Source organism: Anomaloglossus baeobatrachus, chromosome 6 (genome assembly GCF_048569485.1).
Source record: "Anomaloglossus baeobatrachus isolate aAnoBae1 chromosome 6, aAnoBae1.hap1, whole genome shotgun sequence".
Classification (NCBI taxonomy): Eukaryota; Metazoa; Chordata; class Amphibia; order Anura; family Aromobatidae; genus Anomaloglossus; species Anomaloglossus baeobatrachus.
The window spans coordinates 71,500,569-71,644,747 of record NC_134358.1 but is presented as its reverse complement, the minus strand read 5'-3'; the positions used below and the strand labels follow the sequence as shown (position 1 = coordinate 71,644,747).

Here is a 144,179-nt window from a genome sequence, read left to right as displayed (position 1 = left end):
AATCTTTGATAAAGCGACGGTAATATCCGGCTAGCCCCAGGAAAGCTCGAACCTCCTGCACTGTGCTGGGTGTGGGCCATTGTAGCACTGCTCTCACTTTCCCATCGGAGGGCTGTACGCCGGCTTCCGACACCTTGTGTCCGAGATATTCAATCTCTTCCTGAAAGATCCGGCATTTTTTTGGTTTTAGTTTAAGCCCATGGGCCCGTAACCGCTGAAACACTTGGCCCAGGTTTTCTAGATGTTTCTCAAAGGTTGCAGAATACACTACTATGTCGTCCAGGTAAATCAATGTGGCCTCGAAGTTCATGTCTCCAAGGCAACTTTCCATGAGGCGCTGAAAAGTTCCTGGGGCATTATTTAGTCCAAACGGCATGCGATTGAACTTGAAGAGTCCCATGGGTACAATAAATGCGGTCTTGGCCTTGTCTTTCTCTGGCACAGGGACCTGCCAATATCCGCTGGCCAGATCGAGGGAGGAGAAGTAACGTGCCTTTCCCAACGCCGACAGGGACTCCTCTATCCGGGGCAGAGGGTAGGAATCACGAACCGTGCATCCATTAAGCTTGCGGTAGTCAACACAGAAGCGGGTAGACCCATCCTTTTTCTTGACCAGCACGATTGGGGCAGCCCATGGACTCTGACTTTCTCTTACCACCCCGCTCTTCAGCATCTGCGCCAAAAGCTCTTTTACCTCTTGGTAGTACTTTGGGGGTATTTGCCTGTACCTTTCCCTGATCGGTGGGGCATCTCCCGTGGGTATTTCGTGCTGAATCTTGTCAGTACAGCCGAAATCTTCTGCGTGACGGGAGAACGTGGCTTGATTCTCCCAAATAAAGTCCTCTATGGCTTGGGCTTGCTCCGAAGCGAAGGGGCTCAGGTCCACTCCCATCTGCCCTAAGATGACGCGACTGTTCCATTGATCAGTGGGTTTCTCTTTTCTTTCCATAGAAAGAGCCCAAGTCCAGGCTTCCCTTGCCATGGGCTGCAATTCAATCGATTCTGCGGCCGCCACCTCTTCAGGCGCCAGGTAGACATGGGCCAGAACAACTCCCGAGGTCAAGGTGTAGGCCTGTTCACCAGTGTTCACGCAACGGAAAGGGACCCTTCCATTTCTTACTGTTGCTAAAGTGCGAGCCACCAACGGTTCGTCTCCGTTCTCTTCACCACGATAAGGCTCCACCAACACCTCCATCCCCTCGAGTGTATGGTGGGCCCCGACTGGCAAGGTGAGGACTGTCTCACGATTTGGAGGTAGAGTAATTGTTGTCTGTCTTGGGACTCGAACCCTCCCCACCGGGTAGCGGCTCCCACCATTCTTCCACAGTCCTCGGGCACGGATAAGGTGTTGGAAGACCTTTTGGGCAGGCCGGTTAGCAACTGTCGTCTTCCAGTAATCACAGCCCCCCGTGTCGAAGAGCAACTGGTCTAATTCTTTCAAGATGTTCATGCCCACGATAGCTGGCACCTCTCTGTCGTACCGGCCCTCCGTTAACACAATCCCTTTTTTGCCTAAGTTCTGGCCACAGGCACGTATGTTCATCCACACGACCCCTACAACCGGAATGGGAAGATTGTTTGCAGCCCTCAGTTTGATATGTGCCCCTCTGTCAATGGATACAGTTTGTCCAAAATGTTGGTAGAAGAACTGTTCTGGCATGGTGGTCACTTGGGACCCAGTATCCATCAGGCATCTTACTTCTTTCCCTTCAAATTCGGCCATGATCGTCGGCGTGCTGGCTGCTATATCTTCAGGGCGTCGGTTTTCTCTAAGCTCAGTTGGTCTCCCCGCCATGTGCCCATCCATGGAGGGAGGCACTAGTTTAACGGCGGTCTTTCTTGAGACGTCTTCCTCTCCGGACAGTGTCGGAATAAATGGTTCCGATTTCCACAGTTCCAACACTGGTAGTCTCCAGCGGGTCTCGGTCGTCTCTGCTCGATCTGTCCCCTCTCTTCTTGATAGGTATGCGTGCGGGTATTTGGCCGCGGTGCTGTAGTTCCTACTTCTGACGCCGGGGCTTGCATATTCTTCAGCAACTCTTGTAGAGCAGTAACAGTCTCTTGTAACTGATCCACTTTAGCCTCAAGCTGGCTCGGTTCTCGGTTTTTCTCACCCGGGACTACCTTATGCATACAAACTTCACCCCAGGCGTTCTGCGGGTCGCAATTTTCAGTTTGTGTGCGGGAGACTGCTTCTTCCAATATCTCCTGGAAAGTTAGTTTTTTTTCTACCCTGAGCCGTTCACGGAGGGCACCTTTGATCTTGGGGTTATGTAACCCACGGAGGAATTGATCTCGTAGGGTACGGTCAGCATAACCGGGGGTTTGTGCTAGCTCTGGCTCTGCTGTAAGCATTTGTCTCATTATTCTCTGGAGTGCATTTGCATACTGTGGCAGACCTTCTTCTTCACCCTGCAGCCTGTAGAACAGTTGCGCCTGTAAATCTCCTGCTTCTGGTTTCCCGCCATACACTCTCTCAAGAATCTTCACCACCTGCTCTAACGTCTTTCGTTCACTCTCAGGGCGCAATAAAATGGTCTCTTGAGCATGGCCTTCAAGGGCAATCAACAATATCTCCCCTTGATTTTCTGCAGTCACTCCTGCTACTCTCAACATGCCCCTTACTCTCTGCGCCCAGTCATGGAGAGGTACATTGCTGCCAGTAAATTTTGGTATATGGGTCAGCATAGCCCCCAGGGACAGTTGCCTTGCTGGTATTCCCCCATCAGGTTGTATTAGAACACCTACATCAGCGACACCCCCCTGTCCGTCCATGGTTCCGTACCAGCCTGCGTATCCTGCCGACTACGCCAAATGTAATAACCTGCAGGTAACAGGATACGCAAGGACTGCACGGAACCACGGGGGTTAATCAATGCAAATTTAATAATGTATTGCACAACACAGGTGGAGGAAAAGTGAGGGAAGGGAGCACAGTAGTAGAGATAATGCAATATACATACAACTACTTTGAATAAATTGTCAAAGATAGGAAGCCTCAGATTGTACTCCCAAAAGCAAAACACAGAAATCCTTATTAAACAAAAAAACGCAGAGTCCTTGTTATCTTACTTGTATAACACAGTGCAGAGTCTTTTCCTATCTGTCCCTAACTAAAAGTAGTGTGCACACTTAACTGCAGGTTTCAGCGTGGGGTACCTCGTCACCGTTGGGGCCCGTATTCCGCCGGCAGACACCTCTAAAGTTCAGTCTTTGTCCCGGATCTGTAACTCGCACGTGCTGCCTGGCTCCTCGCTCTCCACATCCAGCCTCTTTGGATCGGTAATTTGCACGTGCTGTCTGGCCCCTCGCTCCACATCCAGCCTCTTTGGATCTGTGTCTTGGGGGGGACACCACGCAACACTCTAAGGTACTTGGACCTCGGAAAACAGGGCAGACTGAGGCCTTCTATCTTACAGCCCACTCGAGCACACTCCACTCTGCAAAAACACAGCCACAAGTAGACTCCTCCTCCTCCTGTTCCAGACTGAACCAGTCGCTCGAGCACTAGGACTTTTTGCCCGCTGTTCTCTGTTTTGACAGCAGGTGGCAGCATAACACAAGGAAGTCCACCAAACAGTCTTTTAACCTATATATATATATAAATGTTAACAGGTCTTACACAAAAACGTGCAAAATCGCTAATCGGCGACATGGGGGTCCATTCTTAAAAATCGTTACTGCAGCAGTAACGAAGTTGTTCCTCGTTCCTGCGGCAGCACACATCGCTGCGTGTGACGCCGCAGGAACGAGGAAGCTCCCATTACCTGCCTCCCGGCCGCTATGAGGAAGGAAGGAGGTGGGCGGGATGTTACATCCCGCTCATCTCCGCCCCTCCGCTGCTATTGGGCGGTGGTTCAGTGACGCTTCAGTGACGTCGCTGTGACGCCGCACGGACCGCCCCCTTAGAAAGGAGGCGGTTCGCCCGTCACAGCGACGTCGCCGGACAGGTAAGTATGTGTGACGGCTGTTGTGCGGCACGGGAAGCGATTTGCCCGTGTCGCGCAACAGATGGGGGCGGGTACCCACACTAGCGATATCGGGACCGATATCGCAGTGTGTAAAGTAGCCTTTACTCCAAAAATAAGCCCTAGTTGCAGTTCCATACGGAAATATCTAAACATCTAAAAAAAAGTTAAAGAATACAGCAGGACTCCATCAAAGAAAGCAGAAACTCAAAAAAGAAAGCAGACTCCCCGAAAAAAAAACCAGACAGTCCCTGCCCATCACCCTCCCCCCTAAACAATAAAACTTGCACTCACAAATCACTAAATTGTTACAGTTAGCAAGTGCTGATGATTGATGGGCTCTCACACAGAGATCTGCTTCGCTATTAGGTCCCTCGCAGGTCTAGCTGCATTGCACTGCAGCTGTCACAAACAGATCGGGTACCAGTATCACTCCGCCTCAGGGATACTGTTTTCTTTCACCAGGGGGAGCCAACCGCTGTAGAACGCAGGGGGACCTGACAGCGATGCAGATCTGTATGTGAGAGCCCATTCACTTGCTAACTCTAATTGTTTGGGGTCTAGCAAGTGTGATTCTTTTAGGGGGTGTCTGCTTTCTTTTGGGGGTAAACTTAGCAGTACATAGAGAATAATACATGTAAGCAGGTAATGTAAACCTTTATAAATATGTTATGTACCCTCCACTATAGGACTGGTTTTGCACCTTGAGAATAGCAGATCAGATAATAAAATGTACATCTGACCCAGTAATAGGAGTAAAGGCCCCGTCACACGCAACTATTACAGCAGCAGCCATAAGGCCCCGTTACACGCAGCAACGATATATCGCCGGGGTCACGGATTCCGTGACACACATCCGGCATCGTTAGCGACATCCTTGCGTGTGACACCAACGAGCGACCGTTAACGATGGAAAATACTCACCAAATCGTCCATCGTTGGCACGTCGTTCATTTTCAAAAAATCATTGATTGTTGAGGACGCAGGTTGTTCGTCGTTCCCGAGGCAGCACACATCGCTACATGTGACACCTCGGGAACGACGAACTACAGCTTACCTGCGGCCGCCGGCAATGAGGAAGGAAGGAGGTGGGCGGGATGTTACTGCCACTCATCTCCGCCCCTCTGCTTCTATTGGGCGGCCGCTAAGTGACGCTGCTGTGACGCCCCCTTAGAAAGGAGGCAGTTCGCCGGCCACAGCGACGTCGCTAGGCAGGTAAGTCCGTGTGATGGCTCCGAACGATATTGTGCGCCACGGGCAGCAATTTGCCCGTGACGCACAAACGACGGGGGCGGGTACGCTCTCTAGCGATATCGCTGCGTGTGACGGGGCCTTAACACATAATGTTGATGTTCCAGAATGTGATGACTGATTATATTTGAATAAATGTAAATTTTTTGATCAAGAATAAATATAGATTACTATTCATGGAAAATATAAGACATCCCATAAAAATAAGCTCTAGCTCATTTTTCAGAACCAAAAATAATATAAGACCCTGGGGAAACAGAGTATTAAGAATTTTCTATTGTAAAACTTTTTTTTTTTTTCATCAAAATGTTACAGTAAATCAGGTCATTTTTCAGGGTTCACTTTGCAATGGTTCTGTTAGCAGTTTTTTTAGTCTGATTTTCCTTTTTTTTCTGTGTGACCCATGATGCTTCATGTTGTCGTTCCAGCTAGACAGAGATACATTTACCTTGACAATAATAGATACAATTATTTTACTTATTCCCCCCATTTCACAAAGCAAAACGTAAATGAATCATTATTTTATTTTAATGTCAGTTTATGTTGCTTAGAAACCTGTAAATAAATAAAGACTGAACAATTACAGGATTAGCTTAAAGGGCTTTCCTGACGACAGACTTTTCTCACACGACAATCAGGCGTTCTGCAAAATTTGTGGTTTCTCATAGGGGTGACCTCTGCCATGTCTGAGAACAAGGTGAACGAGCCCCATCCAATGTGTCCAGGCAAGAAGTAGTCATTTGGCACTGGAAGTTTCTTGATGAATCAGACCTTGTTATTTTAAGTCCACATTGATCTAATATTTTAGGTGCATTCTTGGATAAAAATGACCTGAAACCGGTTTACACATATTTCAATAGTATGAGCAAAAAGGAAGAAAAAATATTGACAGCAAAAGGTCAGAATCCTTTTAGTTTTCATATTTTAATTATACTCTACAGGAGAGAGAGGACCCTGCTGACCATAAAAGCTTACACTCTACAGGAGAGAGAGAGAGGGAGGACCCAACTGACCATAAGAGCTTACACTCTACAGGAGAGAGAGAGAGAGAGAGAGAGAGAGAGAGGACCCAACTGACTATAAGAGCTTACACTCTACAGGAGAGAGATATTTACCCAGTGACCATAAGAGCTTATACTCTACAGAAGAGAGAGGACCCTGCTGACCATAAAAGCTTACACTCTACAGGAGAGAGAGAGAGAGAGAGAGGGAGGACCCCACTGACCATAAGAGCTTACACTCTACAGGAGAGAGAGAGAGAGAGAGAGAGAGGGAGGACCCAACTGACTATAAGAGCTTACACTCTACAGGAGAGAGATATTTACCCAGTGACCATAAGAGCTTACACTCTACAGGAGAGAGAGAGAGAGAGGGAGGACCCCACTGACCATAAGAGCTTACACACTACAGGAGAGAGATATTTACCCAGTGACCATAAGAGGTTTTATTCTACAGGAGAGAGAGAGAGGACCCCATTCACCATAAGAGCTTACACTCTGCAGGAGAGAGATAGAGAGGATCCCAATGACCATAAGATCTTACAATCTACAGGAGAGAGAGAGGATACCACTGACCATAAGGGCTTACACTCTACAGGAGACACAGAGAGAGAGAGAGGACCCCACTGACCATAAAGCTGGGGTCACACTAAACGACAGCGACAACGACGTCGCTGTTACGTCACCATTTTCTGTGACTTAGCAGCGACCTTGTAAGTCGCTGTTATGATCGCTGCTTAGCTGTCAAACACAGCAGCCGAAGCAGCGATCATAACGACACGCGTCGCTGTGCTGCAACATGTGCAGAGAGCAGGGAGCCGCGCACACTGAGCGCTGGCTCCCTGCTCTCCTAGCTACAGTACACATCGGGTTAATTACACGATGTGTACTGCAGCTACATGTGGAGAGAGCAGGGAGCCGCGCACACTGGCTCCCTGCTCTCCTAGCTACAGTACACATTGGGTTAATTACACGATGTGTACTGCAGCTACATGTGCAGAGAGCAGGAGCCGGCGCTGGCAGCGTGAGAGCGGCGGAGGCTGGTAACGAAGGTAAATATCGGGTAACCACCTTGGTTACCCGATGTTTACCTTGGTTACAGCTTACCACAGCTGCCAGATGCTGGCTCCTGCTCCCTGCTCGCTTCATTTCGTCGCTCTCTCGCTGTCACACACAGCGATCTGTGCGTCACAGCGGGAGAGCGACGACCAAAAAATGAAGCTGGACATTCAGCAATGAGCGGCGACCTCACAGCAGGGGCCAGCTCGTTGCTGGATGTCACACACAGCGACAGTGATGGGACGTCGCTGCAACGTCACAGAAAATGGTGACGTAGCAGTGACGTCGTTGTCGCTGTGTGTGACACCACCTTAAGAGCTTACACTCTACAGGAGAGAGAAGACCCTGCTGACCATCAGAGCTTACACTCTACAGGAGAGAAAAAGGATCCCACTGACCATAAGAGCTTACAGTCTACAGGAGAAAGAGAGAGGACGCCACTGCACATGAGAGCTTACACTTTACAGGAGAGACAGGACATTGCTGACTACAAGAGCTTATAATCTACAGGAGAGAGAGAGGACACCACTGAACATGAGAGCTTACACTCTACAGGAGAGAGAGAGAGAGAGAGAGAGAGGACCCCGCTGACCATAAGAGCTTACACTCTACAGGAGAGAGAGGACCCCACTGAACATAAGAGCTTACACTCTACAGGAGAGAGAGACAGGATCCCACTGACCATAAGAGCTTACACTCTACAGGAGATCAAGGACCTCGCTGACCATAAGAGTTTACACTCTACAAAAGAGAGAGAGGACTCCACTGACCATAAGAGATTACATTCTACAGGAGAGAGAAGACCTTGCTGACCATAGGAGGTTACACTCTACAGGAGAGAGAGGACCCTGCTGACCCTAAGGGCTTGAGAGAGGACTCCGCTGACCATAAGAGCTTGTACTCTACAGGAGAAAGAGAGCAAGGACCACACTAACCATAAAAGCTTACAATCCACAGAAAAGAGAGGACTCCACTGAGCATAAGAGCTTACACTCCACAGAAGAGAGAGAGGACCCGTCTGACCATAAGAGATTACACTCTACAGGAGTGACTTACCTAGTGACTCTAGAAAAAGGCGGGTTGGGTTGGACACAGCACCAGCAAATGGTAAAAATCAAATTTTTAATTAAACTACATTAAAAAATATTAAAAAAGCAACAAAAAAGAGGTACAAATATCATTACTTACAGCAAAGATGGGGCTGCAGTTGTACAATGCCCAGGCCAAATACTACTACTCTATCAGGATACAGCTAAGCTGTAAGCTAATGGTGGGAGCTGTATCCTGCTAGAGTAGTAGATTTTGGCCTGGGCATTGTACATTAAAAAAATACAAAAAACTAAATTGTGTGCATTGAGGCACCTAACGTGTTTCGGACCACAAATCAAATATTAAAAACAGTCCTTAGTCATAGGTAAGTATTCCCAGCATATGGCTAAGAATATACATTTATATTCTTAGCCATATGCTGAGCATACTTACCTATGACTAAGGACTATTTTTAATATTTGGTTTGTGGTCTGAAACGCGTTAGTTGCCCCAATGCACACGATTTAGTTTTTTTGTATTTTTTAATATAGTTTAATTAAAAATTTGACTTTTATCATTTGCTGGTGCTGTGTCCAACCCAACCCACCTTTTTCTTAGGGTGGGGGGTGCAGCACTTACTGGTTTCTTAAGGCTGGTATCCATCAACCTGCTGCTGGTACCTGTCATAAACTAAGTGGTAAAACATGCGACACCAGAGTTCTCTTGGCAACCAAACTCGTACAGTTTATTCTTCACATCACTATGACAGACATGGCCTCACTGCTCACGGTTCTACTGTTTCTGTTATTGTGGGGAACTCTCTCTTGACCTATGCCCGCTCAAGCTGCTGGGCCTGTGTTTACGTTCCCCCTCTTCCTTACACCGTCGTCCACTTCTAAGCCCCAATGGCTGTCTAGTCATATGACTTCCCTGAGCCCGCTAGGGTAAGCCGTAGGCTCCGGACCTCAGGAGGTTACCTCAGGTTTCCCTGACTGGCCCTGACAACATAGCCATGTCTTCTCTTACTCAAATGCTATCCAGAACTGGCACCCCAAGAGGGCCACACCACTAGCCAACTGTTACTCTTCCTCCACTTGGCTCAACCCTATCTTATCTAACCTACTGCTGCTCCTGCCAGATCGCTAGATGGTGCCAGCCGCTACATGGTCCTGACTCTTCTACATTGGGGCTATAGTTTGCTAGTAGCAGTACATATTATCATATACATTTTAATACGCAACAACACCTACAATATGCTTAGTATAAAACACATATTTTACTATGAGGAATATATCATAAACAGAATGGGGACTCAACCACCTTCTACAGAAGTCCAAGCTGTATTACTGAGGTAGGCTAGCAACCTCCTTTGACATCATCACCAAAGCCCTTTTAAGTAGAGATCAGCGAACCGGTCGCGGTTTGGTTTGTCGAACGGAGGTCTAGTTCGAGTTCGGTTCGGCGAACCGGTTCGGCGAACCGCTCGAACCCATAGGAAACAATGGGAGGCAATCACAAACACATAAAAACACCTAGAAAACACCCTCAAAGGTGTCCAAAAGGGGACAAACAACTCACAACACAAACACATGGGAAAGTGACAAGAACATATACTCATGCGAAAACAAAAGATCTGGACAAGGAAAAAGAGGAAGAGACACAGATATAGGCATGGCATGCCCTTTTAAAATGATGTAAAACACCGCAAGGTGACTCAAAGCGGAGTCTCCCTCTTTTCCAAAAATTGGGCCACACAGACACCCCTTCAGTGGCAGCACTTGTGCCCCAGTTGTACACTTCACAGGTAGAGTTGCATCAAGCACTTTCAAAATCCACAAGCATTTACTCTCCCCAGGATGACACCGGGGTAGTAAATTCCTTCTGGATCCATGACTTATTCATTTTGATGAACGTTAGTCTGTCCACATTGTCACTGGACAGACGCGTGCGCTTATCTGTCAGCACACACCCAGCAGCACTGAAGACACGTTCAGAGACAACGCTGGCAGCTGGACACGACAAGATCTCCAAGGCATAAGTGGAAAGCTCTGGCAATTTTTCAAGATTTGAAGCCCAAAATGAGCAAGGCTCCATTTGCAAAGTCATGGCATCGATGTTCATTTGGAGATAATCCTGTATCATCCTCTCCAGCCGTTGACTATGTGTCAGACTTGTTGTTTCTGGTGGCCTTGCAAAGGATGGTCTAAAAAAATTATGAAAAGATTCAATAAAATTGCTGTTACCAGCACCAGATACGGTGCTGCTGGTACGGGTAGACTGTTGAAGATGACGAGACCGTCCCATGTTTGTGAAGTTACTGGGAGATTCACTCCGTGCACCACGGTTGTTTGGTGGAAAAGCCAAGCTAAGATCGAGTAACAGCTTTTGCTGATACTCCTGCATACGTGCGTCCCTTTCTATGGCTGGAATTATGTCACAAAATTTGGACTTGTACCGGGGATCTAATAGTGTGCCAAGCCAGTACTCATCATCACTTCTAATTTTGACAATACGAGGGTCATGTTGGAGGTAGTGCAGCAAGAAGGCGCTCATGTGTCTTGCGCAGCCATGTGGACCAAGTCCACGCTGTGTTTGTGGCATAGAGGTGCTAACCGTTCTTTCTTCCTCTGACATCTCCCCCCAACCTCTTTCAACTGAAATTTGACCAAGGTCTCCCTCATCCACTGAGTCTTCCATGTCCATGGACAGTTCTTCCTCCATTTCTTCATGTTCTCCTGCACCTTCCTCAACATTTTGCCTGCTACCATGCACCCTTGTTGATCCCTGTCCCCCATGGTCCCATGCCTGCCGCCTTGGTGATGATGAATGTCTGGACCTTGGTGATGTTGTTGTCCCTTGCGCATATGAATCCTCCTGTAGTTCCTCCCCTCCTGTTGTCCCACCCCCTGACTCCGAATAGTGTTTAGCGTGTGCTCCAGCATGTAAATGACTGGAATTGTCATGCTGATAATGGCATTGTCAGCGCTAAACATATTCGTCGCCATGTCGAAACAGTGCAGAAGGGTGCATAGCTCCTTGATCTGAGACCACTCCATCAGGGTGATCTGCCCCACCTCTGCATCTCGTTGGCCCAGGCTATACGTCATGACGTATTGCACCAGGGCTCGGCGGTGCTGCCACAGTCGCTTTAACATGTGGAGAGTTGAATTCCAGCGTGTCGGCACATCGCATTTCAGGCGATCAACCGGCAGGCCGAAAGACTTCTGGAGTGATGCAAGTCTTTCAGCTGCGGTAGTTGAACGGCGGAAGTGAGCAGACAGTTTTCGTGCGCTGTTCAGAAGGCCATCTAGGCCGGGATAGTGTGTTAAAAATTGCTGGACAACAAGGTTCAACACGTGAGCCATACAAGGCACGTGTGTCACCTTGCCCAGGCGAAGGGCCGCACCCAGGTTTGCAGTTTGCAGCATTGTCGCACACGGCCTTATCAGGCTGCAGGTTGAGTGGAGAGAACCATTTACCAAACTCAGTCTCCAGAGCTGCCCACAACTCAGCCGCTGTGTGACTCTTATTTCCAAGATATTTCAAGATAAAGACCGCCTGATGCCGTTGCCCTCTGCTGCCAGCATAGTAATGAGGGGTGCGTGATTCCTTCTGCGCAGTTACAACGCTGGTGGCTTGACCAGGCAGGCTTGGGGCGGAGGTGGAGGACCCAGATGAGGTTGAGGAGGCAGAAGCTGTGGAGGAACTTGGACAGACAGAGGATTGACACACAAGTCATGGGGACGGCAAGACTTGTGCAGCAGACCCTTCACCATCTATCTCCATAGTTACCCAGTGCCCAGTCAGCGACATGTAACATCCCTGTCCATGCTTACTGGTCCAAGTATTGGTGGGGAAATGCACTCGTTCACACACAGAGTTTCTCAAGGAAGCGGTGATGTTGTGTACGACATGCTGGTGTAGCGAAGGCACACCTTTCTTAGAGAAGTAGTGGTGACTGGGCATCTGGTACTGGGGCACAGCGATAGACATAAGGTCTCTAAAATCCTGTGTGTCCACCAGGCGGAAAGGAAGCATTTTGGTAGCCAAGAGCTTACAGAGGGATAAAGTCAACCTCTTAGCTTTGTCATGGGTCGCAGGAAATGGCCTTTTATTTGTCCACATCTGAGGGACAGAGATCTGGCTGCTGTGTGTAGACGGTGGGGAGTAGTGTGTCCCTGGAAAAATGCAGGTTTGTGAGGAAAGTGCAGGCGTAGACATGATGTTGCCTTCATCCAACATTGGTGCTATCAATGTCAGAGAGCTGTACACACGCACTTGTTTCCCCTTCCAAACCAACTGATGACCTACCAAACAAACTGCCTGTTTCGGTTACAGTGGTGGAAGTTGTGCGTGGAAAACCAGGGGTGACAGCTGTCCCCACAGTCCTAGAAGATGAAGAGCGCGTGGATACACTGGAAGGGGCAGGCGGTGGATGGTCCGCTCTGCTAGGCCGCATTGCAGCACGGTGAGCTTCCCACTGGGACATATGATATTTATTCATGTGACGATTCATGGAAGAAGTTGTCAAACTGCTGAGGTTTTTTCCTCTACTAACAGATTCCCGACAAATTTTACAGATCACATGATTTGGGCGATCCTTTGCAAGGTCAAAAAAGGACCAGGCTAGGCAAGGCTTAGAGGCCATGCGAGCTGCAGAGCCACCCCAACTTGTGCTCAGAGGCAGAGTGGTGGCTGAGGATGCAGTTGTAGACGTGCTACCAGTACTCCTCCTCTGTCCAGGAAGGCGCAAGGTAACTTCGTCGTCAGTTGCATCCTCCTCCACCGCCTCTGTTGACCTCCTCGAGTGCCTGACTGTGGGTTGACAGTAGGTGGGATCTAGAACTTCCTCATCAAGCGTTGTGTCTGCACTCCCCTCACCCTCAGACCGAGCCTCTTCCTGCCCTGATCGAATATTTAAGTTGTCATCCCAATCTGGTATCTGCGTCTCATCGTCATCTGTATGTTCCTCATTGTCTCTACCAACAGGTGTTACAGTTTGTGAATAAGGGTCAACATTATGCTCAGAAACTTGGCCATCACGGCCAGAATCTGAGTCAAAAAGGTTCTGGGCATCACTGCAGACCATTTCCTGGTCTGTACTCACTGTAGTTTGGGAGCAGTCCGCTAATTCCCAGGCTATAGTGTGACTGAACAGCTCTGCAGACTCAGCCATCTCTGTTCCACCATACTGTACAGGGTGGATGGAGACTTGAGAGCTGGGAGAAAGCAAGTGTGACTGGGATGACAACTCAGAGGACTGTTTTTTTTTGGATGCGGTAGTTGAGGTGGAGGAGAGGGCACTTGTTGGACCACTTGAGATCCATTCAAGCATGTTCTTTTTTTGGGTACCTTTGTTCCGGTTGTTCGTGTCCGTAAAAAAGGGAGCACATCTGATTGTCCATGGAAAGTAGTAGACATCTTACTTTTGCTGGAAGATGGCCTATCTTCAGCAGATGTTAATGGAGCTTTGCCACCTTCCCCACGGACACAAACTTTTTTTCCTTTTCCAACACGCCTGTTCCCCTTCCCACCAGCATCTGTCATTTTGCCACTCATTTTGATTGCGACAAGATTGTCCACTTAAAATGTGGTAGTAAAAATTGAGAGGTGGTGTAGATTGCAGAGGTGGTCTAGCTTTATTGGCATCAGAAGAAACAACACAGACTATCCCTGACAATGCAACTATGGCCCTTAAACTGGCAGCACAGTTTGCAATTATAATGGCTTAGTAAAAATGAGCTTGATGGTGCAATGCAGAGGTGCTGGAAATAGCTTGGCACCAGTGGGACACTAATGATGTCTAACAGCCACTTTTAGGATGCCACTACGTTTTCTCAGTGTTTGCTATTATAATGGCTTAGTAAAAATGAGCTTGAGGGTGCAATGCAGAGTTGCTGGAAGTAGCTTGGCACCAGTGGGACACTAATGATGTCCAACAGCCACTTTTAGGATGCCACTAAGTTTGCTCAGTGTTTGCTATTATAATGGCTTAGTAAAAATGAGCTTGAGTGTGCAATGCAGAGGTGCTGGAAATAGCTTGGCACCAGTGGGACACTAATGAAGTCCAACAGCCACTTTTAGGATGCCACTAAGTTTGCTCAGTGTTTGCTATTATAATGGCTTAGTAAAAATGAGCTTGAGTGTGCAATGCAGAGGTGCTGGAAATAGCTTGGCACCAGTGGGACACTAATGAAGTCCAACAGCCACTTTTAGGATGCCACTAACTGGCAGCACTTAAAATGGCTTTGCTACAAAGGGCAGGAGGGTACAGTGGCCGGGTTGTGGGTCAGTGTAGAGGAAAGGAAGCCTCACTTTCTATCCCTCCTACTGGTGAAATGCAGCAAGGAAGTCCCTGAGCTTAGCTACACAGACTCTGTTATCTGTAGCTGTTAAAAACTGTTTCCACGGACCTGACTGTCACCTATGGCTCTGAGCCTGCTGTAATTAGCCCTTAAAAGGGCTGAAAGAAACTTCTATCCCTATTCTGTATATCGCTGTGTGTATAGCGTACACAGCAGGATCGGCAGCAGAAGCTGCGTCAGCGGTGACTGACACCCAGACGCAGAAGGCAGATAATGCCGTGCTGGAACAAAATGTCTGTTTTTATAATGCAAGGGCATGTGACATGGACAGCCTATGACACAAGCCCTTGCTTCTCTGGCAAAAAGTCCACTTAGCTGTGTGTGTGCCTGGGATTGGCTGACATGCTGGCCCGCCCCACTACACGCGCGCTTAGGGAAGGAAGAAAAGAAAAATAACAAAAAATGGCGATCGCCATTATCCCAGCAGCAGTGATCTGAACGCGCAGTCCCCGCACACTATACGCTGAAATTTCATAATAGTGTGAGTCACAGAGTGACTTACACTATTACAGCGAAAAGCCAGCTAGTAATTAGCTTGGCTTTTTGCTGATAGAACCGTTCTCAAACGTAACTCGAGCTAACGAACTTTTAGCAAAAAGCTCGAGTTCTAGTTTGATCTAGAACACCCCCCAAAATCACTCGAACTGCGAACTGGAGAACCACGAACCGCGCTCAACTCTACTTTTAAGGCAGAATTAAACAGAAATGTGCATATAATGCACTCTATTCTGCTAAACTGATACTGCTCACACTACAACATTGCTGAAACAGTGTGTAATTGTCTCTACAAGCAATTATTCAGTTGCATCTTCATCATTTCTGCCTCCTATTAAACATTTGTTTTCTGATGGCCTATAGGCCCCGTTACACGCAACAACATCGCTAACGAGATGTCGTTGGGGTCACGGAATTCGTGACACACATCCGGAACCGTTAGCGACGTCGTTGCATGTGACACGTACGAGCGACCGCTAACGATGCAAAATACTTACCAAATCGTTGATTGTTGACACGTCGTCCATTTCCCAAATATCGTTGCTGCTTTTGGACGCAGGTTGTTCGTCGTTCCTGAGGCAGCACACATCGCTACGTGTGACACCCCAGGAACGACGAACAACACCGTACCTGCGTCCTCCAACAATGAGGTGGGCGTGACTTTCATGCGGCTGCTCTCCGCCCCTCCGCTTCTATTGGACGCCTGCCATGTGACGTCACATGAACCGCCCCCTTAGAAAAGAGGCTGTTTGCCGCCCACAGCGACGTCGTTAGGAAGGTAAGTATGTGTGACAGGTATTAGCGATATTGTGTGCCACGGGCAACAATTTGTCCGTGATGCACAAAGGACGGGGGAGGGTGCTTTCACGAGTGGCATCGCTAGTGATATCGCTGCGTGTAAAGCGCCCTTTAGTCTGCCATTGACGATTTGTCTTCTGATAGTATGCAACTCTGCCAATAACAATTTAGTTGATGCAAATCTTGGACTGATTATACATGTAGAGTTTGAGTATATCCACACTCCTGGCTCTGTGTCTTCTGGTGTTTCCTGCTTTGCTTGTCTGCCTGCCGTCCTGCATACCCTGCTGTCCTGGTTCTCAGGGATCCATGTGCTGTCCAGCAAGTTCTGTCTGCTGTAACATCACCTTTGGTCCTTATTATTTACCTTTACCCAGAGCTTAGAAAATCCACCTCACCAGGTGAACCCATAGCATATACACATGGCAATGTTATAGATACTTCCTGCCAGGACTGGAATTAGCAGTATGGCATTTGCACCCATAGACAGGAACGTAACGACCGCGGTCGCAGAGGTCGCCACTGTGACCGGGCCTGGGGATGGTGCAGGGGGCCCACCGGCCCTGGCCCCTGATTCAGATAGATGTGTGTCGGAGCCTAGACCATATGTGGTACCCAAACCTTATCAAAACAACACGATAAATTGCTAAAGTTATTTTAATAGTTTATTTATTATTGTTTACTGAGAAACATTGTTATTACCAATTTTCTGTTCTTCAGTTGTCATTAACTCTGTAACTAGCATCACAACATATTTGGGCTCAGAATGTGAGTCACTGGTAATTTTAAAAATTAACTTTTAATAAATAGTATTAAAATATTAGAAAAATCCGGACAGACAAACACAAGGTAATTAACACAACGTACAATTGGATGAGTATAAGAAATGGACTCACAGGATTTACCAATTTTTACATTCCCTATGGTCCAATCGTGATCATCCAAATAAATAAAGTGACATTGTGCAGAGACCGTTAACCTCCCAAAAATTGCACTTTCGCCCTATGAGTATTACTCTTTATACAAAGTGGCTAAGTACAAATTGATAAATAACCACAAGTCTTAAAGACATTAATTGCAGTCAGGGGGGGAAAGGTACAGTTTTAGCGACAATAGTGCTCAAAAGATTAGTTATTGCATTCAATGATGGCAGTGGGATATATGCTCACCGTCCACCCCACTGCTTCACCAATGATACAGGTGTTACCTTACAAGATTCGGGAGGGGGGGGGGTGACTCACAAAACACCACACATTTCCCCTAGGGACCCTAAATAGGGAATGGATGGGATCAGCTCTTTGTCATGCCCGCTAAACGCTAAAGGAAGATGCAAGAGGGACACATGGGGGAGGATGCATGAACTACTTATCCACAGATAACTCAGGCAGACGTTCAGCAAAGCTTCAGTAACAATACTACAGAGGAGAGCAAGCCACCTGCTTGCAACCACAGATAGAGTGAACTGAATAATATAACACATTTGTTTTCTTTGCCTTTTCAAGCTTCCATTACCTTCATACATTATAAACTTGTAGAAATGAAAACAATGCCTTATAATGGGTGCAGGAAGCAATTTGGAACTTGACTAGTTTACACAGATTAACACCTTTTTCTTGTGCTGCACTTTTACTAAAAAGTGTGGGCAGTACAAAGAATTACGGGCGAAGTCACATACTTGTACTCTGCACAGAGAAAACAACTGCATGTGTTTGTATTTTTTTTTTATTCCCATAGGCTCTGTAGACAATACTGACATTTATATTCTAGATTATTATTTCCCTACCACGCAGATTTGAGCACCTTCCCAATTCACACCCAGCAAGAACAAATATGTTTCTGTATAAGGATATTTACAGGGTATATATATAAACCGCCCTGCGCTCGGGCTCGTTTGGTGGGTGGCTCGAGCGCATCCGGACCCGGGGGTCACGTCGCTCCGCAAGGGGATGCTGGCGATCTCGATGGGGTGGTTAGGTAGGTGTACGGCCGGAGCCATGTTTGAGTTCGTGACGCCACCCACGGGACATGGTGAAGGTGTAGACACCACCGTTGCAGTTACGGGGCACCCGGGGGAGATGGTAGTGCAGCAAGATGTTAACCCCTCCGTGGGCAGGGATGGTGGCCCCGGGACCCGCTTGCGGAGAGTGACAATTAGGCGGTGCAGGGCGGTACGCGGCCGGATGGCACTGTTGTACTCACGATTATTGACACACACAAGTCTCTAATGAACAAAGTTGATGGTGGTCGGTGCTCGCAGCCGGCTGCGTCTTGTCCCCCACCCGGGTTGGTGGTCCTTGCCTTCTTCCTGCACCTTGTTATGTTTGTGTAGACTGCCTGTGCCTTAGCAGCGGGAGTCCGCTCCCCGGCTGTGTATGTACCGGTGGAGTCCGTTTGCCCGCAGGCGCTGGCCCGTGGGATCTCTCTGCCTGTGCGGTGGCTTTCTATCCCCCTCAGTGGGCTGTTGCCTTCTTTCGGGTCTTGGGATGGGAAAGGACCTAAGGGTCAGACCTCAATCAGTGAATTCGACGTGGTCCAGTGGCTTCTGGGCCTCGTTCTGGGTCTGAGTACCCCCCTTGTGCTCCGGTTTCCAGTCGGTTACCTGGTTCGGTACCGGCGGGCCACTACCCTGTCCCGGTCCCTTACGGTTCCACCTGGCCGTCTTCCCGGCTCCTGCAGGCCAGGCCACCGCCTGCCTCCTAGCCAAGGTACCAGGGCTACGACCCTGGCACCTGTCTGTTTCCGCTGCAGTCCTGTCACCACAGGCCTGCCGCACACTCCTCCTCTCAACTCCACTACTCAACTGACTACTCCCTCGACTGACTAGTCAACTTGAACTTGCTGAACTCACTGACTAAAGTTTCCTGCCTCAGGCCCTCTGGACTCCTCGGTGGGCGTGGCCAACTGCCTGGCTCCGCCCCCTGGTGTGACCATTAAGCTCTGAGGGAGGTGACTAGGTTTTAATCTGGTTGACTGCTGTTACCTTTTTAGGGGGACGGGTGTTATGCAAGGGCCTACCTGTGACTACCTGGCTAGTCCAGGGCGTCACATATACGCCTGTGTTTCTTCTGTTCTCTTCTGTAACCCACAGGAATCAATTGTAATCCTCTACAGCACCCCCACAGGTGGAATAAGGTATTACATAGTGACCACTGAAATAAATAGGTTGTAATTATAACTGAAGTGCCGGCGTCCATGCAGGGATGGTGACTTACTCACCGCCCCGGCTGGGTCCCGTTCTCCCCTGCTGCTGCGCTGCTAACCACATGGTCTCCTGTTTCCTTCCCTTCTCGGGCCCTGTAAATGCTGCAAAGGGTTCCAGGAAGTGCACCTAAGACACACGCCCGCACACCGGCCTATGACTGAGAGGCACTGGGTATTTAAGGCATACTCCCATTAGGGAAGGTGCCTCCGCAACGTTCCCAGTTAGTAAGTGTCCTGTTTATCTAGTTAGTTGTCAGGTGCCGTAATTCCTGTGTCAGTCACCTGTACCTGAGTCTGCCTTCCCATACCTATCACTGGAAGAGTTTTTTTATTTACATTTCTCTCTTGGAAGCCGGGACATGAGCGTCTTTCTTCCATTTAGTGCAGGCTTCATGGATTTGTGAGCTGACTCCCGTTTCCCTGTCCTTGATTTGTTCATCAAGACTGGCTTACAAGTCTTGATAAATCGCAGCCCAAATTTTTGCTTCCTTCTCTGGTTATTTATCGAATGTTATCAATCATGTATAATATTGTGGGCTGGTTGACTGGACTGAACTAAAAAGCACAATAAAAAGTAATCAAACAATTAAAAAAGTCATCCCCACTCACATAAAGGTCACAAAGACCAAATAAATGACATGATTCAGAGAGTAAAAATTCTTCACAAATCTTCGGCTTCATGAACCATTGTATCCCATTGCATTCTTCTCGAGTTTCGGATGATAAGCGTGTCAAGCATTCTACTAGTTTTATTATTTTACTCCGGGTACTTCCTCAGCTAGGTGAAGTGTGACTGTTTGGTTTGGGTGTGGAAACAAGGAAGTTTATAATTACCAGTTCTTAGATTATATATTCTCTAGTTGATGTACAGTTTTCTCATACATTTTTTCCCATAATGAGTTAAAATGTAAAATATGATTTGAATTACAGAATATCTGTATAAAGGTTTTGTCGATCACTGTCGATATCCTATCTGATCGCATTGTTTAATCAACAATCAGAAAAGTAGGCATGTAAAGGCCGCTTTACACGCTGCGATATCGTTACCGATATCGCTAGCGTGCGTACCCACCCCCATCGGTTGTGCGACACGGGCAAATCGTTGCCCATGGCGCACAACATTGCTCAGACCCGTCACACGCACTTACCTGCCTAGCGACGTTGCTGTGACCGGTGAACCACCTCCTTTCTAAGGTGGCGATTCGTTCGGCGTCACAGCGACGTCACTAAGCAGGCGCCCAATAGAAGTGGAGGGGCGAAGATGAGCGGGACGTAACATCCCGCCCACCTCCTTCCTTCCGCATTGCCGGCAGCCGCAGGTAAGGTGAGGTTCCTCGTTCCTGTGTGTGTCACACATAGCGATGTGTGCTGCCGCAGGAACGATGGACTACATCGTACACGCAGCAGCAATGATAATTGGGAATAGGGGGGCATGTCACCGATTAGCGATTTTGCACGTTTTTGCAACGATGCAAAATCGCTCATAGGTGTCACACGCAACGACATCGCTAAAGTGGCCGGATGTGCATCACAAATTCCGTGACCCCAACGAGATCGCTTGAGCGATGTCGTAGCGTGTAAAGCGGCCTTAAGTGGACATCAAAGGGGTTGTCCAGGCTAAACAAGTTATAACCTATCCACAAGATAGGTGTCCGACTGATGGGCCTTTCACTGATTGGCAGAATGGGAATTTTATTTTTACTCCTCCAAGAGGACAATTTTATTCCCATTAAAAAATGGATCCGCAAGTCATAAGCAAAACTGCTCCGCCATTCATTCTTTATTAGGCTGCCAGAAAAAGGAATGAATGTAACGATAGTTGAGCATATGCACAGCGGCTCCTTCCTAACGTGGATAAAGGTGTCACCTTCTGCCCTTCCTTCCTAACAGGTACGAGGGGCTGCTGATAAGTCTTTTGCTTTGTGATTTTTTTTTGTTTCTATGGTAACGAATGTTACATCACATGAAAACCTTATGTGTCTAATATATGTTTTCAAAATTTTGTGTTTGTTGCTTATGGTAACAGTGTTCTACGCATGCAGGAAAACAAAATAGAGGAGTCTAATGCGATATACACAGCAACTTAGAGCAGAGGAGTGATAAAATTCTTGTTTCTACAGGGAAAGTCCGCGAAGGATATTCATGGTGATATGTCGCAGACATTTGGGGATCAATGCCCCTCATATTCCACAACTGGGTTGCCAAATTTAAAACAGGCCACTTCAGCACCAATCATGAGGAACGTCCTGGACGACCGAGAGTGGTTGTTGTTCCGGAGATCGTTGATGCTGTGCACAACCTCATACTGGAAAATCGACGAATTTCAGCTAAAGCAATAGCAGACATCATGGGGATTTCCCGTGAACGTGTTTGTGTCATTATCCATGAACATTTGGACATGAGGAAGTGATCTGCAAAGTGGGTCCCCAAATGTTTGACAACGGATTAAAGAAGCAGCGAGTGACAACTTCCTGGTCCATTTATCAGCATTTCTGGACTGATAAGAATTTCCTGGAGTGACTGGTCACTATGGATGAGACTTGAATTTATTTGTATGACCCTGTAAACTAGGAGCAGCCAAAAGAGTGCAGGCACAGTGATTCTCCACGTCCAAAGAAGTTCAGGGTGCAAAAATCAGCCACTAAAGTGATGGCGCCTGTGTTCTGGGATAAGGAGGGCGTGCTGCTAGTGGACTACCTGCAAAAGGGTTCCATCATCAATGCAAGGTATTACATTGAACTTTTGGACCAATTGAAAGCAGCTCTGAGGGGCAAAAGGCGCGGCAAGCTGTCCAAAGGAATCTTGTTCCTTCAAGACAATGCTTCCGCTCACACGGCACAAGCGACCACGGCAAAACTGGCAGAGCTGGGCTTCCAGCTGGTTGACCACCCACCTTATTTACCAGATCTAGCTCCCTCCGACTATCATCTGTTTCCAAAACTAAAGAAACACCTCAAGGGTACCAAATTTCACACCATTTCTGATGTCATAGCTGCTACAGATGCCTGGTTTGAGGCACAACCGAAATCCTTCTTTTTGCTAGGCTTACAGAACTTGGAATACCGATGTAAGAAGTGTGTTGACATCAGTGGAGAGAGGTCCTAGCTGAGTGTTTCAGCAGCACCTGCTTTGTAACCAAGCCCCTTCAGGTTTAAGTAGCGGTGTTTCCTAGCAATTCTTGCTGAAGCTACAAATCCATTGTTCTCTGACTGCCTTGGTGGAAGGTCCTGCTGAGGAGTTGTACTTGGGCTTTACCCTTTTTTCATTGCTGTTTCCCAGGTTTGTCTTTCCTTCCCTTGTGTTTTATTAGTGCAGCAATGGGTCTAGTGAACCTCACCTGCCTCTCACTAGCCAGGTCATATCCAGGGCTTTTCAGGGTCTCAGGTTCCTGCTCGGCAACAGTTGCGGAGACTGTGTAGGGACTGGTGAGGAGAGTAGGAACACTAAAAATGGCAACGTTTTTATTAAAATGTGATAAATAATGTGACATAAATTTCTTGCTTGACATAAAATGATGTATCACTAATGGTTTATGTACATTTTCCGGTTTGGGCACATTTTTTTGCAATAATCTTCTGAAAATAGCAGAAAAAAAAAACACCACAAAACTACATACCAAATAAAATGGTAGAGATGTGTGTATTATACAAAGTATTAGGTCCTACCTCTCCAAATAATTGAATTGAGGTTTTCTAAATTAGTCCCATTGCCCCCTGTTGTATAACTCCGGCCCCTCGCTGTGCCGTCTGCCTTTACTAACATGTGACAGACGGCTGGTGGTGCAGAGCTCACTGATACCAGCGCAGTCCTGTAATAGGAGCCATCGGGGTAACAAATCCATTCACAACATTTCATTCTTACTAAATATTCCTCCTCTTGACAGTCCCCTTCGGTTATTTCCCAGCACTCTGGCGGGGACTGGGGAACACTGGGAGCTTCCGGTTCCGGTTACTGCCGACTTCCGCCCACGCTCTCAGGGTTCGTGGGTGGGGCTTCTTGTTTACATATTTTTTATTTTAAAATTTGGTTCAAACAAAACAAATTGTTCACACAGTGAAATTTAAATTGTGGGTGGGGCTTCTATTCGCACGCTTTTGCAGTTCCGCGCTCTTTCCAGGCACAGTGATGGTGCAGCAGCTTTTTCAGCATTCAAGATGGCGACAGTCTTTACACAAACAGTCCATATAATACAGTTCCTAAGGCACACGTCACCCGTGTTAACGGGCCTTGTCCGAATCTTGTTCGTGACGCCAATTTTAAGCTGTGTCGCCCAGGGAAGGGGATACTTGGTCCCGGGCAGTTGCATATGGAAATGTCACTTCAGGTGGCTGTTGCCTGGTCCCGTGCCCTGGGGACGCATAATAAAAGGGGGTATTTACAGGGGATAAGAGAGTTAATGTTCGTGACGCCACCTCCGAGTTGCGGTTAAGAATGGAGAACCACCGCTGCTCAACGTGGATACTCCCAGGGATGGTGATAGTGGCAGCTATGGTGGTAGGTCCTCCGCAGGTAGGTCTGTGCCTGGGAGATGTATGATGTAGAATGATGGAGACCTCACCAGGTTAACTTTAACAGTCTCTACTCACATGGTCCCTGTATTGCCAGTGCCAGATAGTGACTCAGGTTGCTCTTTCCCTGACACTCTCAGTGTAGTTGAGACCCTGAAGCTTGGAACTTTGGGGGTCCCCCGGCTGTGATACAGCGGTCTATCCATTAGGTTGGCAGTGTGGGCCCTGCAGGGAGGTAAGTGTCCGAACCCCGATCCTAGTTTACTGATGATGCCCCCGGATCTGAAAAGTCAGTGAGGCTGCTGGAGAGCCCTCACCGTGCAGGTATTTGCCAAACAGTCTAAAACTTGCGCTTGACCTAGGGCCCTGTGACCCGTACGTGCCCAGATTCCAGTGGGGCTCCCTCGTACCGTCCCTAGGGTCTTGACTCCTGCCCAGAGGTACTCGCTTGCCCTGGCTGGCAATCTGACTCCCATGCCCCTGAGTCACCATTACACAGACCCAGCTAGAGGCACGTCTGCTCTCCTCACTACATTCTGACAGACTACTTCCTGTTCTCTCACAGACTGGCCTGCCCGCTCCCACCAGGTGGTCTAGTCCCTGGTGTGAGTGGCAACTGGGATTTTTAGGTGTGTGTTGCTGTTGCTGGCACTGGTGTTACAGATCTCAGGGGCTAGGTCCTGCATCCCCAAGAGGATGCAGTTCCCTGTAGTGCAGAGGGTCTCAGGGACACTACAGAAGGAACGGCAGCAACTCAGCCATGAAGTGGAGACCACGTAAAGTTGCAGAGCGGGCCGAGTGCAGAGGAGTAGAAGGTGGAAAAGTCACCAACACTCTTCTGACTCCTTAGCTGCAGAGGCCAAACTCTTTCTATCATTAATGTCAGCACAGAATCTGCGCACCAGAAACATCATAATATGGGTTTCCATGGCTGAGCAGCTACATTCAGCCTTACATCACCAACCACAATGCCAAGGGTTGGATGCAGTACTGTACAACTGCCACCACTGGAACACGGGGGGTCCCCGGTTTGTGGTTTGTCCACCTCTGTCCGCCTGACGTTAGCGTGAACCCTGTGAGGTTGGAGTCTCTGGTCCTGTCCCCGGCTCTCTCTTTGCTACTTAGTCTTCGGATTCTTTAGGGTCAGTAAGGTCCTTGATGGTCCCCTTTGCTGTGCAGGTGTTAACAGGTCGGCTTGAAGCTCTTTCCTGTCCTAGGGTCCTGTACCCCGTAGTTCCGGGAGTACTCCACCGTACTCCACTGGCAACCACCTCTCCTGGGTACCAGGTCATCATTAACCCAAGTCAGGGAGTCACTTCACTTCCCTCTTCACACCTCTGCTGTCAACTCTAGACTCTCTACTCTCCACAGTCTGCTCCTCCCACCTGGTCAACTAGTGGACTGGAGTGGCTCCACCTCCAGGTGGCCATCCATGGTCCCACCCTAGCTAGGTACCATTGCATGGGGATTGTTTGGGAAAACTGGGATTACCTGGGTTTTTTGTGGTACCGGCACTGGGGTTCTGGGTACCTAAGGGGGTAGGCCCTGCATCCTGGTGGGGATGCAGAACCTTGTAGCACCTTGATGGTCTCAGGGGCACTACATATACATCAGATAATAGCCATAATACTTCACGAACATCTCACGTTGCATCAAGCAGGCATGGTCACTTTTCAGTTATATACAATAGCACTTAATTTCCTTGACACTTCGTACTCTTGTGTCTCATAATGGTCCAGTCAGCAACTCTCGGAAGCCTAGTCTTCCCTTGTGAGGGCCAGATGGGTCAAGGTGTAACCCTAAAGCCACTCACAGCTAGTCTCAGTTCCTAATTGACTTGTTAGGCCTAACCTAGAGAGGGCATGTCGGTACAACTCCTCACTGCTACTGATAAAGTCCATTGTTGGTGGGTCCCAGACTCCTGGCTGTAGTGCACCCTCAGCTCCCTATAGGAGAACTTATGTGTTATGTCCCAATATGGCATAACTTCCTTCTTATTTACACAATCGGGGTACTCTACCAGAGTCAACTGTTTACTAGCCTCCATTTGATACAAGTCCTATTCTTTCAGTCCCCCTTTACATGAACCTTCTAGATCCCCTGGGTTTCTTTTCTGGGTAATGAGCTATCAAATATTTCAGTCTATGAAATATTGCGGTCTATCACATATCTTGTCACTTTCCTTGCTCCTTTGAATGTATTATCTGCTATATGGCTCTCCCTCTTCTCTGCACATAATCTGTAACATAGCAGTCTGCTAAATGTAAGTCCTTAGGTCACACACCACTGCTAAATGTCAATCCTTAGGTCATGCACCACTGCTAAGTGTCAGTCATTAGGTCTTGCGCCACTGAATTCTTGGTTCTGTAAACTCCCAGGAAACAACTCCCTTGTCTGTCCATCCCACTCTGAGTCAGGTCCAACCATTACCCTACCGTGTTTTCCCGAAAATAAGACCTCCCCCGAAAATAAGACCTCCCAGGAGTTTTCAGGGAAGCCTTAATATAAGACATCACCTGAAAATAAGACCTAGCCACGGTCAATAATGAAGTGTCATGCAGCGGTGAAAAAGTTAAAGACACTGCAGGACACTTCATTATAGGCAGCGGGCACCCCCAGAAGAGAGAAGACAGAAGAAAGAAGACCCCCAATCATACTTACCAGACGCCGACCGGGAGCAGGTGAGCGCATCAAGGTCCTGCAGCGGAATACACACGCACACACACATCAGATCACACTCACACACACACACAAACACTACAGATCGCATCCACACACTCACCACATCCAGCAATATCGCTTGCTTCTCGGCGGCGATACTGTGCACTGTGCGTGCAGTGATCTTCCTGGACCTGCCAAGGATCACATGGCCGGAAGCATGTGGTATCTCCGGATTTTGTGAGTGTGTGCACGCGTATGTGCGATATTGTGAGTGTGTGTGTGTGTCTGTGTGTGTGTGAGTGTATGCGATCAGATGTGTGTGTATGCTGTCTGATGTGTGAGTGTGTGTGAATGTATGCGATCGGATCTGTGAGTGTCGGCAGGAGGCAGAGGGGGACGGCGTGCAGCACAGCTGCTGGGACCGCCCACTGGAGAGCACAGGGAGAAGTGATGTGTGTGTGTGTGTGTGTGTGTACGCTGTCTGATGTGTGACTGTGTTCTGATGTGTGAATGTCGGCCAGATGCAGGGGTGCACAGCTGCAGGGAGATCACAGGGAGAATTGATGTGGTGTGTGTTTGTGTGTGTGTGTGTGTGAGATCTGATGTCAGCCAGACGCAGGGGAGCAAAGCTGCAAGGAGATCATAGGGAGAACTGGTGTGTGTGTGTGTGTGTGTGAGATCTGATATCAGCCAGACGCAGGGGAGCACAGCTGCAGGGAGATCATGGGGAGAACTGATGTGGTGTGTGTGTGTGTGTGTGATCTGATGTCAGCCAGACGCAGGGTAGCAAAGCTGCAGGGTGATCATAGGGAGAACTGGTGTGTGTGTGTGTGTGGGTGTGTGTGTGAGATCTGATATCAGCCAGACGCAGGGGAGCACAGCTGCAGGGAGATCATGGGGAGAACTGATGTGGTGTGTGTGTGTGTGTGTGTGTGTGTGTGATCTGATGTCAGCCAGACGCAGGGGAGCACAGCTGCAGGGAGATCATAGGGAGAACTGATGTGGTGTGTGTGTGTGATCTGATGTCAGCCAGACGCAGGGGAGGCATGCAGCGTACCTGCTGGGAGATCACAGGAGGATCTGGGAGACATACAGACGCCCGGGGCTGGTAAGTATGATGATCCTGGGAGGGGGGGGGACCTGCTTTTTGTGGGGGGTAAACTTACCCCCAACCATGTCTCTTCGAGAATAAGACACCTCCCGAAAATAAGACCTAGCGCTTTTTTCAGGGCAAAAAAAAAATATAAAAGTGTCTTATTTTCGGGCAAACAGGGTAATATGTGTCAGACCAAATAGATGTAATTTACAAAAAAGAACACATTTAAAAACAGTGCATTGTATTGTGGAACATCACATTTTCTTCGAGGGGGTGTGGGCGGCACTTCCACTTCCTTACAAATCAATGGGTACATTTCCCACAGACACCTCCAAAATCTTGTATAAGTTCTTCCCAGAAGAGTGGAAGCTGTTATAGCTGCAAAGGACCATCTAGAAAGGGAGGTCATCAATCCTAGTGTAGGTGTAACGTGAAGGGGGCACAATGCTATTTAACATATATTGTACATTCACCAACGCTAATAGAGGAAGTGCACAGCACTTGGCAGCTGTGATATTGCAGGCAGTGCACTTACTGTATACTGCAGATATTCCCGTAGACAGCTGCATTACAGGCTGGGAAAAGAGATGTAGATTCTTCTCATTACCCTGTAATTAAAACCTCAGGAAGCGACTCATTTTAGCAGTGTCATCCTTCTCTCCTTGGCATAAATCTGTATCCCTGCTTCAGTGTACTTCTGCTTTCATATTGAACAATTCTTTGAGGGAACCTCCAGTTGATTATTGCTGCCCGAACCACCCTCGGCATGATCTGATCAGAGATCAACTCTGTTATATGTATATGTCACATACTTTACAATGCAACTAGAATGACTAGTCCAGTAGGCAGGCCACCAGTGGCTGCACCCCACCCGCTCCCCTTGACTGGCAAGTCTCTCCTTGTGCATACACAACTGACTCTTCCCGTCAACATACAGTACAACATAGTTTTACAACATTTAAAAAAAAAAAAAATCAACACACATTTTCATTCTTCTTGAAATAACATCACAAATGTTCATGGGTTGTATCTAGTGATGGGCGAATACTAAAATATTTGGGTTCCGGATATTTGTACCGAATACTTTTCCAGTATTTGTCACGAGTAACATCTAATGCAAGTCAAACCCGAGCATTTTGCTAGGAAATCTTCAAGAAAAATGCTTGGGTTCCCCCATTGAACCCCATCCCCACAGTATTATGCTGTCACCACCATGTTTCACTGTGGGTATGGTGTTATTGGGGTGATGAGCTATATTGGTTTAGGGCCAGACATAGCGTTTACTTTGGTGGACAAAAAAATTCAATTTTGCGCTCATATGACCACAGCACCTTTCTCCATACATTTGGAGAGTCTTCCACGTGTCTTTTGGGAAAATAAAAACAAGCCTTCCAGTTTTTGGCTTTAAGTAAAATCTTTTTTCCCGGCCACTCTTCCATAAAGGCCAGCTCTATGGAGAGTACAACTTATTGTGGTCGCATGGACAGATACTCCATTCTCTGCTTGAGAAATCTGCAGCTTCTTCAGGGTTACCTTTGGTCTCTGTCCTGCCTCTCTGATTAATGCCCTCCTTGCTCGGGCTGACAGTTTTGATGGATGGCCTTCTCTTGGCAGGTTTGAAGTGGTACCATGTTGTTTCCATTTGATGATAATGGATTTGATGGTGCTCCAGGGGATCATCAGAGATTGGAATATTATTTTAGAACCCAACCCTGACTTTTACCTCTCAACAACTTTGTCTCTGACTTGTTTGGAGATCTCCTTGGTCTTGATGGTGTTGTTTCGAGATCTCCTTAGTCTTCATGGTGTTGTTTCAAGAGCTCCTTGGTCTTCATGGTGTTTGGTTAGTGGTGCCTCTTGCTTAATGGTGTTGCAGCCTCTGTGGCCTTTGAGAAAAGATTTGCATATACTGACAGAGCATGGTATACTTAAATTGTACACAGGTCGACTTAGGCGGGCTATACACGTTGCGACATCGCTACCGATATATCGTCGGGGTCACGTCGTTAGTGACGCACATCCGTCGCCGGTAGCGACATTGCAATGTGTAAATCCTAGGTGCGACGATGAATGAGCGCAAAAGCGTAAAAAAATCGCTGATCTGTGTCACATCGTTAATTTCCATAATGTCCTTACTGCTGCAGATACGATGTTGTTCGTCGTTCCTGCAGCAGCACATATCGCTCTGTGTGAAACCGCAAGAACGACAAACATCTACTTACCTGCGTCCATCGACACTGCGGAAGGAAGCAGGTGGGCGGGATGTTATGTCCCACTCATCTCCGCCCCTTCGCTTCTATTGGCCGGCCGCTTAGTGATGTCGCGGTGACGTCGCTGTGACGCCGAACGCACCTCCCCCTTGAGGGAGGGATTGTTCGGCGGTCACAGCGATGTCACCAACCAGGTATGTGCGTGTGAAGCTGCCGTAGCGATAATGTTCGCTACGGCTGCAAGCACCAGATATCGCATGTACAACGGGGGCGGGTGCTATCGTGCTTGACATCGCTAGCAATTGCTAGTGATGTTGCAACGTGCAAAGCCTGCCTTACTGACACTAGCATGGGACTTATGAAGGTAATTACTTGCACCATTACTTTTTGCGGGATTCATAGCAAAAAGGGTGAATACATATGCACATAGCAATTTTTATTGATTTTATCCCACAAATTTAATTTTTGCCTATATATTCCTCACTTCACTTCCCCAACTTAGACTATTTAGTGCTGATGCATCACACAAATCGGATTAGAAAAATATTTAAACACAGGTTGCAATGTAACAAAATAGGTAAAAAGCCAAGAATGGTGAATACTTTTGTGCTGCCCCTGCAGCGGTTGAACCGCTCGAACCCGGGGATGATTACTCGTGGCTCGAGGGTCTCCGGACCAGGGGCCACATTCAAATGAAGAAGGGGGTATTTACAGGGGAGATATAGTTTGTGAAGCTACCCGTGGTGTGCGGTAATAGGGAGTACCGCCGCTGCCGTTGGGAGTACCGGGGTTGATGGAATGGAGGCAGCTAGATGACGTTTTCCCTCCACGGGTAAGGAAGGCCACAGGACTCTGGATGGTGAGCGACAGTGCAGGGGGAGCGCAGGGCTGGTTGGGAGCAGGGGTTAATCAGGTACTCACTCGGCAAGAAAGTAGACGCTGACAATGTTGTAAACCAAGTCTCTGGGTGCCGCTGCCCTCTTGGGGAGCTTGTCCGGGTCCCGTCCCCTGCAGCACTGCCTGGTGGTCCGTGGCCTGCCTCCTGACACTGTCTTTTAGAGTGTGCAGTTGGCCCGTCAGCTTGGAGTTTCTGGGCCCCGCTCCCTGCTAAGAGTAGCAGAGGGGCTTGCTCTCAGGAGCTCACGCTTGGAATTTCAGTGGGCTGATTTGCTTGGAAAGCCCTATCCTCCTCGTTGCGCTAGTGCCCCCTGATCTCTGAGCATCGTGGCAACAGTCCATATAGGCCCTGTCCTCCGCAGGTTAATTGCCGGGTTGCTTGAAGCTTCTCCCTGACCCAGGGTCCATGTACCCCGACGTGCCTTCGGTCCCAGCCTGGCTATTGAACTGTGGCTGCTGGCTATCCTCCAAGACTAGCCAAACACCCAGTCCCAATCTCCCACGACTGAGTCTCTGACTCCTCCTGGTCCAGACCACCGTCTGCAACCTAATCTCCTTTCCCCTGGGAGCTCCAACTCCCAGCTTCCTCGAGCTCCTCACTGCTCGAGGGCTACCAAAGACTTACTTGTCACCTCCCACCTCCCTGCCTGACCCCTAGGTGGGCGACCCTATTCCAGCTTAAGCAGCCCACTGGTGTGCCTGACAGGTGTGGTGCGAGGTGTAACTAATATTTGTGGATGCTGGTGGAGGCAGTACCGCAAGATGGGGACCCAGAACCAATGGGGGTTGAGCCCTGCACGGGGAAAGAAAGATTGTGCAGAACCCTGTGACGACCTGACTAGTCCAGGGCGTCACACTTTCACCTGACACTGTATATGCTCTCCACCCTATATTAAAAATAGCAATTTAAATGTTAGGATTGCACAGCCATTCTGTCAGGAATTTTCAAAGTATGTATACCAGCCTCATCAGGTCTAACAAATCTATTTAAAAATATATACAACTTATCTTGTGAATCCTGGTGACAGATGCATATTGAAAAAGTAATATTGCAACTGCAGAGACATTAACGTGGCACTTATTTGTCTTTGGGATCCACTGCCTCTAATTAAATAGGCAAATAAATGAATGCGTCACTTGGGACTTCTTGACCTGCGTCACGCCTCAGATGAAAGGTAGAAAGTACAATGCTCGTCTTCTCACTGGAAACATGAAAATGTCACCAGCTCAGAATCGCTGACTCATTTAAACAGTTAAAGTGTAAGTCTCATACACATCAAGGCAGAACCGTGTTTACATAGTATCACGGCATACAGAGTTCCTATAGGTCGGTAATATGGGTAATATGAAACTCTAAAGGGGGCTTTACACGCAGCGATATCGTTAGCGATATCGCTGGTGAAAGCACCTGCCCCCGTCGTTTGTGTGTCACGGGCAAATCGCTGCCCGTGGCGCACAATATCGTTAGGACCCGTCACATGCACTTACCTGCCTAGTGTTGCCGGCGAACCGCCTCCTTTCTAAGTGGGCGGTTCAGGCGGCGTCACAGCGGCGTCACTAAGCGGCCGCCCAATAGAAGCGGAGGGGCGGAGATGAGCTGCCTTAACATCCCGCCCACCTCCTTCCTTCCTCATTGCCGGCGGCCGCAGGTAAGGTGATGTTCCTCGCTCTTACGGTGTCACACGTAGCGATGTGTGCTGCCTCGGGAACGACGAATGACCTGCGTCCTCAACATTCAACGATTTTATGAAAATGAATGACGTGTCAACGATCAACAATTTGGTGAGTATTTTTGATCGTTAACGGCCGTTGGTGTCACATGCAACGACGTCACTAACGATGCCGGATGTGCGTCACGGAATCCGGGGCCCCAGCGATATATCCTTAATACGTCGTTGCGTGTAACGGGGCCTTTAGTCTCTATCTGTGGGGCCAATTCATCAACTCTTTTTGTGTGTTTGACTCACAGAGGATTGCTAAGACTGGATATGATTGTAGCAAACTTTTTTTCTACAGTTTTCACCATCTGGTTGTAAAAATAATGTTTCCATTTACTGAATGAAAAGAATTGTCAGAGAGCAAGATTTGATTCATGGGCATATCTAGAAAGTGCTGGGTCCAATACCAAACTTGCTATAGATACCAGTCTTTGCCATGATTTCCCTTGGGTGGGGGTTCAATTCTCCTGGACTGATATGCAGACTGCAGAACTACTGTGATGGGTACAGAAATGTGTCCATAATGTCACATTTAAGTTGAATTTACACCACCTCCTTCTGCCATGTTCCTGTCACACGCCTCCTTCCTGCTCTTGCTTTTCTCCTGAGTCTCTCACTGTCTATTCTTGTGTATATGTAGTGTGTCCGAGTTTTGGTTTTCCCTTGTCTGTCTTTATCTGTTTTCCATCACACTCCTGTCCTGTCCTTCCCTGGTGGTGGGGGTGGTGGGGTATCAGAGTAGTATTGGTCAGGAGCATACCAAGAATGGGACACAGGCATTGCCACCATCATGTGGGGTAATGCGGTATACAAATTACTGTGGGATGCTGGGGGCCTGTGGGATATACACATTACTGGGGGATACTGGGGGCCATACACATTACTGGTACTGGGGGACACTGGGTGCCTAGGGGCATACACTTTGCGCAGGGACGCTGGGGGCCTGTGGGATATGCACATTACTAGGGAACACTGGGGACCTGGGGGGCATACAGATTACTAGGGGACACTGGGGACCTGTGTGATATACACATCCGCTGGGGGCCTTCATCAGGACAATCAAATACCTGATGAAGAAGTCTTGATGACTTTGAAATGCATTGACCAATAAATCATATTCTACCTTATACCGTTTGGACCTCGTGGCGACACAGGAGATTAACCCTTTCCTCCTTTCCATTGTTTCATCTCCACGTGCGTGTCTGCAGAGGCCTACAGGCGTTTATGGTGGCTGTGACCTACACAACCACAAGAGGTGAACCCCTCTAAGTTATTCCTCATAATTTACATTGGATAAGACATTATTTGCGCAATTATTTTTACAGCTTCACTTTGATTGTTCATATTAAGAAAGAAGACAATTCCATAGGTGTATAACTGATCGGTCAAATTATTTTTTGTTTTTTTCTGGGAATATGGCTGTGCCGAACCTGTCTTATCTGCACTTGCACATTTGTTGCTCCATTCAAATTCCTGTAATTTGTGATTTGTGGAGGTCCCGAGCAACCCGACACTTACCAACAATCTTGTGGATAGGTGAAAACTTTTGTTTTGGGGGAAACGCCTGTTACATTTCATAGGGTTGTGAGACTGCACCTTATCCGCTCCCTCAGCCGGTCACGTCAAACACCAATTTGTTGTCCCACCCAAAAGATTGTATGCAACAGTCAATCGCGTATCTACCGCTATACAAAGGAAGGCAAGAACCTACAAATGACTCAGTGTTCCAGTATTGTAAAGAGCAAATACCGTCGTCCTGCACCTGAAGAAAGTCACTTTCTAGTTTCAGGACAACTTCTAAATTCCAATGTGTTATGTGTAAATTTACTGTAAAACTGAATGTAAATAGCATGAGATATCTTTACTATGTCAAATAATTCTTTGCCAAATGCGATGGACTAGCAACTTTCAAAGTTTTTTTCAAGATCGCCTCCTTCACTCTTATGCCGGCGTCACACGGTACGATATATTGGGTGATATGTCGTTGGGGTCACGGATACCGTGACGCACATCTGGCATTGTTACAGATATCGTACCGTGTGACACCACCGAACGACTGTGAATGAGCAAAAATACTCACCTTATCGTTGCTCATTGACACATCGTTCATTTTCAAAATTTCGGTCCTCCATCTGTGCGCCGAGGCAGCACACATCGCTACTTGTGACACCCCGGGAACGACGAACACAGCTTACCTGCGTCCCACCGGCAATGCGGAAGGAAGGAGGTGGGCGGGATGTTACATCCCGCTCATCTCCGCCCCTCCGCTTCTATTGGCCAGCCGCTGTGTGACGTCTCTGTGACACAGAACATCCCACCCCTTTCAGGAAGAGGATGTTCGCCGCCCACAGCGACGTCGCTCAGCAGGTAAGTACATGTGACGGGGGTTCACGACTTTGTGCGCCACGGGCAACTAATTGCCCGAGATGCACAAACGACGGGGGTGGGTACGATCGCTCGTGCGATCGCACGATACATCGTACCATGTGACGCCAGCCTGTATAAATACTTATGTTGGACAAGGTCATTCATTAGGTCCAGGCTGTCACACAAAACCCTGGTCAAGTGATTTCCACCCCTGAGTATCCCCAACTGGAACTGACAGTTGCCGACTCCGGTTAATTGTCTTTTGACAATTATGTTAAATGGATATTTCCAAACCTCCAAAATAAAAATCTATACATGGATAAAGGAAAACTTTTTGGGGGGTGGAAGAGGGGGGAGGGGATTGTATTAACTCTTCAAATTGTTTATAAGCTTTATCTATTTTTTCTAATTACATTTTTAAATTTTTTTGACTATTAAAGGGAATATGTCACCAGGTTTTTACCACCTAATCTGAGAGCAGCATAATGTAGGGGCAGAGACCCTGATTCCAGCAATGTGTGACTTACTGGGCTGCTTAGTGTAGTTTTTATAAAATCACTGTTTAATCAGCAGTAGATTATCATTACAGGACTACTTGGTGTGCTTCTAGGTAGTCCAGCATATTCATGAGCTCTGTATAACTGCTAGATCTGCAGCAGAGGAAACATTGATTCTATCAAAATGACAGCAAACAACCCAGTAAGTGACACATCAGTGGAATCAGGGTCTCTGTCTCTACATTATGCTACTCTCAGGTGAGGTAGCAAAAAATTGGTGCAAGATTCCCTTTAACTCCAAAATCCTCATTCTTTTCGGGATGTTGAAAAGCAGAAATTCTGTCACTGTTTTTTTTAGTTTAATTACATGGGATAAATAGCAAAACACTTTTCGATGTTGTTAAAGGGAATCTGTCACCAGATTTTGCTAAGTCTTCTGAGAGCAGCATGAAGTAGGAAAATAGACCCTGATTCCAGCAATCCATCACCTTATTTACTGAGTACAGAAGTTGTGACAGAATCAGGTCTTAGATATACAGTCATATGAAAAAGTTTGGGCACCCCTATTAATGTTAACCTTTTTTCTTTATAACAATTTGGGTTTTTGCAACAGCTATTTCAGTTTCATATATCTAATAACTGATGGACTCAGTAATATTTCTGGATTGAAATGAGGTTTATTGTACTAACAGAAAATGTGAAATCCGCATTTAAACAAAATTGGACCGGTGCAAAAGTATGGGCACCCTTATCAATTTCTTGATTTGAACACTCCTAACTACTTTTTACTGACTTACTAAAGCACTAAATTGGTTTTGTAACCTCATTGAGCTTTGAACTTCATAGGCAGGTGTATCCAATCATAAGAAAAGGTATTTAACCCCTTCACGACCGGCCGATTTTTCGCTTTTCGTTTTTTTTTCCGCCATTCTTTTTCTGAGAGACGTAACTTTTTTATTTTTCAGTCAATATGGTCATGTGAGGGCTCATTTTTTGCGGAACGAGCTGTACTTTTAAATGAAACTATCAGTTTTACCATATAGTGTACTAGAAAACGGCAAAAAAAATTCCAAATGCAGAATAATTGCAAAAAAAGTGCGATGGCACTATGGTTTTTGAGATATTTTATTCACTGTGTTCACTATATGGTAAAACCGATGTGTGGGTGTGATGCCTCAGGTCAGTGCGAGTTCGTAGACACCAAACATGTATAGGTTTACTTTTATATAAGGGGTTAAAAAAAATCGGAAGTTTGTCCGAAAAAAGTGGCGCACGTTTTACGCCATATTCCGTGATCCGTAGCGTTCTCATTTTTCGGGATCTATGGCTCAATGACGGCTTATTTTTTGCGTCACGAGCTGACGTTTTTAACGGTACCATTTTTGCGCAGATGCTACGTTTTGATCGCCTCTTATTGCATTTTACGCAAGAGTTGTGGCGACAAAAAACATCGTTTTGGCGTTTGGAATTTTTTTGCCGCTACGCCGTATACTGATCAGATTAATTGATTTTATATTTTGATAGATCGGGCGGGCGTTTCTGAACGCGGCGATACCAAATGTGTGTATATTTTTTTAACCCTTTAATTTTCAATGGGGCGAATGGGGGGTGATTTGAACTTTTAGGTTTTTTTGTTTTTTTTTTTAATTTTTTAAAACTTTTTTTTAACTTTTTTTTTATTTTACTAGTCCCCCTAGGGGGCTATTGCGATCAGCATTACGATCGCTCTGCAGTATCTGCTAATCACAGCTATAAGGCTGTAAACAGCAGATATGCTCTCTTTCTCTTTTGCTGTGCCGCTGGCACAGCAAAAGTGGAAGCAAGTCAGGTGTAGTACAGGAGTCATCACATGACCCTGTGCTACCATGACAACTATCGGAAGTCACGTGATCGCATCACGTGACTTCCGGTATCGGGCGGTAAGTAAATGTTTACGGCACGAGCAGATAACGATTCTGCTCGTGCCTAGCAGGCACACATCTCAGCTGTGAAAATCAGCTGAGATGTGTGCCGATCGCAGCATGATGCTGCCGGCAGACCGCGGGCAGTAACATTATGACCGCAAGGACGTAATTTTACGGCCCGCGGACGTTAAGGGGTTAAGGTGGCCACTTGCAAGTTGTTCTCCTATTTGAATCTCCTATGAAGAGTGGCATCATGGGCTCCTCAAAACAACTCTCAAATGATCTGAAAACAAAGATTATTCAACATAGTTGTTCAGGGGAAGGATACAAAAAGTTAAACTGTCAGTTTCCACTGTGAGGAACATAGTAAGGAAATGGAAGACCACAGGTACAGTTCTTGTTAAGCCCAGAAGTGGCAGGCCAAGAAAAATATCAGAAAGGCAGAGAAAAAGAATGGTGAGAACAGTCAAGGACAATCCACAGATCACCTCCAAAGACCTGCAGCATCATCTTGCTGCAGATGGTGTCAATGTGCATCGGTCAACAATACAGCGCACGTTGCACAAGGAGAAGCTGTATGGGAGAGTGATGCGAAATAAGCCGTTTCTGCAAGCACGCCACAAACAGAGTCGCCTGAGGTATGCAAAAGCACATTTGGACAAGCCAGTTACATTAAGGAAAAAGGTACTGTGGACTGATGAAACAAAGATTGAGTTGTTTGGTCATACAAAAAGGCGTTATGCATGGAGGCAAAAAAACACGGCATTCCAAGAAAAGCACTTGCTACCCACAGTAAAATTTGGTGGAGATTCGATCATGCTTTGGGGCTGTGTGGCCAATGCCGGCACCGGGAATCTTGTTAAAATTGAGGGTCGCATGGATTCAACTCAGTATCAGCAGGTTCTTGACAATAATGTGCAAGAATCAGTGACGAAGTTGAAGTTACGCAGGGGATGGATATTTCAGCAAGACAATGATCCAAAACACCGCTCCAAATCTACTCAGGCATTCATGCAGAGGAACAATTACAATGTTCTAGAATGGCCATCCCAGTCCCCAGACCTGAATATCATTGAACATCTATGGGATGATTTGAAGCGTGCTGTCCATGCTCGGCAACCATCAAACTTAACTGAACTGGAATTGTTTTGTAAACAGGAATGGCCAAATATACCTTCATCCAGGATCCAGGAACTCATTAAAAGCTACAGGAAGCGACTTGAGGCTGTGATTTTTGCAAAAGGAGGATCTACAAAATATTAATGTCACTTTTATGTTGAGGTGCCCATACTTTTGCACCGGTCAAATTTTGTTTCAATGCGGATTGCACATTTTCTGTTAGGACAATAAACCTCATTTCAATCCAGAAATATTACTCAGTCCATCAGTTATTAGATATATGAAACTGAAATAGCTGTTGCAAAAACCCAAATTGTTATAAAGAAAAAAGGTTAACATTAATAGGGGTGCCCAAACTTTTTTATATGACTGTAGCATGTAGCAGAGCTCAGATAGTTAACCCTGCCCACACCAGGCTGTGTGTTAATTGTATATTGACAGTAAGCTGTTTATCAAAGGAGGGAGTGTAGTCGGACACAGGTTCATTTGACAGCTATTTATAACAGTGATAATGAAGTAGTGATAAAACTTTCACTGTAAGTAAAAAACAGCACCTATTTTAATAAATTACACATCCCTGAAATCTGTATTAACCTCTGTCTCCTGCTGTCTTCAGATTACATAGCAAAAACCTGCTGACAGATTCTGTTTAAAAATGTTATATAGATATATTATTATTATTTATTATTATAGCGCCAATTATTTCATGGCACTTTACATGTGAAAGGGGTATATGTAGCGCCCCTGACACCATCAGGCTTCTACAAGGTTCTGCATCCCCACAAGGATGCAGGGCCTACCCCCTTTGGGACCCAGAACCCCAGTGCCGGTACCACCAAAAACCCAGGTAATCCCAGTTTTCCACAACAACCCCCCATACAATGGTACCTAGCTAGGGTGGGACCATGGATTGCCGCCTAGAGGTGGAGCCACTCCAGTCCACTAGTTAACAGGTGGGAGGGGCAGACTGTAGAGAGTAGTTGGGAACACAGGAAGTCAGAAGCAGAACAGTAGTGACTGTGAGGAGTCTAGATTTGACAGCAGAGGTGTAAAGAGGGAAGTGAAGTGACTTCTTGACTCAGGTTAACGGTGACCTGGTACCCAAGAGAAGTGGTTGCCGGTAGAGTATGGTGGAGTACTCCCGGAACTAAGCACCGACAGGGTACAGGACCCTAGGACAGGAAAGAGGTTCAAGCCGACCTGTTAACCCCTGCATAGCAAAGGGGACCATCAAGGACCTTGCTGACCCTAAAGAATCTGAAGACTCAGCAGCAAAGGGAGAACCGGGGACAGGACTAGAGACTCCAACCCCACAGGGTTCACGCAACCATCAGGCGGACAGAAGTGGACAAAGCATAGAACGGAGACCCCCAGTTGTTCCATACCATGGGGACCCACTTACCAGAGACAAGTATAGAGGAAGAAGGTACCAGAGAACCAGACTGGCACTGGGACCATGGGGACCTGGAGGCGAAACCAGCCGGCCTCGGGCAACCAGTTATCATGTTCTGCAGTGAGTAAACCAGTTGCACTGAACATCTGTGTGAACTACCTCCTTCCAACGCCCACTGCACTATACACCCGCTGGGGCAAAACTCTACTAGCGGAGGGACTACCACACTAGCTGCCAGTACCATCAGCCCCAGTAGAGACATTCTGCAGCAACACGGCAAGTGGCATCACAAGTGAACATTATGCTAATCTCCCCTGTAAATATCCCCATTCCAAAAAGGGCCCATGGCACGGAACCGGGTAACGGCCACAACCGTGACATTCCCAGTAGAGACTCTGCCCGGAACCGAGTAACCCATATCCCTGGGTGCTACATATACATAGAACAATAATCATAAACAAAACAAGGCACAGACTGGTACAGGAGGAGAGAGGACTCTGCCCACGAGGGCTCACAGTCTACAGGGGATGGGTGAGGATATAGTAGGTGAGGGTAGAGATGGTCATGCAGTGCTATTGCTGACTGAGGGTTACGGCAGATTGTAGGCTTGTCGGAAGAGGTGGGTCTTCAGGTTCCTTTTGAAGCTTGTCAAGTTAGGCGAGAGTCTGATATGTTGTGGCAGAGCGTTCCAGAATATGGGGGAGGAACGGGAGAAATCTTGGATGCGGTGGTGGGAACAGGAGATGAGAGGAGAGTAGAGAAGGAGATCTTGTGAGGATCGAAAGTTACATGTGGATAAGTACCAGGAGACTAGGTCACAGATGTAGGGAGGAGACAGGTTGTGGATGGCTTTGTAGGTCATGGTTAGGGTATTGAACTGGAGTCATTGGGCAATGGGAAGCCAGTAAAGAGATTGGCAGAGAGAAGAGGTCGGGGAGTAGCGGGGCAACAGGTGGACTAGTCGGGCAGCATTGTGTAGAATAAATTGTAGGGGTGCAAGACTGTTAGAAAGGAGACAACACAGCAGAAGGTTGCAATAGTCCAGGTGGGAGATAATAAGGGCATGCACTAGGGGTTTTGCAGCTTCTTGTGTGTGTGTATATATATATATATATATATATATATATATACATATATACACATACATATTTATATTATATATATATATATATATATATATATATATATATATATATATATATATATATATATATGTATATATACAGTGTATATGCTACTCTTCCTATTTATATTCTATGATGGGTTTATGATAGTGCACTAGGATGGCAGCCAGTCTCGTTCACAACAGTAATTATTAGCACTCCTCAATAAATTGATGTTTTGGCATTTTGGTGCTTAAGAATTTATTATTAGGAATTTTTTTTATACATTTTTTTCTATTCATGGAGAACCCCTTTAAATCAGTATCATTTGAAGGGGGCAGTTGGACCTCCTGATGCTGGAGTTTGGGAGTGTATTGGGCACAAGCTGTACTTTGTAGGGGACAAATTTTTATTTTTGCTCATCGTCTGTTTACACCACTAATTAGGAGGAAATGCACCGTATTTAAGTTTAACTCACCACCTTTGCTTATTGATCTGAAGCTTATGAATTATCCATTAAATTAGAAATAGTCCAGAATCTAATATCAATGTTTCCATGACGCATCAAAAACAGTGAAAGATTAGGCCCTTTTCAAGGTCAATAACAAGTCAGCATTGTACATTCTCCGTTTGCTCCTATACAACCTCTACCTTCCTGGAAAAATAAAGTTTGACTCTGGGCTGTAAGTGAAATCTAAAGGAGTAATGTATAGTGTATATATATATCTGGGGCTAAAGATAATTTTTGCATTTGGTTTTTGTTGATATTATATTATCACCACATAGTGTCTGGGTATATATACCATCCTATTACTTATCAAAAATCAACTATACCAGACAGTGTCACACGATGACTACTGGGATCCTGGCAGATATAAGTGCACTGCCACCAAGAGCCACAACACATGGGGTACATCGGGAGAGCGATACAATGGATGGCCCTGGCGCTGGGGAAAAAAAAAGCGGGGATTCCTCCTACAACTTCCCTGAGGCTTATCTCTTTACTCCCTAATGTCCCTAGATGTGTCTTTCCCCCTGTGCTCCGATCACATGCCTAGGCCCTTGTTGGCCCTGAATTCACCCTTACTGGTGAAGGCCAGCTAGACACTAGTCTTCTGTAGCGCCCCTGAGCTCATCAGGATGCTACCAGGATGCAGGGCCTACCCCCTTAGGTACCCAAAACCCCAATGGCGGTACCACCAAAAACCCAGGTAGTCCCAGTTTTCCCCAAAAATTCCCCATACAATGGTACCTAGCTAGGGTGGGACCACGGATGGCCGCCTAGAGGTGGAGCCACTCCAGTCCACTAGTTGACCAGGTAGGAGGGGCAGACTGTGGAGAGTAGTTGGGAACACAGGAAGTCAGAAACAGAACAGTAGTGACTGTGAGGAGTCTAGATTTGACAGCAGAGGTGTGAAGAGGGAAGTGAAGTGACTCCCTGACTCGGGTTAACGGTGACCTGGTACCCAAGAGAAATGGTTGCCGGTGGAGTATGGTGGAGTACTTCCGGAACTACGCACCGACGGGATACAGGACCCCAGGACAGGAAAGAGCTTCAAGCCGACCTGTTAACCCCTGCATAGCAAAAGGGACCATCAAGGACCTTGCTGACCCTAAAGAATCCGAAGACTCAGTAGCAAAGAGAGAGCCGGGGACAGGATCAGAGACTCCAACCACACAGGGTTCATGCGACCGTCAGGCGGACAAAAGTGGACAAACCATAAACCGGGGACCCATTTACCAGAGACAGGTGCAGGGGAAGAAGGTACCAGAGAACCAGACTGGCACTGGGATGAAGGGGACCTGGCTGCGAAACCAGCCAGCCTCGGGCAACCAGTTAACACCTGAAAAGTGACTAAACCAGTTGCGCTGAATACCTGTCTGGACTCCTTCTTCCGTCGTCCACCGCACCATACACCCGCTGGGGCAATACCCTACTTGCGGAGGGACTACCACACTAGCTGCCACACCATCAGCCCCAGTAGAGACACTGCAGCGGCGGCTCTTTATACTTAGCCACAACAACGCAAGTGGCGTCATGAATAACTTATTCACAAATCCCCTGTAAATATCCCCATTACAGAAAGGGCCCAGGGCACGGAACCGGGTAACGGCCTCCATCGTGACATTCCCAAGAGAGACATTGCCCGAGATCGAGTACCCCATATTCCTGGGTGCTACATCCCCCACTACAAATAAGACAACATGAGGTTGGTAAGACAAACAGGTGGGGAAAGACACAACAAAGAGCACTCCAAGGTTTCTTCTATAGGAACTTTGCAGCTACAACAGTAACAACATCACAGCTCTGCAGAGATAAGCTCCTTCGACATTGACAGCTAAGGAATGAGCTATAACCGCCATAGGGAGGAGTGAAGAGTGGACATTAATTACAGAAGGTAGTGGCTGCAACTGAGATGACAACTACTTGTTAGATCACTGCCGGATAAAAATTAATCTTAACCCCTTCAGTGCCAGATGGAATGAAATATGCTCCAACTCAGGGTAACTGGTGAGTGGGCACTTCAACCAGTGGGGAGGGTACTGATAGTACAAATCAAGATAGGGTAAGCCTGCAATGATAGACAAGGACCCAGGATGTGGAAACATAAAACAAGTGCACAAGTGAACAAAGGAGAAATAATAAATGCAAGCAAGGATAAACTCCTAACAACCTAACAGAAAACAAAAGATTAGTGTAGGAACGGCAAATGAGAAAACACAGAGTAAACAACACTGGTATCTGATTATACTCCTTAGCTGCAGAGTTGGAACTCCTTAACAGTAATCCACATAAAAATATAGCCAGTAGAGAAGGCTAGTATCAGGAGAGTATCAATTGCCCCACCCGGGATGTGATAGGACAGATAAATCAAGTAAGTAAGAACATGTGATAACTGCAAATGAAAAGCAAAGAAGCAAAGGTAAAAGACCATCAGCATAAGGACAGAGATTGAACTGGCTGTGGCTCAGCAGGGAAGGAAGCTAACAACACAGCACAAGGTCACCGAATCAAGTCCTCAACACAAGGCAGGACATGCGATTTGTGTCTTCATGGGTAGCAACACAACAACCCATCCCTGTTGTGAATGTTAATTATGTTTTGGCTGCTGGGAGGCTCCCTCTGGTGGCCAGGAATGGTTTTGACTTGGACCAGGTGTGTTCTGCAATGGGTGTTTCCTTTGCTAACTCTCTGCTTATTTAAATCCTGGTCTGATAGCAGGCTACGCTGGATGTCAGTTGTTCTTTGTATTACCAGCCTGCTTCATTCTGCTCCACACCACATCTACCCCAGATAAGTGCTTGCTCTTTATTTATTGTTTGGTTCTTTTGCTCTTGTCTGGGTTTGCCATTTGCTGTGGTTGTTTTCAGTTTATTTGCATGCAGGGATTTTCCCCCTCAGTTGCTTGGCTGGGGAACTCCGTGCAGTTCTGTTTGGAGTATAGCTCCTTTGGGTCCATGTGTTTGTGGCTTGTTGAATTTGTTATGATACTTGTTTTCTGTTCATTGGTATGACAAGAGCACCTGGTATAGGACGGAGTTCAGATCGTGCGATCTGAGGGCCTTTTTGTACTATCAGGAATTTGGGATTTTGCAGGGTTGTTCTCTGGCCACCATCAGCCCCTCCTGTCCTTTCCTATTTTGGTCAGTGGGGGCCTCACCTTTTGCTAATCCTGTCATCTATTTGTGTATTGTGTTGTTCTTATATCACCGCAGTCTTTGAATGTGGGGGGCTTGCTATTCTTGTCTATTTTCTGAGGCAGAGAGTTATTCATCTTTCCTTCCTTTAGGATAGTTTGTTCTAGGTCCAAGCCCTGTTGTTCACGTTCTAGTGGGCTATTATTGCCTTTGCCAGTACCTAAGAAACCTTGGACGCACATCTCTATGGATTTTATTTCAGAGCTTCCCGTCTCTCAGAAAATGACTTTGATTTGGGTGATCTGTGACAGATTCTCTAAGATGATCCACTTGGTTCCTCTATCTAAGTTGCCGTCTTCATCAGAGTTGGTGCCTTTGTTTTTCCAACATGTTGTTCGTTTGCATGGTATTCCTGAAAACATTGTTTCTGACAGAGGGGTGCAGTTTGTATCCAGGTTTTGGAGGATTTTTTGCTCCAAATTGGATGTTCAGCTGTCTTTCTCCTCGGCGTTTCATCCTCAGACCAACGGTCAGACTGAAAGGGCTAACCAGACCCTGGAGACCTATTTACGGTGTTTTGTTTCTGCGGATCAGGATGACTGGGTCTCGTTTTTGCCTTTGGCTGAATTTGCCATTAACAATAGAGCTAGCTCTACCACATTGGTGTCCCCCTTTTCTGCAATTTTGGGTATCACCCTAGGTTCCCCTCAGGGCAGCTTGAGTCGTCTGACTGTCCAGGGGTGGATTTGGTGGTCAACAGAATGCAGCAGATTTGGGGGCAGGTAGTGGATAAATTGTTTCAGTCCCAAGAAACTGCCCAAAAGTTTGCCAACCGGCGTCGGACTGTTGGTCCCCGGTTTAAAGTAGGGGACATGGTGTGGTTGTCCTCTAAAAGTATTCCTATGAGAGTTCCATCTCCTAAATTTAAGCCCAGATTTATTGGACCTTATAAGATTTCGGAGATCATCAACCCTGTATCTTTCCGTTTGACTCTTCCTGGGTCATTGAAGATTCACAATGTCTTCCATAAGTCCTTGTTGAAGAAACATGTGGAGCCAACAGTTCCTGCAGCAGCGCCTCCTGACCCTGTTTTGGTACAAGGGGATCTGGAGTATGAGGTTGAAAAACTTCTGGATTCCTGTCGCAGTAGGCGTCAGCTTCAGTACCTTGTGAAATGGAAGGGTTATGGGCAGGAGGATAACTCTTGGGTTGTGGCTTCTGACATTCATGCGGACAGGTTGATTCGCGCCTTCCATCATGCTCATCCTGAGCAACCCGGTGGCGTTGGTGAGGGTTTGGTGACCCCTCCTCAAGGGGGGGGGGTACTGTTGTGAATGTTAGCTATGTTTTGGCTGCTGGGAGGCTCCCTCTGGTGGCCAGGAATGGTTTGGACTTGGACCAGGTGTGTTGTGCAATGGGTTTCCTTTGCTAACTCTCTGCTTATTTAAATCCTGGTCTGATAGCAGGCTATGCCGGATGTCAGTTGTTCTTTGTATTACCAGCCTGCTTCATTGTGCTGCACACCACATCTACCCCAGATAAGTGCTTGCTCTTTATTTATTGTTTGGTTCTTTTGCTCTTGTCTGGGTTTGTCATTTGCTGTGGTTGTTTTCAGTTTATTTGCATGCAGGGATTTTCCCCCTCAATTGCTTGGCTGGGGAACTCCCTGCAGTTCTGTTTGGAGTATAGCTCCTTTGGGTCCATGTATCTGTGGCTTGTTGAATTTGTTATGATTCTTGTTTTCTGTTCATTGGTATGACAAGAGCACCTGGTATAGGACGGAGTTCAGATCGTGCGATCTGAGGGCCTTTTTGTACTATCAGGAATTTGGGATTTTGCAAGGTTTTTCTCTGGCCACCATCAGCCCCTCCTGTCCTTTCCTATTTTAGTCAGTGGGGGCCTCACCTTTTGCTAATCCTGTCATCTATCTGTGTATTGTGTTGTTCCTATATCACCGCAGTCTTTGAATGTGGGGGGCTTGCTATTCTTGTCTATTTTATGAGGCAGAGAGTTATTCATCTTTTCTTCCTTTAGGATAGTTAGTTCTCCGGCTGGGTTCGCGGTGCACAGGATGTTAGTTCACCCCTCGGCTACTTCTAGTGTTGATGGTTAGTGAGGGGATGGCGGCCAGATTAGTTGCCAATGCTCTTGTCACCTTTTACCAATGATTTGTGGTGGTCTTCCATGGTTCCGGATCATATCACATCCCTCTTACAGCAGCACTCTGCAGCCACCTTCCTCACCTCCATACAACATCATTATTTCACTAGCAACTGCATCCTTGGGACACAGATACTGGTAAATATCATAGTGGACGAGGGAATCATCAGCTCCATTTACCACCATTCAGCTTGTGTGACTGTCTCAGCACAGCGGGCGCGATGACATCAATAGATCGCACCTGCTGTAGAGCTTCAGTGTGCAGAGGAAAGACCAGAGTAATGCACTGGTGGTGAAGTGAGTAGTGTTTGTTTTTTTGTCATTCATTTGTAGGGAAATATTCGGGTCCATCATTATGTGCTATGGGGACTGTGGAGAATCATATTTTGTGGAGAACATCATAATGCGTTGGGGGGCTGTGAAGGATCATACCGTGAGTTCAAGTATTGTTCAGCACTGTTAAGAAATGTACATATGTCACATCAGTCCTGGTCCCTTATGGAACTTGTAGTCTAATTTCCATTTCTCTCACACAAACTAGAACCAATAGCCGAGAAAGTCAAGTAATGTGTCATGCAGTGTGGCACAGATCTCATATAATAAGGCTTCACATGTCTACATTTAAAGACCTACCATGGCTCTCCTGATCTAAACTCAACAGTTTCATAGGAACATGTGAGTCTTTTGAGTTCAGTCAGGAGACCAACAGCGGGTCCGGACATTGCGGTCTGTACTCCGACCAAGAACGTCCAACAGGTCTAAATGGTAGGAACATATTAACTTCATGTAGATTCTACCCTTAATTAAAGGAGTTATCCACTACTAGAACAATCAATTCTTATTCCACATGAACCTAAGATTTTTTATTTTAATAAAATTCAAATAAAAATGCAATATATATTTAAAAAGTCATGTGGAAAAATATACAAAAGCCACACCATATATTAAGAACCCTTTCAACTGGAGTACATCACCGAAAGTAAGTAAATGAAGATGCAGGGTCCCGCCTCATCTGACGCGCGTTTCGCTCCAAAATGCTTTGTCTTAAAGATACACAGAAATCTGTCGAAGACCAAAGCAGAGTACTAACATCGGAATAGGATGCGGAGATCTAGGTTTTGAAAGGAGAAAACTATTTCAGCATTCCAGAATTAAACTATAATATAGAAAATTAATTATTCAAACAATTGTAAAAACTTGGAGAATTGTCAGAGAAGTCTACGGAAGATAATGGAGAAGAATATTGTGACTGGGAATAATCAATTCAAGCAGGGGAACAGCTGTACCCATGGGTTATTGTTTTCAAAAGTGAAGCAAAAAATACCTGGACAGGCAGAAGTGAATTCCAGCGGAGAAAAATTAGAAAGAGGCGAGAAAGATAAACACATTGGGACATTGCACATTGCACTAATCCCTTGCAATATTTAGACAATGCAAATACTAGACAGTCTGAAAATGAGAGAAATTTATCACAGTTGGTCAAGCGGGATGAGAAATGTTGTACAAACTATGAATTTTGAAACAGATATCAAAGAACAGATGTACTTGCTTAACAAAACATTTTAGGATGGCTGTATAATTCTTTTTTGTAAAGTTTTCCAGTCTATGAGTCTAACTTCATCGGACAGGAAAACTTTCAAAAAGTATTAGAGTCAATAGATTTGCAGGACCCTGGTTCACAGCCAGGTCAGTATTATGTGGCTGCTGGATAAGAGGCCTAAGAACCACCTCCTACCTGCCGGCATCCCCAGCTCATTGTCACATGGAGTTTTGCATAGACTTCGCCGACTGTCATGGCAGCACTGGACTCTGTTCATATTGCAGATTCTGACACTCCGCCTGATGGTTTCTCTGGTGTCTGGGATCAACATAGGCAGACTCGGGCATCAATTTGCTGTGTGCTGTATGCTGATTCACTGGCAGGCTAGCAAGAGTTAATCTCTGCTGGTCTGCTTGCTTCTTTAATCACATGTTGTGGGGAGGCCTATCACATCTGCTCCTCTCCTATTTATTCTGGTGGAATCCTTCTACCCAGGCCAGCTATAGTTTATTGTGTTTGTCTGTGAGGTGGGCTATCCCAGACTCTCTCTGGTGAAAGTTGTTCTTAGTCGTGCTTCTTGCTTGGTGCGGTTGAGGAGTGTACCCATGTTGTTTTGTACTTCCTTCCTGCTCTTGTTTTTCTCCGTATTCTTTTATTGTCTTATCCTGTGTGTGTGCCTTCTGTGTGACAGTTTTGTTTTTTCCCTTGTCTTTTTCTGTAGTTCAACACACTCCTGTCCCGTCCCTCCCTAGGGTAGGCAGAGGGGGAGGGGGGAATTAGAGCAGGACTGGTCAGGAGCAGGGCCAGGAAGGACTCTCAGGCCTCTCCACCATTAGGAGTATCCCTGAGATTAGGTATAGCATAGGGACCCCTAGCTTGTGGGACAGCTTAGGAGCCCTGGTTTCCCGCTATTCCAAAGTCATCATGACACTCATCTTTTGATTAGCTGACCTGGCATAACATCATCATTGTGGCGTCACGCGTGCATGACGTCTAGTCAAAAGAGAAGCCCTGGATGCCAACAGGTAGGAGGTAATTCACAGAGCGCTGTCCAGCAGCCACATAATATTAATGTGGCCACTGAACCTGATTATTATGACCAGTGTCACTTTATAAAGTAATAACTCTGGAAGACTTTAACAAATCCCAGTGATTGTTTTTTTTCGTGACACTGTACTTCATGGTAGTGGTAAATTTTTCGTCAAGTCAATATGATTAGCAGTTGTTTATGAGAATATTGAAAATTTGATGAAAAAATATGAAAATTTTGCAATTTTTGAACTTTTAATTTTTATGCCCTTAAACCAGATAGTTATATCACACAAAATTGTTAATAAATAACATTCCCCACATGTCTAATTTACAGTAGCACCAATTTTGAAACATATTTTTTTTTTAATATGGAAGTTAGAAACATTTATCAGCAACTTCTTATTTTCCCAAGAAAAGCTACAAAAACATTTTTTTTAGGGACCACATCACTATTGAAGTGACTTTGAGGGGCCTATGTGACAGAAAATACCTAACAGTGACACCATACTAGAAACTAAAGGGTACTTTACACGCTGCGATATCGGTACCGATATCGCTAGCGAACGTACCCGCCCCCGTCGGTTGTGCAACACGGGCAAATCGCTACCCGTGGCGCACAAAATCACTAACACCCGTCCCTGCGACATCGGTCTGGCCGGCGATCCGCCTCCTTTCTAAGGGGGCGGTTGGTGCAGTGTCACAGCGATGTCACACGGCAGCTGTCCAATAGCAGAGGAGGGGCAGAGATGAGCGGCCGGAACATGCCACCCACCTCCTTCCTTCCTCATTGTCGGTGGACGCAGGTAAGGAGATGTTCGTCGTTCCTGCGGTGCCACACATAGCGATGTGTGCTGCTGCAGGAACGACGAACAACATCGTACCTGCAGCAGCAACGATATTAAGGAAATGAACGACGTGTCAACGAGCAACGATTTTACACGTTTTTGTGATCGTTAATCGTCGCTCATTGGTGTCACACGCTGCGATGTCACTAACAGCGCCGAATGTGCGTCACTAACGACGTAACCTCGACAATATATTGTTAGCGATGTCGCAGCGTGTAAAGCACCCTTAAATCTCTCAAAGTGCTGAAAACCACATTGAAAAAGTTAATTAAATGATGTCTTCATTGAGCTAAGACACTTCCAGTGGCATTTTATTGAAAACTAGCCATGAAATCAAACTGCGCTCACGTTGCCCACACCAGTGGAAAGTTCAAACAGGAGGCAGGTTACTAAAAAATCAGTGATTTGTCATTGAAACACCGGGAGCAAGAGGAGGGGTTGGAGCAGGAAGGGAAAACCACACCCACAGTCCAACCACGTGTACGGAAATCTCATTGGAAGAAGCTTTCAAATGCCCATAAAACAAGAACCACAAAGGAATCCATTTAATCAGTTTATTTAATTTAATCAATTTAATTTAATCAATTTAATCAGTATAACAGCACCATGTCATGTCTTTACTTTACATTGCTAAAATGTGCTGACAAATCCTTTAAAGCGCACCACCCACCAGGATTTTCCTATATAACCTAAAGCCGGTGCTATACTGGCACTATCCTGCTGATTTTATATATACCTTTAGTTGTCAGCTAGGATGTCTAGGTTTTGTTTGTTTGTTTTTTTTGTGTGCATATTTTTATTAACATGTTACAAATTTTAATCCAAGAAATACAAGGAATTAGAAGGGAGGAATTAGGGAAAAGGAAAACAGGAATAGACATAAAGGAAAAAAGGAAAAACCAACAGTTAAGTGTCGCCTTTATGGCCAATCCTTCAAAAGTATTAACATCAAACGTTTTGTCACCAACGTACTTGGAACAACAAAAACAATAATATACCTGAGAAATAATAATCATTACATGTCAGGATGTTTAGGCTTTGAAACACAAGCAAGTAAAGTTTGTAAAACGAGTAGCTTTTTGAATGACAGCAGCTGCCGATCAGCTGATAGCTGGGGTGTGTATTCATAGTGATTCCCGGCCCCCTGCCTGTTGCTCCTGCCCTGTTATTTATGCAAATTATATTATAGAATCATTTTACTAAGAAGGGGCGAGGTCTCAACAAACATAGCTGTTACCAGAAAGCAACATTATTTTTCTGTTGGCTGAGGCCCCGCCCCTTCTGGTCACATGGGTATGACATCAGCACAGGTCCTTCTAGTCAGTTGGTAAAATGATTCTATAATATAATTTGCATAAATAACAGGGAGAAGACAGACAGGCACGGGGCGGGAAGCACTATGAATACCCACCCCAGTTATCAGCTGATCGGCAGCTCCTGTCATTCAAGAGGCTGCTCATTTCACAAACTTTACTTGCTTGTGATTCAAAACCTAGATGTGTCGCCCTGGGCAAGCCAGGGGACACAGGTCACACACCACCACACCCTACATCCCAGGTAGGCACATCTAAGCTAACCAAAAATCCTTGTTGCCTTCCTCCAGAGGCTGATGATTCACACCAGGGGGTGGGCCAGGCGGTTGGCTCCACCCACCGAGGAGATCACAGCTCTGGAGGCGGGGAGAAACCAGGCAGATGAAGAGAGATAGAGTTTGGAGGAGGAAGTGGAAGGAGTGGAGGAGTAGCCCAGGCAGGGCTTGAGCAAACAACTAAGTGAAAGTGAAGGAAAGAAAAGTAGTAACGGAGGAAAGCAAGAGTGGTGACAGAACAGAAAGAGTGTGCAAAGCCTGAAGAGTCCAGCTGAGTGCAGGGCAGGTCAGCAAGGTCAGCAACGGCGGTGACTGTCTGGAGGGGGACCGTTTGGAAGTTCCTGGAAGGACCCCTTAGGCTGTGTGCCCGGCGGTCTGGAGCAGTGTTCCGAAGGACAGTCAGCACCAGGGCAGGGGCCTCTCGGACCCCGGCAAGGCTTGGAGTCGCCATAATTTGCCGAATCCGTCAGTGAAGGGGACGTAGATCCCCCAACAACCAAGTCCTGATTGAAGGCAACAGCCCAGCCAGTGTAAGAGAGACACCGCCACCGCCAAGGCACCAGTTTCTTAGGGCCAGCGCCTGCGGGCAAAGAGTAGAGCTCCTCCGGTCCAGCTTGAAGCCGGGGAGCGGGTTACCGGTGGGGACCCATCGCAACCAACAAGTACACCAAGGTGCTAGGAAAAGGGACATCACCGTCACCTACCGGGAGAGCAAGTGCAGCCGTCCGTGGGACCGTCTTACCAGCCGTTTGGTTTACCGTAAAAACTGTGTCAACGTCTCAGGCTGAGTGAGTACCACAGTGCCGCAAGGCACAGCGCTGCCCCCGAGTCCCTGCGCCCACCAGGCCCAGCACCTCCCAAGCCATCACCGGGCCCCGGGATCACCAACCCCTACCCACGGAGGGGCAACACAACACCTGGCTGCTCCGCATCACCATCCCCAGGATCCCCATCCAGAGCAGCGGTGGTGCAATCACCACAACCGTGGGTGGCGTCACGGACAATAACCAATCCCCACACCCAACAACCCCCTTTCACTCACGGGCGAGGAGTGCCGCTCGAGAAACCCCCGGGATCCGGCCCACAGCTCGAGCCACCACTGAGCAGCAACCGCCGGACCCGAGCAGAAGGGGTGAGCGTAGTGTGCTGACACCCTCCTCCCCGCCCGCGACAACTTGGCGTCACGAACAGGATCTTACCGCTCTGCCGTTTGGTAGAGGTGCGCCTTGTTACCGCCGGAGGTATCCGGCAGAAAAATTTCAGAAGCCGCCATCTTTGGCGCGGAAAGTTCCCGCTCGAGCGTCTTCTCGAGCAGTAGAGGCGCGAAGGCCAAAACCCCGCCCCGAGAGAGGAGGGGCCGGAAAGAGCTAAGGGGGACGGAAACAAGATGTCTGCGCCCGACGGAGCCGCTGGAGGAGCGGTGGTCGCAGCCGCAGCGGCACCCGCGGATGGGAATGGACCTGCCCAGGTCCCGGCCGTACCGGCGGGAGTTGCCGCGGCCCCCACGCTCGCTCAGGTCATGCCGTTCTCCTTGCCCTATGCGCCCGGAGCTGCCTGGCTACCGCAGTATGACGGGAAACCGGATGCCCTACAGGCCTTCCGGAAAAAGCTTAACCCGTTGCTAGAGCTGTACCCCCTGACTGATAAGCAACGTGCAGCGATAGTGCTAGGCCAGTTAACCGGTGCGGCGGAGCAGGAAGCGGAGACCTGGGCCGAGGGGGACCGGCTCTCTGTAGCCACCATCTTTGAGAAGCTACAGACTGCCTTCGAGACCCGGACTGAAGCTGAGCTGAGGATGCAGTTTTACCAGTGCCGGCAACGAGCTGGGGATAGCATTCGGGACTATGCTCTACGTCTGCAGACCGCCCTCCGCACGCTGAAGCGGGCGAACCCTATTAATGAGGCGGATAGCAACAAGATGTTAGTGGAGCAATTTGCGCAGGGGATGAGGTCCCCTGAGGATCGTAAACAACTCCGGCTGTGGGCCCTGGAACACCCTGATGTGGACTTTGCTGTGTTAAAGGAGCGGGCCATTAAAGCACTACAGCCCCCAGCAACCGAAGTACTGGAACCCGCCCCGTGGCCCGTCGAGACGGCTCCCGTTGTGGCGGCCTCAGCCAAATCAACCTCTCCAACACCTGCAGCCCCGAGCAGCACAGTGGAAGAACTGGCAGCCCAGGTCCGTCGCATGGACGGAGACCTTGCCAAAATCCTGGCTGCACTACAACCTCTGACCAGACCTCAGCCTCCGGCGCAGATACAGCTTGCTGACAGTCCCGAGGATGTTCCCTGGATGCAGCGGAAAAGTGCTAACAACCCGCGGAGCAGACCCCCAATCTGCTACAAGTGCCGTAAGCCGGGTCATTACTACCGACAGTGCCCGTTAAACGAGCAACCCCTGGGGCCCCGGGCCAATCCTCAGGAGTAGAACATCGTGGCCCCCCGGACTGGCGGGACCGATATATCGGGGCCCGCCCTATCATCCCCGTGGCTGTGGACGGCATACCAGTGATGGCTCTCTTGGACACTGGATCACAGGTAACTACCATACCGTACACGTTGTACCAGCGGTATTGGGCCGTAGACGAACTGGCGCCCCCAGACAATAGTATAACATTGATTGCCGCTAATGGACTCCCATTGACCCAGGTGGGGTATAAACAAGTGGCTATGACAGTGGGGCAAGCCGAACTGCAACACCAGGGTATGATTGTGATCATGAATGAGCCCAGTGATCATAACCCGAAAATAGTGCTGGGAACCAATGTGATGGAGCACTGTATGGCTGATGTGTTAACCCTATTACAACAGCTAGCCGCCACAGCGGCAGGGAGCCGGCAGAGGGCTGTGCAGCGTGAGATCCGAACCCTGATGTACCGCCAGCATGTAAGCTCAACAGGAGGGGAGATTGGTGGAGTGAGAGTGATGGATGTTGCTCCATTGACTGTGCCCCCTAGGAGTGAGATGATGATCTGGTGTAGGGCAGCAGTAGGGCCTCAGGGGCGTGACTACCCCGCGATGATGGAGCCCATGCCTTCCGAGCACTGGCCCACTGTAATGGCCGCCCGAGGGGTGGTGGATGTGAAGAAAGGGAGAGTGCCTCTGAGAGTGCTGAACTGTGGAGAGGAAGAAGTCAGGCTTCCCCGGTATGCCACCATTGCCAAGCTGCTCACCCTGGACCCTCACACTATCCATGAAGCCAGTCCATCCACACTCCCACCTACCACCGGCACCTCCCTACCCCAGGGGGAGACTAAGGAGTGGCATCAACAGCTACATGTAGGCACTGATGATACCCCTACACATCACAGGGCAGGGGTATACAGGGTGGTGCAGGAGTACGAACAGGTTTTTAGTAAGCACCCCCTAGACTTTGGGCAGATCAAAGGGGTCCAACACCACATCCCCACCGGTGAACATCCCCCTATCAAAGAGAGGTATAGACCTATTCCCCCTGCACATTACCAGTGTGCCAAGGATATGTTGAGGAATATGAAGGAGGCAGGGGTTATTCGGGACAGCTGTAGTCCCTGGGCCGCTCCGTTGGTACTGGTCAAGAAGAAGGATGGTACCATGCGGATGTGTGTGGACTACCGGAAGATCAACCAGATAACCCATAAAGACGCCTATCCATTACCTCGTATTGAAGAGTCTTTGGCTGCACTGAGAACTGCAAACTACTTCTCGACCCTTGACCTCACCAGCGGATACTGGCAAGTGGCCGTGGCCCCAGAGGACCGGGAGAAGACCGCCTTCACCACCCCGATGGGGCTTTGCGAATTCAATAGCATGCCGTTTGGGCTGTGCAATGCCCCCGGAACCTTCCAACGGCTGATGGAGTGCTGTCTGGGACATTTAAACTTCGAGACCGTCCTGCTGTACTTGGATGATGTGATTGTTTATTCCCAGACGTATGAGGCCCATCTGGAGCACCTGGCCGAGGTGTTCGCGTCCCTTGCCAAGTACGGGATGAAATTGAAGCCCTCTAAATGCCACCTGCTGAAACCCAGGGTGCAGTATCTAGGGCATGTGGTGAGTGCGGATGGTGTCGCCCCCGACCCTGAGAAGATTACTGCCATCCAGAGCTGGCCGAGACCAACTACAGTAAGGGAAGTAAGGCAGTTTCTGGGTCTGGTGGGGTACTATCGGCGCTTCATAAAGGGGTATACGAAGATGGCTGCCCCCATGCAAGACCTCCTCGTGGGACAGACCAAAGGTGGTAGACCCATTGGAGCCCCACTGTCATGGGAGGACAAGCATGAAGAGTCCTTTTGTCAGTTGAAGGCGGCCTTGACCGGAGAAGAGGTCCTGGCGTACCCTGATTATGGGCGCCCGTTCATCCTCCACATGGACGCTAGTAACGTGGGGCTAGGAGCGGTCCTATCCCAGGTCCAGGATGGAAGGGAGAAGGTGATTGCCTATGCTAGCCGAAAACTCTGGCCGACTGAAAGGAACCCTGAGAACTATAGCTCCTTCAAGCTCGAGCTATTGGCGTTGGTGTGGGCTATCACGGAGCGGTTCCGCCACTACTTGGCGGCAGCAACATTCACCGCGTTTACGGACAACAATCCGCTGACTCACCTGAACACGGCCAAGTTGGGCGCGTTGGAGCAGCGGTGGGTAGCCCGGCTAGCCAACTATGATTTCACCATAAAGTACCGAGCCGGTCGCGTCAACATAAATGCAGATGCACTCTCCCGAATGCCCCATTTGTCAGAAGAAGGGTGCGAGGACGACGACCTCGAGGAGATTGAGTTGCCTGCGTTTCACCAGCCGCCTACTGAGAGGGTACAAGTACATCAGCAACGAGTGGATCTGGACCCACGGCCCAGTCAAGAGTGGCAGGAAGCTCAGGACCAAGCGCCGGCTGTTCGCCTTGTCAAGACTCTGGTGGAACAAGGTGCTACGGGAATAGACCCTGCCGCCCCAGCCGAAGCCCAACGCTTGTGGAAGGAACGGAAACGGCTTTACCTACACCAAGGGAGGCTGTACCGTGAGCTGATCAACCCGAAGACCCATGAGAAAATATGCCAGTTGGTCATTCCTCAAGCTGACGTCGCTACTGTCCTGCGGGCATACCATGATGGTGCTGGCCACTTCGGGTGGAAGAAGCTGGAGATGCTGTTGAGGGAGCGGTTCTATTGGAGTGGGATGCGTGAATCAGTGGAGGCCTGGTGCCGAGAGTGCGGTCCTTGTACGCTGAGGAGAAAGGACGAGACTAGCCAGAGGGCACCCTTACATCCAATAGTCACCCATCAGCCGCTGGAGTTGGTCGCCCTAGACCATGTCAAGCTCACCCCTAGCCGAAGTGGGTACACCTACGCATTGACCATTGTAGACCACTACTCAAGATTTATGGTGGTAGTCCCCGTTAAGGACCTGACTGGTCGAACTGCTGCTCGAGCGTTCCAGGCTTATTTTTGCCGACCTCATGGGTACCCCGAAAAGGTGCTGACTGACCAAGGCCCGGCCTTTGAAGCAGAGGTGTTCCACGAATTCTGCCAGTTGTACGGCTGCAAGAAAATCCGGACCACTCCGTACCACGCCCAAACCAACGGCATGTGCGAGAAGATGAACCACTTGGTCCTGGGGCTTCTCAAGACGCTACCGCTGGAAGAACGGAACCTGTGGCCGGAAAAGTTACCCGACTTGGTCGACATGTACAATAATATCCCCTCTAGCTCGACGAAGTGCACCCCAGCGTATCTGATGAGGGCTCGGCCTGGCCGCCTGCCGGTGGACCTGGAGATGGGGTTGGAGGCCCCAGAAGCACTCCCTTCGACGGCGGAGTGGGAAAGTCGGAGGAGAGCACAATACCGGCAAATCCAGGAGTATGTGGAGAAAAACCTCAGTCGAAGTCGAGAACAGCAGGAGCACCGGTTCAATCAGAAGGCGTCCGCGGGTCCTTTCCAGCCAGGAGATGTAGTGTTGAAACGGAAGAGGAAGGCCCACAAGCTGGATGATCAGTGGGAGCAAGTCCCTTACGTCATACAACCCACAGAATGGGAAGATGGGAAGGCCTACCAGATCAGTCGTGACCAAGGGGGCACCCTGGCCACAGTTTCCCGGGACCATCTAAAAAGGTGCCCCCCAGCGTTGAAGGCAGAGGCTGAAGTACCGGTTCCTCCACCAGCGGAGAAGGCAGCAGAGGTAATCCACACGGTAATGGGTGACTTCCCAGCAAACTGGCCTACACAGAACGGCGCGGTGATTCTTCCAGTGATACTGTTCCCACAACCCGTGGATGAAGAAGTAGTGGAAGCGGTTAACCGTGAGCCAGAACCAGTGCCAGTGCCCAGGGATGAACCTGTACCCAGCTCCCCTACACCTCCGCCTGCCCCACACTATAGCCGGGAGGAGGAGCCGATTGTTCCCTCTACCCCACTGTCTAGCACCGCTGACACCGGTCCCCGAAGGTCCACCCGTTCCAACCTAGGTAGACCTCCACTTAGGTACAGGGAGACCGTTCTGTGAGTACAAGGGGTCAGGGAATGTAAAGAGTGTTTGTTTGTTGAAAGTTTGAAAGTTCTGCCAATGATGAAAATGATTACCGAAGCTTCACCTGATTTAGTGTGATTTGCAACCGGCAGGAGCCGGCACCGTTGTCCCCGTGGGGACCGTTTAAAAAGTTTTTGCATGGGAACTATCCATGGACAAGCCCGTGAACTTGCAGGGCACCCACAAACGTTAAGTGGCTTGTAAATATGTTGTTTGCAGTTACCGTTTTCCGCAATGCCGCCTCCGGAGAGGCAGGTTGGAGGGAGGGCCCTCAGCAGAGCAGGCTGGGGCCCAGCCACCAAAGGAACCGGTGGCTACCCTCTGGAGGGAAGGACAGATCCCGCTCGGGTACCGTGTGCTGGACTGTGGGTCAAGGGGTGCTGCCTGGGTTTTAGGGGCAGCATCAGGGCCAGGTTGCTTGGGTGGGAGAGAGCGGAAACCGTAACCGTAAACCGTTATGCAACGTTAAAGAAATGTGCCTCCCGTTTTGGGAAGAGTTATTAAAAATGTACATATGTTATTTTACCATGTTATCTTTTACAGAAAAATAAAACCGGTGTTGGACGGCAGCCCGCGGACGGTCTGCATTTTGCTAAGGGGGAATGTGTCACCCTGGGCAAGCCAGGGGACACAGGTCACACACCACCACACCCTACATCCCAGGTAGGCACATCTAAGCTAACCAAAAATCCTTGTTGCCTTCCTCCAGAGGCTGATGATTCACACCAGGGGGTGGGCCAGGCGGTTGGCTCCGCCCACCGAGGAGATCACAGCTCTGGAGGCGGGGAGAAACCAGGCAGATGAAGAGAGATAGAGTTTGGAGGAGGAAGTGGAAGGAGTGGAGGAGTAGCCCAGGCAGGGCTTGAGCAAACAACTAAGTGAAAGTGAAGGAAAGAAAAGTAGTAACGGAGGAAAGGAAGAGTGGTGACAGAACAGAAAGAGTGTGCAAAGCCTGAAGAGTCCAGCTGAGTGCAGGGCAGGTCAGCAAGGTCAGCAACGGCGGTGACTGTCTGGAGGGGGACCGTTTGGAAGTTCCTGGAAGGACCCCGTAGGCTGTGTGCCCGGCGGTCTGGAGCAGTGTTCCGAAGGACAGTCAGCACCAGGGCAGGGGCCTCTCGGACCCCGGCAAGGCTTGGAGTCGCCATAATTTGCCGAATCCGTCAGTGAAGGGGACGTAGATCCCCCAACAACGAAGTCCCGATTGAAGGCAACAGCCCAGCCAGTGTAAGAGAGACACCGCCACCGCCAAGGCACCAGTTTCTTAGGGCCAGCGCCTGCGGGCAAAGAGTAGAGCTCCTCCGGTCCAGCTTGAAGCCGGGGAGCGGGTTACCGGTGGGGACCCATCGCAACCAACAAGTACACCAAGGTGCTAGGAAAAGGGACATCACCGTCACCTACCGGGAGAGCAAGTGCAGCCGTCCGTGGGACCGTCTTACCAGCCGTTTGGTTTACCGTAAAAACTATGTCAACGTCTCAGGCTGAGTGAGTACCACAGTGCCGCAAGGCACAGCGCTGCCCCCGCGTCCCTGCGCCCACCAGGCCCTGCACCTCCCAAGCCATCACCGGGCCCCGGGATCACCAACCCCTACCCACGGAGGGGCAACACAACACCTGGCTGCTCCGCATCACCATCCCCGGGATCCCCATCCAGAGCAGCGGTGGTGCAATCACCACAACCGTGGGTGGCGTCACGGACAATAACCAATCCCCACACCCAACAACCCCCTTTCACTCACGGGCGAGGAGTGCCGCTCAAGAAACCCCCGGGATCCGGCCCACAGCTCGAGCCACCACTGAGCAGCAACCGCCGGACCCGAGCAGAAGGGGTGAGCGTAGTGTGCTGACACCCTCCTCCCCGCCCGCGACATATACATCCTAGCTGACAACTAAAGGTATGTATAGAATCAGCCTGATAGTGCAGGTATAGCACTGGCTTTAGCTTATATAGGAAAATCATCTTAAAGCCGAAAAATGATTATCAATTTCACTTCTATAGTCAGCTTTCCCAGTGCTGTTGCAGCTTCCTTTGCTGAATTGTGGCTGCTTCCAAGATTGCCTACTTAGAAGCATGGGAAGCACAGTATGAAGTTTTAACCCCACCTTCCTTACATTTCCTGTGCTGTGGAGTCGTGGCTAAGGTTCCTTTCACACATCCGTTTTTTGCCATCAGTTACAATCCATCAAATTTTGAAAAAAACGGATCCAGCGCTGGATCCGTTTTTTTCTGATTGACTTGTATTAGGAACGGATTGCGACGATTGGCCTTATGTTTCATCCATCGAAAAATGTTTGTCAGTCGGACGACGATCCACAGTAACGTTCTCTTTCTCTCTATCTTGTCAAAGATTGGGTGATATAGGTTTTCAACAGCAAATAACCTTTGGCCTGAAAAACCATGTACGACAGATCCGTTTTTTTACAGGGATCCGTCTCATCAGTTTTTCCACAATCTGCAACAGATCCATCGATCCGTCAAAAAAACGAATTGTGACTGATGGCAAAAAACTGATGGGCCTTAGCGTTACCACTACACTCCCTATGCCACTGTGCCCACCATCATTGGAGCAAGAGGAAAGGTGCGTTAATCTGAGCTCAGTAGGCAGCGGGAAGCAGATGGAAGCCATCAGATAGAATAACTATCCATGAGGAGTATATAGTGACTTTTCTGTACCGGGGTGCAGTATCCCTTTAAGTTGATGCAATAGGTGCATTACAGTTTCAATATGGTAGTGCAGGTCATTTAGAGCTGAGTTTGGTAGATAATGTGACATTTTGTCCTCTATCTATTCGTACACACCGGTAGGATCAGCTCAGGCATTGGCTGTGGACCATCAGCTTACATTCAGCAGCTATGAGCACTACAGATAAATATTTGTCCTCCAGGTACTGAACGTTTTACCCTGTGACATCTCCAAACAATCTTTTGTACTCCTTGTACCAGCACTCGTGGAGTACACTAGTGATTCAGAAACATATCAATACTGGAGGAAAAATAATCACATAGCTCAGTATGCAAATTGCCTCTTCTTAGAGGACGAGAACCTGAACTCTAGAGCCACCTGTGATCTACTGTGTGATTCCTATCACAATGCAGCAGTAACAGACTTAATTTTATATATATACAGTGCCTACAAGTAGTATTCAACCCCCTGCAGATTTAGCAGGTTTACACATTGGGAATTAACTTGGCATTGTGACATTTGGACTGTAGATCAGCCTGGAAGTGTGAAATGCACTGCAGCAAAAAAGAATGTTATTTCTTTTTTTATTTTTTTTTTAAATTGTGAAAAGTTTATTCAGAGGGCCATTTATTATTCAACCCCTCAAACCACAAGAATTCTGTTTGGTTCCCCTAAAGCAGGGGTGGGGAACCTTTTTTCAGCCGGGGGCCATTTGGAAATTTCTACCAACCTTCGGGGGCCGCACAAAATTATCATTGTGAAAATTACCCGGCTATATTTGGTCAAACAATTAACTCACCCCTACTGTGGCGGCCGGAGCGGCTTCTCTTTGGTGCGGCTGTGATGTTGGATGATACTAACCATGTTTCTTCTCACAACTGCTTTTCTGTCTTGGTCTGAAGCGCAGTCAACTCTTTGTGATAATAATATTTGCTAAATCATATACATCACATAGGAGACGCTGGAGGCACACACAACACATAGGAGACGCTGGAGGCACACACAACACATAGGAGACGCTGGAGGCACACACAACACATAGGAGACACTGGAGGCACGCACAACACATAGGAGACACTGGAGGCACGCACAACACATAGGAGACACTGGAGGCACGCACAACACATAGGAGACGCTGGAGGCACACACAACACATAGGAGACACTGGAGGCACGCACAACACATAGGAGGCACTGGAGGCACGCACAACACATAGGAGACACTAGAGGCACGCACAACACATAGGAGACACTGGAGGCACACACAACACATAGGAGACGCTGGAGGCACCCACAACACATAGGAGACACTGGAGGCACACACAACACATAGGAGACACTGGAGGCACACACAGCACATAGGAGACACTGGGACTGCTCTATATACATTACAGGAGTCACTGAAGGCACATACATTACTGGAGGGGCTGGGGGCATATACATCACATTGAAAACGCTGGGACTGACGTATACACAACAGAAAGGAAACGCTGGGACTGACGTATAGACCACAGAAAGGAAACACTGGGACTGCTGTATATACACAACACAGGAGACACTGGAGGCACATACATCACATGAGGAGCTATACATGCTCCCAGCCCCTCCTGTGATGTAAATGCCCACAGTCCCTCCTGTGTTGTGTATGTCCCCAGTGTCTCCTGTGATGTATATGCCCCCAGCATCTCCAATGTGATGTATAAGTCACAGGAGACGCTGAAGGCAAACAACGCAAGAGGGGCTGGGGGGCATACACAACGCAAGAGGGGCTGGGGGGCATACACAACGCAAGAGGGGCTGGGGGGCATACACAACACAAGAGGGGCTGGGGGGCATACACAATGCAAGAGGTGCTGGGGGGCATACAGAACGCAAGAGGGGCTGGGGGACATACACATCACAAGAGGAACTGGGGGCAAAGCCATCACTGAGGGGGGCACAGACATCACTGGGGGAACACAACACTGGGGGTGATGCACAGCATTGGGAGGGCACACAGCACTGCCCCCCAGTAATGTCAAGGCTCTGCACACAGCACCTGCAGAGCCCTGACATTACCGGGGAGCCACAAATCTGAGGTGATAGACAGCATGGGGTGAGGGACACAGCACTGATCGTTGCACACAACTCTGGAGGGAGGGTATCAAAGTACTGGACGGGGAGCAGAGTGCAGGTGCGCACACACAGCGCCGGAGACAGTGCAGGCCGGAGGGCAGAGGGGCGGGCAGATCGCTCTGGAGTTGAAAGGTGCGGTCACACCACACGACAGGACATAGGGGCGGGCACATCGCGCCGAGGGCAGAGGGGGCAGATCGCTCCGGAGGGCAGAGGGGCGGGCACACCACACGAGGGGAAAGAGGGGCGGGCAGATCACTCCGGAGGGCAGAGGGGCGGGCACACCGCACGAGGGGAAAGAGGGGCGGGCAGATCGCTCCGGAGGGCAGAGGGGCGGGCACACACAGCACGAGGGGAAAGAGGGGCGGGCACATCGCTCCGGAGGGCAGAGGGGCGGGCACACACAGCACGAGGGGAAAGAGGGGCGGGCACATCGCTCCGGAGGGCAGAGGGGTGGGCACACACAGCACGAAGGGAAAGAGGGGCAGGCACATCGCTCCGGAGGGCAGAGGGGCGGGCACACACAGCACGAGGGGAAAGAGGGGCAGGCACATCGCTCCGGAGGGCAGAGGGGCGGGCACACACAGCACGAGGGGAAAGAGGGGCGGGCACATCGCTCCGGAGGGCAGAGGGGCGGGCACACACACAGCACGAGGGGACAGAGGGGCGGGCACGCACCGCTGATTACGCTACTGGACAGCGGGAGAGCCCATTGGTTCTCCCAAACAGTGCATGTGGTCATTTAAAGGGCTGGCGGCCCCAGCACTACAGCCCCTGGGAATGTGCCCGGGGGCCGCATAAAAGGTCATGGCGGGCCGCATGCGGCCCGCGGGCCGGAGGTTCCCCACCCCTGCCCTAAAGTATTAAGAAGTATTTCAGGCACAAAGAACAACAAAGAACAATGAGCTTCACATGTTTGGATTAATTATCTCTTTTTCCAGCCTTTTCTGACTAATTAAGACCCTCCCCAAACTTGTGAACAGCACTCATACTTGGTCAACATGGGAAAGACAAAGGAGCATTCCAAGGCCATCAGAGACAAGATCGTGGAGGGTCACAAGGCTGGCAAGGGGTACAAAACCCTTTCCAAGGAGTTGGGCCTACCTGTCTCCACTGTTGGGAGCATCATCCGGAAGTGGAAGGCTTATGGAACTACTGTTAGCCTTCCACGGCCTGGACAGCCTTTGAAAGTTTCCACCCGTGCCGAGGCCAGGCTTGTCCGAAGAGTCAAGGCTAACCCAAGGACAACAAGGAAGGAGCTCCGGGAAGATCTCATGGCAGTGGGGACATTGGTTTCAGTCAATACCATAAGTAACGTACTCCACCGCAATGGTCTCTGTTCCAGACGAGCCCATAAGGTACCTTTACTTTCAAAGCGTCATGTCAAGGCTCGTCTACAGTTTGCTCATGATCACTTGGAGGACTCTGAGACAGACTGGTTCAAGGTTCTCTGGTCTGATGAGACCAAGATCGAGATCTTTGGTGCCAACCACACACGTGACGTTTGGAGACTGGATGGCACTGCATACGACCCCAAGAATACCATCCCTACAGTCAAGCATGGTGGTGGCAGCATCATGCTGTGGGGATGTTTCTCAGCCAAGGGGCCTGGCCATCTGGTCCGCATCCATGGGAAGATGGATAGCACGGCCTACCTGGAGATTTTGGCCAAGAATCTCCGCTCCTCCATCAAGGATCTTAAGATGGGTCGTCATTTCATCTTCCAACAAGACAATGACCCAAAGCACACAGCCAAGAAAACCAAGGCCTGGTTCAAGAGGGAAAAAATCAAGGTGTTGCAGTGGCCTAGTCAGTCTCCTGACCTTAACCCAATTGAAAACTTGTGGAAGGAGCTCAAGATTAAAGTCCACATGAGACACCCAAAGAACCTAGATAACTTGGAGAAGATCTGCATGGAGGAGTGAGCCAAGATAACTCCAGAGACCTGTGCCGGCCTGATCAGGTCTTATAAAAGACGATTATTAGCTGTAATTGCAAACAAGGGTTATTCCACAAAATATTAAACCTAGGGGTTGAATAATAATTGACCCACACTTTTATGTTGAAAATGTATTAAAATTTAACTGAGCAACATAACTTGTTGGTTTGTAAGATTTATGCATCTGTTAATAAATCCTGCTCTTGTTTGAAGTTTGCAGGCTCTAACTTATTTGCATCTTATCAAACCTGCTAAATCTGCAGGGGGTTGAATACTACTTGTAGGCACTGTATGTATATATATATATATATATATATAGATATAGATATATATAGATATATATATTTATATATGTGGTGCCCCTGAGGCTTCCGTCGCCACAGAGACATTGCACCCCAGCCAAAGGTGTGATGTCCCATCCTGGGTAAGGAAAGGAGTGAACGCCTGTCCACAGGCAAATTCACACTACACCCATTGTTAGGTACACACAGGGACCAGGGACAGTGGCAGCAACCCTCCCATGCTGCATGCTGGGAGGGGCCGTAAGACCCATCCCTGCTCCCATAGGGTGGTAGCTTAGCAACTGGGTGGGTGGGAGGAGCCAGCCGAGTGTAGAGTAGACAAGGAAGGTCAAGTTTATTGAGTTGAAGTTAGAGAGAGAGAGACGAAGTGGAAGTGGAAGGAGAAGGAAGGAGTTCTGCGGGAGGCAGAAGAGTGAGAAGAGTAGTTCTCTAGTGAGTCAGGAGCAAGAGAAGAAAGTGACGCTTCCTGGTGAAGACCCTGGGACCCAGAAGGTCCAGGTGACACCAAGTAGAGAAAAGAAGGGATTCCAGGGCCACAGATAGCTTTCAGGCTCGTGGCCTGTTCCACAGGAACATCGGTGGAGGGATCAAGCTGCACACAGGGGACGGTCCCTAGAAACTGGAGGAGGAAAAGTCATCTCCAAAAGTAAAAACCGAGGCCCAGGGAAAGCTGCAAGCTCCCCGGGCCACAGCCCACAGCAGAACCTCTAGAAAGGGGGTAAATTACCGACAGGCAATCCCCTGGCCCGGAGGCTGTAGTGGAGGCCGAGCCAGGTTCAGCCAACAAGGGCAAGGCTTAAGGAGTCAGCTGAAGAAAGGAACACATAGAGGGGTGCACCGGCTTTCATTCCAGGATCTACTCAGGATCGGCGGAGGTCCCTGACAGCGGGTTCCAGCAGTCCAAAGGCACCAGTGTGCTGCAGCCCAGGAACTGTGAGCAAACATCTTGAAATTGCACCCCCTGGTGTTGTCTCCGTTATTCCGCCTGCACTATTCCATCACTGCATAGACACTTACAAGCACCAACAGTGTCCCCGGGGCACCGCTCCACCTGTGGGGAGCAGGACCATCCAAGTTGCCATTCCAGCAGCCCCGGAGGCCCCATACAGCAGCGGCGGCTTAATAGCCGCAAACCACAGGTGGCGTCACGAATACAAACTTTAATCACCCCCGAGTCACCAGCCATATTAATTGACCCCACCAGGGTACGGAGCCAGGCCCAGCCACCACTGACGATCCCCGGACTAGTCCGGCCCGGCACCGGGTGTCCCATAACCCTGGGGTGGGCGAGTCATATATATATATATATATATATATATATATATTCACTCATATAGCGCTATTGATTCCACAGTGCTCTACATACATTGGCAAGATTTATAACTTTATTGTGACAGCTAACAAGTCGGGGCCATATGGAGCATTGAAGTTGACTATGGTGATAAGGATTGGATGGGGTCATTATTTCTATAAGGCTGGACACACACGAGCGTATGGCATGTGATGGGAGAGCATGGGATGCGATATGGTAATGACCCTTGGCCCAGGCTCTGCTGCGAGTGTGAACCGAGTGTGAACTGAGTGTCAAGCGACTGTAGTCCGATCTTGCAATCCTGTGACAGCTGTGAAGCTGAGGGCGGGTGCTACGGAGGAGAGTGAGGGGTTAATCCCCCCATCTCCTTCATTGTCAGCCTGTGCGTGTATCGCACTGCACTGGGATAACATCCGAGTGCAGTCCGATGTTTCTTTCGCACCCATTCACTTGAATGGGTGCGAGCGATACGGCTCTCGCAGAAAAACACACCATGCTGCAACTTTTCTCGCATCCAGAATCTGGATGCGAGAAAACCTGACTGACTACTCTCCCTCATTTACTAACATTGGTCAGAGTGCAATGTGAGTTTTTCACGCTCGTGTGAGCGTGCCCTAAGTACAATATTCTATTGGTTTGAATATTCTGTATCTGATTTTCTTGAATAGAAATGAACTTAACCCCTTCACCCCCTGGCAGTTTTCCATTTTTCATTTTCATTTTTTCCTCCCCTTCATCCAAGAGCCCTAACTTTTTTATTTTGCCATCAATTTTGCCTTATAAGGGCTTATTTTTTTGCGGGACGAGTTGTACTTTTGAATTAAAGCATTAGTTTTACCTACATATGGTGTACTGGAAAATGGAAAAAAAAAATGTAAGCGTGGTGAAATTGCAAAAAAAGGGCAATTGCACAAAAGGTTTTGGGATATTTTATTTGCCGTGTTCAATATATGGTAAAACTGATGTGTCGGTGTGATTCCTCAGGTCGGTATAAGTTTGTAGATACCAAACATGTATACTTTGACTTTTATCTAAGGGGTTAAAAAAATTCAGACGTTTGTTCAAAAAAAGAATGGCACTTTTTTGCACCATTTTCTGAGAACTGTAGTGCTCTTATTTTTCGGGATTTGGGGCTCAGTGATGGATTATTTTTTGTGTCTTGAGCTGACATTTTTAATTATACCAGTTTTGTGCAGATGCTACGTTTTAATCGCCTGTTATTGTATTTTAAATTTCTGATCAAATTAATTGTTTTTGTATTTTGATAGATCGGGCATTTGTGAACGCGGCAATATCAAATGTGTGTATATTTTTAGATTTGTAACTGTTTTATTTTCAATGGGGCAAATGGAGGGTGATTTGAACTTTGTTTTTATTATTTTTTTCATATTTTTAAAAACTTTTCTTTTTAGATTTTTTATTTTCCTAATCCCCTTGCTAGCCCCATTAACCTGCGCAGAACCTCAATGCTGGCTAGTGTGGATGATGTAGGACGCTACATGCACCCAGGCTTCAGAAGAAGGAGGACAAAGATGGCCAAAAGAGGAGGCGCATGTATCGGAGAACGGAGACACCCATCCAACCAGTCTGCACCGCACCGCCCTTTAGGTGAGTATTATAAAGTGTTTTTTATGTTCTATACAGCGGCCTGGGCTCTTATATACAGCATGTTGTCACGCTCCCCGCGTCCCAGCGCCGCCTGTCACTCACCGCTCTGGTCCCCGGTCCTCCTGCCCCGGCTTTCCTGCTCACTCCCCCTCCTGTGCGTCCTCCGTGCCTCCCGTCCGCCGCTCCCGCCGTCCTGATGCGTCCCGGAACTCTCTGCCTGGCTCCCCTGCATCTCCTTCACCTTCCCCTCTGCTTCCTGCTCTGGTCTCCGGCACTCGGGCCTCGCGCATGCGCATTAGGGTGCACGCGCTCACTCACCTCTTCTTAAAGGGCCAGCGTCCCGGGAACAGGATATGGCTAATTACAGGTACAGGGTATATAAGACTTCCTTTTCCATGTGGGCGGTGCCTGTTCAACGTGTTCCTGTAGCTAGGTGTTCAGGTCCCTCTGTCTTGTGTACCCAGATTAACCCTGTCTCCTCTGCAGTGCCCGTCTGCAGTCCCGACTGTGTCCAGCGTGCTGGTTTCCCAGGAGGTGTCCCGGTGACTGTCTGCTGTGGATCCCACCATCATCCGTCAGCCTGATCCCGTCACCGGTCCCCAATTCCACCTGGTAACTTCAGCCTGCACATCCCGCTGGATCCGGATCTCGTCTGCTGTTCCTACTCAGCACCTGAACCCGGTTCCAGACTTCCGTCCTGCCTACGGTTCCTTTTGGACTAATGGTCACCTCCCAAACAGACTTCCGTACGACCCGTTATCCGTGTCCCAAGTGTTCTGGCCACCGTGCATCTAGGCCCTCTGGAAGGGTGATTAGACAGTCCCTGTATAGGGGTTCGCTCTTGGTTGCCTCTCTGGGGAAGTCCGGTGTACGGTCCTATGGATCCACCTCCAGGACGTTACAGTTTGAACAGGCCATGGATTCCACCGGAGCACAAGCGTCCCAGCTGGCCAGATTACAACAAGAACTGGTACCACAACACGAGACTCAATCTCGCATGCTGGCCTTTATGTCTTCAGTGGACACCCGTCTGAATAATCTCCAAGCAACAGCCACATTCCTGTCAGATCAGAACATGGCAGCGGCTTCCGTAGTGGCTTCCTCTTCAACCTCGAGACTCCGCCTAGCTTCTCCGTCCCGGTACGCCGGGGACCCCAAGACCTGTAGAGGTTTTCTAAATCAATGCTCACTGCATTTTTCAAGTTGCTTCCACACCTCTTTGCCTCTGATCAAGCAAAGGTAGCCTTTCTGATGTCCCATCTGGAGGGTGAAGCATTGGCCTGGATAAATCCCTTGTGGAGAAGGAAGATCCGGTGACTACTGACATCCGGGGAGTCCTTGAGGCCTTCCGTAACACCTTTGATGAACCAGAACGCACCTCCACGGCCGCCTCTTCGCTCCTTCGGCTACGCCAAGGAACCCTAACGGTTGGCCAGTACGTCATCCGGTTCCGCACGCTTGCCTCTGAGTTAGGATGGAACAGCGAGGCATTGACAGCAGCTATCTGGGAGGGCCTCTCCGGCTGCATCAAGGATGAATTGGCTAGTCGTGATGCTCCTCCTACCTTGGATGGTCTGGTCTCTCTAGCAACCTGGATTGATCTCCGTTTCCAGGAATGGTCCAAGGAAGTATCCCGGGAGAGTCGACCGACACGTCACACCTCCACTCCGCAGAGGTCCACCGTCTCTCAGTCAGTGCCATCTGGCAACTCTACTCCCGAACCTATGCAAATAGATCGACTGGGACAAGCCGAGCAACGCAAAGCAGAGCGACTCGCCAAGGGTCTGTGTTTCTACTGTGGAAGTGGTACACACCTGCTTCGTTTCTGTCCCGAGAAGTCGGGAAACTCCAAAGCCTAGGGTTGGTAGGAGAGGCCACCCTAGGTACCGGAACCCTCTTAGACCCGGTTACGCTGACCGTCCAAGTGACGACGGAGGAGACCCGGTTCATGGCAGAAGCGTACCTTGATTCAGGGGCAGCGGGCAATTTCATCCAACAGGCTACGGTGGACAAATACCGGGTACCTGTCATCCCGCTTTCAAAACCCCTTGTGATCGCTTCCGTGGATGGGAAATCCCTATCTGAACCCGTGTTGTTTATTATCAAACCCGTGGAACTCCGTATTGGCACTCTGCATACCGAAAAGATTGCTCTATATGTCCTCCCGAAACTGGCTCACTCCCTCCTGCTGGGCCTACCCTGGTTACGAGTACATGAACCTGTTGTCAGTTGGCGCTCTGGAGAAATTACCCGTTGGGGCCCGTCTTGTCACGAGAACTGTCTGCAGTCTGTACGGCCCGTCCATTAGTCTCCGGCACCGGAGTCCCTACCGGGACTGCCTTCCGCATATTGGTCTTTTGTGGACGTGTTCGACAAGAAGGAGGCAGAGGTATTACCGCCACATCGACCCTACGACTGTGCCATTGACCTGCTGCCAGGCACTACTCCTCCCCGTGGACGGATCTAACCCTTGTCCCCTGCCGAGACTCAGGCCATGTCGGACTACATTGCAGACAGCCTGGCAAGGGGGTTCATCAGGAGATCCTCGTCTCCTGCAGGAGCGGGGTTTTTCTTCGTCAAGAAGAAAGAAGGTGACCTACGCCCCTGCATCGACTACCGGGGCCTGAACCAGATCACAGTGAAAAATAAATATCCTCTACCTCTGATCCCTGAGCTATTCGATCGGCTCAGGGGGCCCATATCTTTACCAAGCTAGACCTTCGTGGAGCTTACAAATTGGTCCGTATTCGCCCGGGAGACGAATGGAAGACGACATTCAACACCCGTGACGGGCACTAGGAATACTGTGTGATGCCCTTCGGTCTCTGTAACGCCCCGGCTGTCTTCCAGGAACTGGTGAATGATGTCTTCAGGGATCTTCTCTATGTCTGTGTGGTCGTATATCTGGACGATATCCTGGTCTATTCCCCGGACTTTCCGACCCACAGAAAAAATGTACAATTCATTCTGCGAAGGCTTAGGGAGAACCGTCTGTACGCCAAGTACGAAAAATGTGTGTTTGAACGGACGTCCCTTCCCTTTCTGGGCTACGTGATTTCTGACACAGGACTGCAGATGGATCCCGAGAAGGTGTCTTCTATCCTCAAGTGGCCTCCTCCCTCTGGACTGAAAGCCATCCAATGCTTCCTAGGCTTCGCCAACTATTATCGCCAGTTTATCCCCTACTTCTCTGCTCTGACGGCACCTCTCTCCGCCTTGACCAAGAAGGGGGCCAACCCGAAAGACTGGTCACCTGAGGCTGACGCCGCCTTCTGTTCCCTGAAACGGGCGTTTGCCTCCTCTCCTGTTCTCCACAGACTGGAGTTGAACCGTCAATTCACCTTGGAGGTGGATGCCTCCTCCTCAGGAGCCGGGGCCGTGCTCATGCAGAAGTCGTTCACCGGGAAGTTGGTCACCTGCGACTTCTTCTCCAAAATCTTCTCGGCACCCGAACGCAACTATACCAATGGCGATCGAGAGCTCCTGGCTGTCAAGCTGGCTTTGGAGGAATGGCGTTATCTGTTGGAGGGTGCGGTATAACCGGTTATTATTTACACCAACCATAAAAACCTGGAGTATCTGCGATCTGCTCAGAGACTGAACCTGCGACAAGCCCGTTGGTCCCTGTTCTTTGCCCGGTTTGATTTCCAACTACATTTCCGGCCCGCGGACAAGAACGTGTGGGCTGATGCTTTTCCCGGTTCTTCGTTCCGGTGAAGCAAGAGGAAGAGGTGAACCAGTCCATCATCTGTCCTACTAAGGTCATCCCGGTGGCTCCAGTCACCCTGGCACAGATACCTCCTGGGAAGACCTACGTTATGGAGACCGACAGACTCAAGGTCCTTCAATGGGGGCATTCTTCGAAAATGGCAGGACACGCCGGTCAGAAGAAAATGTGGAGTGCTATCCTCCGTCACTATTGGTGGCCGTCTCTCCGTAAGGATGTCGTCTCCTTTGTCTCCGCTTGTCCATCCTGTGCGCGGAACAAGACGCCAAACACCTGCCCTATGGCCATCTCCTGCCTCTGCTGATTCCCTCCATTCCATGGCAACACATTGCCATGGATTTGATCCCGAACTCCTTCCACATGTCCTTGCTGAAACCAGTCATCCTTGGCCTCTTCTTCACCTCTGATACCGGTACTCCTCTTCCTCCTATTGCTGACAACGATGTGTATGAGGTAAGAGACATAGTGGCCATGGAGAAAGTGCGGGCTAAGCAGTTCGTTCTTGTTGATTGGGAGGGCTACGGTCCCGAAGACTGGTCCTGGGAACCCCGGGAGAACATTGCTGCTCCTCTACTACGCGACTTCTTGTCCCGGTTGCTGGGAGGGGGCCTGAGGGAGGGGGTACTGTCACGCTCCCCGGGTCCCGCTGCCACCTGTCACTCACCGCTCGGTCCCCGGTCCTCCTGCCCGTGGCTATCCTGCTCACTCCCCCTCCTGTGCGTTCTCCGTGCCTCCCGTCCGCCGCTCCCGGCGTCCTGCTGCGTCCCGGAACTATGCCTGGCTCCCCTGCATCTCCTTCACCTTCCCCTCTGCTTTCTGCTCTGGTCTCCGGCACTCGGGCCTTGCGCATGCGCATTAAGCGCACGCTCACTCACCTCTTCTTAAAGGGCCAGCGTCCCGGGAACAGGATATGACTGATTACAGGTACAGGGTATATAAGACTTCCTTTTCCATGTGGGCGGTGCCTGTTCAACGTGTTCCTGTAGCTAGGTGTTCAGATCCCTCTGTCTTGTGTACCCAGATTAACCCTGTCTCCTCCGCAGTGCCCGTCTGCAGTCCCGACTGTGTCCAGCGTGCCAGTTTCCCAGGAGGTGTCCCGGTGACTGTCTGTTGTGGATCCCACTATCATCCGTCAGCCTGATCCTGTCATCGGTCCCTGATTCCACCTGGTAACTTCAGCCTGCACATCCCGCTGGATCCGGATCTCATCTGCTGTTCCTACTCGATATCTGAATCCGGTTCCAGACTTCCGTCCTGCCTACGGTTCCTTTTGGACTAATGGTCACCTCCCGAACAGACTTCCGTAGGACCCGTTATCCGTGTCCGAAGTGTTCCGACCGTCGTGCATCTAGGCCCTCTGGTGGGGTGATCAAACAGTCCCTGTATAGGGGTTCACTCTTGGTTGCCTCTCTGGGGGAGTCCGGTGCACGGTCCCGTGGATCCACCTCCAGGACGTTACACATGTTAGATTGCTGTATATAAGAGCCCACTGATGGTGGCTGCAGGTTATAGGCCTAAAATCTGGTGACAGGTTCCCTTTAACATTATCTGTAAAAAGGCTGAAGCTTCTACAAATGGCTAATGATTCTAAATACATGTCAAATCCACAACAGACTAACTCAAAAGGCATAATCTGAAGGTTTTACAATGGCCCTCACAGTCTCCTGATCTGTATATCATTGAAATTCTGTGGCTAGATCTCAAAAGAGCAGTGCATGCAAGACGAGCCAGGAATCTCACAGAACTGGAAGATGAGTCAGAAATCTCACAGAACTGGAAGATGAGTCAGGAATCTCACAGAACTGGTGATTTTTCTAAAGAAGAATGGATGAAAATCCCTCAAACAAGAACTGAAAGACTCTTAAGTGGCAAACTTTTGCATCAGCCCATTTTCCTTTTTTGTTAATGTTAAAAGTTGAAACTAGTTGAAAATATAGCTATTTTTTTATCTAAAATACAAAGGAAATTTGTTATCTTCAGCTTTTTGCCTTTTACAGATCATTTCATCAGATCATTTGATTTTCATCTTGCTTAATTATTCACAATAACAGTAATTTTGAACAGGGACCGTTATGGCATGAGAAATCAATCACAAATGGACAATGCCCCATAGCTTTCTACTGGTACGAGTGTAATCCAATTTTTTATCGGATTGCACTCGTCTGTGCAAAACGCAAGTGGAACCGAGGCCTAATAGTGACCTCCATCTGGGGAAGGCCGGCATGGACCTGTGTGCTTTTGTAGCGCCCCTGAACCCATTAGGGCACTACAAGGTACTGCATCCTGTCAAAGATGCAGGGCCTACCCTCAGGGATCTGGAAGACCAGTGCCGGTAACAGCAAAACACAATATAATTCCAGTTTTCCCCCATCCCCACAGACTAGTGACAAACTAGAATTGGACCCAATGGATGGCCACCCAGGAGTGGAGCCAATCCAATCCACTAGATAACGAGCAGGTGGGAGGGGACAGACAGTTAGACAGTTAGTAAATGGAAGTAAGGGGAGACGGACGTAACTGAACTGACACGGTAGTGTGACGGTGACCTGAGGGCCCATGTATATGGTTGCTGGTGGAGTACAGCGAAGTACTCCCGGATCCATAACACCGACGGGGCACAGAGCGCTAGGTCAGGCAAACGCTCCAGGCAGACCTGATAAAATCTGCACAGTGAGGGGACCATCCAGGACCTCACTGACCTTAGAAGTCTGGGGGCACCAGCAGTAATGGGAGAACCAGGGACTGGAACGGAACACCGACCCTACATGGTTCACACTGCCCGCCGTACGGAGTAGAGTCTGAGAGACAAACAGGAGGGGACCTCAAGATGCTCAAAGCCACGGGAACCCACCAACTTGAGAAAGGTGCAGGGGAAAGAAGCCACCAGTTCATCAACCGGCACTGGGACTAAGGCAGTGATGGCAAACCTATGGCACACGTGCCACCAGGAGCACGCAGAGCCCATTCTGCTGGCACACGCGCTGTGTCCTCATCCTGCCGCTTTGATCTGCTGGTGCGGTGGCGCCGGCAGTTCAAAGCTGTGTTGGAGCGGAGGAGACATTTCTCCTTGCTCTGACACTCCTCCTCTCCCAGGCCGCAGGTGTGTTGCCTAGGAGACGGAGGAGCGTCAGTAAGCGGCGCCGGCGTAATGACGTCTTCTGGCCGCGTGGGAACTGAGGACCCAGCGGCGCGCAACAGTGGAGCAGGTGCTGGAAAGTGAGTTGTGTGTTGTTTTTTTTTTTTTTCTTTTTATAACTTGTGTGCGGCTGTGCCAAGGTGGGGATGAGGGGGCCAATGCCAGCGCGGGGGGGGAGAACATACATGCCAGCATGGGGGGAAACATACATGCCAGCATGGGGGGGGGGACATACATGCCAGCATGGGGGGAGAACATACATGCCAGCATTGGGGGGAACATACATGCCAGCATGGAGGGGAGAACATACATGCCAACATGGGAGGAGAACATACATGCCAGCATGGGGGGGAAAGATACATGTCAGCATGGGTTGGAGAACATACATGCCAGCATGGGGGGAGAACATACATGCCAGCATGGGGGGGAGAACATACATGCCAGCATGGGGGGGAGAACATACATGCCAGCATGGGGGGGAGAACACACATGCCAGCATGGGGGGAGAACATACATGCCAGCATGGGGGGGGGGAGAACACACATGCTAGCATGGGTTGGGAGAACACACATGCCAGCATGGGTTGGGAGAACACACATGCCAGCATGGGTTGGGAGAACACACATGCCAGCATGGGGGTGAGAACACATGCCAGCATGGGGGGAGAACATACATGCCAGCATGGGGGGGGGGACACACATGCCAGCATTGGGGGGGGACATACATGCCAGCATGGGGGGGAACATACATGTAAGCATGGGGGGGAAACATGCATGCCAGCAAGGGGGGGGGGGACATACATGCCAGCATGGGGGGGACATACATGCCAGCATGGGGGGGACATACATGCCAGCATGGGGGGGAAACATGCATGCCAGCATGGGGAAAACATGCATGCCAGGATGGAGAAAACATGCATACCAGGATGGAGGAAACATACATGCCAGGATGGAGGAAACATACATGCCAGGATGAGGAAAACATGCATGCCAGGATGGGAAAAACATGCATGCCCGGATGGGGAAAACATGCATGCCCAGATGGGGAAAAATGCATGCCAGGACGGAGGAAACATGCATGAGAGGGTGGGGAAAACATACATACCAGGATGGGGGGAAACATGCATGCCAGGAAGGGGGAAACCATGCATGCCAGGATGGGGGAAACATGCATGCCAGGATGGGGGAAATATGCATGCCAGGATGGGGGAAACATACATGCCAGGATGAAGGAAGCATACACGCCAGCATGGGTAAAAAAACATGCCAGGATGGGGAACAATGCATGCCAGGATGGGGAAACATGCATGGCAGGATGGGGAAAACATACATGCCAGGATGGAGGAAACATGCATGCCAGGAAGGGGGAAACCATGCATGCCAGGATGGGGGAAATATGCATGCCAGGATGGGGGAAACATACATGCCAGGATGGAGTAAGCATACATGCCAACATGGGTAAACAAATATGCCAGGATGGGGAATAATGCATGCTAGGATGGGGAAACATGCATGGCAGGATGGGGAAACATTCATGGCAGAATGGGGAAAACATACATGCCAAGATGAAGGAAACATGCATGCCAGGATGGGGAAAACATACATGCCAAGATGGAGGAAACATGCATGCCAGAATGGGGAAAACATACATACCAGGATGGAGGAAACATACATGGCAGGATGGGGAAAACATGCATGCCAGGATGGGGAAAACATACATGCCAGGATGGAGGAAACATGCATGCCAGGATGGAGGAAACATGCATGCCAGGATGGAGGAAACATGCCACGATAGGGTACATTTACCAGGAAGTGGAACATTTACCAGGATGGGGAACATGTTAAGATGGGGAATATTTACCAGGATGGGGAACATGCCAGGAAGGTGGACATTTACCAGGATGGGGGTACATGCTAGGAAGGGGGACATTTACCTGGATGGGGGTACATTTACCTGGATTGGGAACATTTTACCAGGATGGAGGACATTTACCAGGAATGGGGTACATGCCGGGATGGGGGAACATTTACAAGGATGGGCAATATGTCAGGATGGGGTACATTTACCAGCATGGGGGAACATGCCAGAATGGGGTACATTTACCAGGATGGGGCCATGATGGGGACAAATATACCAGAATGTAGGAAATATATATCAAGATGGGGGACATGTTTACCAAGAAGTGGCCCAGGAAGGGGGACATAACTACACAATGAAAGGGGAGGGGAGCAACTCGCACGTCTTTATGGGATTTCAGGATGTTCAGACTTTGAAATGTAGATGTGGATTATAGGGTGAAATCTGATTGCATTCCATGCTAAAATCTCTGTCTAATATGCTGCAATTTTTTCCAGAAAGATCAATCCAACTGCTGTGTCTGGAAAGGGCTGGAAAGGGCTCAGCTTCAATGTGTGGTAAGCATGCATGAGCGTGATGCCCCCTGCTGAAGAGAAGAGAAGACTGCAAAGGTAAGATTAAAATCAATTATTTACATAATAGGATTGGTTGGCAATTCGGAAAAAAAATTGGGTTTACAGTTTGGGCACTCGGCCTGTAAAAGGTTCGCCATGACTGGACTAAGTCAACCAGAGGTGAATACCAGCCTTCCTCCGGGTACCTGTTAGGGCCAGGTGGAAGGGCAGACCCAGGAGGTGGATCCACTGGGCCGAACTCCTAGATGATGGTAAGGGGTCCGGTAGCTGGAGCACTACAGGTAGCAGGGCAGTCCGTGCACAAGAGTATAATAGAGAAGTCCCTGGGACCACGGAGTCACTGATGGTAGTCCGGGTGACGGAGCTCAGGTTCGGAAGCCGAGATGATGTCAGGCGGAGTCCGGAACCGTTGGAGCGAGATGACGGGTCACCACAGGGGTCAGAGATGGTACGGACTGTCAGGATGGCAGATAGGCAGCGTTCGGAGTGCGGGATGCGGCAGGACCGGATGGCGAGGCAGGATCGGCTCTAGAAGAGAGATACGTGAGTATGGCACAGAGACACAAGGAGACCTGACTCCTAGCTTGGGAAACACAAAGATCAGGCCCCGCCCCCTTGGACATTGCACCCCTTTATACCCCGTACCTGTGTGCTTCATTTCCTGTCAGTGGACACTGGCCCTTTAAGAAAGGGTCAGTGACCGCGCGCGCGCCCTAATGCGCATGCGCGCGGCCCGGGTGCCAGAAGCCAGGGCAGGAAGCTGAGAGGAGGACGCAGCAGAGCCGGGCTGGGGCTGGGAAGCCGACGGGCGCCGGGAGCGGGGACCAGGAGGCCTGGGAAGCGCGGGCGATGGAGGCTGGAGAGCGGGGAGCGTGGCAGGTGAGCCGGGAAGCGGAGCAGAGGACCCGGGGAGCGTGACAGTACCCCCCCCCCCCACGCCCCCCCCCCCCGGGACAGGAAGGCACGGATCAAAGGAGTACCCACATTCTCCCGGGGTTCCCAGGACCTATCCTCAGGACCATAGCCAGCCCAGTCCACCAGGAAGAACTGTCGGCCCCGTACAGTTTTCATGGCCACGATATCCCTTACCGCATAGATGTCGTCATCGGCAATAGGAGGAGGAGCCGAACTGGCAGCAGCGGAGAAGGGACCAAGGACAACCGGCTTGAGCAGGGAGACGTGGAAGGAGTTGGGTATCCTCATCGTGGCCGGGAGCTGTAGCTTGTAGGAGACCTCATTGATCTTGCGGAGGACTTTAAACGGCCCGATGTAGCGAGGACCCAGCTTGTAGGATGGTATCTTCAATCGGACGTACTTGGAAGCAAGCCAGACTAGATCTCCAGGAGAGAAACACGGAGGATCCAGACGTCTCTTGTCTGCATGTCTCTTCATCCGCAGGGAAGCACGCCCAAGGGACGCCTTGACAGAGTCCCAAATGGTTGCAAAGTCACGGGCTACAGCATCAGCAGCAGGGACATCCGAAGAAGGAGATACAGGCAATGGGACGGAGGGCTGAAGTCCGTAAACGACATGAAAGGGAGAGCTGGAGGAGGACTCACTGACGTGGTGGTTATGGGAGAATTCAGCCCAAGGAAGAAGCGTGGACCAGTCGTCGTGATGGGCGTTGACGTAGTGTCGTAAGAAGGAGGTCAAGATTTGGTTGACCCTTTCCACTTGGCCATTAGACTGAGGATGGTAGGCAGAAGAAAAGTCCAGAGTCACTCCCAGATGTTTGCAGAGAGCCCTCCAGAAGCGGGAGGTGAACTGAGTTCCTCTGTCGGACACGATGTGTGATGGAAAGCCATGCAAGCGGAAGATGTGATGTATATAGGCGTCCGCGAGTTCCTGAGCAGAGGGCAGTCCAGCCATAGGGACGAAATGAGCCATTTTAGAGAACCGGTCCACCACGACCCATATGACTGTGTGTCCGGAGGACAATGGCAAGTCCGTAATAAAGTCCATTGCAATGTGTTGCCAGGGAACTGAGGGTATAGGCAGAGGCAGAAGACGGCCATATGGCAGGTGTTTGGGCGTCTTGTTCCTGGCACAAGAGGAGCAGGCAGAGACAAAAGCAGCGACGTCCGTGCGAAGGGATGGCCACCAGTAATGACGTACAATCGCACTCCATGTTTTCTTTTGACCAGCATGACCGGCTGTTTTCAAGGCATGGCCCCAGTGTAACACTTTTTGCCTGTCAGTCTCAGAGACATAGGTTTTCCCGGGCGGTATCTGGGCCAGGGTGACAGGAGCCAAAGGAATGATTTTACTAGGACAGATGATGGGCTGTGATGTCTCCTCCTCCTGCTCCATGGGCATGAAAGACCTGGACAAGGCATCAGCGCATACATTCTTGTCCGCGGGTCGGAAATGGAGCTGGAAATCGAACCTGGCAAAGAACAAGGACCACCTGGCTTGCCGTGGGTTCAGTCGCTGAGCGGACCGCAGGTATTCCAGGTTCTTGTGGTCCGTGTAAATGATTACGGGGTGCACTGCTCCTTCCAGAAGGTAGCGCCATTCCTCCAGAGCCAGTTTTACTGCCAATAGCTCTCGGTCACCGATGGTGTAGTTGCGTTCAGGCGCTGAGAAGCTCTTGGAGAAGAAACCGCAAGTCACCATCTTCCCGGAGGAGGACTTCTGCATGAGCACTGCTCCGGCTCCCGAGGAGGAGGCATCCACCTCCAAGGTGAACTGGCGGTTTAACTCCGGACGGTGGAGCACAGGAGAGGAGGCAAATGCCCGCTTCAGGGAGCCAAACGCGGCGTCGGCCGCAGGTGACCAGTCCTTTGGATTAGCCTCCTTCTTGGTCAAGGCGGAGAGAGGAGCGGTCAGAGCAGAGAAGTGAGGGATGAACTGGCGGTAGTAGTTGGCGAATCCCAGAAAGCGTTGGATTGCCTTCAGTCCAGAAGGAGGAGGCCAGTTGAGAATGGAGGAGACCTTCTTTGGATCCATCTGCAGTCCGGTATCGGAGATGATGTAACCCAGGAAGGGGAGAGAAGACTGCTCAAAGACACACTTCTCATACTTAGCGTACAGACGATTCTCTCTCAGTCTTTGTAGAACTAGCTGCACGTTCTCTCTGTGGGTCTGGAGATCCGGAGAGAAGACAAGGATATCATCCAGATACACCACCACACAGACGTAGAGAAGGTCCCGGAAAACGTCGTTCACCAATTCCTGAAAGACTGCTGGTGCGTTACACAGGCCGAAGGGCATCACGCAGTATTCATAGTGCCCATCGCGAGTATTGAACGCGGTCTTCCATTCGTCCCCAGAGCGGATGCGGACCAGGTTGTAGGCACCTCGAAGGTCCAATTTGGTGAACACACGAGCTCCTCTAAGCCGGTCAAACAATTCGGGGATGAGCGGCAGAGGGTACTTGTTTTTTACGGTGATTTGGTTCAATCCCCGGTAGTCTATACATGGGCGTAGGTCGCCCTCTTTCTTCTTAATGAAGAAGAAGCCTGCTCCAGCAGGAGAGGAGGATCTCCGAATGAATCCCCTTGCCAGGCTCTCTGTGATGTAAGTAGACATGGCCCTTGTTTCGGCTGGAGATAATGGATATATCCGTCCTCGAGGTGGTGTTGTTCCCGGGAGCAAGTCGATGGCACAATCGTACGGACGATGTGGCGGAAGTACCTCAGATTCCTTTTTATCAAAGACGTCCGCGAAGGACCAATAGGCCGAGGGCAGTCCCGGTAGGTTCTCTGGAACCGGAGGTCGTCGGATGGGTTGTATGGTCTTCAGACACTTCTCCTGGCACGAAGAGCCCCATCGGGTGATTTCACCAGTGCCCCAGGTGACTGATGGCTCGTGTGTCCGTAACCAGGGAAGTCCCAGCAGGATTTGATGGGACATGTGTGGGAGGACGTAGAGAGCGATGTTCTCGGTGTGCAGGGCACCGATACGTAGTTCCACCGGCTTGGTGATCCAGGAGATGGTGTCAGAGAGGGGTCTCCCATCCACAGAGGCAATCACGAGGGGTTTGTCGAGTGGAGTGACAGGCACCTGGTACTTGTCCACCGTGGCTTGCTGGATGAAATTGCCTGCTGCCCCAGAATCGAGGTACGCCTCGGCCGTGAACCGCGTCTCTCCCGTTGACACTTGTACAGTCCACATAACCGGGTCTGAGAGAGTCCCAGCACCTAGGGTGGCCTCTCCTACCAACCCTAGGCTTTGGAGTTTCCCGGCCTCTCTGGGCAGGAGCGTAGCAGGTGTGTGCCCTCTCCGCAGTAGAAGCAGAGGCCCTTGGCGAGCCGCTCTGCTCGACGTTGTTCAGACTGCCGCACACGGTCGATCTGCATGGGCTCGTGGACGGAGACACCAGATGCCGTTGACTGTAGTACGGCGGACTTCTGCGGAGGAGAGGAATGCCGTACCGGACGTCTCTCACGGGACACCTCTTTAGATCGCTCCTGAAAGCGGATGTCCACTCGAGTCGCTAGGGTAATCAGGGCATCCAGGGTGGATGGTACGTCACGACCAGCCAGCTCATCTTTAATTTGACCCGAGAGTCCTTCCCAGAAGGCGGCAGTTAGGGCCTCGTTGTTCCAGCCAAGTTCCGAAGCCAAGGTGCGAAAACGGATTGCGTATTGACCCACCGTCAGAGTCCCCTGACTAACCGGAGAAGAGATGAGGCAGACGCGGAGGCGCGTCCGGGCTCGTCAAAGGTGCCACGGAATGCCTGCAGAAACTCCTGGATGTTCGTGGTCACAGGATCCTCCTTCTCCCACAAGGGGTTCATCCACGCCAGTGCCTCACCCTCTAGATGGGACATGATGAAGGCGACCTTGGCTTGGTCGGAGGCAAACAAATGCGGCAGCTGCGTGAAATGGAGGGAGCATTGGTTTATGAAACCTCTGCAGGTCTTGGGATCTCCGGCGTACCGGGGTGGTGAAGCCAAACGAAGTCTGGAAGCATCCGAAGAGGCTGCCACGGGGGCTGGAGCCGTGGATTGGCTAGTGGAAGCCCGAGATGCTGAAGATGTAATTGACGCTTGTAGCGTGTTCAGGCGGGCGTCCACCGAAGTCATGAAGTTCAGCATGCGGGTCTGGGTCTCACGCTGGCGTTGGAGTTCCTCCTGCAAGGCCGCTAGTGCTTCAGCGGGATCCATGGCCTGATCTTACTGTTAGGGCCAGGTGGAAGGGCAGACCCAGGAGGTGGATCCACTGGGCCGAACTCCTAGATGATGGTAAGGGGTCCGGTAGCTGGAGCACTACAGGTAGCAGGGCAGTCTGTGCACAAGAGTATAATAGAGAAGTCCCTGGGACCACGGAGTCACTGATGGTAGTCCGGGTGACGGAGCTCAGGTTCGGAAGCCGAGATGATGTCAGGCGGAGTCCGGAACCGTTGGAGCGAGATGACGGGTCACCACAGGGGTGAGAGATGGTACGGACTGTCAGGATGGCAGATAGGCAGCGTTCGGAGTGCGGGATGCGGCAGGACCGGATGGCGAGGCAGGATCGGCTCTAGAAGAGAGATACGTGAGTATGGCACAGAGACACAAGGAGACCTGACTCCTAGCTTGGGAAACACGAAGATCAGGCCCCGCCCCCTTGGACATTGCACCCCTTTATACCCCGTACCTGTGTGCTTCATTTCCTGTCAGTGGACACTGGCCCTTTAAGAAAGGGTCAGTGACCGCGCGCGCGCCCTAATGCGCATGCGCGCGGCCCGGGTGCCAGAAGCCAGGGCAGGAAGCTGAGAGGAGGACGCAGCAGAGCCGGGCTGGGGCTGGGAAGCCGACGGGCGCCGGGAGCGGGGACCAGGAGGCCTGGGAAGCGCGGGCGATGGAGGCTGGAGAGCGGGGAGCGTGGCAGGTGAGCCGGGAAGCGGAGCAGAGGACCCGGGGAGCGTGACAGTACCAGTTACTGTGTCGCCCGGGGACCAGGGGGTACTCAGATCCGGGCCACGAGGTCACTTCTGTGGGTATCACGGTGGCGTGACCCGGTCTGTGATCCCAGGCTCCACAGTAAAAGGGGATTTGGTAAGGGAGATTGTCCGTGACGCCACCCACGGTTGTGGTGATTGTGTGGACACCACCGCTGCTCTTTATGGGGATCCCGGGAGCGGTGACAGGGAGCAGCTTGGTTGTTATTTCTCCCCTCCGTGGGTAGGGGGTTGGTTGTCCCGGGGCCCGGTGATGGGGTAAGCAGGGAGCAGGGCGCAGTGCTGCGGTGCGGTGCCTGAAGGCACGGGCGTACTCACAAGTAGTTCACACAGAGTCACTGGTAACTAGGAATTGCCGGTGTCCGCAGCCTTCGGTACGGGGTGTTAGTGTCCCACATACGGTGCAGCAGCTCCTGTTGTTCTTTCCCTGCAGCCAGGTGCCTCTCTCTCCACTCTCTTCCTCTTTCTCCTCAGCCGGGAAAGGGGAATCCACTCCCCTGCAGTGATCCGGGTTACCCTAGGTACCGGTGGGCCACCACCCTGCCCCGGCTACCTCTGGCCCCTTCCTCACTCACAGCCTGTCCCGGCCCTTTCAGAGCATGCTTCACTATCAGCCTGGGAGCTACAACTCCAGACTCCTCTTCTGTCTGTCTCTCCACACACTCTGCCCCAGCCCCTCCCCTCTGCTCTGTTTTTCTCTTACACTGGGGGAAGTGGTTTGTCCTGCTGCATCGGTGTGGGATCAGGTTACCAAGGAGGATTAACTCTTTCTGTGACAACCTGGCTTTGCCAGGGCGTCACACACCCCCTTGGTAAAACACGGCCCGTCCTCGGGCCGTCTGGCCACCAACATTTATTAAAACTGGAAAAATCAACACATTACAATCATACATCTTCCCACATCGGGAGGTACATTTTCTAAAACTTTAAACCGTTCTGCCACCCCACACCTGCGGAGCAGATGGCCTCCTCCTGAACTTGAGGGCGTTCAACAGGGGTGACAGTCCATAAAACAGTAAACTTTTTAACTTGTGGGTAGCCGTCTATGCTCCACTACCGCTGCCGCCACTCCCAGTACGGGGCACGGGTTCCGTGCTCTGCCTCCTGCTCAGAAGCCAGGCCCACTTGGATGCCCTCGGCGCCGGCTACAACCGGCCTCGCTAACTGCCGAGGGCCCCATCTCTCACGGGCCTGCTCCTCCTCTCTGCAGGTGCACTCCGGCTGCTCCACAGCCGTGACGGGGTACCTGGGAGCGGCTGGCGCCACATCTGGGGCAGACTTCCAATCGAGTGCCACCTCCGTTGCGGCCGGGCGGACTGCCGGAGCCGACGTCATCACCGTGGCAGCTGGGCGGACTGCCAGAGCCGGGTAAGATGTCATCGGGGTTGCGGCTACTGCTTGTCCAGGAACGGAATTAGGCAAAGTCCTGGCGTCCCTGCCTTTACAGTCCTGGTCACATGAACTGCGGTTCCTTCCTCCTGGTCCCCCTTGGTACTCGGGAGCAGTCCTTCCAGCAACTTTTAAAGTTTTCCTTTCGCTTCCGGTCCTCCGGAGCTTCACTTCCACCCGCGTTCTCAGGGGGCGGAGCCTCTTTTTCGCGCCCACCGCTTGGGGAAGAAGGCGCTGGGCGGGAGATTTTCGCACCCAAAATGGCGGCAAAGATGGCGACTTTCAAAATTTTTGCAGCGGATCACCGCTGACAGTCCAGAATAAGGCGCACTTCCTCCAGGTAACTGGATGGGTTCGATCCTGTTTGTGACGCCAAATGTGTCGCCCGGGGACCAGGGGGTACTCAGATCCGGGCCACGAGGTCACTTCTGTGGGTATCACGGTGGCGTGACTCGGTCTGTGATCCCAGGCTCCACAGTAAAAGGGGATTTGGTAAGGGAGATTGTCCGTGACGCCACCCACGGTTGTGGTGATTGTGTGGACACCACCGCTGCTCTTTATGGGGATCCCGGGAGCGGTGACAGGGAGCAGCTTGGTTGTTATTTCTCCCCTCTGTGGGTAGGGGGTTGGTTGTCCCGGGGCCCGGTGATCTGGTAAGCAGGGAGCAGGGCGCAGTGCTGCGGTGCGGTGCCTGAAGGCACTGGCGTACTCACAAGTAGTTCACACAGAGTCACTGGTAACTAGGAATTGCCGGTGTCCGCAGCCTTCGGTACGGGGTGTTAGTGTTCCACACACGGTGCAGCAGCTCCTGTTGTTCTTTCCCTGCAGCCAGGTGCCTCTCTCTCCACTCTCTTCCTCTTTCTCCTCAGCCGGGAACGGGGAATCCACTCCCCTGCAGTGATCCGGGTCACCCTAGGTATCGGTGGGCCACTACCCTGCCCCGGCTACCTCTGGCCCCTTCCTCACTCACAGCCTGTCCCGGCCCTTTCGGAGCACGCTTCACTATCAGCCTGGGAGCTACAACTCCAGACTTCTCTTCTGTCTGTCTCTCCACACACTCTGCCCCAGCCCCTCCCCTCTGCTCTGTTTTTCTCTTACACTGGGGGAAGTGGTTTGTCCTGCTGCATCGGTGTGGGATCAGGTTACCAAGGAGGATTAACTCTTTCTGTGACAACCTGGCTTTGCCAGGGCGTCACATTACCATCCACTGTGAGTAAAGAAAACCAGTTACACAGCAAACCCTCATGTGGCCTACTATTCTTTCCGCGCCTAACTTCATCACCTAACCCCCTTGGGCCCCGGCCCTACTTGCGCAGGGCCCAACATCCAAGCTGCCCTCACATCAGCCGCAGTGGGAAGACTGTGCAGCGGCGGTTCTATCACCATAACCGCAACCCACAAGTGGCGTCACGACATAAACGTTATTAACTATCCCTCTGTAAATAAACCCCTTTTTAAAGCGATCCCCAGGGTCACAGAACCGGGCAACGGCCACCCAGTGACACATCCCAGTAGTACACCTCCCGGGACCGAGTACCCCATAGCCCTGGTCGGCACACTTTCAAAATGCCAGGCCTGAATTTCATCCCCAGTCCGTCCCTGGATCCAACCCTGGCTTTGGTTAAAAAAAACTGCTGCAAAAACTTAAAAAAAAGTCATATATGAATCAGATATAAAGTTAATAGAATCACCCAAGGGAAATGCTTACAGTGTGATTTTCTGATGAATTGTCTTGAAACCAGAGATAACAGATTACTAACTGAGCTTTCAGCATCAAATTTCTTTCCATGTACAAAGTTAAATGATAACCGTAGCGCAGGTTTTATTACCACTGAAAACTTTGTACTACAGTTTATTTCTGGTGTGTGAACTTCACATCCAGGTAAGAATCAAGGTGCAGAATAACAGATCTGTCAACAGCAACTTGCTTCTATATTCTAGGTAGCAACAAAAGGTTTTTTTTCCGTGGACTTATCAAATATTGAAAAATAGAAATAGCAAAAAAATAAAATAAAAAGGGTTATCAATTATCATTAAAAACCTTCTGTTGAACTAAGTAGGCTGAGCTGCAGTATCAGACACAAAAAGTACAATTAGGCTGTGTGCACATGTTGCGTTTTGGATGCATTTTTTTGACAAACGCAGTGTTTACAGTTGTTCAGTCTGCCAGAGGGTGCGGGTTTTTTTCGGCACATGAGAGAACACAGCGTGCACACACTCCCTTAAAGGGGTTATGCGGCTACTTTGACTTTTTTTTTATTATTATCCTATTGGGCTACATTGGGGCAGGTAAGTAGATAGAGACCACTTACCTGCCCTGCTGTCAGCCCCTCTCCCCCGGCTCAGAGTGGTCATGTGACCGCTCCTGCCGCGATTTTGCTGCTTCCGGTCATTTCATGTCAACATGGGCAGGACCATGTTGACATGCAAATGTGGAAACAGCATGTCGCCTCCCTGCTGGGTGTCTACAGTGTGATGAGCCCCGCCCCCTTCCCTGCACCCTCCCACACATTCCCCCGCACCTCTTACTCTCCCCGCAACCTCCCCCTGCACTGCTGTGGGGTCCGTGACCTGGGGGAGGGGTCTGGCGGCGGCTGCTGTGGTGTCAGCTCCAGCACCGGGCCCCTGCTCAGGATCACACATTCAAATGTACCGGCATCACAGATCACAGATGCCGGTACATTTGAAAGTGCTGATGAGAAGCAGCGCAGCGCTGCTTCTCATCACTGTTCCTCCGGCTGTCTGTGCTCTCTTCAGCACAGCGGTGACGTCACTACTGTGCTGATATGTCCAGAGCACAGACAGCGCGCGAACGTGCAGGAGCGACGGGGACCGAGGAAGGGTGAGTATGTATTCCACATGTGTTCCCGATGGGGATGGGGATGGGGGGGTTGCAGAGCCATATGTGTGCGTCTGCAGAGTCATATGTGTGCGTGTGCGGTGCAGAGCCATATGTGTGCGTGTGCAGAGCCATGTGTGTGCGTGTGCGGTGCAGAGCCATATGTGTGAGTGTGCAGAGCCATATGTGTCCGTGTGTGGTGCAGAGCCATATGTGTGCGTGTGCGGTACAGAGCCATATGTGTGCGTGTGCGGTGCAGAGCCATATGTGTGCGGTGCAGAGCCATATGTGTGCATGTGCGGTACAGAGCCATATGTGTGCGTGTGTGGTACAGAGCCATATGTGTGCGTGTGCAGAGCCATATGTGTGCGTGTGCGGTGCAGAGCCATATGTGTGCGGTGCAGAGCCATATGTGTGCATGTGCGGTACAGAGCCATATGTGTGCGTGTGCGGTACAGAGCCATATGTGTGCGTGTGCGGTACAGAGCCATATGTGTGCATGTGCAGATCTATATGTGTGCGTGTGCGGTGCAGAGCCATATGTGTGCGGTACAGAGCCATATGTGTGCGTGTGCGGTGCATCGCCATATGTGTGTGTGTGCGGTGCAGAGCCATATGTGTGCGGTACAGAGCCATATGTGTGCGTGTGCGGTGCAGAGCCATATGTGTGCGGTGCAGAGCCATATGTGTGCGGTACAGAGCCATATGTGTGCGTGTGCGGTGCAGAGCCATATGTGTGCGCGTGCAGTGCAAAGCCATATGTGTGCGGTGCAGAGCCATATGTGTGCGTGTGCGGTGCAGAGCCATATGTGTGCGGTACAGAGCCATATGTGTGCGTGTGCGGTGCAGAGCCATATGTGTGCGTGTGCAGAGCCATATGTGTGCGTGTGCGGTGCAGAGCCATATGTGTGTGTGTGCAGAGCCATGTGTGTGCGTGTGCGGTGCAGAGCCATATGTGTGCGTGTGCGGTACAGAGCCATATGTGTGCGTGTGCGGTGCAGAGCCATATGTGTGCGTGTGCGATGCAGAGCCATATGTGTGCAGGTGCGGTGCAGAGCCATATGTGTGCAGTGCAGAGCCATATGTGTGCGGTACAGAGCCATATGTGTGTGTGTGCGGTGCAGAGCCATATGTGTGCGGTGCAGAGCCATATGTGTGCGGTACAGAGCCATATGTGTGCGTGTGCGGTGCACAGCCATATGTGTGCGCATGCGGTGCAGAGCCATATGTGTGCGGTGCAGAGCCATATGTGTGCGTGTGCGGTGCAGAGCCATATGTGTGCGGTACAGAGCCATATGTGTGCGTGTGCAGAGCCATATGTGTGCGTGTGCGGTGCAGAGCCATATGTGTGCGTGTGCAGAACCATGTGTGTGCGTGTGCGGTGCAGAGCCATATGTGTGCGTGTGCGGTACAGAGCCATATGTGTGCGTGTGCGGTGCAGAGCCATATGTGTGCGTGTGCGGTGCAGAGCCATATGTGTGCGGTACAGAGCCATATGTGTGCGTGTGCGGTGCAGAGCCATATGTGTGCGTGTGCAGAACCATATGTGTGCGTGTGCGGTGCAGAGCCATATGTGTGCGTGTGCAGAGCCATGTGTGTGCGGTGCAGAGCCATATGTGTGCGTGTGCGGTACAGAGCCATATGTGTGCGTGTGCGGTGCAGAGCCATATGTGTGCATGTGCAGAGCCATATGTGTGCGTGTGCGGTGCAGAGCCATATGTGCGTGTACAGAGCCATTTGTGTGCGTGTGCGGTGCAGAGCCATATGTGTGCGTGTGTGGTGCAGAGCCATATGTGTGCGTGTGCAGAGCCATATGTGTGCGTGTGCGGTGCAGAGCCATATGTGTGCGCCTGCGGTGCAGAGCCATATGTGTGCGGTGCAGAGCCATATGTGTGCGTGTGCGGTGCAGAGCCATATGTGTGCGGTACAGAGCCATATGTGTGCGTGTGCGGTGCAGAGCCATATGTGTGCGTGTGCAGAGCCATATGTGTGCGTGTGCGGTGCAGAGCCATATGTGTGCGTGTGCAGAGCCATATGTGTGCGTGTGCGGTGCAGAGCCATATGTGTGCGTGTGCAGAGCCATGTGTGTGCGTGTGCGGTGCAGAGCCATATGTGTGCGTGTGCGGTACAGAGCCATATGTGTGCGTGTGCGGTGCAGAGCCATATGTGTGCATGTGCAGAGCCATATGTGTGCGTGTGCGGTGCAGAGCCATATGTGTGCGTGTGCAGAGCCATATGTGTGCGTGTGCGGTGCAGAGCCATATGTGTGCGTGTGCAGAGCCATGTGTGTGCGTGTGCGGTGCAGAGCCATATGTGTGCGTGTGCGGTACAGAGCCATATGTGTGCGTGTGCGGTGCAGAGCCATATGTGTGCATGTGCAGAGCCATATGTGTGCGTGTGCGGTGCAGAGCCATGTGTGCGTGTGCGGTGCAGAGCCATATGTGTGCGTGTGCAGAGCCATATGTGTGCGTGTGCGGTGCAGAGCCATATGTGTGCGCGTGCAGTGCAGAGCCATATGTGTGCGGTGCAGAGCCATATGTGTGCGTGTGCGGTGCAGAGCCATATGTGTGCGGTACAGAGCCATATGTGTGCGTGTGCGGTGCAGAGCCATATGTGTGCGTGTGCAGAGCCATATGTGTGCGTGTGCGGTGCAGAGCCATATGTGTGTGTGTGCAGAGCTATGTGTGTGCGTGTGCGGTGCAGAGCCATATGTGTGTGTGTGCGGTACAGAGCCATATGTGTGCGTGTGCGGTGCAGAGCCATATGTGTGCGTGTGCGGTGCAGAGCCATATGTGTGCGGTACAGAGCCATATGTGTGCGTGTGCGGTGCAGAGCCATATGTGTGCGTGTGCAGAGCCATGTGTGTGCGTGTGCGGTGCAGAGCCATATGTGTGCATGTGCGGTACAGAGCCATATGGGTGCGTGTGCGGTGCAGAGTCATATGTGTGCGTGTGCGTGTGCAGAGCCATATGTGTGCGTGTGCGTGTGCAGAGCCATATGTGTGCGTGTGCGGTGCAGAGCCATATGTGTGCGTGTGCAGAGCCATATGTGTGCGTGTGCGGTGCAGAGCCATATGTGTGCGTGTGCAGAGCCATATGTGTGCGTGTGCAGAGCCATATGTGTGCGTGTGCGGTGCAGAGCCCGATGTGGGGCTGTTATTTGCAATGCTGTAGTGATACCAGGTCAGGTGCTGGGGAAGAATACTGACAGGGAATGTGTGTGCAGGGGGCGGGCAGAGGGTGGGGCTGGACACTGGGGTGGGGCTGGACACTGGGGTGGGGATGGACACTGGGGTGGGGCTGGACACTGAGGCCGGGCGGTGACAGCTCTGACTGAGGTTTTGCACAGGAAGTGGTCATGTTTGCTGGATCTGAATGTAAACAAGAGCTGCAGAGAATAAAGGGATAATTCAAGAGGAACAAAAGTTAGAAAACAAAAAATAACAATGTAGGTGTGATTTATATGACAATACAGCACAGATAAACTAAAAATTTTTGTTAAGCTAATGTCGGACAACTCCTTTAAGGCAAATTGGCACTTTGGAGTATCCTGAAATCCACTGCTGGTGGGACCATATAGAGGTAAATCTATGAAGGTACAGTGTTTGGCACCAAATGTGGTGTGTTTGATAACACCACATTCAGTAAAGTACTTGGAGCAACTGTTATTGGCCTGTGAGATTACGTGAGCCTGAGCTTATTCTCCGCAGACCATGTTCGTGGGTTGAAAGTTTAGAGCTAAAGGCAGTATGTATGGAGATGCTGCGTGATGCTGTGACGCCCCTGGACTATTCAGGTCGTCACAGGGTACTGCACAAACTGCCCTCCCCGTGCAGTATTCAACCACCCTGGTTCTGGGTCTCTATTCTGCAGTGTTGCCTCCATCAGCATTCACAAATCCTAGATACACTTTGCACCACACCTGTCAGGCATGACAACACAAGGCCTACCCATTAAATTAAAGACACCACACTTGAATAAAGTAAATGGCATTAAATGGCCGTGACATTTATTAAGGGTTACATAATAAATAAATTAATTAATCAATAAATAAAAACCAATATTTTATTAAAATTCTTCCATAACCATATTCCATAAACAACCAGTCCGCCAGTAAAAACTGGCGACTTTACCCACACGCCAAGGACTAACAGGCCTTGGCCCACCCCCACTAACAAATATCACAGCCATTTCTCGACACAATTTTGGAGCCCCAAATTGAATATACTTTTCAAATATCATAACAAAAAAAAAAAAACGTCTGAAAATATCAATCCTGACAACCGACTCCTACTAACAGAAACTAACTCACTAATCCTAAAAAGCTCCAAAATATGCTAAAACGAATGCCACCCTAAACACCATTGACTCAAAGTCATTAACGCAAATATATCCATAGCTAAATTCTCTCTCATCAGAAATCCAGAAATTCAAGTGCTAAACCCCATTACTCTGAAAAACAATCCACTTTATGAAAAAAACACAAAAATTCTGCCATTCTAACCATGCGGCCGGATACCTGGCCCATGTTGAATCAGCAATAGACCTCTTAATAGCCGAAACAACTAATCCATCACTACATTCCATAAAGCTTCTGGACACGGGCTCCCGAGAGAAATTGCCATCGGTTCCATACGAAACAGTTCTTCCCGATCCTGTCGAGACAGCGCATTGTCCAACTTATTAACCCTGTCTGACTCAAGCCGCGCTTTTATCCAAATATTGTACCTAAGACACGTTAAAACCAACTGTCTCAGAATTCTGACTCCCCAACTATTCCGAGAAGACATTGTGTTAATAGCAAATACCAGATTCCTGCTATCTGATACCAACAAAATCCTTTGATTTGACAACTTCGTACCCCAGACCTCAACTAACACCAAAACTGGAAAAAGGGACATTACCGTACTATTGCCCGTCACACCACTAACCTTCCAAGAATTGTGCCAAAATTCAAATAAGAATTCTCCTTGACAAAAAACACCAAAACCGTACTCACCATGACCAAAAAACAACTGTAAAACATCGGAAGTTCTAAACTCCTGCTGCCAGACTGCCCTACCATTATAATTCCTACAAAAGTACCGCCACATAAACAAATCCTCCTTAAGCTGTTGTGTCAAACGAATATGAGAACCCGAAGATGATAATCCCTTAGTGGCCTCATACAACCTTCTGGAAAAGATCCTACCCATCGGAAAAATCCGTAAACTAAAATTCAAAAGCCCCAATAATGACTGCAGTTTCCTCAAAGTTGTCTTTCTCCTGCCAATCATACCAGAAAGCTCTGCCTCCAACCTAGCAACTTTTTCTTGGGGCAACCTACACTCCATCCTAACAGAGTCAATAGTAATACCCAAAAATTCTAAGCACTGACAGGGCAAAGTTGTCTTCTCCTCTGCTATAGGGATACCAAACAACTCCATTAACTCTCGAAATTTAACTAAAAGACTAAAACAATCCCCAGATTTAGCCCTGCCAACAAACAAAAAATCATCTAAGTAATGTAACACCTTCCCTTCATTACACTCCTCCTCCACTACCCAATGTAAAAACGATGAAAATGATTCAAAATAAAAACAGGATAGAGAAAACCCCATCGGGAGGCATCTATCAAAAAAAATAATGCCCTCCAAACTGAAAACCTAAGGAATTAAAACCGCCAGGACTGACTGGCAGTAACCTGAATGCTGACTGTATGTCAGACTTTGCCATTAAAGCACCCCTACCTGCCTCCCTTACCAACTCCACAGCCTGGTCAAATGATGAATACTTGACGGAAACTATGTTAGGGTCAATCTCATCATTCAAAGAACCCCGCCTTGGAAAAGATAAGTGGTGGATTAAACGAAAACTGCCTTGTTCTTTTTTAGGAACTAAGCCAAGTGGGGAAAGCCTAAAATTAGTAAACGGAGGTTTAGTAAAAGGGCCAGCTACCCTACCTAACTGAATCTCCTTCATTACTTTGGAAGCTACTACCGAATCAAATTCCCTCACTGACGGAAGGTTCTCCACCCAAACGCACCCTGAACCTTTAAACTCTGGAACAAAAAATCCCTTAGAAAACCCCTCTATAATTAAATCAGCCTTCTGTCTGTCTGGGTAGCGACCTAACCATCCCAGCATGTTTTGTAACCTCACTGGAGTCGCCGCCTTTAAAAATGGACTCTTTACTCAAAGCATTTGATGACGGCATGATTGCCCCTGCAAAAGGAGCACTCATGCCGAAATCTGCCGATAGATGCAAACTTACAATTTGACTCATTGTAAGCGAAACAAAATCCTTAACAGTAGAATTATTGGTACTCTGTCTACTAAACTGGCTTCTCTGAGGAAGCATCAGATTCAGCCAAAGACCGATGTCTTTTTGACCCCACAGCACACTGCGATGGATGGCTAACTTCTGACGAAAACTCTCATCATAAGTCAGCCATGCCTGACCGCCGAAGCTGCGATAAGCTTCCAGTATGCTGTCAAGGTGCTGAAATAAACCCGAACAGACAGAAGGGTTCCTTTCCCCTAATACAGAGGAAAAGATGCAAAATGCCTGCAGCCAGGTAAGAAAAGACCTAGGGGGACCTTTCTTCCTATCATCCAAGGGAAAATAAATCAATGAATTCCCCCCTATAAATCTTCTCTTTAACTGGCTGCGGCAGATGAAAACCCAGGGGAGACAAGTCACATGTCACTGCCTCCTTAAATAAATAACCAGGCAATGACATGGACTCCTGACTACCAATAGGGGCTGCACTACCCCCCCTAGGCGTCCCTCCCCCTGCTAACAATTCTCCTAACACCTTCCTAACTACAGACTCCATACTAACAGACAGAGGGTCGACACACGAGACAGACAGGGGAACATTGAACATCTCACCCCTCCTTCTGCTCTGCGATCCTCGGCCCTCCTCTGGAATTCCAGCTTCTGCAGCTGAGCCACGCTGACGATCCTGTTCTCTGGCTCCAGCTGGCAGATCATCTTCTTCAGACGGGGAGTCAGACCAGGGGGCCCCCGTCGCTCTTCCGGCCTCCGGCACGCTCACACTTGCTGGTGCAGCCCTGCTCCTGCTAGGATTTTCAAATCCCTGGGTCAGCGCCGCGCTTTTACGACGGCGCTGACTAGATGATCCACTCTTCCTCTTCCTGGACACATGACCGGGTGCAGGAGGATGACGTGCTGAAGTCCCGGCAGACAAGATGGGCGGTGATAACTCCGCTCCGGCATTCCCCTCTTCTCTGGACGATGACGTCGGAGGGAGGAAGCTGCTGCGTCTCCGGGACCTCCTCCTTGCTGGGATTTCCTCAGTCAGCGCTGCCATCTCCTCAGGAGCGGTGAGTTGAATCACCGCAGCGTCGCAGTCCATCTCTTCCTCAGCTTCTGCTGGCCGCCTAGGCACCGCCAGGCACTGTGTAAGCCAGGCTTCTCCGCCGTCCTCGCTCGCCCTCTTCATGAACTCCTGTAGCAGGCTCTCCATCAGCTGTTCTTCTTGATCTTCAAATCTTCTGACAGCCAGCTGATGGAAAGCTGCTATTTTATACCTAAAACTTCCCGCACTTTCTGCCAGCTGATCCAATCAGCTGGCAGAAAAACGGGCGCGCAGAAACCAGACTAAACCAGTCAGAGCCAGAACACCTCAGAGCCACTGACTGGAAATTTGTTAACCCTTTCCACACCTGAATAAAATGGAAACCAAATTCACAACCAAATAGTGAGGCCTGTGTTATCATGCGGTCGCTACGGCATACAAGATACCGTGCTCTGAACACACCAGTGGGCTGCTTAAGCAGGAATAGGGCCACCCACCTAGGGGTCAGGCAGGGAGGTGGGAGGTGTCAAGTCAGTCGAATAGTGACCCTTGAGCTGTGAGGAGCTCTGAGGAAGCTGGGAGTTGGAGCTCCCAGCAGAGAAGTAAACTAGGTTACAGATGGTGGTCTGGACCTAGAGGAGTCGGACCCCCGGTCGCAGGGGATTGAGGCTAGGTCCCTGGAACCCGTCGAGGAGGACAGCCAGCAGCCTGGTCCTATCACCGTTCCGGGACCGAAGGCACGACGGGGTACACGGACCCTAGGTTGGGGAGAAGCTGCAGGCAACCCGGCAATTAACCTGAGGATAACGGGGCCGTTATGGACTGTTCCCACCAGCTCTGAGATCAGGGGGCACTAGCGCAACGAGGGGGATAGGGCTTTCCTAGTAAGCAGCCCACTGAAATCCCAAGTGTTTGCCCCTGAGAGCAGGCTCCTTCACTTAGCCACAGTGGGGAGCGGAGCCCGGATAGCTCCAAGCTACCGAGCCACAACGGACGTGCTAGGAGGCAGGTTACGGACCACCGGCAATACTGCAGGGGATGGGACCCGGACGAGCTCCCCTCGAGAGGCAACAGCGTTCAGAGACTTGGTTTACCCTGTTGTCAGCATCTGCTTCATTGCTTGAGTGAGTACCCGACTGACCCCTGCACTGTGTCCCAGCATCTACAAACAGAGTCCTGGGTCCTGTCCCTACCCGTGGAGGGCAAAGTCACCTAGCTGCCCCACTCCATCACCCCTGGTACTCCCAACAGCACAGTGGCGGTACTCCCAATTACCGTACACCATGGGTGGCGTCACGAACTATACCAAATCCCCTGTAAATTTTCTCAGTGTAAATGTTCCCCCTTTTACTTTAGAGTGTGGCCCCTAAGCCCCCGGGTCCAGAGACCCTCAAGCCATGAACGAACACCACCCCTGGATCTGAGCGGTTCAATCCGCTGCTGGGGCGGCACAATGGGTATTATGAAGTTGGTACAGACACCCATTAGTCTAGAAATGCTGTCATGAAAGAAAAGTCAATGAATGGCTGAGGAAAATGTTTGCCAAGAATGTGTTGGACTTCAGCCCTGGGGTCTGTTTGAGACTTTAGTCCAGTGGGTAACCGTAGTTGGGTTGTTTGTGTGCCTCAGGTCTTAGGAATCAAGGAACGGGGTTGGATTTGTCTCTTGAAAGATAAGACAAATGGCAAAAGGTATCCCTCCTGTATGAAGTAGAAAAAAAAAGTTTTGCAGTCAACAGTGACGTGTGTGAAATATGATCAATATGAAGTATTGTTTTAAATGTACTCTGGTAGTGTTGTAAATGAACTCAGCTACTGCTGTCATTTCAGGACAGAACTGAGTGGTCGTTGATGAGTTGATACCTTTGTACTAACGATCACTTGTACTGAGCCTGTGTAGTCTGAGACTAATATGATCTACGTAAAGTACTTTTGTAAATGTACTCTGGTAGTGTTCTAAATGATCTCAGCCCTTGTACTAACGATCACTTGTACTGAGGCTGTGTGGTCTGAGACTAATATGATCTATGTAAAGTGCTAATGTAAATTTACTCTGATAATATTCTAAATGATCTCAGTCCTTGTAATAATGATCCCTTGCACTGAGCCTGTGTACTCTGAGGCTAATATGATCTATGTAAAGTACTTTTGTAAATGTACACTGGTAGTGTTGTAAATTATCTCAGCCCTTGTACTAACAATCACTTGTACTGAGGCTATGTAGTCTGAGACTAATATGATATATGTAAAGTACTTTTGTAAATGTACAGCTATTGCTGTTATTACAAGCCAGAAGTGAACATTCATTGATGAGGTGGTACCCTTGTACTAACCAGTACTTGTACTGAGGCTGTGTGGTTTGAGACTACACAATCACTGTGCAGAGAATTGGGTGGAATTCATGTTGGCACAATCACCACTATGGATGAATGGGAGCAGATTACGTGAAAGCTAGTGACTTAGTTGCTAAGAAGACCCACAGAGGCACTGGAAAAATAAAATAAAGTGATTGGTATGGCCCTGCTTGAAGGGACTAGGTAGGGAAAGATGTGTGATGGGGTAACCACCTAGCGCCACAAAACAGCACTTTTGCACAGGCAAAATTCCTAAACCACTTTGGGCACACTTTGACTTGTGGAGTATCTTAATGTTTCTTGGCCATTGTAGGGAACCACTAAAAGATAAAGTTTTGCAATGCTCAAGTGTGTAGTATCACCAAATGTAACCAGCAACCACCAAGCGGATGCTCCTCTATGTGTAGCGTTCCACGGGGCCTCAGGGGTTACTCGTCACCGGGCCAGTGGTTTTGTAGGGTTGCTGTGACTGGCCTGACCCGGCTCCGTGGCCCCGTCGGCTACATGTAAAAGACAAACAAGCGGGTGCAAGGTGTAAAGGGGGATGGAAGGAGGGTGAAGGGTCCCTGGGAAGCATGTCACCTGTTGCAGCGGTGACTGGAGTCTCGGCCTTCTGCGCCGCAGACCCTTCCTGCGACCTTTCCTCTTCCAGGAGCGGTGTTGGATGGGAATGGACGATGCTTTGCAGCGCCACCAGTAGTGTGCAGCCAGGGATTAGCCGCCGCTGCGAGATGTTGCTCTCCTCCAGGGCTGATGTTAACGGAGCCCAGATAGTCCAGCTCCCCACAGGTGGAGCAAGCCCCAGGAAGGATGAGGGCGATGGGGATGGCTGATGGTGCCGAAGCGCGGGGCGGCAGCGCCGGCAATAACAAAAACAACACCGGGGCGACGGTTCAAAGTTCCTTATACTCACAGTTCTTAAAGCTCCCCGGAGGTGCCGCTTTCCGCCGCCATGGATGACTCCAGCCGGTTCCAGGTGAATTGTATGCAATCACCAGTGTCTGTTGAAATGTGTGAGACCTTCCTCCTTGCGCTTGGTTGTGGATCCCCGTGGCTTGAAGCAACTTGGGGACCTCGCTGTCTGTGTTGTGTCCCGCAGGTGACGTGGGTCCTCGCTGTGGGGCCTGGCTGTAAACCCGACCCCGGATCCTATATGTCACTGTGCTCCTGGAAAGTAGATGGTGGGCGATGGGACATGAAATCCCCAACCCCTGCAGATTTATTAGAGTCCATGAAGGTTTCCCCAACTGAGGGCTCTGAACCCAGACTGCGCTGGCACTGTAGGAACGGTTAGGCTCAACCTCAGCTACCATGTCTCCTCTGTCTAACCATCTCCACTGGTCGCCTCTCGCCCTATTCCACTCTCATTCCTGCAGACTCAGTGCGGTGTTGTGGCCCCTAGTCCTGGGACAACGTCCAACAGTCTCCCGTCCCCAGGACAAGCCTTGCTTTCCTTCCTCTCTTAAGGCTGTCTGCTCTCTCATGCTCCCAGACTGAACTGAACTCAAAAAGGTTGATGTTTCTCTTACTCACTCTGTGCCCCAACCCTTGGGATGACTCTTAGTGGCTGTTGCCCTGGTAACCTGGATTTCCCCAGATTACCTGGCTTCCTGTGTAAGTGGTCACTCATAGCTAGATGTTTTGTAAGTGAGAAAACAACACCAGTGATTAACTCCTTCATCACCTGAGTCCAAGCATTGCACCGCAAATGAAATGCAATGCCCTGTGGCAACTGAAGCCTCAGGGGCACCACATATGCGTTTGTACCATCAAGCTGAAGTGATTATGTTGCAAAGGAACTAACATTATACATTCTGTTATTCTTACAGGGGGAATATAGTATTAGACATGTACTATCATGTACCCACAGGTCCCCAGACAACAATAATATGCAAAAATAGTTTATTTTTTAGGGTACGTGTCCACGATCAGGGTTCACATTGTTTTGAATGCAGCATGTTTCAGCTGCGTCCAAAATACTGTGTTGTACAGTACAAGCATAGTGAATGGGATTTATAGAAATCCCATGCCCACTGTGCGTGTATGGCCAGCAGCGTAAACTGACCTGCGGTGTGGCTCTCTGAGCTGCAAGCATGTCAATTCTTTGTTGCGGATTCGCAAGCGTTCTCCACAGGGAGAACACAAGCAAGAGACTGGAGCGCCCCGAACCCTGATCGTAGGCACAAGCAACTGTGGTCTCCTGCAGTCTCCTGCAGAGGAGATTCGCAGCCCCACAGGTCAGGACGCACCATGTCCAGGATGCAGCAGGTCCTGATTGAGGGCACATACCCTTACAGTTTTCAACAATGTTGCTTGTGATATTGTGAGTAGCCTGCATGGTCTAAATGTGCTACCTTGGCTTCCAGCGTCTATGGACTTGTCTGCCATCTGGGATGTCATTTTTCTGCAATTGCAAACTCTGCTGCCAGCAGCAGATCTTGATGATTTCTCTAAGTGCATTCAGTGTGGAACATCATTTCTTAGACAACCATTTACAGTCCCTGACACAAGTTCTGTCGCTTATCCATGTTATATAAATAAAAGTTTATAACCTAACTTTAAATTCATCCATTGGTTTCATAAATTACTATTTTGAAAGCTGAAACCCTCCCAAATTTGGTTTAGGTTAAGAAAATAAAGTTGCTGCAAAGCTGAAATATTGATCATTTAATGAACACAGAAAGGTCAGAATTTGGCAAGACAAAAGTTTTGTCGCCCACAGAAAGTAATGTGAAATTCAAACAAATAACTTCTAATACAAAGATATGCAGCATAACATTGGTGAATGAAGTTGTGGTGATATTAGAGAGATATTTAGTATTTTATGTGACTTCTATGAGCTTGAAGGACTGCATCCATGCGGTTCAACAATGATTCATACAATTTATTGATGAAGTCATAAGGAATAGCAAAGAATGTAGTCTTACATGCCTCCCAGAGTTCATCTAGATTCTTTGGTTTTGTCTTCCAAGCTTCCTCTTTCATCCTACCCCAAACATGCTCAATGATGTTCATGACTGGTGACTGGGCTGGCCAGTCCTTGAGCATCTGGATCTTCTTTGCCAGGAGGAACTTTATTGTTGAGATGGATGTATGAGATGGAGCACCATCCTGCTGCAGAATTTTACCCCTTTTATGATTGGGAATGTAAGAGGTAGCTAATGCTTCTTGATATTTTAGGATATTGATATTGTAGATTGTAAGCTCTCACGAGCAGGGTTGTTTTTCTTTTTTTCCCTCTAAATATTGTATTTTCTATAGCTGTTACTTGTTTGTATATTATCCTCCTGAATTGTAAAGCGCTGCGGAATATGTTGGCGCTATAGAAAGATTATTATTATTATTTTTGCCTTCCCCCTTGCAAATGTTTGGCATACCCCCATACTGAATGTAACCCCAGACCATGATCTTTCCACCACCAAATTTAACTGTTTTCTGGATCCATACGGGCTCCAGTAGGTCTCCTGCAGTATTTGCGGCGGCTGTGGTTTAATTCAACTGAAGATTCATCAGAGAAATCCACCTTCTGCCACTTTTCCAGCGTACATCTGTTTAGCAGGCTGTGGGACTTGGCAAATGCCACACGGTTTTTTAATTGGCTTTTGTTTAGTGCTGGCTTCTGGGCACTGATTCGACCATGGAGGCCATTTTGAGACAGAATCCTACAAACTGTTGTAGTTGACACAGGAACTTGAGGTGACCAGGCCTGTTGGAGCTCTGCTGCAGTGGAAAAGAGGCTGTCTTTGGATTTTCTAACCAACAAACGTTTTTCCTGAGCAGTTGTCTTGCAGGGTCTGCTGGACTTGGGCTTGCCAAAAACATCTCCAGTCTCTTCACATCTTTTTTTAATTCTTTATACTTGACGCTGAGACACATTAAAGGTGCCAGCCACCTCTGCAGTGGATCTGGTCTTCAGCCTCTTGATAATCAAGGCTTTGGTCGCAGGGTGGATTTTTGGCATGTTGTCAGAGGTCAAGTTGCAGTTCAACTGAAGGTCTGGGGTGCTGGGATTCTTTGTATACACACCCACTAATTAACCAATCATTTAGTGAGCACAGGTGAGGATGTAAACTAGGATTCGGTGTATTATATGATAAGGCAACAAAACTTCTGTCTTGCCAAAATCTGACCTTTCTGTGTTCGTTAAGTGATCAATATTTCAGCTTTACGGCAACTTTATTTTCATAACCTAAAGCAAATTTGGGAGGGTTTCAGCTTTCAAAAGAGTAATTTATGAAACCAATGGATGAATTTAAAGTCAGGTTATAGGCTTTTATTTACATAAAATGGATAAGCGACAGAACTTCTGCCAGGGACTGTATAACCTCAGTGATAGCAGCCAAGACATGTCAGTGGGGGTATTTCTTAATTCGTAACTAAATAAATCAAGATGTTTTGAAAAAAATGTTTGTTTTTCATTTACATATTATTACTGTGTTTATCATTCCTGTGATTTCCATAATTTCATGACATTTCCTTCTTGGTGTTGTAATATAAATGTTGTGGAGTGTATAATTGCCACAATATAGAAATCATAGAATAAATACAAAAATACAGATTCGTCTTTCATTTCACACTTTTTCCATAATCCTCATAAAGCTATTTCATTGCAGCATATAGTAATAAAACACATAACAAACAGCACCGTCTCTCCCTGTCCCTATCAGTCTCCATTGCTGCCAGCTGCCTCGCTGTGTGTCCTTATCTAACCCTTGTCACTGATCCCTCTCTTCACCCAGCACAGACTTATTACACCAGCAGATCTCCACATTAATAACACTACCTCACTTTTTCAATTGCAAATGAAAAAAATCTTTATTTATTCAATGTTCTCTGACAAAAGCCTCATAATTAAAATCAGATTACAGCAGTATAGCAGATACAAAAGTAATATCACCCCAACTTGGAAGATGATTTTTATTTTCATGCATATCTTTTTTTTAATATTTCATTTATCACATTGGACTTCGAGAGTCAGATTACCCAGTGTACCGGGGTATGCTTTAGTGAGTAATATTAGCAAAGACCTCCAATTAGAAATGTAGTATAGTTCTCCTGATATAGCCATGTCTCATACTTCATGTGCAGGGCATTGCAGCTTAGGTATCCATGGTTACTACCACAAGCAAGTAACTGTCACTATATGATGGACATAACCATGGGAGCATGTGAAACATCACACTGCCCTCGCATGTTATGCGACCTCAGTGCGGTGCACGCAGAGACAGACAGCGGAGGAAATGGGAGAAAGTGTTTCCTCCATCTTCTCCGCTCCTGTGATGCAATCACAAGATTGCATCACAGTCGTATGACCCTCGACTGACACCCGCAGCAGAGGGTCATTAGCATATCGCTTCTGATGCCCTCGCATCGGAAGTGGTTTGCAAGTGGACATGAGCCCTTATGGTTATTCTGGTGTTTCTGAGTTACACAGTCAGGCTTGGGTGTCAACCAGCTGTGTGCTCATTCATGGTCACGCTAGCAAGAGTCAACTTCTGCTAGCCTGCTGGTTACCTCTGGGATCACATGTTGTTGGAAACCCATCACATTTACTCTCCGCCTTTTTAAGATGGTGGAATCTGTCTTCCCACACCGACTATACTTTATTGCTGTTTTGGTCTGTGTGCTGTTGTGTTCCAGTCCTGCTGGTGATTATATTGCGTGGTGCTTGGAGTTATTGTGGAGTTCTCCCGTTGTTTCCTCCCTGCTATTTTTTTCCTCTGTACCTCTTATTGTCTTATACCATTGTGTCAGCATGCTGTGATGTAGAGTTTTGGTTTTCCCTGTTTGTCTCTCACTGTTGGTTTTATCACACTCCTGTCCCGGCCCACCCCTGGGGTAGAGGGGGAGGAGGTATAAGATCAAGGTTGGTCTGGACCAGGATCAGGAAGGTGGCTCAGACATCCTCACCTTCAGAGGTAACTCTGACATAAGGGATTGCTAGAGTTCCCCTAGTCTGAGGGCCAGTCTAGAACCTCCGGTCCCCTGCTCTCCCCAATCATTGTGGCATGCGACTCAAAAATCTCTTACTTAGTATGAGTACCTCCTTATCCCCAGTCTTTAGCCTTTATGGAGCCACTAAACAACAAAATAAAAAAAACAGGATTGAGGTGAGAGAGAAAGGCGGAAAAAAGAAGGGAAGACTTGTTAGCAAAAAGGAAAATTCAGAGACAGCATACCTCTGGATCCTAGTCTACAGGGGAAAACACCTGTTTAGTCTAGGAATTAACTGTGGAGAGCAATCTCATATCCTCCGAATATTTGATCCATGGTAGCCAGGTTTTCTCAAAAATGGTAAACTTATCTAGAAAAGTGTTAGAGAGCTGTTCGCTAACCGTGATCCATGAATTTCAATTTTGCTCAATCAATAGTGTCTTCTAAGATCCTGCAAAAGTCAAGGCCGCTTTACACACAACAACATCGCTAACGAGATGTCGTTGGGGTCACGGAATTCGTGACGCACATCCGGCCTCGTTAGCGACGTTGTTGCGTGTGAAACTTACGAACGACCGCTAACGATCAAAAATACTCACCTCATCGTTGATCGTTGACACGTTGTTCTAATCCCAAATATCATTGCTGGTGCTGGATGCAGGTTGTTCGTCATTCCTGAGGCAGCACACATCGCTACGTGTGACACCCCAGGAACGACCAACAACACCTTACCTGCGTGCTCCAGCAACGAGGTGGGCATCACTTTCTTTCGGCTGCTCTCCGCCCCTCCGCTTCTATTGGACGGCTGCCGTGTGACGTCGCTGTGACGCTGCATGAACCGCCCCCTTAGAAAGGAGGCGGTTCGAAAGCCACAGCGGCGTCGCTAGGCAGGTAAGTAGAGTGTGACGGGGACTAACGATATTGTGCGCCACGGGCAGTGATTTGCCCGTGACGCACAAACGACGGGGGCGGGTGCTTTCACCAGCGATATCGCTAGCGATATCGCTGCATGTAAAGCCCCCTTTATTCTCACAGCAAACGAACATATATTAGAATATATTTTGGGATATAAATTATTGGTCTGTTCAGGAACGTCTCACAGGACATTGTGTCAGGGAGACGTGGAAGACTATCTTTGTAAGATAATAAAACAAATCCAAAAGGCTGTACACTAGGTCAGAACCACCAGATATGTAATAGCGTCCCTCACTCCCACAACAACTAAAATAAAGGGTCTTGATCCAGAAAGATCCGTATCAGCATCTGAGGTGTCAAAAATCATCTCCTAAGGAGTTTATACCAAAAATGTATTAATAGAAAGCTGTTGCTCAACCTTATCTACCAATCTCTAATAGATAAATGTGCCGCCCCCGTGTCAGCCGCCGAGGCTGCTCGGATCCGGATCCGTGGTGGCTCGAGGGATCTCCGGACCTGAGGGTCGGGGTCGCGCGGCCACTCGGAATAAAAGGGGGGTTATTTCCAGGGGGTTGTAAGGACAGTTCGTGACGCCATCCGTGGTGCGTGGTAAGATGTTTAAACCCTCCACGGGTAGGAAGAATTCCCCGGGGCTCGGTGATGGTAAGGGAAGGTGCCGTCTGGGACGGTAAGGGGTCGTTTGTGTACTCACTCAGTCCAATAACACTGACACCGACAACTGTGGTAAACCAAAGTTCTGGACACTGCTGACGCTTGGAGGGAGCACGCCTGGATCCCATGCCCGTTGGTGTTGTCTGTTAGTCTGTGGTCTTTACCTTGGCACCTAGTTTCTCTTGTTGGTCCCTTGAGTTTAAAACTGGTCAGGTCCCGCTCACCAGTGTGGCTAACTGGGTGAGCTTGCTCTCAGGGTTCACGCTTGGAATTTTCTGGACCGTGTGGAAAGTGGAAAGTCCTATCCCCCTGGTTGCGCTAGTACCCCGATTTTGGAGCGGGTGGAGAACGGATCTTGAAGGCTCCGTCCTCGTCGGGTAAATTGTCAGGACACATGAAGCTACTCACTGACGTAGGGTCCACGTACCCCGTCGTGCCCTGGCCCCTGCCTGGTGATGGCACAAGGCCGCTGACTGTCCTCCTCAACAATCTGTGCCCCTTGACACGATCCCCTGTGACCGGGGTTCCAGCTCCTACCAGGCCCAGATCAACGTCTGCCACCTAGTAGTCTCAAGGAGCCCAGCTCTGTTTCTCCTCCAACACTTCACCGCTCCGTGACCTCTCATCTTGAGAGTCACTAACTAACTGTCTCCTGACACTCCTGACCCTCCCTTACCAACCCCCTAAGTGGGCGACCCTATTCCACTCAGGCCGTCCACTGGTGTGTCTGGTGGGTGTGGTGCAGAGTGTTCCTAGGATTTTGATTGGCTGTTCTTGGCAACACCAATGGTTAGGGACCCCTAACCAAGGAGGAGGTGGATATTGCACAGAATGGCAGATTGCACAATACCCTGTGACGTCCTGATAGGCCAGGGTGTCACATAAAGATTCCCTGAGATCCTCCTTCCAGAATCTTTATAGGTTAAACATATTTAATTGTTCTTGGTCAGATACTTGTTCAGCCACCAGCTAGTTCTCCTGATTTTTTCATACACATACATGATTTTGTGTAGCCGAATACGTATTTCTCTTTATTGAGCTACTTACACCGTGTGCAGAATTATTAGACAAGTTGTATTTTAGAGGATCGTTTTTATTATTGATCAACAACTATGTTGTCAATCAACCCAAAAGACTCCTAAATAGCAAGGCTAAATATTTTTGGAAGTTGGAGAGGGGTTTTTTTTTTTAGATTTGGCTATTTTAGGAGGATATCTGTTTGTGCAGGTAACTATTACTGTGTAGAATTATTAGGCAACTTAATAAAAAACAAATATATTCCCATCTCACTTGTTTATTTTCACCAGGTAAACCAATATAACTGCACAAAACTTAGAAATAAACATTTCTGACATGCAAAATCAAAACCCCAAAAAATGAGTGACCAATATAGCCTCCTTTCTTTATGATGACACTCAACAGCCGACCATCCATAGATTCTGTCAGTTGCTTGATCTGTTTACGATCAACATTGCGTGCAGCAGCCACCACAGCCTCCAGACACTGCTCCGAGAGGTGTACTGTTTTCCCTCACTGTAGATCTCACATTTTATGAGGAACCACATATTTCCTATGGGGTTCAGATCAGGTGAACAAGGGGGCCATGTTATTATTTATTCATCTTTTAGACCTTTACTGGCCAGTCCAGCTGTGGAGTAGTTGGATGCATGTGATGGAGCATTGTCCTGCATGAAAATCATGTTTTTCTTGAACGATACTGACTTCTTCCTGCACCACTGCTTGAAGAAGTTGTCTTCCAGAAACTGTCAGAAGGTCTGGAAGTTGAGCTTCACTCCATCCTCAACCCGAAAAGGTCCCACAAGTTCATATTTGATGATACCAGCCCATACCAGTACCCCACCTCCACCTCGCAGGCTTCTAAGTCGGAGTGGAGCTCTCTGCCCTTTACTGATCCAGCCTCTGGCCCATCCATCTGGCCCATCAAGAGTCACTGTTATTTCATCAGTCCATAAAAGCTTTCAAAAATCAATCTTAAGATATTTCTTGGCCCAGTCTTGACGTTTTATCATGTTTCTTGTTGAAAGGTGGTGGTTTTTCAGCCTTCCTTACCTTGGCCATGTCCCTGAGTATGGCACACCTTGTGCTTTTTGATACTCCAGTAACGTTGCAGCTGTGAAATATGGCCAAACTGGTGGCAAATGGCATCTTGGCAGCTTCACGCTTGATTTTCCTCAATTCATGGGCAGTTATTTTGCGCCTTTTTTGCCCAACATGCTTCTTGCGACCCTGTTGACTATTTGCTATGAAATGCTTGATTGGTCGGTGATCACGCTTCAAAAGTTTGGCAATTTCAAGACTGCTGCATCCCTCTGCAAGATGTCTCACAATATTGGACTTTTCAGAGCCCGTCAAATCTCTCTTCTGACCCATTTTGCGAAAGGAAAGGAAGTTGCCTAATAATTAAGCACACCTTATATAGAGTGTTGATGTCATTACACCGCACCCCTCCTCATTACAGAGACGTGCATCACCTGATTTACTTAATTGGTAGTTGGCTCTCAGCCTATACAGCTTGGAGTAGGACAACATGTATAAAAAGTATCATGTGATCAAAATACTTATTTGCCTAATAATTCTGCACACAGTGTATAGAGCATGAGAGCATGAGAACAAAGGATTGAGCATGTTAAAGTTTAATTCAACACACCCTTACACACATGAATTTGTCTACCTTTGATCTTCTGTATATGGGCATCTTTTACTTTTTATGTATTATGCCCATCACTTATGGGCAAGTTTTACATATTTTGCTATCACTCACTGTACCAATCGGAGGTCACAATCTAAATTTCCTTTCTGCATGTCTTTGTGAGTGTGAAAGTAAACCATAGAACTCGGATGCAATGCATTACAGACAGTGCTCTATTTTATGGCGATAAAGGACTAGAATCCTGTCCTGATACGCTGTTGGAGTACCAGTTTAAAAAAAAAAAAAAAGCTGTGCCCCAGAAGAAACCAGATAAAAAGGTGAAACTCAAGTTGTAAAACAGAGTTCAGAAAGAGTTTGATCTGTAAAGGCTGCTTTACACCAGAAGATCTATCGTGCGATAGATCGTCGGGGTCATGGTTTTTGTGACACACATCCGGCATCGCTTGCGATTCCGGCCTGTGTGACACCTCCTAGCGACACAGTATCGCTCACAAATCGTGAGTCCTGTACTGGTTGCTAGGTTTCATAATATCGTTTAATTGTTCATCGTTCCCGGGGTAGCACACGCCTCTCCGGCTGCTCCGTGTGACACCCCGGGAACGATGAACATCGCTTACCTGCGACCCGCGGCTCTCGCCGGCTATGTGGAAGGAAGGAGGTGGGCGGGATGTTTACATCCCGCTCATCTCCGCTTCTATTGGCCGGCGGCCGTGTGACGTCGCTGTGACGCCGAACGTCCTTCCCACTCCAGGAAGTGGACGTTCGCCGCCCACAGCGAGGTCAGACGGGAGGTAAGTGTCGCGGGCGGAGGAGAGGACGCTGAGCTCTCCCACTGCTCGGGTCCGGCTGCTGCTGCTACTGCGGCTGCTGCTCGGTGGTGGCTCGATCGGTGGGCCGGATCCCGGGGACTCGAGCAGCGTTCCTCGCCCGTGAGTGAAAAGGGAGATTGATTGGATGGTGGGGGATTTGGTGATTGTCCGTGACGCCACCCACGGTTGTGGTGATATTGGTGACACCACCGCTGCTCTAGACGGGGATCCCGGGAGCGGTGACAGGGAGCAGCTTTGTTGTTAGTTCTCCACTCCGTGGGTAGGGGGTTGGTTGTCCCGGGGCCCGGTGATGTTGTAGGGATGGATGGCAGGCGGGTTACGAGGTCTGGTGAGGTGCAGGGTCGCGGGGGCAGCGCTGTGCCGCACGGCACGGTGGTACTCACTCAGCCAATGATGAGGGCACAGTTCTCGGTAAAACACGGCTGGATGGAAGGGTCCCATAGACGGCTGCGGTGTTGTTTCTCCCGGCAGGTTGATGGTGACTGCCTTTCCCTGCACCTACGTACTGTAAACGGTTCCAATGGGTTCCCACCGGTAACCCGCTCCCCAGCTTGGATATGGGCTGGAAGAGCCCCTTTTGCCCGCAGGCTCTGGCCCTGGGAACTTTAGCCTTGGCGGTGACTGTGTTTCCCTCTCTCGGTTGGACTGTTGCCTTCTGTCGGGACTTGGCTGCTGGGAAACCCAGGAGGTTCCCTTCGCTAACGGATTTGGCAAATTCACGGCGACTCCTAGCCTTGCTGGGGTCCGTAAACCCCTGCCAGATGGTGCTGGCTTCTCTTTGCGTACCGGTCCGGTACCGCCGGGCCACCGCCCGTCCACGGTCTTTACGGTAAGCTCCAATAGGCCACTCCTGCAGACGGTCACCACCGTCTGCCAACCTTGCTGATCCGTCCGGGCCACACACCCGGACCAACTTCAGGCTGCTTAACTGCCCCTTTTCCTCCTTCCACTTTCACTTCACAACTCTATCTGCCTGCTTTTCCCGCCTCCAGGACTGTGAACTCCTCGGTGGGCGGGGCCAACCGCCTGGCCCACCCCCCTGGTGTGAACATGAGCCCCTGGAGGAAGGCAACAAGGGTTTTTGTCTGACTTTGGTGTGCCTGACCGGGAGTGTGGGGTGTGTTGGTGTTGTTCTCTGTGGCCCCTGGCTTGTCCAGGGCGCCACATTCCTCCTTAGTAAAATGCAGACCGTCCGCGGGCTGCCCGTCCATCACCGGTTTTATTTTCACAACTGGAAAAGATAACGGTAAACACATTACAATTAAAATAACATCTTCCCACATCGGGAGGTACTCTTACTTTAACGTTATTTAACGGTTATGGCTTCTGCTCTCTCCCACCCAAGCAACCTGGCCCTGATGCTGCCCCTAAGCAAACAGGCAGCACCCCTTGACCCCAGTCCAGCACAAGTTACCCGAGCGGGTTCTGTCCTTTTCAGGGGACCCACGTCCATGGGGAACCCCTGAAACCCCCAGAGGATCGCCACCGGTTGCGGTAGTGGCGGGCCTGGGCCATCACTTCCCTCCAGGCCCATCCTCCAAATCAGCATCTCCGGAGGCGGTAACGGTGAAAGCCACAACAACATTATTTACATGCCACAAGTTTGTGGTTGCCCTGCTAGTTCTCGGGCCTGTTCGTAGTAGTTTCTACGCATAATTTGAAAAAGGGGGTCCCAACGGGGACCAGTTGCCGGCAACGACCGGTTCTAATCAAGCAGCAAATCAGATGAATCTTCTCGGGTAATCATTTACTTTTCATTCATTTTCCAAAACTTTAAACAGTACTTTGGTGGTCCCAACGGGGGACAACTGCAACGGGACTCCTGGCTGCCCCTCAGCTTGGCATCCAGCGCAAACCACCCCCTCTCCCCACAGTGCCGGGTGTACTGTACTAGGTCGCCCGGCATCAGGTTGCGGCCTGGGTGCTCCTCCGGCAGGTGGGCATTAACATCCCGCCAGGCTATGAAGACTTCGGCCTCCAGGCCCGGTTCGTATATAAAGCCATAGCCCCGGTGGACATCAAACCGCCTCACCTGCCCTTCATACAGGGGGACCCGGACACGGAAGGTCGCTTGGCGGAGGCTCTCCTTCTCCCGGATCGTACGGGCCACCATCTCCGCCTTCTTCCTTTCCCTTTCCGCGATCTCCGGGCCCAGCGGTGTCGGCTCCCTGTCCCAATACGGTGCTGCTGCGAGCTCCGGCGCATGGGTCGGGCCCCGCGAGACCTTCTGGACACTGCCCACCACTGGCAATCTGGGTGGAAGGTCCCGCGGTGACTTGGCCTGGGGTGCTGCTTTGCAGCGGCAACCCGGCGTAACCTCAGCCGAGGTGTGGGGGATGGGCACAGGGGCTTTCCTCCACTGGGCCTTCTACACGGAGCGGCCTGTCGGCTCCAGCTCGGGGGGAGTCTCTGTAAATGCCTCCGGCTCGGGCTTTTGTACTTTCCAGGGCAGCACTTCCAGTCGGTCACGGGCTCCGGCTACAGGTCGATCCGCCTGGGCGGACACGCAGGGTACCGCTACCGGTTGCGGGGGTAGCGGGCCTAGTGGCGGGGTCATGGCAGCCGATACGGGTAGAGAGGGAGGTAGCAGGGCGAGAGGGTTCAGACCGGGTCCCGCAGCCACGATGACCGACCCACTAGGGGTACCGGGGCGTGGGTCACTCACCCTCCCTTCCGAAGCTCCCTCCTCTTCGCGTCTCCGTACGGTCGCTATAACCTCCGCCATGTCGGCCTCCCACTTCTCCAAGAGGAGCTGCATCTTGACCTGCAGCCGTTGTTGGAGCTGCGCGGTCCGGATCTCCACCCACGCCGCGGTTCCAGACGCAGGGGCTACGGTGCTACGGGACGGCATATACATCTTGCTGGCGCCCTCTCCCAGGAACAAGATGGCCGCAGGGTCCTGGCGTCCCTGCTTTTATAGCCGCGGGCTACATGCGGCCAGACGCCATCAGTCCCCCTTAGTCTCTTTCCGGCTCCTCCTCTACAGGGGCGGGGTTTTGGCCTTCGCGCCTCCACTACTCGAGGAGACGCTTGAGCGGGAATTCTTCGCGCCCAAGATGGCGGCTTCACAAATTTTTCAGCCGGACACCTCCGGCGGTCACACAAGGCGCACTTCCACCAGTTGGTAGAACGGTAGGATCCTGTTCGTGACGCCAAGTTGTCGCGGGCGGAGGAGGGGACGCTGCGCTCTCCCACTGCTCGGGTCCGGCTGCTGCTGCTACTGCGGCTGCTGCTCAGTGGTGGCTCGAGCGGTGGGCCGGATCCCGGGGACTCGAGCAGCGTTCCTCGCCCGTGAGTGAAAATGGAGATTGATTGGATGGTGGGGGATTTGGTGATTGTCCGTGACGCCACCCACGGTTGTGGTGATATTGGTGACACCACCGCTGCTCTAGACGGGGATCCCGGGAGCGGTGACAGGGAGCAGCTTTGTTGTTAGTTCTCCCCTCCGTGGGTAGGGGGTTGGTTGTTCCGGGGCCCGGTGATGGGGTAGGGATGGATGGCAGGCGGGTTACGGGGCCTGGTGAGGTGCAGGGTCGCGGGGCAGCGCTGTGCCGCACGGCATGGTGGTACTCACTCAGCCAATGATGAGGACACAGTTCTCGGTAAAACACACGGCTGGATGGACGGGTCCCACAGACGGCTGCGGTGTTGTTTCTCCCGGCAGGTTGATGGTGACTGCCTTTCCCTGCACCTACGTACTGTAAACGGTTCCAATGGGTTCCCACCAGTAACCCGCTCCCCAGCTTGGATATGGGCTGGAAGAGCCCCTTTTGCCCGCAGGCTCTGGCCCTGGGAACTTTAGCCTTGGCGGTGACTGTGTTTCCCTCTCTCGGTTGGACTGTTGCCTTCTGTCGGGACTTGGCTGCTGGGAAACCCAGGAGGTTCCCTTCGCTAACGGATTTGGCAAATTCACGGCGACTCCTAGCCTTGCCGGGGTCCGTAAGCCCCTGCCAGATGGTGCTGGCTTCTCTTTGCGAACCGGTCCGGTACCGACGGGCCACCGCCCGTCCATGGTCTTTACGGTAAGCTCCAATAGGCCACTCCTGCAGACGGTCACCACCGTGTGCCAACCTTGCTGATCCGTCCGGGCCACACACCCGGACCAACTTCAGGCTGCTTAACTGCCACTTTTCCTCCTTCCACTTTCACTTCACAACTCTATCTGCCTGCTTTTCCCGCCTCCAGGACTGTGAACTCCTCGGTGGGCGGGGCCAACCGCCTGGCCCACCCCCCTGGTGTGAACATCAGCCCCTGGAGGAAGGCAACAAGGGTTTTTGTCTGACTTTGGTGTGCCTGACCGGGAGTGTGGGGTGTGTTGGTGTTGTTCTCTGTGGCCCCTGGCTTGTCCAGGGTGCCACATTCTTCCTTAGTAAAATGCAGACCGTCCGCGGGCTGCCCGTCCATCACCGGTTTTATTTTCACAACTGGAAAAGATAACGGTAAACACATTACAATTAAAATAACATCTTCCCACATCGGGAGGTACTCTTACTTTAACGTTATTTCACGGTTATGGCTTCTGGTCTCTCCCACCCAAGCAACCTGGCCCTGATGCTGCCCCTAAGCAAACAGGCAGCACCCCTTGACCCCAGTCCAGCACAAGTTACCCGAGCGGGTTCTGTCCTTTTCAGGGGACCCACGTCCATGGGGAACCCCTGAAACCCCCAGAGGATCGCCACCGGTTGCGGTAGTGGCGGGCCTGGGCCATCACTTCCCTCCAGGCCCATCCTCCAAATCAGCCTCTCCGGAGGCGGTAACGGTGAAAGCCACAACAACATTATTTACATGCCACAAGTTTGTGGTTGCCATGCTAGTTCTCGGGCCTGTTCGTAGTAGTTTCTACGCATAATTTGAAAAAGGGGGTCCCAACGGGGACCAGTTGCCGGCAACGACCGGTTCTAATCAAGCAGCAAATCAGATGAATCTTCTCGGGTAATCATTTACTTTTCACTCATTTTCCAAAACTTTAAACAGTACTTTGGTGGTCCCAACGTGGGACAACTGCAACGGGACTCCTGGCTGCCCCTCAGCTTGGCATCCAGCGCAAACCACCCCCTCTCCCCACAGTGCCGGGTGTACTGTACTAGGTCGCCCGGCATCAGGTTGCGGCCTGGGTGCTCCTCCGGCAGGTGGGCATTAACATCCCGCCAGGCTATGAAGACTTCGGCCTCCAGGCCCGGTTCGTATATAAAGCCATAGCCCCGGTGGACATCAAACCGCCTCACCTGCCCTTCATACAGGGGGACCCGGACACGGAAGGTCGCTTGGCGGAGGCTCTCCTTCTCCCGGATCGTACGGGCCACCATCTCCGCCTTCTTCCTTTCCCTTTCCGCGATCTCCGGGCCCAGCGGTGTCGGCTCCCTGTCCCAATACGGTGCTGCTGCGAGCTCCGGCGCATGGGTCGGGCCCCGCGAGACCTTCTGGACACTGCCCACCACTGGCAATCTGGGTGGAAGGTCCCGCGGTGACTTGGCCTGGGGTGCTGCTTTGCAGCGGCAACCCGGCGCAACCTCAGCCGAGATGTGGGGGATGGGCACAGGGGCTTTCCTCCACTGGGCCTTCTACACGGAGCGGCCTGTCGGCTCCAGCTTGGGGGGAGTCTCTGTAAATGCCTCCGGCTCGGGCTTTTGTACTTTCCAGGGCAGCACTTCCAGTCAGTCACGGGCTCCGGCTACAGGTCGATCCGCCTGGGCGGACACGCAGGGTACCGCTACCGGTTGCGGGGGTAGCGGGCCTAGTGGCGAGGTCATGGCAGCCGATACGGGTAGAGAGGGAGGTAGCAGGGTGAGAGGGTTCAGACCGGGTCCCGCAGCCACGATGACCGACCCACTAGGGGTACCGGGGCGTGGGTCACTCACCCTCCCTTCCGAAGCTCCCTCCTCTTTGCGTCTCCGTACGGTCGCTATAACCTCCGCCATGCCGGCCTCCCACTTCTCCAAGAGGAGCTGCATCTTGACCTGCAGCCGTTGTTGGAGCTGCGCGGTCCGGATCTCCACCCACGCCGCGGTTCCAGACGCAGGGGCTACGGTGCTACGGGACGGCATATACATCTTGCTGGCGCCCTCTCCCAGAAACAAGATGGCCGCAGGGTCCTGGCGTCCCTGCTTTTATAGCCGAGGGCTACATGCGGCCAGACGTCATCAGTCCCCCTTAGTCTCTTTCCGGCTCCTCCTCTACAGGGGCGGGGTTTTGGCCTTCGCGCCTCCACTACTCGAGGAGACGCTCGAGCGGGAATTCTTCGCGCCCAAGATGGCGGCTTCACAAATTTTTCAGCCGGACACCTCCGGCGGTCACACAATGCGCACTTCCACCAGTTGGTAGAACGGTAGGATCCTGTTCGTGACGCCAAGTTGTCGCGGGCGGAGGAGGGGACGCTGCGCTCTCCCACTGCTCGGGTCCGGCTGCTGCTGCTACTGCGGCTGCTGCTCGGTGGTGGCTCAAGCGGTGGGCCGGATCCCGGGGACTCGAGCAGCGTTCCTCACCCGTGAGTGAAAATGGAGATTGATTGGATGGTGGGGGATTTGGTGATTGTCCGTGACGCCACCCACGGTTGTGGTGATATTGGTGACACCACCGCTGCTCTAGACGGGGATCCCGGGAGCGGTGACAGGGAGCAGCTTTGTTGTTAGTTCTCCCCTCCGTGGGTAGGGGGTTGGTTGTTCCGGGGCCCGGCGATGGGGTAGGGATGGATGGCAGGCGGGTTACGGGGCCTGGTGAGGTGCAGGGTCGCGGGGCAGCGCTGTGCCGCACGGCATGGTGATACTCACTCAGCCAATGATGAGGACACAGTTCTCGGTAAAACACACGGCTGGATGGACGGGTCCCACAGACGGCTGCGGTGTTGTTTCTCCCGGCAGGTTGATGGTGACTGCCTTTCCCTGCACCTACGTACTGTAAACGGTTCAAATGGGTTCCCACCAGTAACCCGCTCCCCAGCTTGGATATGGGCTGGAAGAGCCCCTTTTGCCCGCAGGCTCTGGCCCTGGGAACTTTAGCCTTGGCGGTGACTGTGTTTCCCTCTCTCGGTTGGACTGTTGCCTTCTGTCGGGACTTGGCTGCTGGGAAACCCAGGAGGTTCCCTTCGCTAACGGATTTGGCAAATTCACGGCGACTCCTAGCCTTGCCGGGGTCCGTAAGCCCCTGCCAGATGGTGCTGGCTTCTCTTTGCGAACCGGTCCGGTACCGACGGGCCACCGCCCGTCCACGGTCTTTACGGTAAGCTCCAATAGGCCACTCCTGCAGACGGTCACCACCGTCTGCCAACCTTGCTGATCCGTCCGGGCCACACACCCGGACCAACTTCAGGCTGCTTAACTGCCACTTTTCCTCCTTCCACTTTCACTTCACAACTCTATCTGCCTGCTTTTCCCGCCTCCAGGACTGTGAACTCCTCGGTGGGCGGGGCCAACCGCCTGGCCCACCCCCCCTGGTGTGAACATCAGCGTGGGGTGTGTTGGTGTTGTTCTCTGTGGCCCCTGGCTTGTCCAGGGCACCACATAAGTACGAGTGACAGGGGTTACTGACTTTGTGCGCCACGGGCAGTGATTTGCCCGTTACGCAAAAAGGACGGGGCGGGTACGATCGATTGTGAAATTGCACAATCGGTCGTACCGTGTAAAGCAGCCTTAACATGCATCTATTTAAATTCAGAAATGAGAATAAAATTAACACCTTTTAAGAGACTTTTAACCAGTTGGAAATTGATTGCATTATGTCCGCTCGCTTGTCTTTTTCTTAAACAGAAGAGATGGTGTGTTGCTGTACGCTGGAATCAACCAGAGTGAGTTGTCAACTCTTCTTGTTGTCGTTTCTTGTGTGGTAGCGTCCCCAATGAAGCGTAACAATTGTATACTTAATCATTCGGATCTAAGGGGTAAGGTTTCTACTTGGATAGCACTAGAGTTCAAGCCCTCGTCTTCTCTGAAGTGGCAATTTGCATAATTAATTATTGCACTTGTTTCCCTTGGTTAGATTTGAACCCAGACACTCCAAGGTAATAGTGCTAACCACTGAGCCACTATGCTGCCATTAAATCATGTAATATATGCTTCACATTCCCAGCACAGACTGGTGTTAAGGCTGTTTACAAGCAACGACATATCTAACGACATGTCGTCGGGGGTCACGGAATTCGTGATGCACATCTGGCGTCGTTAGCGACGTCGTTGCGTGTGACACGTACGAGCCACCGCTAACGATCAAAAATACTCACCAAATCGTTGATCATTGACACGTCGTTCATTTTCAAAATGTCGTTGTTCGTTGTGGATGCAGGTTGTTCGTCATTCCTGAGGCAGCACACATCGCTACGTGTGACACCCCGAGAACGACGAAAAACTGTGTTCCAGCGTCCTCCGGTAACGAGGTGGGCGTGTCTTTAATGCAGCTGCCCTCCGCCCCTCCGCTTCTATTGGTTGCCGGCTGTGTGACGTCGCTGTGACGGCGCACGAACCTTCCCCTTAAAGAAGAGATTGTTCGTCGCCCACAGCGACGTCGTTAGGAAGGTAAGTATATGTGACTCCTACTAGCGATATTGTTCGCCACGGGCAGCGATTTGCCAGTGACACACAAACGACGAGGGCGGGTGCGATCGCTAGCGATGATGCTGCGTGTAAAGCAGCCTTTAGGGTTTCAAGTTGGTCAATCGTATTCAATAAATATTGGGCAAATGATCCTTTTTATAATCCTATATATAAGCTGTGCCCATATACCCAAGATTTTTGCCATATACCCAAGATCACTTTACAGGCAATGATTTTTAAACCCTTAACAAATGATCAGTGTTTTGAAAAAAACCTCCATCGACTAGGATTTGATAGATGCAATTTCATTTAGGCCTCTTTCACACATCCATGCAAAACACACATTTTGTACGGTCCATGGTGTAGGTGCGTATGTGTGTGCGTGGGTCCGTGTGTGTGTTCAGCATGTGCTGTCAGTGTGCTAGCTGTGGGACATCCCCATAGCACACGGACAGCATGAATTTCTATACTTACCTGTTCATGGTGCTGCTGTGTCCGGCGCTGCTGCTGCTTCCGGTCCTCAGTGCAGTGAATATGCATGAGCTTAGTGAGCGGTGGTCGGAAACAGGTGACATCAGCAGTGGAAACAGGTGAGTATAGAAAAGTATTTTATTTCACAGACACATGTATTCTCCAATACGTGTCGCACTGATGTCAAATGGATCACATCAGTGTGTGGGCCATGTGACATCTGTGCTACCTGAGAAAAGCGGACATGTCTACGTGTGGAGCACACAGACACACGTATGCTCCACACGGACAAACGGTCTGTGTGAAAACATGCAGGTGTGCTTAGACCAATTGATTTTAATGGATCTATGTGTGTCCATGTCTCTGGTACATGTGAAAATGGACCTCACACATACCGGACGCACAGACGTGTGAAGGAGGCCTTAGGATAATTTTCTTCCAGTTCGGAGTCGGACAAGAAGTCATTGTTTTCTTCTAACACCTGCTGAAATTATCAATAGAACGCAATGAAAAAAATTGGAATTTTATCATTTGGAGCTGACCTTTTCTTGCATTCGCTCTGGTCAATTAGTGCTTTTAATCTTAATGATAACACACAGTAGAAGCGATGACTTCTTGCTAGGACATGCCATCACTCTTTTTTTTTTATCATAAAGGTTTTTATTGAGTTTTCAGAAAAATACAAACTTCTCATACAACAACATCAAGAACAGGAGCATTGAGTAGCAAGAGGTGGAATAGCCTCGAGCCATTATCAGAATATCAATCTGGGACATTAAATACCCCTTACAACAACAACCTGAACATAGGAGCAGGGAGGGAGGGGGGAAAGAGAGGGGGTGGGGGAAGCAGCTCTACAAGACATTCCTAGGCATAATCAATTTATTTATGGTGTAGGTGTCGGTATCTGGGGGAGGGCCGTTGCATAAAGGGAAGTGGCCCACGGGTGCCATTGTTTAAGTCTCACCGTTCTCTTCTCTAGGTTGGGGGCCAAGTTGGTTTCGTATAGCCAGTGTAGGTTGATCCTCTCAATTAGATCTCTTTTTGTAGGGGGGCTCACCGACCTCCACTTGTATGCCACACAGTACCTGCCAGCTATTAGAATGTGAGAAATGATGTTTTTTAAAAGATCCGGGATCCCATCTAAGCCAATGTGTAGCACCGCTAAGGTTGGGTTTGGAGAAAGGCGGAGACTAGTAACCTCATGGATTAGATTGAACACCTCCTGCCAGAAGTTAGATAACTTAGGGCAAAACCACCACATATGACATAAGGTGCCCCTGTGGTTGCAGCCCCTCCAGCACAGTGGTGACACATGTGGGGAAAAAGAAGCCAGTTTAGTAGGGGAGTTGTACCACCTCAGATGAACCTTTTTTAATTGCTCTATATGATTGAGACAAGAAGAGAACTTGTGGATCCATTTTGAGGCCGCGAACCATTCTTGCGGCGGAAGCGGAGAAGCTAGATCTTTTTCCCATTTGAGCATATACGGCAATTGTTTGTCCGGTTGTGGGGAGTTTAGCATATTATGGATATATGAAAGGCCTTTGATTTTGCTATTTTGAAAGAATTTTTTAATTGAGGCATGGTCAGCTGTCGTGGGAGCCGGGAGATGAGGAGCGGACTGAAGAAAGTGACGTATTTGAAAAAACTGGAATAGACTGTGTCGGGGAAGGTTAAATTTATCACACATTTCTGAGTACGGGAGTAGGACGCCTTCTCTATAGAGATCTGCTAGGGTGATTGGACCTCCACGTGTCCAGGCGGCAAGATTCAAGTTCGGAATGAAGGCTTCTAGCGATCTAAGGGGAATGCTGGGACCTAAAGCATGTGACACTGGCTTGCTCCACAAGGACCAAGCTTTCTTTAGAGCTGCTGTGGTGGGTAGAAGATCGCCGAGGGGCGAAGGGGTTAGGAGCAGGGAGTCTATGAATTGTTTAGGGGAGTGGACCTGTGCCCAGGTGTACTCAATCTGTAACCATCTTAAGTTTGAATCATTCCTCCACCAATCTCGAGCCGGTTCCAGGATAGCGGCTCTGTGGTATGTTAGAATATTAGGAATACCCATTCCTCCACCACTTAACGGGGCATGCATGCATCTCAGGGCTATTCTAGGTTTTTTCCCAGCCCATATAAATTTACTCATTAGCGAATGAATTTTGGTGAGATACCGTTGCGGAATTGTTAGGGGCAGGCACCGAAGTAAGTAGATAATTTTTGGGAGGCAGATCATTTTAAAGGTCTGCATTCTCGCCACCCAAGAGAGCGGGAGAAGAGAAAGGCGAGTAAGTTCTCTATCCAGTGAGGTGTGCAGGGTCAGCAGATTTTTCCGGATCACGGAGTGTAGCGGGGCCAGTATAATACCCAGGTAGGGGATACCCTCGTCTTCCCATTTGAAAGGGTAAAGATGAGAAAGAGTGGCTCTAGTTGAGGCGGGCAGGAAGAGCGGAAAAATTAAGGACTTGGTAATATTAAGCTTGTAATACGAGACTTGAGCGAAGGAGGACAGGATCTCCATTACGTGTTTTAGGGACACCTCTACATTAGTGCAGGATAAAATCACATCATCCGCATATAGACTGATCACATGGTTTGTACTCCCCACTCGAATCCCCGAGATCCGAGGGCATTCACGGATAGTCTGCGCCAGAGGCTCTATAGCAAGGGCATAGATGATAGGGGAGAGCGGACACCCCTGGCGTGTCCCATTGGATAATTCTAAACTCCGAGATATAAATCCGGATGCCAGAACTTTGGCGTTAGGGTTAGAGTATAGTGCCATTATGGCGGTAAGTATGGGGCCTTCAAATCCAAACTTGGCCAGTACAGATTTCAGATATCCCCAGTGCACCCTGTCAAACGCCTTCTCTGCGTCCAAGGACAGGAATACACTGGGGATTTTCCTCCCCTCAGCCACCGCAATCAGGTCCAGCATACGTCTCGTCCCATCTTTCGCCTGCCTCCCCGCCACAAACTCCACTTGATCCGGGGAAATCAGTGATGGAAGGACTTTATGTATTCTAGCTGAGATTATTTTGGCGTACAATTTTAAGTCGCAGTTTAGGAGGGATATTGGCCTGAAGTTTCCTGGTGATGTAGGGGGTTTTCCTGGCTTTGGCAGGGTAGTTATAATGGCCTCTAGATTATTTGGTGAAATATCTGCTGTGGCTCGCCAAGAGGAGAAAAGTCTCAGGAGGAAAGGAGACAGGGTTTCAGTGAATTGCCTATAATAGGAGTTGGTGAGGCCGTCTGGGCCTGGAGCTGAATTTCTTTTGGCTGTGATCACCGCCTGGCGAACCTCTTCCAGGGAGAAAGGGGAATTTAGTTGCTCTAGATGTACTGTAGATAACCGAGGAAGATTAATATTGTTTAAGAAGGAATTAATTGCCGATTGGGTAGGCTTTGGGGCAGTGGGGTCATTTTTAAGGTTGTAGAGAGACTGATAAAAATCAGCGAATGCATTGGCTATTTCCGTTGGGTTGCGTATTGTGGCATTAGAACCCGTCACGAGGTATTCAATTTTGTTTTGCATTTCTCGTTTTTTAACCCTCCTGGCTAGTAAGGCACCCGCCCTGTCACCCATCATATAGTACCGCTGTTTGAGGGATCTTAAATTTTTCTCATAGTCTACCATCAGCAATTGGCGGAGCTGTGTTCTTAGTTTCCTGAGTTCGTCAGATGTTGACATGTTTGGGGCAGATTTATTGTGGGCTTCTAAAAGCGCTATGTGGGACAGTAGAGCTTTGGAAGTTGCCTGACGCCTCCTTTTCTCCCTAGTGGCAATTTTGATGAATGACCCCCTAATAAAGGCCTTGTGTGCAGACCATAGCGTTTCCTCTGTCACCTCCTTGTTGTCATTAAATTTAAAAAACTCTGCGAGGTCGGCCTGCAACTCCTCAGAGATTTGTCTACAGGCCAGGAGGGAGTCATTCATGCGCCACCGGGTAAAAACGGGCGTGCGGCTTTGCTCCTGGACTGTCAGGTATATGGGGGCATGGTCCGACCAAGCTATAAGTCCAATTTTTGAATCTGAGCAATCCAAAATAAGTGAGCTTTCAACCAGAAAGTAGTCCAATCTGCTGTATGAGGTGAACCGAGGTGAGAAGAATGTGTAGTCCCTCTCGTTTGCATGTTGGTATCTCCATATATCATGGAGATGCCTTTCTGAAATTATTGTGCTCATTTCCTTCCTCTTTACAGCAGTATTGGAGCAATCCAGAGTGCTGGACATTAACATGTTAAAATCCCCGCAGATTATTTGCTTACCCTCTGTAACGGATGAAAGCTTGGAAAGAAACCTCCGCAGAAAGCTGATCTGACCAGAGTTGGGGGCGTAAACGGTTGCAATAGTATACTTAGATCCATTTATGGAGCAATTAATAATGGCGTATCTACCTTCAGGGTCTAAATGTTGTGAATATAGTGTGAACGCAACAGTATTTTTTACACAAATGAATACTCCAGCCTTTTTTTTTTTCCCACAAGCCAGCAGTATGAAAGGAAATTTAGCATTATTTAACCTGTGCGAGTCCCCCTGGAGGAGATGAGACTCTTGACCACAAATCACGTCACATTTGGATTTAACCACTTCCCGCCAAAACATGGATCTCTTGGCCGGGGAGTTCAGGCCCCTAACATTTATAGACATACAGTTCAGTACCATTGTACATGAAAAAAAGTCTCTTGCCTAGAGCTGCGGGGGGAGAAAGGAAGGTTAGGCAGGAAAGAGGTAACACTGACAACATTAACATCACTAACATTACTGATGTAGGGAGCATCAGTCCACATAGAAAAAAGCCCAAAAAGGGGGCCTGCGGTATGGTGGAAATGTACCGCCATGGGGGCTCAGGGTCCTGGTTGAACAGAACCAGCGGACCTTAAAAGTAGCAACTAAGTTTCAGCCGCGACTCAGACATATCACATAACTCACGCGACGGACCAATCTTCATTCACTTTATCCCTTTGGGATGATCCTGTGGCTCTTGGAGATCTGGCCGGGAGATTTGCCATGTTCCATGAGGATAGGAGCTTTGCCAACTGTTGTGGGGAATGGCAGACGTGGGTGTTTCCTGCACGGAAAAGCAGGATCTTTACAGGGAAACCCCATCTATAGGATATAGCTTCATCCCTGAGAATTTTGGTATAAGGGGCAAATTCCCTCCTTTTTGCCAGGGTTCCTGCAGACAGATCCGGAAAAATGGACAGGTGCTGGAATTGCTCAGACAGAGGCGGCCTCCTTCTCAGGGCTTGCAGCAGGGCTTCTTTGGTCTTGTAAAAGTGCAGGCGAGCCAAAGTGTCCCGGGGGGCATCAGCACTGAGGGATTTAGGCTTAGGGACTCTGTGTATTCTGTCCACCAGGAAATCAGTTGCAGACAGGTCTGGGAGCAGCTCCTGCAGCAAGGAGCCTAGAAAGCTCTGCAGCCCCTTGTCTGGTATGGCCTCTGGAATTCCTCTGATTCTTATGTTGTTTCTGCGGGACCTGTCCTCTAAATCCAAGACCTTGGTATGGAGCTTTTGCACTTGTTCCTCCAGTGCTGCATTGGCATCAATGAGGCTATTGTGTGACTTTGTCAGCTCCTGCATTTTAGTTTCAATGTGTGCTGTGCGACTGCCTATGGCAGTGATATCTCCCCTCAGCTCAGCCACCATATCTTTCCAATCCTGCTGCAGTGATGAGCGGAGGGCACTGAGCAGTTTCTGCATGGTACCTTTGGTAAGTGGTATATCTGCAGCGTCTGTGTCCAAGTCTGGGCCTGCTGTGGATCCCCTCCTGGATGAGCGTGAGGAAGCTGTGGAGGAGGATGCTGCTGCCATTTTCCCTCGTCCCGTGCTGGAGAAGAAGTCTGTAACTTTCGCCGGGGACGGCTTCTTCTGGGACTTTCCCCTTGGCATGCCACGTTCCTGGGTACCTCCGCAGCACTTTCCCCCCGTGTGCAGAGAGATTGGTGCCACTGGTGAGCCGCAGTGAGCCGGTTAGGAGTCGAGGTGGCTGGAGCTCAGCAGCTAGGTGACCGGTGCCATTAGCAAGCAGGCCACGCCCCCCGCCATCACTCTTTGAACCATCTCCTGGGACCCAACCACCCTGTACAGGGAACAACAAAGACCTGTTAAACAGAATTTTGTGCAAATATCGCCTACTGTCCTGGCGGCATGTGACTCTCCAATTCTGACACTCTGCCGGATGGTTTCTTCTCGTGCCTGGATTCAACACAGACAGACTCGGGCGTCAACCTGCTGTGTGCTGATTCAGCAAGAGTTGACCTCAGCTAGGCTGCTTGCTCCTTTAATCACATGTTGTGGGGAGACCTATCACATCTGCTTCCTTCCTAGTTATTCTGTTGGAATCCTTCTACCCATGTTAGCTATAGTTTATTCTGTGTTGGTCTGTGAGAGATGGTGTCCAAGACTCTCTCTAGTGAAAGTTGTATTTAGTGGTGCTCCTTGCTTGGTGCAGTTGTAAAGTTTACCCCAGTTGTTTTTAGTACTTCCTTCCTGATCTTGTTTTCCTCCTAAACCTCTTATTGTCTTATCATGTGTGTAAGCGTGCTGTGTGACAGAGTTTTGTTTTTTTCCCTTGTCTCTCTTTTTCTGTGTTTTCAACACACTCCTGTTTTGTCCTTCTCTGGGAAAGGGGGAGGGGGAATTAGATCAGAACTGGTCAGGAGCAGGGCCAGGAAGGAGACTCAGGCCTCTCCACCATAAGGGGTATCCCTAAGAATAGGGATAGCATAGGGCTCCCTAGCTTGAGGGACAGCTTTAGAGCCCCGGTTCCCTGCTATCCCAAAGCCATTGTGACAAGACCCATTCATTTAATCAGCGGAGGCCACAAAGGTCAGATAGTCAGCAGGGATGGACAGAGCTGAGGGCCACTGTAAAAAAACAATATAGGGCCCTCTAGCTTGTGGGACATCTTAGGAGCCCCAGTTTCCCACTATCCCAAAGTCATCATGACATTATAGTTGGCCCGACTTTTAATTCCAGCATGGACCAAGTTGCTGCACTATCAAGGCAAATGCAGACCTTGTCTCTCCAGGTGACTGAATTAAAGGGGGCAGTACAGCAACAAGAACAGTCTACCACATTGGCACAATTCGTTTTAATCACTGGACCATCCGAATCCAAACTGTCCCTCCTGGAAAGATTTTCGGTGGTGCGCAATCGGTTTGTTGCTTTTAGAGATGCATGTAAGTTGTAATTCCGTTCCCACTCCTCTGGTAGTGAGGCACAGCAGGTGGGACCTGTGATCTCGCTCTTGAGTGGGCAACCACAAGCATGGGGAATTTAAATTAGGACTGGTCAGGAGCAGGGCCAGGAAGGAGACTCAGGCCTCTACACATTAGGAGTATCCCTGAGAATAGGGATAGCATAGGGCCCCCTAGCTTGAGAGACAGCTTTAGACCCCGGTTTCCCGCTATCCCAAAGTCATCGTGACAAGACCCATTAATTTAATGAGCGGAGGCCACAAAGGTCAGATCGTCACCAGGGATGGACAGAGCTGAGGGCCACTGTCCAAAATTAATATACGGACCCGATGTATTTCTGAAAATTCTCTAGAAAACCAAAAAGTTAATCTTAGGTCTTTATATAACATTTAATAGAAAATGAAAAATGCTTTTGAGGTTACATTGGCCCTTTCTGTTCCTACCATGCCCCCATACAGCAGCAGAGGTTACAAAAGATTATGCCTGTGTCTTATTCTAATCTTTAAAATCCTCATCAACTTTGGCAAATGCTAACAAATGGAAATATCCCTTTAAAGTGTAAGTCCGGAGTTGCTCCTATGTGGTAACTACCGTGTTTTTCCAAAAATAAGACAGGGTCCTATATATTTTTGTTTTGAAAAAAAGGGCTAGGACTTACTTTTGGTGGAGGGCTTATTTTTTTCCATGAACAACAATCACACATTTATTTAATTTACCTTGAAGGTATATGGCCAGCTTCAGCTTGAAGATGTATGGCCAGCTTTAGGGTTAGTAACCTTAACCTTAACTTACATTCACAACTGCTGGTGCAATGTCAGTGAATCTTATGGTATCACTTACTGGCATTCTCAAAACACTTTGTATGGCAGTGGCACTCTTTTTCTCTATGCAGCCGAAAGGGGGCAGAAGGCAGGAGTCTAGAATGGGACTCGGGAATAGTGCTTGTGACGTCCCACGTGGCTACTTCTACGAGAGCGAACAGGGCCGGCCGGGAGGTGGGATCCAAGAGGTACCACTCGGGAGGCAGGAGGTGGGACAATGGAGTGGCAGCCAAGCCATACCATAGCGCAGTAGTGGCCGTGAGGCTGGACACAGGAAACAGCATTCGGGAGGTGGGACTCGGGAACTTCAACCAAGCAACCATCATAGCACAGTTGCGGCCAGGAGGCGGAACCAGGTGGTAATGTACCGCCCCCGTGTCAGCAGCCGAGCCGCTCGGATCCGGAACCGCGGTGGCTCAAGGGGTCTCCGGACCCGGAGGTTCGCGCGGTCACTCGAGTTTGAAAAGGGGGGTATGTACAGGGGAGTTAGAAGTTCGTGACGCCACCCACGGTGCGTGGTAAGATGGAATACCACCGCTGCTGTTGATGGGGGGGAGCCCGGTGGCGGTGGCGCATGGCAGCAAGGTGTTTAACCCCTCCGTGGGTAGGGGGTTTGTGCCCTGGGGCCCGGTGGCGGTGATGGGGGTGCCGCTGGGAAAAGGAAGGGTCTCTGTGTACTTATTCAGTCCAAGAACACTGGCACCGACAGCTTGTAAACCAGAGTTCTGAGCACCGCTGCAGCAAGGAGGGAGCACGCTTGGATCCATGCCCTTGGTGTTGCTTGTTAGCCTGTGGCCTTTTCCGGGGCACCTTCTCACTTGTTGGACCCTATAGTCTGGAACTAATCGGGTCCCGCTCACCCGTATGGCTAACGGAGTGAGCTTGCTCTCAGGGTTCATGCTCAGGATTTTCTGGACTGTGTTTGGGAAAGTCCTATCCCATCGGTGCGCTAGTATCCCGATTTTGGAGTGGGTGAGGGATGAATCTTGAAGACTTCACCCCCGTCGGGTAAATTACCAGGACGTTTGAAGCTACTTCCCGGCCTAGGGTCTGCGTACCCCAGCATGCCCCGGCCCCTGCCCTGAGATGGCTCAAGGCCGCTGCCTGCCCTCCTCAGCAATCCTCAGCAATCTGTACCCCTTGACACGATCCCCTGCGACCGGGGTTCCAGCTCCTACCAGGCCTAGAAAAACGTCTGCCACCTAGTAGACTCAAGGAGTCCTGCTCCTGACCTCCTCTCTCTATCTCCTCCACACGACAACTCTTCCTCTCACTTTATCACTTTCCCCTACCAGCCCCCCAAGTGGGCGGCCCTATTCCCTTTAAGCCCCCAATGGTGTGTCTGGTGGATATGGTGTAAATTGTTCCTAGGGTTTTGACTGGCTCTGATTTTGGCAACACCAAAAACAAGGATCCTTAACCAAGGAGGATTGGTTACTGTGCAGAAGGGCAGGTTGCACAATACCCTGTGACGACCTGATAGGCCAGGGCATCACATTCCCCCTTAGTTAAACGTAGCTTGTCCCCGAGCTACAGGACACCAGAGGTTTATTTTTGTTTTTAACTGTAGAGGGAAAAAGGAACATTTTAAACATTACACTTTTATTAACGGGTTCCATCCCACACAGGGGAGGCACTTTACTTAAACGTTACTAACTTTTAAGAGTTTACCGTCCAACTGTGCGACGCTACCAGTTTAATTGGTAACGGAGGCTCAACCTACTCCGTTGCAGCCCCTTCCTGCGACAGTCCAGTCCCAACATCCCAGACCCAATAACCCACCACCCAAACAACCTGTTCCCCCTGGAAACCTAAGGTGGGTCCATGACCAGGTTAAGGTCCCGGGTGTTGTCTTTAGAGGACTCTGGTTGGCACAGGAGGTGCAACTATGTACAATACACAAGTTTGTGTTGGTCACGCCAGTCCTGTGACCATGGTCCATGTTTACTTATATATAAAACTTTAATCGAGTCCATGTACCTGTTGTACACATTTTGACAATCTTCTTGCAAATCTGGTAAGTTTCACTCTTTTCATTAAAACTTGTTGATTAGGCACTTATTTACTAAAGGCCGCTTTACACGCTGCAACATTGCTCAAGCGATCTCGTTGGGGTCATGGAATTTGTGACGCACATCCAGCCGCTTTAGCGATGTCGTTGCGTGTGACACCTATGAGCGATTTTGAATCATCGCAAAAACGTTCAAAATCGCTCATTGGTGACATGCCCCCCTATTCTCGATTATCTCTGCTGCTGCGTGTACGATGTAGTTCGTCGCTCCTGCAGTAGCACACATCGCTATGTGTGACACCGCAGGTACGAGGAACCTCTCCTTACCTGCGGCCGCCCGCAATGAGGAAGGAAGGAGGTGGGCAGGATGTTACGTCCTGCTCATCTCCGCCCCTCCGCTTCTATTGGGCGGCCGCTTAGTGACATCGCTGTGACGCGAATTGAACCGCCCCCTTAGAAAGGAGGCGGTTCGCCGGTCACAGCGACGTCGGAAGGCAGGTAAGTAGTGTGATGGGAATGAGTGATGTTGTGCGCCACGGGTAGCGATTTGCCCGTGTCGCACAACCGATGGGGGCGGGTACGCGTGCCCTGGCCGCTGCCCGGAGATGGCTCAAGGCCGCCGGCTGCACTCCTCGGCAATCCGTTCCCCTTGACACGATCCCCTGCGACCAGGGTTCCAGCTCCTACCAGGCCCAGACCAACGTCTGCCACCTAGTAGACTCAGGGAATCATGAATGGATAAGAAAGTCGGGTTTAACACTGCGCTAAAACCATGAAGCCAAACGATGTGATGAATTCTTTGCTATATTTTCTTTATTTAGGCCAGGTCTACGCGTTTCAAAGGCATGTCCGCCTTCTTCATCAGGACAAAGGAAAAAACAGCATGATACCGGCATGATACTTTTTTCCTTTGTCCTGATGAAGAAGGCGGACATGCCTTTGAAACGCGTAGACCTGGCCTAAATAAAGAAAATATAGCAAAGAATTCATCACATCGTTTGGCTTCATGGTTTTAGCGCAGTGTTAAACCCGACTTTCTTATCCATTCATGATTCCCTGTTGCATCATCGGGGCTGCTGCTTGACCATTTTCTGCATACATAGGAGTTGTGCCTGTCACAACTTCCATAGGTGAGCACCTGTTTTCATTTTCTAAGCCTGCATTGTTTGCCAGATAAGACCCTATGTGCGCTTTTCTCTCCACAGCATTTTGATACCTAGTAGACTCAAGGAGCCCTGCTCCTGACCTCCTCTCTCTCTCTCCTCCACACGACAACTCTTCCTCTCACTTTGTCACTTTCCCCTACCATCCCCCCAAATGGGCGGCCCTATTACCTTCAGGCCCCCAATGGTGTGTCTGGTGGGTATGGTGTAAAGTGTTCCTAGGTTTTTGACTGGCTCTGATTTTAGCAACACCAAAGGACAAGGATCCTTAACCAAGGAGGATTGGATACTGTGCAGAAGGGCAGGTTGCACAATACCCTGTGACGACCTGATAGGCCACAGCAACACTCAGGAGGCGGGAACCAGATGAAAATACTCAAGAGGTGGAACTCGGAAAGAGATGAGCAGATTTTTCCCTGCCAAAGTGGAAGGAAGCGGCAGGACAATGTGGGAGCTACATTATGCCTATTGCAGTGCCTCTAGTGTTAGGTTATGTCTCCGTGATGTTAGCGACATAACCTAGCGTCCCGTGACATAACCTGGCACTGGAGATGCTGACTAACTATGGCTTATTTTTGGAGTAGGGCTTATATTTAAAGCCTACTCCAAAAATCCCTAACAATCAAGCTAGGGCTTATTTTTGGGACGATGGCTTATTTTTGGAAAAAGATTTCAAAATGTTTGCTTATAATTTAATTAATATTACATTTAATTGTAGAAAGTATCTTTATCTCAAGTCCTCTTTGTGTACTTTTTTGGTTGTGCTGCACTCGTGACCACTTGACTTTCCACTTGATGACTTCCATTTTATCCTAAGCAATATAGTTGTTTTGTTGCCTTTGCGGTAGACTGGACCCTCTCTCCGGATTTCATGGGCTTCTATTAGTTATCTGAGATAACTGAGATAAGACTGCACAGTAAATCATGCCAGAGGAGAAAGTGTGGAAGCGGGTCAATATAGTTGTGTGCCATCTCTGCTAAAGAGGAAAACCTGGGGAAAAATAGTAAAGTGTGACCAGAGGAAGAAGTTAGATCTCATTTGTATAACACAACTGCAACTGTATACAGAAGTGCTGGTGCTTTTCCCTTAAAAGCTAGCTCAGGCTTGTGATAACTACAATTTTTCTCTTAGAGATACAACATTTTAGGGAAGCCAACATTATCTGGACTTTACCTCATTACTAGGCATTTAAGTATTTATGATCTGACCTTTGTACAAGTGTGTCAATTGTTACAGCTGCAATTATGTGACACGATGTTCTAGATAGCATGAAATCACCGTCACGTGATAACAATGTGCCGTTGTTTTTGCTGCTGCTTATTAATGATTTTGGAAAAAAGCCATTCACTTCCCACTGCTTCTATTCTTTCTGAGTAAAACAGAAAAAAAGAGCTTCGAACGTCTTTGAGCATTGTATTTCGAAGAGATAAGATCTTATACACTTTAGACTAACGTTGTTCGTATTGGACAATATTGTGAGATATTGACCCCAAATGTTGTAAATGGTCACTATGTGTCGCAGTGGAGAAGATCCCCTGCGAAAAGAACCTGAAATTGTTACTATGGGACCTATAGTTGCACAAGTCTTGGTATTGTATTTAAGGGTCAGGTTCCCTTTAAGAATAGCCAGTGTGGTGGACAGGTCTGGATAATCACATATATCCCGCCCATGAGTGTGTTTGACATGTAACTGACAGGCCACATGGTTCTTTAATGGAGTCTGTTGTTTGGCACATGGCAGATTGTGTGGAGTCTGAAGACGCTGTGTGTGAGGCCTCTGACAGACTGCAGCCAGCAGGGATTGTGCTGGGCTGTTGAAGAGCCCCTGGGAGAGATCCTGTGTGAGGAAGCTGCCAGGCTTCCATGAAGAAACCTCATGGAGAGGTGTGTGGACTCACATTAGTGAATGTGTGGAGAGATTGCTAATCTCTTAGAGGTAGAAGCCACTGCATGGAATACAGCTCAGGGACGTCAGCCTGTGTTGATAAACTGGCAGGAGCCATACTGAGAGAGACTGCCAGGAGACAGAGTGTGTGTGAACAGTAGCCTGTGTGGAGTGGCTGCTCTAATGCACGGAGGTATTGAGGCCTCGTTGGATACCACTGACGAAAGTGGATCCAAACCTGTGTGGGCAAACCGCTGAATTAACGGACTGGAAAACCGTGAGTGTGATGGCCAGTACGCCGTGTGTCCCTTTATTGTTTTGAAGAAAGAGATTTGTGTGTGTTTAAGTTGCGGTGTGGTTTATGCGGCATTAAATAAACCAACTGGACTTTTAAATGGAAAAGTGTTCCTGTGTACCTTAGTTATAGCAGTTATAGCAGCCAAGTGAGTGTCCCACAAGTCATTCAGTGAGCACAGCCTCACAATATCAACAAGTTCATCAGACAATTGAATGTGTATAGGGGCCACCAACAGATGATGTCACGGGGATAAGGATTAGGAATGTTCTATTTTGCCGATCCTTTTGTTTTCCAGAGACATGATAGCGCTAAAGATGTCTGGTAGCTGCTTGTTATGAACATATAACACTCACACAGAAATCGAATATGGGAAAGTGCGGCCTCACCCAACTTGTCTCTGTGCAGAATAGAAGACCCTATCAGCACAACTAGCAGTACCACCTTGGACCTGGCTCCCTGAAAGGCCATCAAAGAGTTTATCCACAGACATTGTTTACAAGGGAGAGGAAGGTTTGCAGGAGCAAACAGAAACCAATGTGAGGTAAACCGAAACAGGTACAAATAAGGTACGAGAATAAGGGGCTGGGAAGAAAAACAGACTAAGAGCAGACACAAAACTGGTGTTTTCTTCAGAGATAAACCTCTATGATGAAGGGCTGGAAATCCCAGGAACATGTCCACATGGAACTATCTACAGCAGACCTGGGCAAGGGGCGGCCCGCGGGCCACATCCGGCCCACCTACTCTCTGTGACCGGCCCGCCCGTCTTCAGCCGGTGCAGTGGAGCCGGGCTGCAGCGTTCCGAGCAGGGAGAGATCCTGCAGGTCTGCACAGTAAGTGCAGGCAGCGGAACGCAGGAGTCTTTCCTCTGTTCCCTGCCGGCACTAATTGTCAGTGACACACGCGCGCGCTCTGACGTTGTCAGTACTGCGCTGCGTGTGTCATTTCAAAAGTTCCCGCCCGGCAGAAGAAGCAGCACAGCAGACGGAATAATTCATTCTGCAGGACCTGCGATGACGTCACGCCCATGTGACTGTGTGGGAGGAGACACAGGAAAGCAAAGATACTGAATCCTGAAGGAGATGTGGACACATGATGACTGGTAATGAGAAAAGAGGGGACATGAGGGGGCTGCAGGGTGAGTGGCATATGTGGGAAGATGGAGTTGCAGGGTGAGCGGCATATGAGGGAAGATGGAGTTGCAGGGTGAGTGGCATATGAGGGAAGATGGAGTTGCAGGGTGAGTGGCATATGTGGGAAGATGGAGTTGCAGGGTGAGTGGCATATGAGGGAAGATGGAGTTGCAGGGTGAGTGGCATATGAGGGAAGATGGAGTTGCAGGGTGAGTGGCATATGTGGGAAGATGGAGTTGCAGGGTGAGTGGCATATGAGGGAAGATGGAGTTGCAGGGTGAGTGACATATGAGGGAAGATGGAGTTGCAGGGTTAGTGGCATATGTGGGAAGATGGAGTTGCAGGGTGAGTGGCATATGAGGGAAGATGGAGTTGCAGGGTGAGTGCATATGAGGGAAGATGGAGTTGTAGGGTGAGTGGCATATGAGGGAAGATGGAGTTGCAGGGTGAGTGCATATGAGGGAAGATGGAGTTGCAGGGTGAGTGGCATATGTGGGAAGATGGAGTTGCAGGGTGAGTGGCATATGAGGGAAGATGGAGTTGCAGGGTGAGTGGCATATGAGGGAAGATGGAGTTGCAGGGTGAGTGGCATATGAGGGAAGATGGAGTTGCAGGGTGAGTGGCATATGTGGGAAGATGGAGTTGCAGGGTGAGTGGCATATGTGGGAAGATGGAGTTGCAGGGTGAGTGGCATATGAGGGAAGATGGAGTTGCAGGGTGAGTGGCATATGAGGGAAGATGGAGTTGCAGGGTCAGTGGCATATGAGGGCTGCAGACTGACAGAAGGATGTGAAGGGGTGCAGAGTGTTTGAGAGGGGTAAGTTGGGGTACAGGCAGGGTGAGATATGTGGGCAGGGTGTGTGACATATCGGGGTGTAGTGTGTGTGATCTGGGGGGTGCAGGTTGTATGGGGAGCAGGGTGTGTGAGATATGGGGGTGCAGGTTGTATGGGGAGCAGGGTGTGTGACATATGGGGGTGTAGTGCGTGTGATATGGGGGTGCAGGCTGTATGGGGAGCAGGGTGTGTGACATATGGGGGTGTAGTATATTACAGGTGTGCTATATGGAGGTGTATATAGTGGTGTAGTATATTGGGGTATAGTGATGTAGTATATTACAGGTGTACTATATGGAGGCGTAGTATATTACAGGTGTACTATATGGAGGCGTAGTATATTACAGGTGTGCTATATGGAGGTGTATATTACAGTTGTGCTCTATGGAGGTGTAGTATATTACAGGTGTGCTATATGGAGGTGTAGTATATTACAGGTGTACTATATAGGGGTGTAGTGATGTAGTATATTACAGGTGTACTATATGGAGGTGTAGCATATTACAGGTGTACTATATGGGGGTGTGCTATATTACAGGTGTAGTATATGGGGTGTAGTGATGTAGTATATTACAGGTGTGTTATATGGAGGCGTAGTATATTACAGGTGTGCTATATGGAGGTGTATATTACAGTTGTGCTCTATGGAGGTGTAGTATATTACAGGTGTGCTATATGGAGGTGTAGTGTATTACAGGTGTACTATATAGGGGTGTAGTGATGTAGTATATTACAGGTGTACTATGGAGGTGTAGTATATTACAGGTGTGCTATATGGAGGTGTAGTATATTACAGGTGTGCTATATGGAGGTGTAGTATATTACAGGTGTGCTATATGGAGGTGTATATAGTGGTGTAGTATATGGGGGTATAGTGATGTAGTATATTACAGGTGTACTATATGGAGGCGTAGTATATTACAGGTGTACTATATGGGGGTGTACTATATTACAGTTGTAGTATATGGGGTGTAGTGATGTAGTATATTACAGGTGTAGTATATAGGGGTGTAGTGATGTAGTATATTACAGGTGTGCTATATAGGGGTGTAGTGATGTAGTATATTACAGGTGTGCTATTGCTATATAGGGGTGTAGTGATGTAGTATATCACAGGTGTGCTATTGCTATATAGGGGTGTAGTGATGTAGTATATTACAGGTGTGCTATATGGAGGTGTAGTATATTACAGGTGTGCTATATGGAGGTGTAGTATATTACAGGTGTACTATATGGGGGTGTAGTATATTACAGGTGTACTATATGGGGGTGTACTATATTACAGGTGTACTATATGGGGTGTAGTGGTGTAGTATATTACAGGTGTAGTATATAGGGGTGTAGTGATGTAGTATATTACAGGTGTGCTATATGGAGGTGTAGTATATCACAGGTGTACTATATGGAGGTGTAGTATATTACAGGTGTACTATATGGAGGTGTAGTATATTACAGGTGTACTATATGGAGGTGTAGTATATTACAGGTGTACTATATGGAGGTGTAGTATATTACAGGTGTACTATATGGGGGTGCACGATATTACAGGTGTAGTATATAGGGGTGTAGTGATGTAGTATATTACAGGTGTGCTATATGGAGGTGTAGTATATTACAGGTGTACTATATGGAGGTGTAGTATATTACAGGTGTACTATATGGAGGTGTAGTATATTACAGGTGTACTATATGGAGGTGTAGTATATTACAGGTGTACTATATGGGGGTGTAGTATATTACAGGTGTACTATATGGAGGTGTAGTATATTACAGGTGTACTATATGGAGGTGTAGTATATTACAGGTGTACTATATGGAGGTGTAGTATATTACAGGTGTACTATATGGAGGTGTAGTATATTACAGGTGTAGTATATAGGGGTGTAGTGATGTAGTATATTACAGGTGTACTATATGGAGGTGTAGTATATTACAGGTGTACTATATGGAGGGGTAGTATATTACAGGTGTACTATATGGAGGTGTAGTATATTACAGGTGTACTATATGGGGGTGCACGATATTACAGGTGTAGTATATGGGGTGTAGTGATGTAGTATATTACAGGTGTATATAGGGGTGTAGTGATGTAGTATATTACAGGTGTACTATATGGAGTTGTAGTATATTACAGGTGTGCTATATGGAGGTGTAGTATATTACAGGTGTAGTATATGGGGGTGTAGTGATGTAGTATATTACAGGTGTAGTATATAGGGGTGTAATGATGTAGTATATCGGAGGTGTATTATATAGTGGTGTAGTATAATACAGGTGTATATGGGGGTGTAGTATATTACAGGTATATGGAGGGGGTGTAGTATAATACAGGTGTATATAGGGGTGTAGTGATGTAGTATATTACAGGTGTACTATATGGAGTTGTAGTATATTACAGGTGTGCTATATGGAGGTGTAGTATATTACAGGTGTAGTATATGGGGGTGTAGTGATGTAGTATATTACAGGTGTAGTATATAGGGGTGTAATGATGTAGTATATCGGAGGTGTATTATATAGTGGTGTAGTATAATACAGGTGTATATGGGGGTGTAGTATATTACAGGTATATGGAGGGGGTGTAGTATATTACAGGTGTATATAGGGGTGTAGTGATGTAGTATATTACAGGTGTAGTATATGGAGGGGGTGTAGTAATGTAGTATATTGGGTAGAACTGAGGTAATTATATTAGTCCGGCCCTCTAAACCAATCCCAATTTCTCATGCGGCCCCATGGGAAAATTAATTGCCCACCCCTGATCTACAGTAAGGGAAGCAGTGAAGGGAGAACATACACAGTGAAGGAAATAAGTATTTGATCCCTTGCTGATTTTGTTAGTTTGCCCACTGACAAAGACATGAACAGTCTATAATTTTAAGGGTAGGTTAATTTTAACAGTGAGAGATAGAATATCCAAAATAAAATCTAGAATATCACATTGTATAAATTTTATAAATTTATATGCATTTTGCAGAGAGAAATAATGAAAAACCCCTGAAGAAGATAAAGCCCAGAAAAGAAAAATAAAGGTAATAGTAAACATCAACATTAGGACTGAGAGGAAAAGGACCATAGCACATCAGGCAGAGGAACCAACCAATCGAATCCCCAAATCGAGCCATGACACGGCTCTTTCATAGAGAAAACAGGCGTGATCTACAGAGCTAGAGCTCCTGTGTATGGAAGAGTTGGGAGCGATAGCTGCCAGCCGAGTGATTGGCCAAATCATCTTTCATCCAACATCTTTTTAAAGTGTATGTATACACACAGTCTAGTTTAAAGGAAATCTATCACCCCGAATGTATTTTAAATGGGCTATACAATGTTGTAGGGGACTTCGCAAATCATAATATCATTGTACATGTCACTGGTACATGGCATGAGAAAATAAGTTATAATTACAGCTGGGTGGACCCAGACTGTTAAAGTCTGGATCCTAGCGGTTTCAAAGGTGCCCGGGTGCCAGACTCAGGCCAGGATAGCGGGTGTTTGATCTGGAAAATAAAAAATATATAGGAAAAGGGCAGAGGGGGGCACATCACAAGTGCAGTTCATCCTGAGCTGCCTGCTGCATGAAGAATGAAGGCTCGGCAGAGGGGGGCACATCGCGCCTCCCCATGTTCATTCTCAACCAGGTTGCATTTTGAACACGCCCCTCCATCACGTGACAAATTACGTCATACCTGAAAGGAGTCTATGCATTCTAGCATCTACCTTTATTTTTAGTGCACGCAGCCCCGGAAGTGAATGTGCGACCTGGAAGCAGCTTGCTGCCATGACACGGATCTTTGATGAGTACACCACACGCGCTCCTATCCCCCCATCCCTTCCATCAACATTTTTAATCTCCAGATTCTGGTTCCCATAGACGTATATGGGTACCGGATTCCGTACTGGAATCAGATTTTTAAAAATGAGCAGAAACCCACTGGTCCCGGTTTTCTGCGAGTCCTCCCAGCTCTAGTTATAATTCATATACAATGAATACGATTTTGGATGGCCTAGAGTTTGGTGCACTGTTAGGCTATGTGCGCACGTGTGCACTCTGCACCGCACACAAAAGGTCCGCTTCAGAGCGTAGCTGAAAATCTCCGTTCTGAAGCACCTGGTGCCTGCAGAATTTGTGCGCTCTGCATGCTGCCTCTCCCTACAGACAGCATGCAAAGCGCACGAAAGAAGTGACATGTCACTTCTCAGAACGTACGCTTCGGGCAGGAGCCGAATCGCTGCGGTCTAATACCCCACGTGCGCACGTCTCATGCACAATCTTCATAGATTGTGCTGGGGACGCAGGACGCATGCAGTTACGCTGCGGTGAAGAACGCAGCGTAACTGCATGCAATACGCACACGTGCGCACATAGCCTTATGTCTCCTTTTTATTATACTGGGTGCCTTCCACCTCTTCTGATTGACAGTCCTAACTTCCTAGAGCGAGCACTGTCTGAATGCTGCCCTCAATTATGCGCATGCATACTGCCTGTGCCTGACTTCGTGCGCTCCCAGTGGACGGTTGTTGCACTAATACGTACTGCAGTATAGAGAGTGTTGTCAGTAGAAGGGAGACAAGGAGGAGAATGTGCAAGGCCTGACCACACACACACACACACACCAGCAGTGTTCAGACAATGTTCACTCTGTCAAGGAAGGGCTCAATATGCATATGAAGAGTCGGCTGACAATCCTTTTTGAAAAGACTTGTTTTGTTCCCTGAAACAACAGAGAGGTGGAGTCTAAAAAAAAGCCCCAGTGGCCATTGTGAAAATTTCAAGATTACTAATGTTATTGTTTTTTATAAAGATTATCATAACAAAAGTAAAAATAAAAAACAAAATATGTAAATACATGTAATACAAAAATCATTTTTGGACAAAACAATCCCTTTAAGTTGATAAAGGAAATAAGATATTCATATGGCACACATATGGAATCTCAACATGTAGTAAGACTCCAGGCAGTAATGCAAATGAGTGAATTAAAGGGAACCTGTCACCAGAATTTTCCCTTATAAACTACAGCCAATATATATATAATAGCCTAGGCCGCATATGGTGTAAAAAGTCCTTTATTATACTCATCTAGGTGGCGGTCGGGCCCAATGGCTGTTGCTGCCCTCAGTTCCGGCACCTCCTCTCTTCCATCCATCGACGACCTCCTTCTCAGCTGCTGGTGGATGACGCATCCTACGTCATCCACACAGAGACCTCAATGGCACTCCTGCGCAAGCGCAGTTCGGCTTGTCCTGTTGAGGGCATATCAATGTATTGTAGTACGCATGCGTCTTTGACCTTTCCTTGCTTCTGCACATTACAGAACTTTGCTCTGCCCTCAGCATGACAGATTAATGTACACATGTGCAGGCTTGCCATCCAGGCCGCTGTGTGGATGACGAAGGATGTGTCACCCACATGGAGCTTGGAAGTACGGTGATACACGGAAGAGGGGAGGCAACAGACCCAATTCCATGTCTATAATTTAAAAAAACATCATGAGGCCTCCCTAATTTTAATACCCAGCCAAGGTAAAGCAGATAGCTGGGGGCTGGTATTCTCAGGCTGGGGAGGTCCATGGTTATTGGACCCTCCCCATTAGATGCACCATTTCCGGCGCTTTACCCGGCTCATTCCCATTGCCCTGGTGCGGTAGCAAATAGAGTAATATTAGGGGTTAAAGACAGCTATTTGTTAAAAAAAATCACAGCTGTCATCAAGCCTGAGGTTACTAATGGGGAAGAGTCTAAGAAACCCCCATTACTAACCTTGTAAGTCAAAACAAATAATCATAAAACACAGACAAAAACTCTTTTTTTATTTAAAAAAAACCAAAAAAAACCCTCACCCTCTTTCTTCAATTTATAAATCCCATAACACCTCTATAGGTCCGACAAAATCCTCACGACGTCCCACGACGGTCCCGGCACTGCTACATCTGAGGTTGTAGTGTGTGGTTACAATAAAAAATGTGACCGATCACTGCGGCATCAGGGACACACTGATGGAGCCGCAGTTGAGAGTGGTGACGTCAATAAGTTGTAATGTGACTGCGTACTGCGACCTCAGATATAGCAGAGGTGGGATCATCGTGTGACGTCATTTTGGGGGTTAATAAATTGGAGAAAGAGGGTGTTTGTTTGCTTTTTTTTAAATAAATTATTTTTCTGTGTTTTGTGTTTATTTCTTTTGACTTGCAGGGTTAGTAATGGGGGGGTCTCATAAACCCTTCCCCACTACAAATCTAGTGCTTTGTGGCAGGTGTGATTTTTTTTTTTTACAAATAACAGCTGTCATTAACACTTTACATTACTCCGATTGCCACCGCACAAGGGAAATCGGGAAGAGCCAGGTAAAGCACTGGAATTGGTGCGTCTAATGGATGCGGCAGTTCTGGGATGGCTGCAGGCTGCTATTTTTAGGCTGAGGAAGACCAAATAAGAATAGGCCTCCCCAGCCTGAGAATACCAGCCCCAACTGTCTGCTTTACCTTGGCTAGGTATCAAAATTGTGGGACCTCACAACATTTTTTTTTAAATTATTTTTTTAAATAATTGAAAAAATATGCATGGGATCCCTCGTATTTTGATACACAGTAAAGATAACGCAGACAGCTGGGAGCCGCAGCCTGTAGTTATCTGCTTTATCTGCATTGGTTATCAAAATATGCCATTTTTTCCAATTATTTATTTTTTCACTCCATTTTGAGTACCCAGACAGCTGGTGTGAGGGAAACCAATCACAGACAACCAGTCACAGTCACTGTTACAGAGGATGGGCGGGGAAGCAGTGCAGATTCATGAACTTTAATGATCGGACCAGGAAGCAGTGTGTGATAACTGTAACACCCCGGGGTCCAGGAGTTTTCACCCGACACATCGCCAGGCTGGGGGTACAGATCCTTTGCGTCATTATGGGCTGGCTTGGCCCAGTTTCGTGAACCCGAGAAGTACAGGAGGGAGGGAAGGCGGTGGATGGGAGGCAGGATGGAGGATGGGGGTGGTAGTTAGGAAAGTCTTTTATGATCATGACGCCTCCTGTGGTATGCGGCCAGGGATGGGCCGCCGCTGCGGGTGCTGCTCTCCGGGGCCGATGGTAAAGACCGCAGATTGGATGGTATCACTCCCCACAGGTGGAGCGGAGTTAACCCAGGGAGGATGATGGAGGATGGACGGGGGTGGTGGTAGTAGTTTCTGTTGGCGCCGCAGCACTGGGCTACGGCGACGGCAAATGAGAGGCAGAGGCAGGAGCTGTAGTTCCAGGTCTTTAACGCACAGGTAGTTCAGGCGCTGCCCCAAAGTACCGATCTCTGTCACGATGGGCTCCAGCCGATCCCGAATAGTCAGCGGTCACTGCCGGTGCCCGTGAAAGTCTTTCTAGTGAAGTGTCCCTTGGTTGCTATCCGGAACCTGGGCTGAGCTTCCTGCTCCAAGCCACGGGTCCGTTGTCCGTGTTAGATGTTATCCCAAGCTGTGCCCTGGATGGTCTGCTGAAGTGAGATGATTGCTCCTACTTCTACCCCAAGTGGTGCCCTTCCCCAGTGGTTTTTCTAGCGACTGGGCAAGTCCCAAGCATCATGATGGCTAACCACCCCGTCTGCCCTAGTCCAACCCCTTGTGGGAAAGCACCTTGTTGTATGTGTGAGTTTTGTGAAGGCACCAGCAGTTAACCCCCTTCCTAACCCAGGATGGATATTACCCCTGAAAAGTGGTGTAATACCCTGTGGCACCTGAAGCCAAGGGGCACCACACAACCGCGGGGAAACCCAGTAAATATAATTCTCCTGTTTTAATCCATGTAATATTCTGACAACATTATTTCCAGAAACCAACTGTGAGTAAGAAATGCATCCAGACACCTTCATCATGCTGTTCCCATTCACTCTGAACACTTTTCCATCCATTGCAGCATTTTTACAGCCCTCCAATACCTACATCCAAGGTCCTCTAGAAAATTATTCAAGTTTCCAATTGACTTGCATTAGATTCGTTATTTGGTATGAATACACGAATAATATAAATTATTCAACACGAAAATTCCGAACTGGAATATTTGACTAGTCTCCCATCTCTATGTTTGCACAAAGGAGGTGTCACAAACCACCGGGGGGGTCACTCAGAAATCCCCCGCGCTGGCTACCAGTACGTCACAATCGGGGGGTAACAAGTGGGGGTCACCCCTCCTTTATACCTCCCGACCGACAGACAGAGCACGTGACGCGCTCTCTAGCGCCCCTCTTATAGTCAGGCCAATTATGGAATTGCCCGACAATAAGCAAGGAGGCCGCTATACTACTTATGCCGATTATTGAAGGGTCCCCGGTGAGAGTAAGGTATATATTCCCCCGACCTCCGCGGGCGGAATATATAAAATCTCCCCGAATCTCACTGGCCTCCCCACAATAATCCTTGGCACAATTCGCTGCCACCAACCGATTTACGGTAACTATTAGCCGAACACACAGACGTGGGATTCAAGATCGAGATAACAGAACAGCCCAAGATTAATTATATAATTTAATCAGCCTAAAGCACACTAGAAACTACAATATATACAATAGGGAATCTACAGAATATACATATGTCAGAGTACAGTTACAGATAAAGCATGGTTTACAAACAGGTATGCAATTCAATCAGTTACCTTGTGCGTCTGGCCACAGGGGGGCGCTGTAGACCAGGTTTCTAGGAACTCCCACAGATGTTTCCTGCACGTGACCCCCAGCGAAAGAACCTTGGAAAATGGCCGAAGTAGGGTTATCAACCTGGGCAAATCCAGGTCCCCTCCTACCTTCGTGACCTCAGAGGGAGCACTGCTCCACCCCTGGCTTGAGTTATGGACAATATCCCAACATGGAATATGGGCCATAACTTTGCCTGGGAGCGTCGTAGACGGACGCCAATGCTCTCATTGTGACAGTTATGAATTTAGCTACAGAACGAGGGGACTCATGACTTGTCTATTAGTTCCCCATTGGCTGATATCACGCCCGGGGTATTTCCCAAGCTCCCGCTCCCATAAAAAAGGTGTGCCAGCATCGTCCGCATGCGAAAACACCATTTTTATGGTTGCCGTATTTATCGGAAATACGGCTTGCGAGATATGAACCATTTTTTACTGGAGTCGTTCTGTCTAGCTAGTTCCATAGCCTTGCTAATGAGATACAACTCTTGTTACAGGGTGACGGCAGGGAGTCATCCTGTGTCCATTGTTCCCACACCACCTCATCTCCATATCACAGGAGATGGCCATGGGATTTGTTGCTAAACCAGTTGTGTGAAGGAAAGGGGGGGTGACACCAGGAGAGGGCTTCCTGACATACTTGAATATCATGATTTATCGTCATATCTCCGGATTTACCTCACAGGAGGCTTTTTACTTTAAGGGCAAAGTCAGCTGCGGATATATCATTGGTGCAGCCTGTGCAGACGCACAGGGGCCCAAGAGGTTGGGGGGCCCATTTCTACCTCCAAAGTAGGAGGTATTGTGCATTTTGATGAGCTCTTGAGCTGCAAAGGGCCCATATATTGTTCTTGTACAGGAGCCCTTTTCTGTCTGGGTCCGCCAGTGGGCACAGTAATGGGCACTATTATGTGGTGCACTAAGCGGAGACATGTTTTTGTTGTACCACACAGCAGGTGTAGTAGTAACACAGCAGCGGCTCAATATTGGAGTGACAGTAGGATGAGGCGTTTGTGCAGATTGGGAATAGATAGGGGACGGTGATGGAGAATGCAAGAAGTCAAATGTGTCCTTGCTTTAATATCTACAGATGGATCATGTCTGGAAGAAATCATCATGTCGCTCTGGGCAAGATGCAAAAGACAGAAGAAGTGAATGTACTGTAATCTTTTCCTTGTTGTGTAGGCCTTTTATCTACCATGATATGCTTACAGTATGGTGGTAATGTTACTTAGGTTGAAAAAAGACCTAGGACCATCTAGTTCAACCTTCCTCCACCAATTCTACATTTTGGCCCTAAGTCACTGTTGAGGGTAAGAACTGAGTAAACTGAAATACTTAATTCAGCCACTTCATAGACTCAAATATATACAGTAGTTTAGTTGATGTAGTCTAACACATATTTATGAATCTTTTGTTTCCTACTAACACATATATATATAAATATATTCAGTGATTTTCCTTAATATAAAATGCTAGCACATGTAATTCAAAGATGGCACCTGCATTGTGGACAACGCCTAAGGTGATAAGGAGATTGAAAACACTCAAAGTTTGGAACAACCGATCCAGTAGAGACTATGCAAGTTGTTACACGCACGAGTCCGACCTGAGATATTTGATTGGACTGTATATTTTGTCTACACCCTTTTCTTATCTAGAACTATAAAGTTTTCTGAACAATAAACTGAGACAGAATCTCTGGCGTCTGTCATGGAGAAGGTTCATAACTGACTCGTAGTCCATTATTTCAGTCTTTCTCATGTGCACACATGATATTATAATTTGAAACAGTAGTCAGATCCCGGGAGACCGCTTGAGTCTCAATCCTCAACAGTAATATCAGTGTTGGTCTTTGTATGGCAGTGATATCAGTGTTGGTCTATGTATAGAGATTTATTTTCCACAACAGGTTGGTCATCTTCTGAGGATCTTCTATACCCAAAATTAGGGTGTGCCACTTTAGTTGAAAATTCAGGGTTACCTAGTTAGGGGTACACTCACATGTTCACCCCCTCCCCCTGAGCTGAACCCCTTCCTACTCCTCTTTGAACAGCAGATTCCTCCTGTTTCTTGTTATATCCCATCTTACATCCATTCTTGAATAGGTTATGTAACAACACTCTTATATAATAAAATAAGCCTTTTAATCCATCATTGTTATAATCTTCCTAAAACAATACACACTATTAAAGATTATGTCTGCAGCCAACTACAGGATTATGTAACAAGAACATGAAAACATCTCCGTAGGTTTTAGCAGACATATTATAAACTGCTCGGGTACATTGTTCTGACCCACAAATGACAAAATTATTAAATATATTTCTGTATACCCATAGATGTGTCTACAACTCAGCACTTACCAGGTTCAATATTTATTACAGTTTTTGTATGGAATATTTGGCTGATCTAATTGATCCAATTTATACAAATGCTCGTGTGTGATATTGACTTATTGTACCCATATATATTAGGGAAAGCCTAGTCAAACCCAACAATTTGTGCTATTTAATGTCCTTAGTGGCGAAAAAACGTTTAGACCTTTTGGACTTTAACATGCAAGTGTATCTAAATAAATTAGAATATCATCAAAAAGTTCATTTATTTCAGTAATTCAATACAAAAAAGGAAATGCATATATTATATAGAGTAATTACACACAGAGTGATCTATTTGAAGTGTTTATTTTTGTTAATGTTGATGATTATGGCTTACAGCCAATGAAATCCCAAAAGTCATTATCTCAGAAAATTAGAATAATTACCACAAAACATCTGCAAAGGCTTCCTAAGCGTTTAATATGGCCCCTTAGTCTAGTTCAGTAGGCTACTCAATCATGGGGAAGACTGCTGAGTGCTGACTTGACAGATGTCCAGAAGGCAGTCATTGACACACTTCACAAGGAGGGTAAGCCACAAAAGGTCATTGCTAAAGAATCTGGCTGTTCATAGAGTGCTGTATCCAAGTATATTAACGGAAAGTTGAGTGAAAGGAAAAAGTGTGGTAAAAAATGGTGCACAAGCAACCAATATTACCGCAGCCTTGATTGGATTCTTAAGAAAGGCCATTCCAAAATTTGGGGGAGATTCAAAATGAGTGGACTGCTGCTGGAGTCAGTGCTTCAAGAGCCACCACACACAGACGTATCCAGCACATGGGCTACAACTATCGCATTCCT

General features: G+C 49.2%; 1 long non-coding RNA gene across 1 annotated transcript; it reads left to right on the top strand.

Moving 5' to 3' along the window:
• Positions 1 to 26,779: 26,779 nt before the first annotated feature.
• Positions 26,780 to 142,683, top strand: LOC142244039 (uncharacterized). The gene is made up of 3 exons (XR_012724429.1): positions 26,780 to 27,441; positions 142,089 to 142,160; positions 142,478 to 142,683. It is a non-coding gene; the product is annotated as an uncharacterized LOC142244039 (long non-coding RNA).
• The last annotated feature ends 1,496 nt before the right edge of the window (positions 142,684 to 144,179 follow it).